The sequence below is a fragment of the Lontra canadensis genome, unplaced genomic scaffold, assembly GCF_010015895.1.
Source record: "Lontra canadensis isolate GAN:19392208 unplaced genomic scaffold, GSC_riverotter_1.0 scaffold8, whole genome shotgun sequence".
In the NCBI taxonomy this organism is placed as follows: Eukaryota; Metazoa; Chordata; class Mammalia; order Carnivora; family Mustelidae; genus Lontra; species Lontra canadensis.
This window is the reverse complement of record NW_022631002.1, coordinates 3,920,551-4,061,635: the sequence shown is the minus strand read 5'-3', so window position 1 is coordinate 4,061,635 and position 141,085 is coordinate 3,920,551. Positions and strand designations below refer to the sequence as shown.

The 141,085-nt window shown below is 50.0% G+C and overlaps 2 protein-coding genes across 4 annotated transcripts; both read left to right on the top strand.

Moving 5' to 3' along the window:
• Positions 1–19,470: 19,470 nt before the first annotated feature.
• KLHL36 (kelch like family member 36) lies at positions 19,471–32,819 on the top strand. 3 transcript variants are annotated; one of them, XM_032853839.1, is made up of 5 exons: positions 19,471–19,620; positions 22,175–22,253; positions 27,493–28,566; positions 30,118–30,275; positions 32,187–32,819. In XM_032853839.1, the coding sequence occupies exons 2-5, from the start codon at positions 22,191–22,193 to the stop codon at positions 32,740–32,742; spliced, it is 1,851 nt and encodes a 616-aa protein (XP_032709730.1). In that variant the 5' UTR covers positions 19,471–19,620; positions 22,175–22,190; the 3' UTR covers positions 32,743–32,819. The 3 variants fall into 3 exon arrangements, with proteins under 3 accessions (XP_032709730.1, XP_032709731.1, XP_032709732.1); XM_032853840.1 differs by lacking the exon at positions 19,471–19,620 and adding an exon at positions 19,966–19,989; XM_032853841.1 differs by lacking the exon at positions 19,471–19,620 and adding an exon at positions 20,210–20,483.
• Positions 32,820–56,957: 24,138 nt separating this feature from the next.
• USP10 (ubiquitin specific peptidase 10) lies at positions 56,958–124,296 on the top strand. Its single transcript, XM_032854604.1, has 14 exons — positions 56,958–57,149; positions 88,340–88,408; positions 92,331–92,391; positions 96,460–97,500; positions 107,844–107,935; positions 108,460–108,569; positions 108,986–109,041; positions 109,283–109,386; positions 111,658–111,757; positions 112,505–112,682; positions 115,138–115,303; positions 118,177–118,321; positions 120,104–120,169; positions 123,275–124,296. The coding sequence occupies exons 1-14, from the start codon at positions 56,958–56,960 to the stop codon at positions 123,460–123,462; spliced, it is 2,568 nt and encodes an 855-aa protein (XP_032710495.1). The 3' UTR covers positions 123,463–124,296.
• Positions 124,297–141,085: the final 16,789 nt, after the last annotated feature.

The window sequence follows — 141,085 nt, the reverse complement described above, 5'->3', positions numbered from 1 at the left end:
GTCAACTAATCTTTGACAAAGCAGGAAAGAATGCCCAATGGAAAAAAGAAAGTCTCTTCAACAAGTGGCTTTGGGAAAATTGGACAGCCACATGCAGAAAAATGAAACTGGACCGTTTCCTTTCACCACACACAAAAATAGACTCAAATGGATGAAAGACCTCAATGTGAGACAGGAATCCATCAAAATCCTTGAGGAGAACACAGGCAGCAACATCTTCTTAGAAACATCACCAAAGGTAAGAGAAGCAAGGGCAAAAATAAACTACTGGAACTTCATCAAGATCAAAATCTTTTGCACAGCAAAGGAAACAGTCAACAAAACCAAAAGACAACTGACAGAATAGGAGAAGATATTCGCAAATGACATATCAGAGAAAGGGCTAGTATCCAAAATCTATAAAAAAATTTTGTCAAACTCAACACCCAAAGAACAAATAATCCAATCAAGAAATAGGCAGAAGACATGAACAGGCATTTCTGCAAAGAAGACATCCAAATGGCCAACAGACACATGAAAAATTGCTCCACATCACTCGGCATCAGGGAAATACAAATCAAAACCACAGTGAGATACCACCTCACACCAGTCAGAATGGCTAAAATTAACAAGTCATGAACGACAGATGTTGGCAAGGATGCGGAGAAAGGGGAAACCCTTACACTGTTGGTGGGAATTCAAGCTGGCACAGCCACTTTGGAAAACAGCATGGAGATTCCTCAAAGAATTGAAAATAGAGCTCCCCTACGACCCAGCAATCTCACTACTGGATATCTACCCTAAAGATACAAATGTAGTGATCCAAAGGGGCTCGTGCGCCTGAATGTTTATAGCAGCAACGTCAATTGCCAACAATAGCCAAACTACGGAAAGAACCTAGATGTCCATCAGCAGATGAATGGATAAAGAGGTAGTGGTATATATATACAATGGAATACTATGCAGCCATCAAAAGAAATGAAATCTTGCCATTTGCAACGATGTGGTTGGAACTAGAGGGTATTATGTTGAGCAAAATAAGTCAATCAGAGAAAGACAATTATCATACTGATCTCCCTGATATGAGGAATTTGAGAGACAGGGTGGGGAGGGTGTGGGGGGTAGGAAGGGAATAAATGAAACAAGATGGGATCAGGTAGGAGACAAACTATAAGAGACTCTAAATCTCACAAAACAAACTGAGGGTTGCTGAGGAGTGGTTAGGTCATGGACATTGGGGAGGGTATGTGCTATGGTGAGTGCTGTGAAATGTGTGGGCCTGATGATTCACAGACTGTACCCCTGGGACAAATAATACATTATATATTAATTAAAATAATTTTTTAAAAGAGTTATGTATTTATTTGAGAGGGACAGAGAGAGCAAGGGGGAGGGGCAGAGGGAGAGGAAGAGAATCCTCAAGCAGACTTTCTGTTGAGCACAGATGCAGGGCTCAATCCCAGGACCCCGAGATCATGACCTGAACCGAAGGTAGATTCTTAACCATCTGAGCCACCCAAATAGGTTTTCTAAGAATTGCTCTTAGAAGGAAACATGACCTTGGATTAAGCAATTATTTCTGAGCTATGTTGCAAAAAGCAGAAGCAACAAAAGAAAAAAATTAGATACACTGGACTCGCCAAATAAAAAAAATTTGTGATTCGGAGGCACCAGCAAGAAAGTGAAAAGACAATGCACAGAATGGGAGAAAGTACATGGAAATCACATATCTGAAAAGGATCTGGAATCCTTTTCTAGGATATATAAAGAACTCTTACAGCGAAAAAAAAAAAAAAGACAAGTAACCCAATTTATTTTTTTTTATTTTTATCTTTATTGTATTTTTTGAGAGAGAGAGAGAGAGAGCATGCGTGAGTGAGCCCAGGTGAGGAAAGAGGCAGAGGGAGAAGGAGAGAGAAAATCCCAAGCAGGCTCTGTGCTCAGCACAGAGCCAGACCCCGGGCTTGAAAGGAGGCTCAACATGGGGCTCCACACACGATTAGACACAGGGGTTGATCTCACGACCTTGAGATCATGATCTGAACCAGAATCAAGAGTCGGACACTCAACCGACTGAGCGACCCAGGTGCCGCTCACACGTAAGTTTTTAAATCTGTTATTGGAAATGGGCAGTGGATGGAAACTAGGGTGTGTGAGCCCCCTCGCTATTTCATAGTACTGCCTCTTTGGGATCCCCCCACACACACACCATGCCTGACAGGGTGGTTATACCATATATGGATGTAGTAGCACATAGTATTAGTACCAGTGGTTACACGGCACATAGGTAATATAATAACTGTACCATGCAGTATCAGCAAGAGGGATGTCTTCTTCTTGGTTGTGCACCAACCACCATGCTAAGTGCTTTACAACTATTTTCTCAGCCGATTCTCATTCAGCCAGAGTGACATTATCACTAACCCCCCAATATGGACGAGGAAACTGAATTCCCCGCCCTCCCCCAAAGTTACCCAGCTAGAACATGGCAGAGATACTATTTGGATGCAGGCAGTCTGACCTCAGGGTCTGAGCCTGCCCATCAGGAAGCAGTTTGGAGACCTTGACATTGACCCAGGGTAGCCCAGCAACGCACACCTTGAGACCATCAGAAAGGCTGTGCTGGTTTTTTAAGACCATCACTTTGGCACAGGTTTTCTTTCTTTCACTGCAAAAACCTTACAGACTTGGTAAGGTCAGCATTGTCCCGGTTTCTGCATTTTCCTTGGGGCTACAAATACAAAAGGAAAGAAAGAAAGAAAATCTCACCTCAGCTGTAATTAGAGATGGGAATAAAACATAACCCCAAAACTTGCTGTTTTCAGCAAGGTGGTTGTCATTCCGAAGCAGGTGCCTTCATGGAATGAATATTTATAGAAAATGGTATTTATAGAGTCGTGTGCTGAGCTCACCCATTGTCAAATCTCTGAGAAGAGGTTCCCAGGAAAGTTCGAAAAACAAAGTTGCTGAGCCGGTGATGAGTGCAAAACAGAACACTTGAATGGTCTTTTTCAGGAACTGGGAGTCACTCAGAGAGAACTCCACTCAGGTCCCAGGAATCCAGTGGGAAAACGCTGGAAAGTCCACATGACCTGGGGTCTTAGCTGCCTGTGAGTAGGACTGTAGTCTGATGGTTAAGGGTTTGTACAGCTGCATTTGTACAATCTGGGCTCTGCCATAGCCCTCCCCAGCCTCAGTTTCCTCTTGCAAAATGGGTACCTCCCACAGAGGAATTGTCTGAGCGTCAGATGTGGAAAATACATGTGAGGAGATTTACAGAAGCTGGTATTTTCAGTGCCACCCCCCACATCTGTCTGCAATCTTTTCTTTCTTTCTTTTTTTTTAACATATAATGTATTATTAGCCCCAGGGGTACAGGTCTGTGAATCGTCAGGCTTACACACTTCACAGCACTCAACATGCACATACCCTCCCCAATGTCCATAACCCAGCCACCCTCTCTCCACCCCCCACCCCCTAGCAACCCTCAGTTTGTTTTGTGAGATTAAGAGTCTCCTATGCTTTGTCTCCCTCCCAATCCCATCTTGTTTCATTTATTCCCTCCCTACCCCCAACGACCCCCAGCCCTGCCTCTCAAATTCCTCATATCAGGGAGATCATATGATAATTGTCTTTCTCTGATTGACTTATCCACGTCGTCGCAAATGGCAAGATTTCATTTCTCTTGATGGCTGCATAGTATTCTTTATCCATTCATCTGTTGATGGACATCTAGGTTCTTTCCATAGTTTGGCTATTGTGGACATTGTTGCTATAAACATTCTTGTGCACGTGCCCCTTCAGATCACTACATTTGTATCTTTAAGTTAAATACGCAGTAGTGTGATTGCTAGGTCATAGGGTAGCTCTATTGTCAACTTCTTGAGTTGTCCATGCTGTTTTCCAGAGTAGCTGCACCAGCTTGCATTCCCACCAACAGTGTAGAGGGTTTCCCTTTCTCCGCATCCTCGCCAACATCTGTCGTTCATGACTTGTTAATTTTAGCCGTTCTGACCGGTGTGAGGTGGCATCTCACTGTGGTTTTGATTTGTATTTCCCTGATGCCAAGTGAAAAAAATAAAATAAAATAAGCACTTTTTCATCTGTTTACAATCCTTAGCTACTTTACTGGAACTAATGTCCTTCACCAGAGTCCACGAGGAAACATACACTACACACACACACACACACACACACACACACACACACACACACAGTAGAACCCTGAAGAACATGGGTTTTAAGCATGCAAGGCCACCTGGAGGGTGGAGGGTAGGAGGCAGGAAAAGCCTCCTACTGGTTTTTTACAGTACATCATTATAATGTATTTTCTTTTCCTTGTGATTTTTTTTTTTTAAGATTTTATTTATTGGAGAGAGAGAGTGAGCATGAGCAGGGAGGAGGGGCGGAGGGAGAGGGAGATGCAGACTCCCCATTGAGCAGGGAGCTTGAAGCAGGGTTTGATCCCAGGACCCTGCAATCGTGACCTGAACCGACAGCAGAGGCTTAACCCACTGAGACACCCAGGGGCCCCTCCTTGTGAATTTCTTAATAACATTTTCTTTGCTCTAGCTCACTTTATTGTAGGAATACAGTGTATCATACATAAGACATACAAAATATGTGTTAACTGACTGTTTATATTATCAGTAAATATTACCCAGTCAACAATTGGTTATTAGTATTTAAGATTTGGGGAAGTCAAAAATTAATATGCAGATTTTCAATGGTGCAGGGGTTCAGCTGCCCTCATTGTTCAAGGGTCAAGTGTACCTATGTTCTCTCTCTCTCTTGCCATAGAAGTATCAAATGTATAAGCAGAGAGAATGGAATGCAGGGTATTGGCTGGCCCAGGGGTGGGAGAGCTGAGAATCCAGGCAGGTTGGTGAAGCACCCCAGAAATGAAACACAGCACAGAGGGGTGCCTGGGTGGCTCAGTCGTTAAGCATCTGCCTTCAGCTCAGATCGTGATCCCAGGATCCTGGGATTGAGCCCAGCATCAGGCTCCCTGCTGGGCAGGGAGCCTGCTTCTCCCTCTCCCACTCCCCCTGCTTGTGTTCCCTCTCTTGCTGTGTCTTTCTCTGTCAAATAAATAAATAAAATCTTTAAAAAAATAAAATAAAATAAACAGCACAGAGACTGGCATCCAACCCTGGGGTGGAGGGACACAGAGGGGTGGAAGGATGCTAGGGTCCTGGGCCTGGGGCCACCCAGGGAAAGCTGGGGCATGGAGGAGGTGTACCTGCCAGAAATTTGCTCCAGAGAAAAGTAGAAATAACCCATGCTTTTCTTGCCTCCTACCCTCCATTCTCTACCAGTGTTCCCCATTGACCAGACCCAGTGGGAAGCCGCTGAGAAGGGAGCCTGGGAAATACAGCCTGCAGGGGAGGCCCTCCCACCCCCAAAGCGATGCAGAGCAGAGCAGGGCATGGGAGACGGGCAGACTTGGATTCCGGAGTGGCACCAATGCCCAGGCCCAGGAAAGAGAAAGATGGGCTTTACCGTGGTGGTCACAGCACACTTTGAGTCTCGTGTTCTGATCTGGGGATCGTGCTTAAAGGAGGACACCGGCTGGCAGAGCAGTACTCAGTGCTTGGTGCTCAGGACAGAGGGCATGCGGAGTCACCGGCGTGCTCTATCCTACCGGAGAGCAGGCTCACGAAGGGTGTGAGAACTACCCCTCCATTTGCCGGATGAGCGTCTTCTTTTATGAACCTCCTGAAAGCAAATCAAAGTCAGTTACAGGAAGACAGAGTTGAAGTCAGTATAAAGAAGTTCTTTCCGATGCGACGGAAAGGGCTCCTCTGCGAGGCAGTGAGCTCCCCGTCACAGCAGAAGAATCACGAGTGTTCACTCTGCAACTGGTGATTTTTGCCATCTGGACTGGTTTCTGCTTTTGCCACGGAGGTTTCGGTAACACAGCACATCGATTACATTTGTACACTTTCTGTCTTCTCTCCCGGACCCAGGATATCAGTTCCTCAGAGGCAGGAACATGTTTACAGAGTCGCGTGACTTTAAGCTAATGTAATATATGAAACTCTCAGTTTTTGGTTTTATGAAAAACAAACAAGCAAACAAATCTACCGCGGAAGTTTTTCAAGCGGTCATTTTCCCTGGAACTTTGAATACTTTCAGGTTTGGCTAAGATTGTTTTCTGAACCATTTATTTCAAGCCGGAGAAGGGAAACCATTACATGGAGGAGGCTCACAGGGAGGAAGAAATTAATGTGGACAATATGCAAATAAAAAGCCACAGTTGTCTGCTGCGTGCCGTTAAAGTGAGCCTCCCTTCCGCGGGAAGCCGCCCGGAAGAGCAGCTCACAGCGAGCGGAGAAATACTGTGTAAGTTAATTAACAGTGAATATCCCATTTAATTCGAGAAGCACAATGCATCAGAAATTACATATTAAATAGAATTACAATTATATACATTTTTTAAAAAAACCAGTTCCCTTTTTGGACATTTAATAAACAGAGGAAAAGGCAGACAAAATAGCAGAGAAAAGAGAAAGGGAAACAGGAAATAGTGAAGACCAACGGGGAACTTCAGAAAGACAAGGAGGCTTTCTTACCCTGGAAATCAGGACTCCAGTCAATCACCTAATTGTGAGGCCAATAAGTCAGCTGTCTCGGCAAGTCCCCTGAAATGCATCCTTTCCATGTGGGTTTCACACGACCTGAGATGTATGAGTGGACATTCTTTCCCTGGTCACGGGCTGGTGGCACAGGACTGTGTCATCTCCCTGTTCTCCCCGACAGACCACATTACTACACATCCGTGACAGTCCCCCATTTCCTGTTCTTTGGTGCAGCAGGAGAAACTAAGGATGTTTTCTGAGCAACGTGATGGAGAATCATCCCCTTTCCCCCCAGGGCTCACAGTCCTTCCCACCTTGCCTTCCCGGGTTCAACAGCTAAATTCAGTATCACCTGGCCTTGGACTCCGAGGCTTCCCAGACTTCATGAAGACCATGTTCATCCCTTCTTGTTACCCTCATGTTCCACAGTGTACGTAACACTTAATTGAATCCATTAATGACAATAATAAACACAACCACCAGGACCAAGCCTGGGCAAAAACCCAGAAGTCCCGGGATAAGCGTCTAGGCCAGCTGGTAGGGGAAGGAGGGCATAGGGGCGGGGTGGAGGGTGCTCACGTGTTCCACACACAAGACAGGATGTATCTGCTAACCTCACGAGTCAAGGACGTGGAAGCTGGCTTGGAGAGTATCTTAAAAGATACATGTTTAAAAATTGAAATTTGGTTAGATATTCAAAGTTAAGGGTGACTTTTTTTTCCCCTAAGATTTTATTTATTTATTTGACAGAGAGAGACACAGCGACAGGGGAACACAAGCAGGGGAAGTGGGAGTGGGAGAAGTAGGCTTCCCAGGGAGCAGGGATCCTGATGCGGGACTCGATTCCAGAACCCCGGGGATCATGATCTGAGCCGAAGGCAGATGCTTAATGACTGAGCCATGGTGTCCCATTAAGGGTGACTTATGCATTAGCTCATTCTGTTTGGTCATCCATTCCTTTTTTCATTCAATGAATGTTCCTTCTCTGATCTGATAATACTAGACACAGTGCTTAGCACAAGCTGATCAGCGGTCGGTATCACCATGTCCTTGCTATTGGTGGGGAGGCTGGGACTCAGCCATTTGTCCTCTGTCATGCGTGCGGCCAGTAAAAGGTGCCAGGCCTCCAACCCAGGTCCTCATGTACTTCCTGCTATGCAATACTGTGGGCTGGGATCCATCTTCCCCTTCGACCTGAAGTTCAGACCCTCCACATTGACAGGATGAGGCAGAAAGCAGACAACTCTAAAAGCCACTTTGGAAATTGACAGAGAAAGGGACAGAAAAGCAAATTTTCCCAGGGTAGGGAACCAGAGTGCTGACAGCAAACAGAAGGCACATCAGACGGAATCCTAAAGAGAATTTCATTAAGAGGGAACCAAGTTAGAACCAGTAAGGGCTACCGAGGCACCTGGAGATAGAGAGAATGGAATGTCACCCCCTCCACCGAACCTGTAGACGCAAGGGCAGGAAGGAGTGTTCCCAGGTCCTGAGGCTCTGGAGTGTGGCCATTGCAAAGGCTCCTCCTTGACCGGACATTAGTCAGGCTCTTCCTTGACCTCGGTTTCCATCCTGTCTTTGGCCTGCCAAGCCCAGTTTTAGCAAAGAATCCTGCGAAGTCCATTTAGAGAGAATCCCCCGACCCTTGGTGTTTGATCAAATTCCCCATTACCCACCTTGACGTCTGCAGCAAGAAGTTTCCACCCGGATGGCTCCTCTGGGCAGGTTTCCACCCACCACCCCATCCAGCTGTAAACCCTCTGCTGTCTCTACTATATTCGGAGGTTAGCTCAGAGTCTCTCTCTTATTGCCAAACCCCCTTTTTTAAACATTGGGTAAAATTGTGCTTTTTCAAAAAATTTTTATTTACTTATTGATTGATTTTTAGAGAGAGAGAGAGAGAGATTGGCAGGGGAGGGGCAGAGGGAGCGAGAGAGATAATCCTAAGCAGATCCTCATGGCCAGCATGGAGTCTGACACGGGGTTCAATCTCATGACCCTGAGATCACAGCCTGAGCTGAAATCAAGTCAGATGCTTAATGGACCGAGCCAACCAGGTGCCCCTCCTATTGCCGTAGTCTTAAAACAAGCCTGTCAGAATGATTTCTTTTTAATAGGATGACCTGGCAGGAGCTGTGGTCCTGGAAGGGAGCAGCCACTGACGGACCCTCAGCCCCGAGCACGGAACATGTAGAGGGAAGAAATGACCCAACCTGTCCCCTCCCGCCTCCCACTGGCTGCAGCCAGCAAGAAGACCTAGGAGAGGGAGCCCAGGTGGTGTCCACCAATGCCAAACTTCTGGGATCTGGAGAGCCTAGAGAACGGAGGTAAGGGGTGAGCAAATGGGGAGTAACCAGCGCACCCTCCTTGCCCATGGGTGGCATAGTTGATGGGGTCAGAATTCTTTTTTTCCCCTTACGATGTTGAGAAATCTCTGAGATGAATGCAAGAGGAAGTGTCAGGGGTGGGAAGAGGACATGGTAGGAGGACAGTATGGGTGTCAGCCCACCACTGGGGTCAGAGGGAGTGTGCAGGAGACAGGGAATCGACACACAGAGCAGGCCAGCCAAATCTCTAGACACCCAGGAGGTGACCATAAAAAGGACTTTGCACCAGAGTGAAGGTCAAGAAGGCAGAGAAGAGGTTTGGCGGACAGACGTGACTCCATAGCTCTCACCCACGTTCAAGAAAATCCCAAGAAGCAAGAGGCGACTGTGCCCCTCAATCTGCTAGATGAGAAATGGTCACTTGACAAGCTACACACCCTTCCCATCCCCTCCCATATCTCTCACTCATGTCCCTGGCTGTTCTGCACAGGCTTCAGTGTCTTTGTCAAAAGCAAAAGGATGGGGACACCCAGCCAAGGCCACCTACATTTTGCCTTCAGCCCCCACACTTCTCAGACACCCTGGCGTGTGGAATTCCACTGCAGAGCCCTTAGGGGACTCACACAGGCTCCATCCAGAACCTGGTGATGCGGTTAATGCCCCTGGGCTGTCCTTGACCAGTGGAGTGCAGGAACCCACACACAAATGTGTCCCCCTATTGTTTCCTGGGTGGACAGTTCTTAGACACATTACAGGGCTCCTCAGAGGTTCCATGGGATCAACCATGGCAGTCACCCCTGCGTTGGTGAACTTGAGGGTACATCCCTCAGATTCCCTGTCCCACACCCCATCCTGCATTCTTATTTCCTGGAATCACATGTATTACATAACTTGGAAGAGAAAAATACGAAGCTTTCCAGTTGAGCTCAGCCTTCCGGGAACCAACCACATGGGAACGGCCTGGCCTTGAGTACACAGACTCATAATCCAAGATTCCCTGTCAACAAATATGTCTTTATTCCTGAAATGCTGCCACTCGTGAGTCTGAGGGATTAAAATAAGAATGGACTCCATATTAGTTAGGACTCAATTGTTGCAAGTGAGAGAACCAGAAATCACACTGACTTTAAGCCAATAGCTTGGAGAAGAGAAAGGAAGAGGAATGTACTGGCACAGCGTAACCATCTCCTGCAAAGAACTTTGAGATTACATCCTCCCCCGGTTAGCAACAAAGAAGAGAGAGGTCTTCTCGCTCCTGGCAACTGTATAAAAATACCAGGGAACAATTCTGATTGGCTCTACTTGGACGACACGCCCACCCTTTCAGCCAATCACGGGAGCCAAGGAATCGGCACTCTGATTGGCTAAATATGGGTTATAAGCCCACGCTTGGGGGTGGGTTTCTCAGACTGGCAACTTCAACGGAAGCTCCTGGAAAGGATTGTGGGCAGGAACAGTTTCCTTAAAGGAAGGTGCAGCCGATGCTAGTGGTGTTCCAATCATGTTGCTCAGGCCTCAGTATCTGCAGTCCTGGGTCGGAGGGCTTTGCCTTAGATGGGCAGGGGATGTTCTGTCCTCCTGCCCAGCGGGCTGGAAGTGTGGGCTGATGAGCCCTGTGAGCAGCTGTCAGCCAATACACGCCAGGAATGTTGTGTAAGTACCCTGTCTGCTCCACCCCTTGGGCAGGAAAGCTCTCCGGGGTGTGTTCGCCGCGATTTCCGAGAGTCCCGGTGTATAAAGCTCCAGCCACCCTCGGACGTGGCTGACTTTGTTTGTGCCGTGGGGACCCCTTCCCTCTGCTGTCTTGCTTCCTCCTCCCAATCAGTATTTCCGCACTTTTCCAAATTAGCTACTTGAACTTGAATCTCAGCCTCTTGGGAAACCCAGACTAAGGGGGGGAAGGATGGGTAGGGGCGAGGCTATCAGTTTACAAGAGGGACAAAACAACAGTTGTCACCTACAGCCCTGCTCCCTCATTGACTTGTCCTCTGCGTCATCTTATGTCAGGCGTCTAACAGGCAGAGCCTGGGACCTGGATTCAGGGGAAGGGGAGGAGCCTCAGATATTCACAAGGGGCAGGATGTGGGGGGAGGGGAGCATCTTCTACTTGTGGATTGCAGCTTGGAGGAAAAGGGAGTCTCGAAGCTGCTAAAACTTGACACAGACAACAAATATATACAAAGTGCGACTCAAAATTACACACACACACACACACACACACATATATGTATGTGTATATATGATACGCGAGCTTTTCCTTCTCAAAGTTTATGGTGCACTTGTAGAATTTAAAATAAAGCTCCCTCAATCACCCATTGCCAGACACCCAGCTCGGTGCTAACGGGTTTCTGTGTTTACCGACACCCCATTTCCTACTGTTCCCTCCAGGGGCCCATTGTTCCAGCCATGTGGAGTTCTTCCTGGACTCAACCACTGCCTCATCCCCCAGCCTTTGTACACCCGCTGTTTCCTCTGCGTGAGCTCCCCTTCCTTCTGCACCTGCCTACAGGTCCCCCGCTTATCCTTGCAAGTAGCCCAGATATCAGCCCCCAGTCGCTGTGTGTCATGAGCAGGTAAGCTTTACGCCGGTGTGCCAGGGAAGTTTAGTACTCGAAAAAAAAAGAAATGAGTTCTTGAAATGTACCATGCCAACAGAGTAAAAAATGAAAATCGCTGGGGACCCGAGATGTGCATGTGACTGACAATAGCAGTGAGCCTGAATTGAGTACTTATTCCAGCGCCCCAGGCACCGTGCTAAGCCCTCTGCATGCAATAACTCGTTAAATCCTCCTGAGACCCAAACCCTCCTTGGCAGGCTCTGTTGGAAACCCCATTTTGCAGAGGAGAAAAGCAAGGCACAGAGAGTCTTGGTAATTCACTCAAGGTCACACAGCTGGTAAATGGTAGACACAAGACTTGAACTCCAAGATTTACACCTGGTATCATTACTACATGCTGTGCTGAATGAATGATTGAATGGATCAACAAAACCAAACCGACGTAAGATCCAGAGAGAGGACAGCCCTGCTGCATCACACAGGGCCATCTGGGTCAGTCTGTGCAGTGGAGGACAGAGCGACGGGGACAGGCTGCTCAGGGGGTCGGGCTGGAGGCTGCAGTCCATGATGTGCTTCCCCCCCTCCCTCACCCCATCCCCACCCAATGAGGCAGACTCCCAGGGACTGAGCATTCCTCCCTCCCCTGGGTCCCCACAATATGGGGCCACGTCCGCCCTCCCCTTATCTTATCCATATTGCAACTGCATGTTCATGTGTCTGTCTCTCCCACTTCAGATCCAGGCTGGGCTTCACTCAGACCTTTTTGGCCAGGACTGATCTGCCCTGACTAGAAATAATCCACTTTTCTCGAAGAAAAAAAGAGGAACAGGATTCAAGACCCCAGCAGCCCTGTGTGAACAAGGCCAGACCCCACTCCAGGAGGCAGCAAAGCAAGAAGCCCGTTGCTGGCAGGAGGTCAGAGCAAGACCAGCTGCTCAGCTGACAAGGTACTGAGCAGCCACTTGCTCTTTCTCCCAAGTAGGGACAGGCCTGGTCCTGGAGTCCGAGCTTTCATGAGACCTAAGGGGTCCCTGCATCCAGGATTGTGGAAGGCCAGACATCTTGTAGAAGAGTGCAGAGGTGATTTTGAACAGGGCGATGTGAGTTCTGAGAGAATGTGTCTGAGAGTGTTACCAGATGCTCTGTTCCAGTGGAAAGTGTGCTATGATCGATTAGTGATGTCTGCCACCGGTATAGGATAAGAAGTGAAGGCCTGCATGCTCTGTGTTCATCGTCCCAGTTAGCAGGGCTGTGGGAGAAGGGAGCTGGGCAGATTACTGGCAATAATAGCAGCTACCATCTATTAAGCACTTAGAATGTGCCAGAAATGATGTAAAGTGCTTTTCATTTGATCTGCAAACCAACTCTGGGAGATAAGTGCTGTTTTTGCCCCTTCTTTAGAAGATCAGTTCCACGGGGCACCTGGGAGGCTTGGTCTGTTGCGCATCCAACTCTGGGTTTCTGCTCGGGTCATGATCTTGGGGTCATGAGATTGAGCCCCACATCTGTACCAGGCTCTGCTGCTGGGCGTGGAGACTGCTTGAGATTTCTTTCTCCCTCCGCCCCTCCCCCACTCTCTCTTTCTCTCTCTCTCTCTCTCAAAAAAAAAAAAAAAAAAGTCAGGGGCGCCTGGGTGGCTCAGTTGGGGAAGTGTCTGCCTTAGGCTCAGGTCATGAACTTGGGGTTCTGGGACCGAGTCCTGTGTCGGGCTCCCCGCTCCGTGGGGAGCCTGCTTCTTCCTCTGCTTGCCGCTCCCCTAAAATTGCTCTCTCTTTTTCTTTTTCTCTGACAAAAAAATAAATAAAATCTTAAAAAAAAAAAAAAAAAAAAAGGTCAGTTCCATGAGGGCGGTGATTTTATTTATCTGGGTTGCTTAATGCTGTATCCCCAGCCACTGGCAGAGTACCCAGCAGGCACTCAATTAAGCATTTGCTGTTGAGTGGATTAATTCATTTTACAGCTGAGGAGACAGAGGCCCAGAGCAGCCAGTAACTCGCCCAAAGTCACACAGCTAGCAAGTGCTGGTAAGCTAATAAGTCGTGCAGGTAGGACGGCGTCTCTTGTGGAACTTTCTGAGATGATGGAAATATCCTGTAACCTCCCCTGTCCATTACAACAGCCACTAGCGCGTGGCTATATGGCACACTTGAAACGTGGCTCCAGCAACTAAGAAACTGAATTTTTAATTTTATGTGATCTTAGCTAATTGTAATTGAAATGGCCATGTAGGGCTGTTGGTGACCGTCTGGGCACAACGCAGTTCTAGAGCCTGAAGGCTGGCTTGCCTCCCCCAGATGGATCCCCAATGCGGGCGGGACTCAGAGCGTGGTCCAGGAACTCCGCAGATGTGCTCAAATGCCCTGGGACGTTTCCAGTGATGGTTCCACCAGGGAGGGCAGGGGTGTAACCAACGAGCGGACATCCCAGCAGCTGCGTTTGTGCTCTTCCGGCTGCAACAATTCTGGGAAGGCTTTTGTCTGTGTTGTTTAATTTTGCACAGGGGAAGTGTGAAGATTCCGAAGGAGGATACAGTGTCATCAGGGCTACCTGCTGGCCTTGGACCCAAACCAGGTTAGCAAACCTGAAATCCCGAGCATTTCATGTTAACCGATGGCAGAAGGGGAAGCACGTGGGGCATCTGGTGTGCCACGGAGGAGTCGGACTGCAGGTAGCGCTAGCTGAGTTAGGGACCTCTGTGGTAAGCGGCAAGAGCCAAGACAGAGTCGGCTCCGGGTGAAACCGTGACTGCAGGAAGCTTCCTGGACATCTTATCTGTGGCACCTGCTTCCCCTGCCGCCTTGTCCCTACCTCTGTCGGGGGGATGGTATGTTTCCTTCCCTCTAGTCACAGCAGGATCTGGAGAAAGTGCCCAAAGCTTATGAACACTACTAAGGTGTCTATGATGAATAGGATATGTCCACTTCCCGACAATTTCTATTTTGACAGGAAGCAGGGGCTTGGGCCAAGAACAGCTCCCCAGAGGGGGGTCAGCCTCAGCAAAAGCTCAGATGCAGGCAGAAGTAGATGGTGGACCCCACGGGAAGTGCTGGTCATGCACGACGTCATTTAACTCTGTCTCAGAGTGTGGGGAGCAAGTGCGACCCCATTTGGAAATGGGGAACCTGAGGCACGCTAAGATCGCAGCTGGGGAACAGGGGTCTGGCCAGGGCTCAGATCCAGGGAGAGCCGGCAGAGAAAAACGCTGGGGATGAGAGGGAAGGAGGAAGTGCCCCTTGGAGGGAGGCATTTTTTTCTTTAATCTGAGATGAGGGTTTGAGGACCCAGAGGCTGGGGCCGGGCTCCTGCAACGGCTCTACCCATTTGCTGGCCTGATCCTCCAGAAGCATCTGTTGCTCCTTGTCCTCAGGTCTGAACAGTTAGAGACTTACGAGAGCAAGAGGGCCAAGAATTCCGCTTGACTTCGGGATCCTGGTTGGCCCGTGGGCCTGCTCCTTGATGCCGGGCTGCGATTTTTCTAGATTACTCAGCCTTTGGGAGGGAAGCTGGGCCAAGGACAAACCCTTGGTGAGAACAGACTGTTGAGAGAACAGGCCCACCTCCTCTGCCCTCCCTCCTCCTCCAGGAGGCTGGGGAGCCTGCAAACTCCCTTCAGGGGTGCGGGGCTGGCTGAGCTGAGCCTTCTCTCCATCCGCCCCTGCCAAGCCCAGCTGCTCTTGGGGAGCCTAGCTGGCAGCTCACTGACGCCTTTCCCTGCCTCCCCTTCTTACGGGTGGTGACCTCCTGGCAACCAGAAGGTCAGCGCCAACTCAGGAGCCTGAAAAGAAAGCAGCTGGCGGCCCTTTCAGCAAAACTTCTAACGCTCTGGTTAACTCTGGGCGCGGACCCACAATGGCACGGGGGCCTTGTCCTGCTTCCTGCACTTGCCATCTGCATGGTACTGGATGTGCTACGCAGTCCTTCAGGGCCTCTGCTTCCTCATCTGTAAAGTGGGGAGAACAGGAGCATGGACCCTGAAGGCTACCCCGAGGACGATGCAGGCCACTGAGGGAATGGGGCACAGGGTCTGTGCGTTACCCGCCATTCACCTGGGCCTCACTTGCCTGTGTCCCTCCCCTGCCCTTTTTTCGACCGTCTGTGAATCCAGATGACCTGTTCTTTACCAGGGGACCCTCTGCTGTGACGTGGTTTTGAAGTATGGAGAAGAGAAGTGACATGAGCCTCGCCTGAACCTCTTGGGTGATAGTCTCACCTGCCCCATCTGGCCAGCCATGTCACAGCTCCACACTCAGGCCCCGCACTTGGGGTTTAACGCTCTGAGATGGTTGTCTTGAAATTCTTAATAATTCTGTTTTGGGGGTTTGGGTTGTGTAAGTGAGGCCGAGTGGGACAATGGAGCGTGTGCTGGTGGGCTTGGTTCAGAGGTTTCCGTCCCTGTCATGCAGTGGGGACCTGGGCACAGGTGCAGGAAGACTTAGAGCCAAGCCTCTGGGCGCTGCCCACCAAATTACATGGCCCCAGGCACTGTGGGGGTCTGTATGTGGCCCACAAGTACACTGCTCCCCACGCCCCTCAAGGCACACGCACAAAACAGTCAATAAAAATCGCCAGGACAGATCAAGAGAGATGGCAAAGAAAGGGAGTAGCTTTTTCCTGCTTTCTGATCAAGGGCCCCACATTTTCATTTTGCCCTGGACTCTGCAAACAAGGTAGCTGGCCACGGTTCCATCTGATGCACGAATCTCAGACATGTCAGGGGGTGGCCACTAGGACAGCTTTGTTGATTAGATTAGAGTCTTATCAGTATGTACTTCTCTGGCCCAGCAACTCGGTGTTACCATTAGAGACGTGCACATGGGCGTGTGTGTAAGAATGTTCACCAGTGTTCTTTCTAATAGTGAAAGCAGCCAGATGCCCCACGGTGAGGGAGGGTCTCGCACACGATCAAGGTGGAGGGCTCGGATGCCACTGTCGGAAGCGTATCGCAGGAGAGAACTTACTGGCATGAGAAAAACTCATGATATTTGCAAAAGAGGAAAAAAGGCAGTTAGCAAAGGGCCTGTACCATATGACTCCATTTGCATAGCTGCGTGGGGATTATATGCCTGGGGAACATACTGGGCTGATTTACACCTAAGTACTGACAGCTGTTCTCCTTGGGTGGGTGCTTTTCTTCCCTTTCATGGGTGTCTGTGTTTCCAACTTCCGTGCAAGGAGTGCACCTCACCTTTACCATGGCCCAGAGGCACGATGGTGGAGAGGGCAAGGTTAGTTTCGACCTGCAGAATGTGGGGCCCGACTGCCTGGGTTCAAACCCCAGCTCTGCTCCCTACAAGCTCTGTGACCTTGGGCAAGCGATTTCACATCTCTGAGCCTCATCTTCCCCATCCGTAAACAGGGAAAGTAATAGTACCTGTTATAAGGGCAGGGAGCTTAGAGCCATGCCCAGCACATAGTAAGCTGTATGTAGTGGGGTTATTTTCATAAAGAAATTACGTAAGAGAAAAATCTGAAAATGCTACAATATTAACAATGATTATTTTGGATGGTTCAGAAGTGAGTGGTTTATTTTTCCTTTTGGACGTTTCTGTCTTTCCCAAGTTAAGCATGCCCTTCTTTTATAACGTGAAGGAAAATATTAAAGAAAAAAGAGGTGAAAAGGTGGTGTTTAGCTAAGTGCTGGGGAAAACAGGATAAAGTCAGGTTAGCCACCTCTACATGCTTTTCAGGCCAAGATCAGGAGTGGATTCTGGAGCTCGTCTCTGGCCCTTATTTCAGACGTCCCATCATATTCTGTACCTTCTCATTCATAAAGGATCCAACAGCTGGTGGACAGACGCTGGTGGACAGACGCTAATGCCAAATGATAGGGTCTCATGATAAAATACTGCAGCTAAAGCTCTCAGATAGATAAATATCTGTACACATGCAGAGAAACATACAGATATTGTAACTACTTGTGTCATATCTATGCTTCTATTTACTTTGTATATAATATGTATATATAGCGAGAGGGACTCTTTCACTACAGCTATTACAAAGTGTACTTGCCACCCATAGCCCCCGAATATAACCCCAAGAGACTGACCGTGATATGATAATTGCTCATTTACTTGTTTGCCTCCCTTCCTAAAATTCCTGAATATGTTTTCTTTCTATCCCTGGCATGTACCACAGTGCCTGGCACATAATAGAAGTTTCCTAAAAGTCTGCTGAATGAATGAATGGATGAATGAATGAATGAATGTGTTCAAGTAATAGCAGAGACTCATGGGTCAAGATACAGACATAGAATGAGATGTGGGATTAGCTGTTTTGCCGTGGAGATGGGTCAAGGGAGGGTCAAAGATGAGCGAGTAAGACTTTAAAGATGAGGCCTGAGTAAAGTACTGGACGGTGACTGTGTGCTTGTCCCCACAGAAAAGGGAAAAGAATTGAAAGAAGAGTGGGACTAGCGTTCAGAGGACCCTCTAGGTGGTTCCGGGGTTCCTTTTACCCTAATTCCCTTTGAATTAAAAAGATACTTTCTGTATTTTCATTTCTCCACAAATTAAGGATATTTAATACAAATCCCAATTATCAAAAGTGAAATTTTTTTAAGTCCCATAAATGTAATGCTTTTCAGAAAGAAGCAGGGTGTGAATGGGCAGTGGACTCAAACAGGCACCAATGTGACGTCTCTCCCAACAAGGTGAGAGAGCTTACCCAGGCGAGCTTACACCACCTGAGTGCAGGCCTTATTTTGCACCAGAGGTGACAGAGAGCCACCACCACCCCACCCCCCACACCCCAGGGCAGGCAGCCTCTGGGGACAGGTGCTCCCTGAGAGTCCCGGAGTCCAGGTCCAGGCTGCTCAGGGACCACACGGTTCCTCGCTGGGAATTAGGCTATGGAAGGGGCCTGAGTCGAGTGTTGTGTGTAGCAGAGAAAGGACAAAGACAAGCCTTGAGTATTTGCCTGGACATGCTAAATCCCCATCCCTAGTTTTCTTTTCTGTCCTGGCCCAGCTTTGCAGCCCTGAATCCTTTCCAGAGAAGGCAGGGAGTAGAAAAACAAGGAGAGAGAGGGCATTTTGTTTGTTTTTGTAAGAGCTTTATTGAGATAGAATTCACATACCATAAGTTTGCCCTTTTAAATTGTACAGTTTAAGGGGGTTTGGTATATTCAAGTTCTACAACCACCAACAGCATGGAATTTTAGGACATTTGCATCACCCAAGAAGAATCCCTTATACTTTAACCGTCACCCCCACACCCCCCAACTCCTCAGACCCACGCAACCACCTGCCTACTTTGTCTCCGTGGACTTGCCTCTTCCGGACATTTCATATAACTCAAATCCTACAATCTGGGTCCCTTTTGTGTCTGACTTCTTTCACTGAGCCTAACGCTTTCCAGATTCATCCATGCTGTGCAGACGATGTCTGGGTGATGCTTAAATTCACTGGTCCCGCAGACATGTACTGGTTACCGAGCACCTACCGTGTGCCAGTCCTGGGGGCCCGGCCAGGAGTAAGAGCGACAGTAAACTCTTTCCTGGAAGGTTTCTAGCGGGGAAGAGAGAAAATACGCCAAGTGAATCAGAGAGTGGCCTGTGATAGTCCACGGTGCTCAGAGCTGCGTGAAGTGCAAAGCTGGGAGTGACCAGACCAGGAGTTGGGGGGTGGGGAGGGAAGTGTCCTTGCCTCGAGGGGCCAGCGGGGGCCTCGGCTTGGGGAGAGCGCGGCGTACTGATGAGCTCAGCCTGGGAGTAAGTGCGGGGGCCAGGAGGCCGCCGCGATGACCCCCGGGGCTGCGCCGGGGACCGTGGCGGACCCCAGCGGGCGTTCCCAGGTGCGAGCGGGAGCGAGGGCGGAGACGAGGGCCTGCGGCCGACGGCGGGCGCCGCCACCACCGACCCCGCGCGCTGACCCCCTCCCGCCAGCGCCCACGCACCGCCCCTAGCCGGGGCCCCGCGCGCCGCCCGCTCCCCCTGCGCGCCGCCCCCCTCCCCTTCCTGGGCGCAGGCCCCGCCTCGCCGCCGCCTGAGCCCACCTCCTCGCGGCCGCCGCCATTGGCCGCGCGCGCCGCCTCCGCCCTCGGCCTCGCACTTCCTGGCGGAGCCATGGCTGCGCAGCCCGCCGGCCCCAGGACTCCCGCGACCCGGCCCCGCCGCCGCGCCCGCCCGGTCCCGCCGCCGCCAGGGGTCCCCGCGCCGCTCCCGTAGCGCGCCCTCCAGGTGGGCCTCGGCGCGCGTCGGGGGGTCGGGGGGTCGGAGGACTGGGCGGGGGGCGCCCATCCTGGCGAGCGGGGAGCCCCGGCCGCGCCGCCCCCTCTCCCTCCGGGCGTCCCTGGGCGCCGGGGGACGCGGCGGGAGGGGGAACCGCAGGTGAGACAGGTGCGGCCTGCTCGGCCCGGCCCGCGCGGCCCAGGTGAGTGTCCCCGCGTCCTGCCGCGGGCGCCGGCCGGGCCGCGATCCGACTGCGCCTCCCTCCGCCGCCTCGCCGCCGGCTCGAGCCTGCCCGGCGGCCGTTGTGCCGACAGTTCGGCCGGGGGGTGCGGGCGCGGGTGCGGGCGAGCGGCCGCGGCGCCGCGAGACCCGGGGCTGGTGAGTCGCTGCGGCGTCCGAGTCCGTTTCCCGATCGCTGGGGTCGGCCGGTTCAGGCTAGAAGCCGGGAAGCGGCTCGCAGAGCAGGCTCCCCGGGGACCCTCCGTCCGGATGTCGCCTCTGTTCCCGTGTTTACTCAAAGACCTTTTAACGCGGAACCGGGGATCGCCCCTGCCCCTGTGGATGGCCTTGACCCCTTCGTCTGCCTCCGGGAAGCACGGGAGGCGGCTGACACCCTGCGCTCCTGCGCGCGTTGGCCGCGAACCGCTTGCCCCGAGACAAAAGGGAGCCTCCAGCAGGGGAAACTCTCCCAAGAAATCTTGGCCTAGAAACGAAAGCTTTCATCGCAGAGAGGGAACCTGAGCCCTGGATGGCTGCAGGGGTGGTGGGGAGAGAGGGACCTGCTGCTTTCTGGGGTGTGACCTTGGGCGGGCCTCTCTAGCACCTGAGCCCGGGCGTCTGCGGTGATCGCGCACCTGTCTCAGAGAGTGAAGGTAGAACGGCCAGCAGGCACTGTGTGAATATTGGCTTCCTGCCCTTCCCTCCTGAACCCCTTAGCAGCCCCCAGGCCGTTAGGTCAGAAGGGACCGGGGTGCTACAGCTGGCCTTTGTCACAAAGTTGCAAGTTTGTCAAGAAAAATCTAGTTGCCCTTTCCTTTCCCCAGGGAGCTGGACAGGATGCACTGTGCCCCAGGTTACTCCCTTGGGAATGCTGGAGCCGCCCCCCCCACCTCGGTGTGACTCCCATTATCTTGACATAGTGCTTGCTTCTTGTGACATTGTTTTATTAGGCAGGGCTGTTTGTTCAGTAGGTAACAAATGGACTCTTTGTAACTCAGAGAAAAGGGGGAAAAAATTCCTTCTTAAACCCAGTCTGTAACTTGTGCCCATGTAGCTGGTGTAGTCCTTCCTCTGTGCTCCTACACCCCCACCCCCGTCCCCCAAAGCCTGGCTCTGTGCTATTATTAGTGAATTAGTCGGCATTTCGAAGGGGGAAGAAACTCCCATGTTGCCTGATACTCCAGCCCATCCCATAGAGATGATTATGAGGTCTAGAGAGGTGAATGTAACTGTTCAATGTTATACTGGACCTTCTAGGCAGGACGTACTGCCTGTAGGCATGTTTTTTTTTTAAAGATTTTATTTATGTGACAGAGAAATCATAGGCAGAGAGAGGGGGGGAAGCAGGCTCCGTGCTGAGCAGAGGGCCCGATGCCAATCCCAGGACCCTGGGACCGTGACCTGAGCTAAAGGCAGAGGCTTTAACACCCTGAGCCACCCAGGCACCCCACTTTTTTTTTTTTTTTTTAATGGACAGGCAAGGTAGCTTGGGGGTTGAGAGCAAGGACGCCTCCCTGGGTTGTAGTCCCACCCCGCTGCTCCTTCCTGACTGTGTGACGCTGGGCAAGTGACCATATCGCTATCAGCTTTCTCCTCCATAAACAGAATAATAGTTCTGGCTTCCTGAGGGTTTTGGGGCCATTAAATCAGTGAAGACCTAGGAGTGCACTTGTAGGAAAACCCCTGTGTCTAGAATGTGACTGTATTTCTTTTGTGGCTGTCATCACTGCATCACAGCCTGGCCTTCGCTGTGATATTTTAAAAGTAAGAGACTCCCGAACCCTGGGCCACAGTGAGCAGAGCTTGTGGGTAAAGGGCGCACGACTGCCCACTTTGAAGCTGGATGGGCTTAGGTTGGATTCCCCGCCGTTTACCAGCTTTGTGACCTGGAGCCCAGTGTCCTCACCTGTGAACGGGGATGTGACCTTAGCGTAGTTGGGCTCAAATGAGATCACACACATACATCCCTTAGCCAAGTTCCTGGGTCCCAGTCCAGGCTTTGAAATGGTAACTAACTATTGTCATTATAATTTGGATCCAGTCCAAGTCTTCCAAGAAGAAGGCTTCCTCCCGATCCAGCAGATATTTGTGGGACAAGGCCTAAAAGACGCGACGTCAGGTTTTAGTTTATAAATGAACAAGGTTAGATGCTCCATCTGCTCCTCATTCTAACCTGATTTTTTCCAACTCCATGTCCGAGAGCTCTTGACAGTATACGGTCTTCTCTCCCTCTTTCCTCCTGTGACCGCACCCTGGCTGTCACTGAGGTCCGCCAGCAGAGCTGTGATTAATGAATGACCTAGGGTTTGGTCTCCGAGGCTCAGAGATCCTGTTCTCGTTCCAGGGCTGCGGTCTCTTCTATGATGGAGGGAAGCCGGCAGACGCGAGTGTCACGGCCCTACAAGATCAGCGAGTCCTCCAAGGTCTGTGAGTGGGTGCTCGCTGCGGGCTCAGGTCGCCTTAGCAGTATGGTGTTTTTCTGATGAGTTTGTGCCTGATAGACTGATTTTCTGTTCCTTCTTGGGGGTGGTGGTAATCTCCTTAATGATGAATCGGGGGAGGTAGCAGGGACACGGAATGGAAAATGTGCCCTAAACTCAGAGAGGTAGGGGTAGGGGTGGGGGGGGGGGACATTAGAACTATACCTTGACCCGTTAGTTCTTTGCCTCAACTTGAATACGTGGCTGGGACGGAAGAAAAGCCGCGGGATGTTTGTCCCCACATGGGGCTCAGAAAACTCCCAAGGACACATCCATTGACAAGCCAGTCACCCACCTCATGGTGGGGGCAACACGTTGCCTACCTGGCTGTTAAGGGCCCAGAATCTTTCCCCAGTCGTGACTTGCTGGGACCCTACGAGCAAGTGAGGGTGGGTTCCCCAGGGCGGGCTACCAAACAGTGTCGTACTGGCCATATCAGGATCACCCCGGGAGATGGTGAGGGGAAAGGTATGGAATTAGAAATGCATATGCCCCACTCCATCCCTAACTGGCTAAATTAAAATCTGAGAGTAGGACCTGGGAATCTATACCATCAGTAGACTCTTCAGACGGCTCGGAGCAGCCCCTGTCCCCCAAAGTACTAGATGTAAGGATTGGGGGATTGGTTTGCAAGGCAGTCTCTGTTTATACCTGTCCCTCTATAAATATTGACAACACCCTATTTTTCTCTGACAGTGGTTCTCTTGGAGATTAATAAATGCTATGGTTACCTTAGATCATGCATTTTCCTTTTTTTTTTTTTTTTAAGAGATTTTACTTATTTATTTGACAGTGAGAGAGTATGCACAAGCAGGGGAGAGGGAGAAACAGGCTTCCCCACTGAGTGGGGAGCCCAGTGTGGGGCTCGATTCCAGAACCCTGGAATCATGACCTGAGCCGAAGGCGGTCGTTTAACCAGCTGAGCCACCCAGGTGCCCCCAGATCACGCATTTTCACTGCAGCCGCCATTGCTCCCAAGGGGCCAAAATTGGTCCTTGGAGGTGCAGAAAGGATCCTACTTTTTTGTGTGTGTGTGATTAGAGCACAGCTATGCATACGGTTCACACACACATATGCAGAATATATGTGGTCTTTAAATTGCACGGGAACTATTAGGAAAAATAATCTTACAAGATTGGAAAAAAGGTTAAGGAACAGCATTTTACAAAGAGAGTTGTTAGCAGCCTTTAGACTTGAGGGGGAAAAAAAGGGGCAGAGTTTGTGCAGCTGTGCATGATAGGAAACCGGAGTGTAATTTTCAGGAGAAGTTGGTTCTCCAGAGAAGTGGGCTCCTATTTCTGTGCGAGTTCCCGGGAAGGCGCTTGCCAAGCCTGGCTTTATCCGCTGTGAAAACCCAGAGCGGTCTCGAGGCTGTTTCAAAGAGGCTTTGTTTCAGACCCTGGCCACCGAGACAGGGTAGCTTTCTCAGTGTGATAGGGCTAGAAGTCTTTGTCCCTTAAAGCCACATCCTGAGTTTGTTTCTGTCTGAACCTATCCCTTGGTTAGATGGTATTTAAGCTTCTAACTTTTTGTATTAAAGAAAGAGCCCAGATGGTAAGTGTATCCTCAGTTTTCCAGACGTTAAACACATCAGTGTAGTCAGCACCTGTCCCAGTCTCCAGCTTCCAGGACTGGAGTTTTGTCTGCCCTTGAACTTAATGTAAATGGGACCAAGGGGGGTCGGTACGCCCATGTGCCTGGCTCCTTTCACTGGTTAGTCTGCTTCCGAGGGTTGCTGTGTGGTGTACTGGGAGGTGGTTCCTTCCCAGGGTGCTATCGTCTTCCCTTCTGTGACAGCCACTGTTCATTTATCTGCTCTGAAATGTCTTCATCCATTTTAATGGTGATTTTTTTTTTTTTTTTTTTTAATATGAAATACCCCTTCCTAGCATTCTGGCTGGGTTTGCTACTGAGTGGCTGTGTTCCTTCACCCGCCTCTAAGGAAGGCACTAAAATAGGAAATAAATGAATGAACAGGATTAAATACCATCAACGAATGTAGGAGTTGGGCCTTCCAAATTACAGAAAATGCTGCAAGACTGTTACTACTGTCCCTTTAAAATTGGGAAGTCACGTTTGTCTGTTTTTTTTTCCCCCCAAAGTTTTCATCTCTGCAGCTGCATGAAAATGACCAGAAACGGGGGGTTGTAGTTGAGACCCAGGTGAAGAGTGGAGCGTGCCTACTTAGCATGGAGACCCAGTTTTGGAAAGAGGGGCTGCCCTTCTCCCTGCTCCCGGGAGCAGATGGTCCCCTCAGCAGCTGTCATCTGTCCCCACCCCCCGCCCCTCGGGGGGCTGTTTCTCTTTTTACACTGCAGATGGGGGTCCTGTGTATACCCATTTAAGTGTGGTGGTTCCTCATCCCCACCAGCTTAGAGACTGGGCAGCCCGCCCACTCGATGCTCCTCACTTCTCTGGATTTGGAGCCTTTGCCGTCACGAGTTAGCCTGCGCTGCCATGGTGCCTTTATCCTTCCTTCCTCGAGGGCATGCCCAAGAGGGGCCCCCAAGCCAGGATGTGGTGGAGCCCAGGCCCTTTCTGCTTCATTAGAAGCCCAAACCAGGGGCGCCTGGGTGGCTCAGTGGGTTAAGCCTCTGCCTTCGGCTCAGGTCATGATCCCAGGGTCCTGGGATCGAGCCCCACATCGGGCTCTCTGCTTGGCAGGGAGCCTGCTTCCCCCTCTCTCTCTGCCTGCCTCTCTGCCTACTTGTGATCTCTGTCTGTCAAATAAATAAATAAAATCTTAAAAAAAAAAAAAAAGCCTAAACCAGCCCAGCCTGGTGCACCGTCTCTGCCAGTCACCAGAATAGACTAAGAGACCGTGTGTGGGACCTCGGAGAAACTGCTCTGTAATGTAACAGCCATAGAGCCTGGCTCTTGGCACTTGGAAGGGAAAGAAGCTTTGGGCAATATGGGTCTGGTGTCCTCAGCGGAGTGTGAGAACGTGGCCCACGCCTGTGATCTAGATGGGGTGGTTGGTGTGGGAAGTGGCTGGACCACGCGGGGACCGGAGGGAAGGAAAGTACTGCAGTCACAGATGCGTGGGAGGCAGGAGGCAAAGAAGGAGATGAGACCCATGTGATAGGGCGTGGCTTGATAGGGGACCTGCAGGAACTTGGGGAGCCCTCAGCCCCTCTTCCCTCGTCCACACCCGCTTCCCCTTGCAGGCTTAGAGCCCAGCCAGCCCTTGCCTCAGGCACCCTCAAACAGGCCGGTGACCTCGCGGATGTGTTTGGACGGCCTCCGTCTCCCTGTGCAGAATTTCGTGATTGTTCCAAGGTCGACAAAGCAAGCTGCAGGCAGATCCTGAATGCCCGGAGCCTCACTGGTCTTCCAAGGGTGGAGGAGCTGCTGTCTCGGTCTGACAGTCTTTGCCTCCTCCAAAGCACATGGCAGGACCATAGCACTCAGTCCATGTCTCCCAACCGGAATTGCTAGAATTAATCCATTTAATTGTTCATATTAATTATTTTGTTAATTCTGCCTCTGTGTGATGATGAAAAGTTTGGGCTCTCGAATCAGACCTAGTTTGAAATCCCAGCTGTGCCACTCAGTCACTGTGGGGCTTTGGGCAAGTTTCCTTGTCTCTCCGAGCCTCAGTTTTCCTCATCTGGGAAATGGGCATGATAACAGCCCTTCCTTTGAAGGGTCATTATGACCCTTGAATGAGCGAGAGCACAGCGTGGGACACATCTAAGCCCTGCCCTGGGAGAAGACCATGCTCCTGCATATTTCATGATTCCTCTCTTTTAGTCTGGGTGACGACTAGTGAAGCCGTGTGTCTGAAAGGAGGAGCCCCAGAGCTCCTTATTCTGGAAGCATTGCAGAGTCTCTGGGACCGGACACATCCCTGGATCATCAGTAGAAGTGGAGGCGGGGGTGGGGGGGGGTGGGTGATGTCCCTGAAGCATGGCTGGGTGCTAAGCACTTTTTAATAGAGAGAGAGAGAGCGAGAGCAGTCTTTGTCTGGGTGTGAGGCCTTGGTGGGCGCTCCAGCTGTCCTGGAAGCAGCTCCGTGCCACAGTGTGTCTCCTGAACTCCCCATTCCTGACTGCGAAGTGCCCTTATCTCACTCGTGACACTGGGAAGTGGAGACCGAGAAGCTACTGTGGTTTCCCAAGACCACAAGCTAGTGAGTAGCAGAGCTGGGATTCAAACCCAGATTCTGTCCGAGTGTAGACTAGGCTGCTCTGAGCCACTTCACCTTTCTGATAGGACAGCAGGTTTTTTTTCTTCTTCCTTTTTTAAATTAACATGTATCATTGGTTGCAGAGGCACAGGTCTGTGATTTATCAGTCTTACATAATACCCGGTGCTGTTCCATTACGTGTCCTCCTTAAAGGACAGCAGGTTTGACACCTGTTCGTTCAGGACCCACAGTAAGAAAGAAGGGGGGCAGGGAGAAAAGAAAGAAATGTTCCAGGAATTCTATTTAGAAAGAAGAGAGGAAGGATGAGAGACTAAGAGAAAGTAAGTTTTTCAGAATTGTATATATAATGAAAGAAAGTAGGAAGGAAGAGAATGCTAGTCAGTTTTTAGGAACTGCACTTGATATACCACTTTTTTATTTTAAAGATTTTATTTATTTATTTAGTTATTTACCTATCTGACCGAGAGATCAAAAGTAGGCAGAGGCAGGCAGAGAGAGGAGGAAGCAGGCTCCCCGCTGAGGAGAGAGCTCGATGCGGGGCTCGATCCCAGGACCTTGGGATCACGACCTGAGCCGAAAGCAGAGGCTTAACCCAGTGAGCCGCCCAGGCGCCCTGATATACCACATTTTTTTAAAAAAGATTTTATTTTTAAGTTCTCTCTACACCCAACCTGGGACTTGAACCCCCAAACCTGAGATCAAGAGTCTCCAGCTCCTCCGACTGAGCGAGCTAGCCGCCCCTTTAGGACTTGCGTTTGAAAAGAAAGAAGGAAAGGTGCAGCGCGCGTGTGCGCGCGCACACACACACACACACACACACACACACAGAAACACCCTTATTTCCTGCAGGCTCTCTGACCTGCCGTTCCTGTTCTCTTTCACTGTGCTGTACGTAAGTGCTGGTCGTGGGGTACCAGACGGCCCCCGGGACCCCTTGGCGGGGAGCAGGGGTGCAGCGGGGGAGGGCTTGGCGTGCTCCCCCCGCCCCCACCCCGCGGTGAGCCGACCCCTGAGCCGTGCCCTCCACCGCAGGTGTACCGCTGGGCCGAGCACCCGAGCACGGTGCTGCAGCGGCTCAACGAGCAGCGTCTCCGCGGGCTCTTCTGTGACATCGTCCTGGTGGCGGACGAGCAGCGCGTGCCGGCCCACCGCAACCTGCTGGCCGTGTGCAGCGACTACTTCAACTCCATGTTCACCATCGGCATGCGCGAGGCCTTCCAGAAGGAGGTGGAGCTCGTCGGCGCCTCGTACATAGGGCTCAAGGCCGTGGTGGACTTCCTGTACGGCGGGGAGCTGGCGCTGGACGGCGGCAACATCGACTACATCCTGGAGACGGCGCACCTGCTGCAGATCTGGACGGTGGTGGACTTCTGCTGCGAGTACCTGGAGCAGGAGGTGAGCGAGGAGAACTACCTCTACCTGCAGGAGCTGGCCTCCATCTACAGCCTCCGGCGGCTGGACGCCTTCGTCGACGGCTTCATCCTGCGCCGCTTCGGCACGCTGTCCTTCACGCCCGACTTCCTGCAGAACGTGTCCGTGCAGAAGCTGTGCGCCTACCTGGGCAGCAGCGAGGTGCAGCGCGAGTGCGAGCACGACCTGCTGCGGGCCGCCCTGCAGTGGCTCACGCAGCGGCCCGAGCGCGAGGCCTACGCCTTCCAGGTGCTGGAGAACATCCACTTCCCGCTCATCCCCAAGAACGACCTGCTGCACCGCGTCAAGCCGGCCGTGTGCTCGCTGCTGCCGCGGGAGGCCAACTGCGAGGGCTTCATCGAGGAGGCGGTGCGCTATCACAACAGCCTGGCGGCCCAGCCCGTGCTGCAGACGAAGCGCACGGCGCTGCGCACCAACCAGGAGCGGCTGCTGTTCGTGGGCGGCGAGGTGTCCGAGCGCTGTCTGGAGCTCAGCGACGACACCTGCTACCTGGACGCCGCCAGCGAGCAGTGGGTCAAGGAGACGCCCCTGCCGGCCCGGCGGAGCCACCACTGCGTCGCCGTGCTGGGGGGGTTCATCTTCATCGCCGGCGGCAGCTTCTCCCGGGACAATGGAGGGGACGCGGCGTCCAATCTTCTTTATAGGTATGACCCCCGCTGTAAACAGTGGATCAAGGTGAGATTAAAGCCGGATTACTTCTTTACTCTTGATGACTTTCGGTCGCTTAACCTAGCCTTGACTGCCCCCCCCCGCCCCCGCCCCTCCCCTTACCACCACCCCCAGGCCTGGCCCGCCGTCCTGCTTGGGAACAGGGCCTGACGATCAAGGGACAAGCACCCATGGTTCCCATGCTTCCCCACGCCCACACCCTGCACGGGGCTCACGAGCGCCGGTCGGCCGCTGTCTACAGGCTCGGTCAGCATCTGGAGCGGAGCTTGCTTGGTACAATGTTCTGGGGCTGCAGAAGCACTCCCGGCCCATGCCAGCCCATAACCTAGCGCCCAGCCACATGTGGCGATCGAGCGCTCAGAATGTGGCCAGTGGGACTGAAACACCGAGTTCTCTGTTTATTTCCTTTTAACTGATTTATGTCCAAGAGGAAACGGCCACACGAGGCTAGCGGCAGCCATTCCAGGCAGTGTCAGTCTAGAGGTTTGATTCGGAGTTCAGACCCCATTCCCCCGTCTCAGAGTCTCCCTGGAGCTCCCCTCCTTGGGAAGGGTTTGGAGCTCCTTGAGGGCGGCCACCAGGGTTCATGCCTGCCAGCAGGTGTGACACATCTGGGACATGTGGGCGTTGGCCGAAGACCTGAGTTCACCCCCCGGCTTGCTAAGTCAGAGCTGTGGATTTCAGACTGGTCCTTGCCCTGTGGATTTCTGCTTCTGCCTCTGGAGACGGGGTGGGAGGGCATTGTCCTTCTAAGCTCTGAGGCTGGCTGGCGCTCAGGGCGGTTGGCAAGCACCTGGCACAGGGGAGGTGGGCCCTTCTCTCCCAAACACCACCGCAGGCCACCACCCTAGAAAGTCAGTCTGTCTTTCTACCCACACCTCAGTGTTTTTATTTAACTTGGTGGGCTTTTTTGTTTTGTTTTGTTTTCTGGGCACAAAACTCAGAATGGACTCCGATGACCTTTCTGTTTTATTTTCAAAAAAAAAAAAAAAAATCTGAAACCCACCCCCTCCCAAGCTAGAAAGTGGCTCCCAGCTCTGGAGCCTGCGCTTAGAAGCTTTGTAGCGGGACAGCCTGAAGGCATGATCTCCTCCGGGACTGTGTTCATTTCTGTGTTGTGCCTGCGTTATTTAAAAAAAAAAAAAAAAAATTGGGTCTTCTGCTTTATAGTTTCCCATTGATTACTGTTAACACACTAGCACTCAGCATTAATTTGAAAAGTATCTGATGTGGGGAAGAGTAAAAGGAAAGATGAAACTGGGTTTTCCCTGGAACTCAAGTCCACGAGGTCAGCCATGTGGCCAGACGAGTTAGGAGAACTGTGTTCTCCATCCCCTCCTTGGGGACTTGCAGTGCCTCCGGGTTCCTGGGAGCTCTGAGAAGTCCCTCTCAAGAGCCTCCCCAGGCTTCAAGTTCATCTTCCTTCTCCCAAACACACTTGGCCACCGCTTGACCCTCCTGGGCTGTGTGTTCCATAGAACGTTTGGGAACTCAGTGCTCACTGTTGATGTCATCCGTGTCCGGGCAAGGGAAGGTACAGGTGTCCCCCCTCCGCAGGTGGCCTCCATGAACCAGCGCCGCGTGGATTTCTACCTGGCCTCCATTGAAGACATGCTGGTGGCCGTCGGTGGCCGGAATGAGAATGGAGCTCTTTCTTCAGTGGAGACTTACAGCCCCAAGACCGACTCCTGGTCCTACGTGGCTGGCTTGCCCAGGTGATGGGGGGCTCTGTGGTGGTCTCCTCAAATGGGGATGACTTGGTCCACCTTGTTTTCTAGATATTTTGATCTCTGACTCCAGAAAAAAATCTCCGGGCTTATAAATAACTGTGAGCAGAACGTGGGGATAGAGGGCATGTCGGTGACCAGTCAGGGCTCTGGATTCTGACCATCCAGGTGCAGGGGTCAGCTCTGCTGATCAGGCGGCTCTCCCTCCGTGTCCGAGTCTGTTCGCTTCTGGAATTTCGGGGAGAGGGTATCAAGTTCAGATAGTGAGGGCTTTCCCGAGGAACGTCCCCGAGTGTGGGCTTGGGTTCTGAGAGGTGACAGATGTGTGACACGAGTAAGTGTCCTCACCTGGGTCTTTCCTGCTTCATCTGTACAGCGGGCATGTTCACACCTGCCCCACAGGGCTGTCAGGGCGAGAACCCCCTACACATGGCACCGACATCGGGGAGTGCCCTGGGGCTTGGGGCTCCTTCTCTGTCGCCCGCGCCGAGGTCTGCACGGATCAGCGCTGGTCCTCATCACGGGTCCAGCAGAGGGTGCTTGCGCTGGTCTTAGCTGCTCCTTGTAACTGAACCTGCAGGCTCACTCTGTGAACAGACTTGCTGTGGGTCACGGGCCGCCACCTTGCCCGGGTCCCCGGGAGCTAGAAGGGCACGCGAGCGCCCACGTAATTTGTCATCCAAACCAAGGTGGCAGTGAGCAGGGAAGGTTAAGAGTGAATACCAACCGTGTTGTAGGCAGACCACAACTTCTGGCCTCCCTAGGTTTAGGTACTGTTTTTTATCACCCCATTTCACAGATGGAGAAGTGAGGCTTCGCGTTAGTGGTTAAGAGCGTCTGCTGCTGTCCCTTTCTCTGGGCCGGCTGGTGTGACTTATGTACCTAAACGCTACAACCACTTGTTTTTTTTCTTTCTAAACGGGCCTGAGCTGTACGAGGTTGGAGGAAATGTAGCCCGCGATGCCATGATCATTGGTGTGTGCGTGTAACAGGACCTCCGTGAACCCACCGCCCGTCCCGAGACCTGCCCAGGGCTGCCCTCCCAGCCGCTCCCCTCCCGCAGCCCCCTGCCTCCACGCAGCCACTCTCCTCAGTCTCCTCCCCTTCTCCTATCACCTGCGTTTGCACTTAGGTTTTGTTCTTTACTTTTTGGTTTTTACCTGAACTGCATTTTTTCGAGAAAATCGAAAATTGAGCAGAAGGTACAGATTGTTCCCATCGACTCTCCCCTTGGAGCGTACTCCCCCTATTGGTGACATCCTGAAGTAGCCAGCTACATTTGCTATAGCCCTGAGGGGCCACACTACTTGGGGGGGCTGCCCCGAGTGAGGGCTCATGGTCCAGTCTGTGTTGTACGTTCTGTGGCTCGGGACAGAAGTGTGGGGACACATGTCACACAGAGAATCTCTTGTGCTCCGCCCGTCCGTCCCACCCTTACCGCGAGCCCCTTGGGTGTTTGGCTGTCCCTCCAGTCGTTCCCGGAATGTCAGAGTTGAATTGTACTTTGGTTCCCATTTGATCAGGGGCCTGTGTGTGCCTTGATCGCATGGCCTCATGGTTTTCCGGAAGGAGCAGCCTTGTAATTCTCCCCACTCCTGCCCTGGGGGAAGCGGAGCATGAGGCAGAGCCCAGGCGGCCTGGGTGCCGGGCCCCACGCCTGTTTCTCTGCCTGGCTTGGCCCCACCTTGCTAGTGACAGCTGTCATCTGTGAGGCGGGCACGGGCTGCCTGCTCCCTGCGTGGTCCCCTCAGGTCCCCACCGCCCCCCTCTTCCCCAGAGAGCGGGTCGTCCCACTTTTGCAGAGGAGAAGAGCGCAGGCCTGGCGCCAGGAGGCCCAGCCCGGGCGCAGCGCTGAGCCCCCTCTGTCTCTGCCCACCCCCCTGCCCCATCCCTCCACAGGTTCACCTATGGCCACGCGGGCACCATCTACAAGGACTTTGTGTACATCTCCGGGGGCCACGACTACCAGATCGGCCCGTACCGCAAGAACCTGCTGTGTTACGACCACCGGACGGACGTGTGGGAGGAGCGGCGGCCCATGACCACGGCGCGCGGCTGGCACAGCATGTGCAGCCTGGGTGACACCATCTACTCCATCGGCGGCAGCGACGACAGCGTCGAGTCCATGGAGCGCTTCGACGTGCTGGGCGTCGAGGCCTACAGCCCGCAGTGCAACCAGTGGACCCGCGTGGCGCCCCTGCTGCAGGCCAACAGCGAGTCGGGGGTGGCCGTGTGGGAGGGCCGCATCTACATCCTGGGCGGCTACAGCTGGGAGAGCACAGCCTTCTCCAAGACCGTGCAGGTGTACGACCGCGAGAAGGACAAGTGGGGCAAGGGCCCCGACCTGCCCAAGGCCATCGCCGGCGTGTCGGCCTGCGTGTGCGCCCTCAAGCCGCGGCTGGAGGACAAGAAGAAGAAGGGGAAGGGCAAGAGGTACCAGGACCGGGGCCAGTGACCCGCCCCCAACCCCCAACCAGCCCCGCCGGAGCGTCCAGACCAGCAACGACTTCGTAGTGTCCTGGAACCATGATGTACTTCTTAGCAGCTTTCCTTTTTTTTTTTTAAAAACTTTTATGATTCTTGGTATTTCTATGGTATCACAGTAACCGATTAAATATTCTATATAATTTTACATATTATCTTGCTTGACTGCTTAACCCTGGGCCCAGGCATGAAATAGCCCCTCATCTCTGTGTAGGCGTTCTTCCCTCACGTGCAGTCTCCCCGAGGGGGCCCCTCCCCATCCCCCCGAGGGTACCTGGGGCAGGGGTGACGTGAAATCTTGGCCCATGACACTGGGGGCCGTGGTGGGGCCAGTTCGGAACCCCCAGTCCACGCGTCCCTCAGCCTGGCTGAACTGTTAGACGGATTCCTGGGCCCTGCCTCAGGATTATCATCCTAAAACTACCAGCAGTAGGGGTACAGGGGGTGCCCAGAAGCTATAACCAGGTCGCGGGCAATGTCAAATGTGTTCTTGTTAATGACTGGGGACTCAGAGACCCCGACAGGGCAGGACCTGGGACTTCTCACCAGAGAGACATTCCTGCCAGGATTTCCTGAGCTGGTGACTCTTGTTTCTGAGTAGTCCCATCCCCTGATGGGTAATCTTCCTGAATTCTAAAAGGGTCTAGATAATCAAGAAACTGGAAAAAAAAAAAAAAAAAAGCATGAAACTCTTACATTTTTTGGTAATCTGTGCTCTTTCCCCCCCCCAGAACCCACTTCTTAAGTTACATTACTGAGCCCCCCAAATCTGTTCATTTCTCAGGAAAGAAAAAGTGGCCATCCTAGAATTTGCTGTTGTTTTCTCTGGCTTGGCTCCAGGAAGCCCTCGACAGCCCCTCCGTGAGTGAGCCAAGCACACCTCTCCTCCTGAAGGAGGATGTCAGGTACCCGCCCCATCGCCAAAACTCAGCCGTCCGCTGCTAGGTCATTTTGTGCTGCTGGGCAAATTCTGCAACAAGTCTTAGCTGTTCCCTCATTCACTGCGCGGTGGTTACAATCACTGCCCCGCGGGGCTCGGCTCCTTCCGTCCATATAAGCTGTTAATATGCGTTGAGCACCTCCTGGGACGTGTGACCACCCCGCGCTGACTCCTGCAGGTCTCACTGCCAGGGTGTGCCCTTGGAGGAGAGCTGGGGACTCCCACCCCAGCTCCTGTGCGCACAAGGATGGGGGAGGAGAAGTGCACTTGCCGAGGGAGGCGTTCACGATCCATGCCTTGGCAAAGATCTCACTGCAGAGATGAGAACACCTCGAGATTTATTGTTAACCTTGGTACTAGACTCTGAATCTCCGTTAACATAGTTATTTAAAAAAAAATGATCTCTTTACTGTCCTTGCTTTCCTTCCCCTTGAAGGATTACTGTGATTTTGAGGGGCTTGGGCACTGAAATCTTCAGTACCTAAACCCGTCCCCTCTGTCGTTAGTGGGGTGAGCGGTCTGCTGACTTAGCTAGCTCTGTGCACGTGGAAGTCCCCAGAGGCTTACAGACTGTTGAGAGGTTCTGCAAGGCATGCAAACAATCAAACCAAAAACAAACTGTACAGTCTTCTTGGAGCTCCACAATACTTCAGTGAATTAAAGGCTCTGAGAAGTCCCACGTTAACTGTTAACCTGCCATCAATCCAGCATTGCCAAACTTCATTGAGCCCGAAAGCCTTTTTTGTCTCATGCCTTGTCCAGCCCTCCACAAACATGTTTTGCAGAACTTCTGCCAATTTTGGATAGCTTGCGCTCTTCCTCTTCCAGGAAAAATGTTGCTAGTAGAGGACCCTACAGAAGGCATGGGACCCGTGGTCTGTTCTCAGTCATGAACAAAGAGGTGGTGGTTTAACCAGAGTCCAGGGTCAGGTGGGGAAGAGCATGTAGATTCCATGTGTGCTTTGGGGGAGCAGGATGGCTTTGACCTTGGGAAGAGGAGAGCCGCCCATTTTTAGCTCAAGCCAGCTCTTTTATTTCTGACTACCATGACGTGTCCCCGGACAAGGGTGCAGTGCTGGTCACTATTCAGATTCTCTTGTGCCTTGTGGACTCCGTACAATGTCTCGCATCTCCTCCTTCATGCTGTCACTCTTGCCACCCTGAAGGCAGTTTGTCATTTGCATGGTTTAGACCCCAATATTGTTAAGGTTGAGAAGCTTCTTCCCGGGGACTGGCTTCTCATGATTGGTGGTGGTTTCCCTGTGCTAAGAATGTTGTCGAGCCTGTCGGTGTCCGTGGAAAGGATCCTCACGACCAGGAGGCAGCAGTTGCACAGACACTGGCCTGCTCGGTGGTGGGAGCCATGACAGGTCGCTGGCGTCCCACGTTGTTAAGGTGGCAGCGGCCCTGCGGTGCTGTCCAGCAGAGAATGGGGAACAATGCTACGTAACCCAGACGGGCAGTCAGCTCGGGACTGCAGCCCAGCAGGTGGCCATTTGAGCCGCAGAATCAGTGACACGGTTTCCAAGCCTGGTGACAGAGGTCGGGTTCTCGTATACCGTCCTCTTGAAATGGAGCGGCACTGTCTGCTGCCTTTGAGGACTTTTGAGAAGGCCGGAATCGTTTCTTTTGAGCTTTCAAGATAAGCATAGTGGGCTTTCCTACAGGTTTTTTTGGGGGGAGTTCTCACTTTTAAAGAACTGGAGTTTCCACTTCACATCAGCTGTTTGTTTGGTCTTTACCCAATCTGGAACCCTGTTTGCCTAAGACGAAGATGTCATTCTAGAAGGGAGGGGAAGAGAGGGCGGGAGAGTTCCTGGTTCCTGCCCGTGGTCTTCCTACGGCTTAAATAGAGGTTGTGTTAGTGACTTGCGTGTACTTCCGGCTCTGGCTCCTTCGGGATTTTTAACGTTTTAGTTAAGTGGTCACATTTTAGCATTTTAGAAGGACTGCAGGGTAGGACTTTCAGATCTTGATCTGAGCAGAACACCTGGGTGTGTGATTGTGTTCTGAAACACAATCACCGAAAAGGGGGCCTCCCAGTGACTTAGTAGAAAGCCCAGGGGCCAGCCTCAGGGGTGTTCAGTTTTGGGTGGAGACCCAAATGCCAAAGTGAGTGGGGCTCCCGTCCCTCCCCTGAGCTCCAGGGTCCCACTCTGTGAGCTCAGGAGAGTTAACCTGTGGTTCAACGTAGGTGGCCCCTCAGCCAGGGGACCTTCCAGCGCTTAGCAGCAGTGTGGGAAGCGGAGGCCTCCACCCCCTCCCCGGGTACACTTACCAGCTTCCCCTTTACCCTGCTCGGCCTTGGCCTCCGCCCGTGGCTTAGCCCAGCACCCGCCAGAGAAGTTCGAGGGCCTTCTGTCTCTCGGAGCTTCCCCGGAGTCTCGGGCAGTTCCAGCCTTGGCATCTTCAGAGGGGGAGGGGAGAGGGCCGTGTCCTGGCCTCCAGAGGAAACCTCTGGAGTGTAGGCCAGCTCCACTGGGCCTCGGAGATCCTGCCCTGCGCGTCTGCCAAGCCTGGCAGTTTTTAAAGTTTTTTGAAATGTTTTGATACTTTTTGATACCATTTGCTAATAACAGTTTTCTAGGTTGTTGCCGGGGTTTTCCACTTCCTGTTACCCCCCGCCCTGCCCCCAGCCCCTTGAGCTTGCACTAAACAGCAGGTGCCCTGGGGTCCGCGCCGGGGCCTCGTCCACCTCCAGTGGCTTTGTCTTGGATCTTCCTCTCCTCTGTGGCTGTGATCAGATACAACTCTTGAATTTTGTAAGGTCACGTGTCTCCCCTGCCAGGCCCCGCCCGGCCTATGACTGTGACCGCCTCAGGCCCCCAAGTGAGCAAGAGGGCACCGATTTGCCAAGAAGGCACTCTCGTTCCCCTAAGGTCCTCTTTGTTTCTCCCGAGGCTCCTACCTCAGCAGTGTGCACAGAGGTGAAACCATCCCTGAGGACTGACCCACGTGTCGCCTTTCTCATAAGGGTCATTGCTCAACCCCGGGCTTGCCCGGGTCCCCGCAGGCTCCTGTCCACCCCTCTTAAAGACATTTTCAATGCCAACTCTGTAACAGCGAACCATTCTGCACTTGATGGAACGGCTGCCCTCAGCTTGGAGGTGAATTCCGCTCTGTTTGAACAAGAATAGAATTTACGGTTTCTGGGGGTGTGTTGGGGTCTCAAGAAATTGTGTCTTTCCGTTGCCTCGTTAAAAGAGGTAAACGAGTGTACGAATGTGGTGGAATGGGGCAGAGGGCATCAACCTTCGTGTCCGTTCTCTTTGAGAAAAGGAGCTCCGCTTCTCATAGGGACCTGATGCCGTCTTCTTACGTTTGCTTGCTATGGAAGGAAAACTCAAATCCTTTGGGGTCAACTGAAGTCAGTCATTACCACCAGTCCCCGCCGCCCCCTCCTTTCGAAATTAGTAAGATATTTGATGATTAAGCAATTTGTTGGGTATGTTCTGGCTACTAATGTTACCAAAATCTGTAATTGTGTGTATGTGTGTTTTAATCTGTTGCTTTTGTATTTGTAATTTTATGACATGCGAAGGTTTTCTGTGTCTTATCTCTTTTTAATTAATTTTCTGCACGTTGGTTTTTTTTTTTTTCTTTGTTTTAAATTCCGTACAGAATATTCAGTTCTCAAAACACATTAAAATGATTTGCCTGCTAGGGTATGGTTTATTTTATAATTACATTCCTAGTCTTGTGTGGTTATTGTAATGATCTTCAGGCCTGTTTTTTCTGCCCGGACGAAAAAGAACCCTTTGCATGTTAAGCCCAAATATAATTTGGAAATTAACCAGACTGCCTTTTAGTGCTGTGGGAGGCTGGGACATTTTGAGGCTGCTTTCATTGTGCTTCTAATTACTATATTTTGCCAGGAATTTCATTCAAATCCTTGATTGCAGGACGAAGTCCTGTGACCTAAAATGAAGCTATTTGCTTAAATTTGTCAGTTGGGGTGATTCGATTAGAGAAGAAAAACAGAAACCAAGGGAAACCTAGCTTATGACAAGCAGTTTATTATCTTTATCAGAAAAATAGCGTAACATTTCTATAAGAACAGAGTTGGCTCCACGTCTGCTGGGGCCCAAGAAGAAAATGTGGCCCCACTCTCGCCCCAGGGGTTTCACAACCTCCCCACCCCCGCCCCGCCCCAGCGGACAAGCCCAGTCAGAGTTGGGACACCTTTTCCCTGTACCTTTAGTAACTCAGCATTGGGAGGACGTGGGAGGGAGGTCCCTGGCATGCCCATTGCCCCTGGGCCTGGACCAGAATTTGCCTCTGAGCCAATGAGCTGCCCCAAACAGGACCCTGCCACCAGATGCTAATTCGGTGGGATTCTAGAATCTTGGGTTGGAATTGGCGCTCTTCCCATTTTCCAGGTGAGCACTCCAAGGCTTGGGTCACGTCACCGAAACCCTAAGTTGAATGACCTTCCAGACCCAGCTGCTCTGTGCCGGTCTTGTCTGGGGTTTTCTGGAAGCCAGAACTTCGGGCAAGGCCGGTGAGTTACATGGGGAGGTGGTCCCCAGAAGCTGGAGTGAGACAGGGAGGGGGAAAGGCAGGAGCTTTCTCTACAGCTGAGAAGGAAACCACTCCCGGGCCATGGCTGGGAACAGTAATAAGCATTTACTTGGAGGACAAATCTGAGGGGTGACTGGGCTCTGCGGGGCCGCTCTGCCCTGGGCCTCACATGTGAGCGGGGTCAAGTGGGGCTCCGGGAGGCTCACTGCAAGTCGGGGTTCCTCCAGCCCCCCTCGCTCAGGCCCCCCCCCCTCCCGCCCCTTTGCTCTCTGGTTCTCTACTTGGTGACCTTCCCCCACTTCTGTCCCATGGCAGCCAGAGGCTCCCAGAGCCCGCGGCCCCAGGGTGGTGAGCAACAGCCTGGAGCGTCAGGGAGCATCTCTGCTGCTCGCCGAGGCCGCCCCGTCCAGGTTTGGGGTGCGAAGCAGAGGGGACACCTGTTGCTAGAACAGTGGCAGTGAGTTGCCGCAGCAGAGGTGTTCGTGCAAGTCGACCCCAGGAAGGAGAGTGGGAGCCAGCTCCTCCGTGTCCGAGAGACCTCGGGCGCAGGCAGAAGCGCCGTGGCAGGGGGAGCCGGCGCGTGCCACGGCTGGATCTGGGCTGTAACCCCGGTCGGCCAGCCCGGCCTCTTGCAACTCTTCCAGCTGCTGAGAATCACCACCATTCGGTCTCCCTGTGAGGTTTTGTGTCCCCAAATCCCCCAGGGTGCACACTTGTGACCTCAGGGGCTCACCAGAGAGGCCCTTAGTTGTCCCCAGCCTCAGAAGTAGCAGTGGGGGGGAGAAGGGCAGTCTGTATGGGGCTGGGTGGAGGGCAGAGTGGGGGCGCAGGCCCATCTCTTTGGAGCCCCACACGGACAAGGTCCTCACCACCCATCACCCAAGGCCGGGCCATCATCTCAAGGACCTGTTCTCATCCTTGAGATCACCTTCTCCGAGCACCCGAACAGCTCCGCTTCAAGGCACGAGGCTCCTGCACTGTGCCTGCCAGACACCACTGCAGGGTCTGGGGACACGATGGCCAGTGGAGAGACAAGGACCCACAAACACTGGTCAGTAGGGACACACTGATCCGAATGCATGAAAACCCATTGAACTCGACTCTTTTAAAGGGGTCAGTCTTATGAGATGTGAATTCTATCTCAACAAAGCCGTTTATTTTTTTTTTTCTCTTATGATTTTATTTATTTGACACAGAACACAAGCAGGGGAGCAGCAGCAGGAGAGGGAGAAGCAGGCTTCTCACTGAGCAGGGAGCCCAACACGGGGCTTGATCCCAGGACCTTGAGACCACCACCTGAGCTGAAGGCAGTTGCTTAATGGACTCAGCCATCCAGTCACCCTAGATCTTTTCATTTCTAAAGCCCCACTTTGGGAGTGTGCATGGCAGGTGAGGGAAACAAAGGCACTGAGAGGGAGCTGGGACAAATCACAGACGGCTTAGACAGAAGAGGGAAGTGACCTGCGCTGTTTTCAAAGCAAAGTCTGGGCCTGCGGTGGAAAGCAGGGATGGGGCAGGGGGAAGGGTAGGAGGAGGGAGCCGGCTGTCTGCATGTGGACACTGCTGGCCAGAGTGTTCCCTGAGAGACCCAGCCCCCCGGGGAGGGGCCGCAGCTGCCCTGTCCCTAATGCCCTGAAATAAACAACAAATGACATAGACCTGGTGACATCTTCCTTGTAGCTCAGAGCTCCGTGGGTCAGAAGAGCGGCCGGGGCCCACCTAGGAGGTCCTACTGCATCCCAAGGTGGCTTAGCCAGGGTCTCTTGCAGGGGGCACGGCCTCACTTCACACCACTCTGGAGGGGAGGCTGGCCCCTGCTGGCCCCGTGCACTGCGCACCTGACCTTTCCCACCTGGGGTCTCAGAGACGGCTGAGCTCTCACCTGGCAGCTCAGGCCAACCCTGTTCCAAGACAGGAAGTGGAAAGTGCCTCTGTCCTTTTCCTAAAATTTAACATACAGGGGCGCCTGGGAGGCCCAGTCATTAAGCGTCTGCCTTCGGCTCAGGTTATGATCCCTGCGTCCTGGGATCGAGCCCTGCATTGAGCTCCCTGCTCAGCAGGAAGCCTGCTTCTCCCTCTCCCACTCCCCCTGCTTATGTCCCCTCTCTCGCTGTCTCTCTGTTAAATAAATAAATCTTCTAAAAAATTAAAAAAATTAAAATTAGCATACAATAAAGTATCCTCTTTGTGTACAGTTCCGTGAATTTTATCAAAAGGCCAGTCAGTCGTTGACTGTAGAAACTAGAGCCCAGCACTGGATGAATGGAGAAGCGAAACGGCTATAAGCATACAATGAAATATTACTCAGCTGTGAACAGGAATGACGCTGTGATCCAGGCTACAATGCAAGGGCCAGAATGGACAAATCTGGAGAGCCAGGAGGTGGATTAGGGGTTGCTCAAGGCTGGCGTAGGGATGACAGGGATAGGAAGCTGTAGCTGACGGGTACCAGCTTCCTCCTTGCAGTGATGAAAATATCCTAAAATCAGTGGTGGTTCTGGGTCCACATATCTGCACCCATGAAAAAAAATCCTTGGAACTGTACGCTTCAAAGGGGCCAACTCTGTCGATGGGAATTCTATCTCGATAGAGCTGGGGAAAGGATTAAGCAATAATCCAGTCCGTTCTCTGAGTTCTGAGCTTGTGGTCCCAGATAGCTCCAGGCTGAGAGCCGGGAGACAAAGCTCCCGGCTTGGGTTCTAAAATGGACAAAATGATGAGAATAGAGGTAGTGTTCAATTTGGGCCTGTGGGGTGGGGGGAGCTCAGGGCATCCTCGAAGAGCACCTTAGAGCAGGGGTCCTCAAACCATGGTCCCCTGGACCAGCGCCATCGCCGTCACAGGGAACACCCCAGAACACTCAGCGCCTCCTGGTGGGTATAACTTGGGCTCGATTGTGGACCACTGCGCTCTGGAGGTGTCTGTCTCCCGTCTCCAGCCGCAGATCCTCCCGGGCTGTGAGAAATCAACGTCACTGGCCAAAACCTGAACCACAGGGCTTCTCTCTGGCCAGACACAACCCGGTCTAGGGGTAGCTCCAGCTTCCAGCTTCAAAGACTGGAAAAGGTCTTGGAGCAAACTTCAGCCAGACCGCGCACCTACTGCATCGCAGAGAAAGAGAACCACGCCTGTGGGCTGCCTGCTGACGTGGGCAGGAAGCTGCCGTGTGGCCCAGCCCTTTGACTGATGTCCAGCCTCCTCCGGCTCCACAGGTCACTTGACCAGGCACGCCACAGGAGTGACTCATCCTCCCCAGGGGCCGCGGCCCCACTCCTTCAGTCATCACAAGGCGCTAAAAATACAGGCAGCTCCAAACTTCTAAGCTCTAGGCCTTTTTTTCCTGTTCCAGGCTGAGGTTCAAGAGACCTAGTTCCCCATCCAGTGTTCCTAACGTGGGAGCCTGGAGCAAGGCTTTGCTCAGTGCCTCCTGTTTATGGAACGAGACTAGATCTCCCTGTGATGTCCACAAAGCATGGGCTGTGAGTCATCAGGAAGGCAGTTTTCAGCTATGGCTCGGTCCATACCCCCTGGACAAGGTACCTCATCTCAGATCTTCTGGGGCCATGAGAGGAGATGGCTGGAGGCGACTCATGTCCCTTGGTGTGACCGGCAGAACCCTGGTCCCCTAAGCAGCTACCTAAAGGAGCTCTGTTGGCACAATTCAATTTTGCTGACCCTCCTTGAGAAGATCGGATCTATGTAGGCGACCAAAGTCATGCACTGGTTTTGAAAGTTTAAAAAAACTAAATAAATAGTTCTGGTCCAGAAAGGTTTAGGAAATCCTGGAGACAAAATCTACCTCTTAGAGACTCACACCAGGGTACACATTTGTATCTCACATCCTCCAAAAGGCCCATCAGATACCCATCTAACTTATATCCATCTAACTTTGCTTAAACCAGTCTTTTCCAAAACTTGTCTAACCCTGGCCCCCTCCCCCTTTGTGCTCTGCTAGTAACAGCAGACACTGTGTCAGCACATTACCCTTTGGGAAATGGAAAGCTGAAAGATTTCTGTGTCCCATCAACCCTGACCGTCAAAGAGTGAGGGCTGGTTTCGTCCCACACATGGAGAGACGTCACAATAATATCAAAGGAGATATTTGTAGAAGACTTTGTTAAGATCTGCTTCCCCAGGGAGGACAGTGGTTTGATGTGGTTACTCTGTTTCAAGATCTGGCTTTCGATTTTGGAGGTCTAGAATCTTGATTTAGTTAATGCATCTGTGTTGGTTAATTTTTATGTGTAAACTTAGCTGAGCTGCAGTGTCTAGGTATTTGGTCAAACATTATTCTGGGTGTTTCTCTACAAGTGTTTTTTGGCGAGATTAATAACACTTAAATTGGCAGACAGTGAAGTGAAGTAGGTTGCCCTCTATCGTGATGGGCCTCATCCAATCAGGTGAAGGCTTTACTAGAACAAAGGTGAAACTCTCTAGAGCATGAGGGAATTCTCCAGCAGATTGCCTTCAGGCTGGAACTACAACATGAGCCCCTCCTCAGGGTCCCCAGCCTGCCAGGCCATCCTGCAGATTCTGGACTTCCAGCCTCCATTATCACATGAACTGATTCCTTAAAATAAATGTCGTATCTCTGGGTGTGGAAGAGAAGAAAAAGAAAAAAAAAAGAAATTTCCGTCTCTGTATATGCACACCCTATTGGCTCTTTTTCTCCGGAAAACCCTGACTAATACCATATGCTAACTTGAGATGGAGGCCATCTTAAGCATGGGGATGCTTATTAATATTCATAAGAATGAAGGATTAATGCAATTTAAATACAGGAAATGTGCACAGGTTAGAATATTGTACAATCACTTAAAATAATGTTTATGAGGTTTTTTTTCTCCCCTTTTTAATAAGATGGAAAAATAGTTACATAGAAACAGCCAGGATACAAAATCAGATAACCAATAATAAGAATGTTAACACTTATTTCCCGAGCGGGAGCTAAGTGCCAGGCATTGTCTTGGATGTTTTCTATGCCTCATTGAACTCAGCAAAATTCTCACTGTTATTTTTGTTTTGTTTTTAAAAGATTTTATTTATTTATTTGACAGGAAAAGAGAGACCAAGAGAGAGGGAACATAAGCACAGAGGGTGGGAGAGGGAGAAGCAGGCTTCCCGCAGAGCAGGGAGCCCAATGCGGGGCTCAACCCCAGGATGCCAGGATCATGACCTGAGCTGAAGGCAGACGCCTAACGACTGAGCCACCCAGGTGCCCCGTAAATCCTCACTGTTATGTTAAAAAATATATATTTTTAAAAAGATCTGAAGCTTGTATGCCAAAAGTCAACAGCATTTGTTTTTGAAGAGAAATGAGATTTTTCTTCTTTTTACTTGGTTTTACCCTGTTTAGCACTTGAGCTTGAATTGCCTTTATGGTTGGAAAGAATCAGAATGAACTGGATTTTTAGGGCGCTGGAGGGGCTCAGTCGTTAAGCATCTGCCTTTGGCTCAGGTCTTAATCCCGGGGTCCTGGGCTCGAGTCCCACATCTGGCTCCCAGCTCCACAGGGAGCCTGCTTCTCCCTGTCCCTCTGTCTGCTGTTCTCTCTACTTGTGCTCTCTCTCTCTCTCTCTCTCTGTGTCTAATAAATAAATAAAATCTTAAAAAAAAAAAGAAAAAAAAACCTGGATTTTTAAAAGTGGGATGGAACTTCAGTCTCCTGCCTCTGATTCTTCTTCCTATTAATCTAAGGTCACAGCATCAGCAATGGCAGGTGGTAGCCCACCCCTCTGCCTCTCCTGGGAGGCCACCATCACCAGAATCTACCCATGAAGTTCAAGTCAAAATTATTGTTTAACTAACACATCAGTAGTGCTAACAGGAGCCATATTATCTTATATGCAAGTCACTTTTATTTAATCCTAGAGCAAGCACAGCATAGTAATTACCTACTAAATGGTAATGATATTTTTATTATTTTTTAAACTTCCATTTAAAAAAGAAAAAGCATCTTAAATTGGAAAGAAACAATCCATGTCACAAGCCAGTTAGTCAAAAAGTGTTTGTTTGGCATTCGCAGAATGATCCTCGTAACACCCACCTCTGACAAGACACTTAACATGTAACAGATACCTCGCAGAGCAGTTTGCATCAATGTCTCAATATGTATTCCTTGCTACTGTGCTGGAGTTTCATCTTGTTATCACAAGAGTGCAGGTGAAGAAGCAGGGCCCGAGTCAGATGAAACTGCTTCTTGGCGGAGCGGGGTGGGTGGGTGGACTAGAGTTTAAGCCTAGGAGCATCAAACTCAGAAGAGACACACTCTTGGCCACCAAGCTGTTGCCACCAGAGAGATGTTCTTAACTTCTGCTACAGTGTTCGCGGGAATGAAGGGTACATCAAGACGTGCACACTGTGCCTCGAGAGGAACACTCATTCCCTTGGCTTATGTTTCTTTCTCCCATCCTTTTGAAAGCAACCAGAGAGGTTCTACATGCAGTTAAACACCTCCTCCCCTGGACTGCCCTGTCTTCCCAGTCCAACAGATCAAAAATATGCCATTAGGGTAACATGGCCTGTCTCTCACTTCACACATCAGTTGTTGGATTCCATCACCTCAGGATCTTGCAATTCTGTCCCCCGTTACCCAGCTTCTCTTCAGCACCTTATTCAGGCCTAATTGGGGAAGTCTATGAATTTTCTCTAGCTTCAGGTATGGCTGTATCCAGGAGTTCACAAAGTGTCTCCAGCCTGGGATTTGGTTACAGGCTCTTAACTAGCTATAAGTCCCCCCATCTTTTTGTGTTCCTCTAACCTCACCACCTTCCCCCCCCCCCCCCCCCCCCCCCGGTTTACAGGCTGATGCCTGAAATATTTTCCCGAAATGAAAATCTGATCACCATCCCTATGCCAAAAGCCTTCCATGCAGGATAATAGTTTAACTTCCTGCCTTGGCACAATCTGCCATCTGCCTAGCTCCCCATTCTTACCTCCCATCATTTTTTCCCATATGCCATTTAAAGAAAAATTATTCCAGGGGCTCATGGGTGGTGCAGTTGGTTAAGGGTAGGATTCCTCGTTTCAGCTCAGGTCTTGATCTCAGAGTCTGGGGACCAAGCCCTACCTCGGGCCCATGCTGAGTGCAGAGTCTGCTTGAGATTATCTCTCCCTCTCCCTCTGCCCCTTTCACTGCTCATGTTCTCTCTCTCTCTAAAATAATTAAATAAATATTGAAAAAAAAAGGGAAAAATTATTCTGAACTCGGAACACTGAATAAGCTTCAGATGTCACATCCGACTACTCAAGCAACGTCCTCATGTCTGCTCAGAGCTCACCTGACTCTCCAAGGCATTAGGACCCTGGAGAGCCTGCCTTTGGACTTTTTGATTCAGGGACCTGAATCCAGAGGGAGCTCGAGTATTTACGTTTCTGACAATGCCCCGTTGCTGTTGCTCATAGTTAGGGACTGCGCTTTGAGAACCACAGCTCTAGGCCAAGGGTTAGGAAACTTTCCTGGAGAAGACCCGATAGTAATGATTTTTGGACTTGGTGAGCCGGACAGTCTCTGCTACAGGTCCTCAGTTCTGCTGTTCCCGCAGGAAATCAGCCGCAGACAGCATGTAAACACATGGGCATGACCATGTTCTAATAAAACTTTATTTACATGAAGTGGTGGTTATTTGGCCCCTGTAGGCCATGGAAGTTTACTGCTCTGGGGAAAGGTCTTCGTGTTTGACTTATTACTTACTATTAGGGCCTAGACTCTTCAGGTGAGATGTTAACTAGTAGAGTACTAGTAAGTTACTGATGATTTTTGTCCCATAGAGATGAGAATGAGTTACGTCTGGAAGAAAATGTAGCCCAAAATTGAGTATCTTATTGCCTCATGGGGCATTAACTGTTCCAGGTCGGCCTCAACAATTTTCTTCCTTTCATTAACCTCGTCAACCTCAGTCTCCTGTGTCCCCCCCTGAGCCCCCTTCCCATTCTGCTGCTTCCCTCGCTCCGGAGCTAAGTGAGACCCTGACATGGCTCGCCATGTATTTCCATGAGGTCGCGGCTTTAACCTGCCGAAAACGATGCTTGCACAACAGTGATAACAACGTATTTATGGCCCATTTGGTGGCAAGAGACAGGGTCCCAGTCCAAAGTAGCAGTTTAAAGATGGGGTGTGGGAGGGTCTCAGTTGAGTTTCAGGCTGGGGGTCCCCAGGGGTAGAAGTAACATTGTCAAGCCTCTCTCTGCCTCTGTCTTTGTCTCCTGCCCTGTCTCTCCCCCATCCTCCTTCCTCTCCTCTCCCGCTCTCCTCCCCTCTCTCCTTTCTGTCTGTCTGTCTCTCCCCATCTTTCACCTCTGCTGACATCTGCTTAGCTTCATCAGAAGCAGACACCTCACACGAGCACACTAGAAGCCTTGGCAATGAGCATGTGGCCCCGTGATGGTGCTCATTTCTCTTGGTGTCTCTGGTGTATCCCGGGAGGACTTTGATTGACCAGCTGGACCAGGGACCTCCACGCACCAAGCACTGAGCCCACCTGATGAGAAACAACCTCTGCTTAGCTGGGAAAGCCACCTGCTGGAAGGAGCCAGATTATTCCAGAAAGGGAATAGGGTGCAGGGCAGACCAGCACCTCTCTTTGGCCGCTACACACTATTACTCGCTTTACTACCGTGTCTACTACAATGACAAGGACTCCTCCCTGCCACTACTACTCTCTTGTGTTGAGTGAGTTCATGCAAAGGACCCAGCACTGTGCCAGATGCTTGACCCGAACAGCTCTACACAATCCCTCCTGGCATTAGCTCCATTTCACGGGTGAAGACACTGAGGTTTGGAAATGCAAAGTACTTCACCCAAGTTCACACAGTGAATCAGTGGCAGGACCTGAATCCAAAGCTTGTGTGGTTTCCAGGAATGCTGGGCTGGGACGTACACCATGAATCAGCAGGAGTTTGCTAGCCTGGAGTGTTAGGGCGGGGCATTTTATTTTTATTTATTGTTATTATTTTTAAATGACTTTTTTTTAAGATTTTTTTTTTTTTTATTTGACAGAGAGAGATCACCAGTAGGCAGAGAGGCAGGCAGAGAGAGGGGGGAAGCAGGCTCCCCGCTGAGCAAGGAGCCTGATGCGGGGCTCGACCCCAGGACCCTGAGATCATGACCTGAGCTAAAGGCAGACGCTTAACCCACTGAACTACCCAGGCGCCCCGGGAAGGGCGTTTTAGACAGAGGAAAGGGCACTGCTGAGCTACGGAGCTGTGAGAGCTCTCGTCGCCTCTAGTGGCCAGCCAGCCTGTACACAGCAGGGCAAGGCCAGAGGGCTCTGGTGGGGGTTCTCTGTCCAGGCTGCCTGTTATCACAGTGTGGGGCATGGGGCAGGGGTAGGTTCAGAAAATACCTGTGCCCAGGCCCACATCTGGAGACTTTGACTTCGGCTGACTGGTCTAGGATTGGGTCTGGCATTAGTGTTTTAAAAATTTAAGTAAAAACAAAAGGCAAAAACTCAGGGGGTTATGTTTATTTACCATTATCATCATTGTCATTATTTTTATTATTTTTCTCCGGAGTTTTTTTAAAAAAGATTTTATTCATTTTATTTACAGGGAGAGAGAGGGCAGGCGAGGGCATGTGCCTGCGAGTGGGGGAGGGGCAGAGGGAGAAGAAGAGAAGCAGACTCCCCACCGAGTCCAGAGCCTGAGGCGGGGCTACATCCCAGGACCCCGAGATTATGACCTGAGCCAAAATCAGGAGTTGGGATCTTAATTGACTGAGGCACTGGGTGGCTGCTTTGTTTCATTTAAGATTTAATTAATTAATTTGGGGCACCTGGGTGGCTCAGTGGGTTAAGCCTCTGCCTTCGGCTCAGGTCATGATCTCAGGGTCCTGGGATCAAGCCCCGAATCGGACTCTCTGCTCTGCAGGGAGCCTGCTTCCCCCTCTCTGTCTCTGCCTGCCTCTCTGCCTACTTGTGATCTCTGTCTGTCAAATAAATAAATAAAATCTTTAAAAAAAAAGATTTAATTAATTAATTTGTTGGAGAGAGACAGTACAAGCATGAATGGGGCAGGGAGTCTCAAGCAGACTCCGCGTTGAGCTCAGAGACCTTCTGGGTGCTCGATCACACAACCCTGAGATCATGACCTGAGTAGAAAGCAAGAGTCTGTTGCTCAACTCACTGAGCCATGCAGACGCCCAGGAATATGTTCTGTGTGTGTTTAGAGACTGTTTGTTGCTATAGATTGAACGTTCATCTATACTCCCCCCACCAATCCCATGTGTCAAAATCCTACCCGCCCAGTGTGATGGAGTTAGGAGGTGGGGCCTTTGGGAAGTGACTCACGAGAATGGAGCCTAGTGGGTGGGGTTAGTCCCTGATCAGGGAAACCCCGGGAGCTTGCTCCCTTCACCGTCTGTGAAGACACAGAGTACAGGTGCCATCTGGGAACCAGGAAACGGAGCCTCCTCAGACATGGAACCCGTTAGTGTCTAAATCTTGGACTTCGCAGACCCCAGCCCTGTGAGAAATGTATTTTTACTCTTTATAAGCTATCCAGAATTATGAAATTACAGGATTCTGGTAGGGCAGCCCCAACAGACCACGGCATCTGATTATTTATGACTGTATGACTGGTCACCAGAAATATAGTGGCTTAACACAACCACCACAACTTAGCTCCTGCGATATGGTGGGCTCCGCTGGGCCCTTCTTTTCTCTGTGTGGCAAGAGCTGGGGCTGCGGTCATCTGGGGTCTCAACTGGGTTGGGACATCCTGGTGGCTCCCATACGTGGCTACCAGTAGATGTGGCCGTGGGCTGGGGGCCCAGCTGAGGGGGAGGGCAGGAACATCTCATTCTCCCCCATGTGACCTCTCCATGTCACTCAGGCTTCTTACCTCACAGGGGCTGAGCTCCATGAAGAAACCCTCCAAGTACTTGAGAGAAAACCTCAACCTTGGAACGCAGACAGTGTCGCTTGCACTACATTCTGCTGGTCAAAGCAAGTCCTGGGGCCAGCAGTTCCAGAACAGGGAAGCGGACTCCATGTCTCAAGTCAGAATGTCAGAGAATGGGCAGCCGCCTGTAATCTTCCACCCAGATGGTTCTGGGGGTGTCAACGCAGGAAGAAATCCCCAGGGTCACTTTGAGTGCGGTGGAGCTAAAGGCCAGTAGGCTTTAGAGCACATCTCAAGTGGAAAAAAGAAAAAAACAGGCTTGGAACTAACAGATGAAGAGTCAAAATCTTGATGTTTGCTTGGAGGTAACAGTTGTCAGAGGTAAAAGTGATCTTAGAAATTTGGACACATTCTCCAAGTGTCCCTAAAGAATCCCCAGATAAAGAAAGTGACTTGTCTAGTCTCTCAAGAGACCCCATTTGGGCTCATTAACCAAGCACTTAATTAAATCAATACATATTTATGGAAAGTTTAGGTGACAGGTGTTGTCCTGGGCTCTACTCTGCTTTCATGGAACTGTTTTTCATTTTAGTGCCAAGACATACATTAAAGAAAATAGATTAAATATAGGTATGGGAGGGGTATGTCCTCAGGAGAAAAAAGAAACAAAGAAGAGGATAAGCAGTTGGTGGGGGGGGGGCATTCCACTTTATCAAAGGGCAGCAGAGAAGTCCTCATGAGAGAGTGAGGTAGTAGCCATGGGCCTGTGGGGAGGACATTCCAGGTGGATAGATGAGGAAGTGCTAAGGTCCTGGGGCAGGAGGAACAGTGGGGAGGCCAGTGTGCTAGAGTGGAGAGGGTGTTATGGAGAGGAGGAGAAGATGGGGGGGCAGGACCAGATTGTGGAGGGCCTTGTACTCAAGAGTCATGGGGGCCAGTGGAGGGTCCTGAGCAGAGGAGGGAGAGGATCAAGATACTTATTTTTGTAGGCTACAAGAAATTGGAAGAATGTGATGGTGGTGTTTCTTCCCCCCCACCCCCACTCTGAACTGTCTGTCTGGCAGACAAGAAAAACCCAAGTTAGCTGAAAGTCAATGAAAAACAAGCACTTCTTGGCTGGGTGGGAAAGAAAAGGTCAGGCTCCTAAGGGGGACTGGACCGAGACAAATGAAAGGCATCAAATTGCAACGTTGCCACTTGAATTCATTACTAATGTGAGTGCACCGCGGTTAGTGGCTCATTTTACGAGACTGGAGTCGCATCACATTCGTGTCTCAGCTGATCCCGGGATCCATCCTGTCTGGCGGGCAGGACCGTCCGCATTACCTGGGACCCGAGCTCTGGAAAATCAGGAGTCCGGTGCCAGTCTCCAGGGGGCTTGCCTTCAGTGTTGAAGATGCAAAGCAGACTGGCGGTTCTTCCCCGCCTTGTCCTCATTGTCCTCCCCTAGCAGGGTGTCGCCCCTGACCGTGGTGGCATCCTGGTCTGGGGCTGTATCACACCTGGGGGAGGGTGGGGACAAGGGCATAAGGACAATGTGTGAGTGAGGAGCTGTGTTGTATGGATCCTTAAAATACTTCAATTCCAAGAGTTCTGCCACCAAAAACGAGAGGGAGAGCAAGAGAACGAGAAGAAATGAAAAGGTGAGTGGGCACGCTCAGGACGCCACGGCCAGTGCACAGGCTAGGAGCTGGCTGTCTGGGTCCCCGTGTGCTCCCAGGGCAGCTTGGCAGAGTGTGGCCTTGGTGTTTAGTACTGAACAGGTTTCACGAGAGGTGTCCTGTGGAGTGAGCCACAGTCAGGGGTCAAGGGCACCTCCTGAGGTTCCTCGGGGCTCGGGATGACAAGTCCTCTGTGTCAGTTTTATTAAGGGACACAGGGACAGAGTCCCACAGCAGAAGACCACGTGACAGGGGGCAGCGATGGGAGCCACGCAGCCACAAGCCAAGGCGTGCCAACCCCAGAGCGTGGAGGGGAGCCTGAGGCAGATTCTCCCCTGAGCTTCCAGAAGGAGCCGACACCTGCTTCCCCACACCTTGATTCCAGACTTGTGGCCTCTGAGGCTGTGAGAGGACAAATTCCCCGTTGGTTAAGCCCCTGGTCTGTGATACCTTGTTGCAGTGGCCCTGAACATTCACACTAGGCAAGTTCTTTCCTGAGAGACGTGGGACCCCCTGGTGGCATATGTGGTTCAGGGGCTCCTCGATGGCCCCACACGAAGTCTCATTTTATTATTTTTTAAAGATTTTATTTATTTATTTGACAGAGAGATACATAGCGAGAGAAGGAACACAAACAGGGAGAGTGGGAGAGGGAGAAGCCAGGCTCCCCGCTGAGCAGGGAGCCCGATGTGGGGCTCGATCCCATGACCCTGGGATCATGACCTGAGCCAAAGGCAGCCGCTTAACAACTGAGCCACCCAGGTGCAACCCCCCACCAATGGAAACTTTTGAAGACTGAGCTGTAGCCGCAGACGACTCCTACGCAGCCCTTCTTGGTCCCCCTCTGCTCCGAGGGGACCACCTCGGAGTGGTGGTATGCCTTTGTATGGTACTTGGCTTGACTCAATTTCCGAATAAGATCCCAATTCTGCAAATGACACACCCATGTTTTTCATCTCAAGCTGCCCCACTTATTAGAGGTGCAAGTCTAGGCAGGTCGCTTGGATTCTTCTGGTTTCCCCAGCTCTAAAACAGGGAAGACAATAGCATCCACCTCGCTGGGTCTTGTGAGAATTAAATGAGGCCATTCATTCATTCACTCATTCAAAAGATATTTATTGAGTGCCTACCAAATGTTTGGAACTGTTGTAGATGCTGGGAAAATATCAGGGAACAGGATCTAGCCCTGGGCTTCCTGGAGCTTAGGGTCCTAGGGGAGGAGACAGAGGACCCACACATAAAGTAAAGATTCCACAGACTCGCAGCTCTCGGTGAGTGCTTTGGAGACAAATAAAGCAGGATAACAGGTGGAGAGGTGGCCGTTAGGAACAGAGTGGCCAGAGACCTCCTTTCAGAGATGGTAGCCATCAGAGAGCTGAGTGAGGGAAAAGAAAGTTCCAGGCAGATAAGCCAAGCAAAGAGGCAGGCTGCCTGGGGTTTGGGAGCTGTAATTTTCAAACTTCTTTACATTCTTCAGAATCACTGCTGACCTCAGAAAGACTTTATTTTTGTAAATTATGCTTATTGCTTCTTTTCATTTAGGAATGAAAACCGAGACATTTAAAGAATAAGTCAAGTAATGTATTAATCATAAATGCAGTGTATGTCAACATGAAAATAATATATTTTTAAAAGATTTTACTTATTTATTTGAGAGAGAGAGAGAGAGAGAGCATGAGTAGTGGGAGGGGCAGAAGGAGAGGCAGACACTCCTTTGAGCAGGGAGCCCAACTTGGGCTTGATCCCAGGACCTTGAGATCATAACCTGAGCTGAAGTCAGATGCTTAACTGACAGAGCCACCAAAGCCCACCCCATAACATTTTTTTTAATGAAAAAAAAAAAAAAAACCAACAAAAACTACTTTCTAAAGTAAATAACTTGGGTGAGAAGATGGCATTGTGGTAGATTTTTTTTTTAAAGTAGACTCCACACCCCACGTGGAGCCCAATGCAGGATTTGAACTCACGACCCTGATATCCAGACCCTGGGCTGAGACCCATAGTATTGCTTAATTGACTGAGCCACCCAGGGACCCCATATGGTGGACTTTTGCAAAGCTCTTTAATGTCTGGCTTAAAGGAAAACAACTGAGTTCCCGCATCTGCGGCTGAATTCAGTCTGTAGCGATATGTTGCTCTGATTGAGGTCTGTGAAGAAAATCCAGCCTCACACACAGAATGTGGTTAGGAAAGGGAGGGAGGGATATTTTCCTAAAAAGTGGATTCCTTGGGCGCCTGGGTGGCTCAGTGGGTTAAAGCCTCTGCCTTCCGCTCAGGTCATGATCCCAGGGTCCTGGGATCGAGTCCCACCTGGGGTTCTCTGCTCAGCGGGGAGCCTGCTTCTCAGTCTCTCTCTGTCTGTCTCTCAGGCTACTTGTGATCTCTGTCTGTTAAATAAATAAATAAAATCTTTAAAAAAAAAGTGTATTCCTCAAAAGGAGTGATGTTTTTATTGCTTAATCTATTTTATTTTATTATTAATTAATTTATTTACTTTAGGAGTGATGTTTTTAGATAATTGTGGTATTTTTTTCATCACTGCCCAAAGTGGACAGATTTCTTTTTTTTTTTTTTAAGATTTTATTTATTTATTTGACAGACAGAGATCACAAGTAGGCAGAGAGGCAGACAGAGAGAGAGAGAGAGAGGAGGAAACAGGCTCCCTGCTGAGCAGAGAGCCCAATGCGGGGCTCGATCCCAGGACCCTGGGATCATAACCTGAGCCAAAGGCAGAGGCTTTAACCCACTGAGCCACCCAGGTGCCCCAGTGGACAGATTTCTTAAAGAAAAACTGCAAAGTGGAATGTGAAATCATATCGGTGAACTTTTTTGTACTCTGTTAGATTAAAATCTAATGGTTTGTCTTGTACTTGAATGGATCTTTTACTCATGCATGATTTTATAATACCCCACATGGATCATTGGAAAATATTGATTCACTGAGTTATGCAGGTCTTCCAAATGCTGAAATGTTCCATTATTCATTATTAAAAAAAAATCAAACCTATTACTATCGCCACCAATCCCGCCAGAAAAATCTTTAAGTACTGGGAAGCTGCCTGCCCAGCTCACAATGGTGGCTATGTTTCCCAAAATTCCAATTTTTGTTTGAAAGCTTGAATAAATCCCATCAAATGCACTACACCCTTCCTGTGCAAACATCACTTTCTTTTGCAAGGAGTCTGGGGATAATGATAGTTTCCGGTGTTTACTGGGCTCTCACTGTTTGCGGGATGTTTTATCAACCAATTTACATGTGTTATCTTGTTACTATATTCATTTTCACTAGATCTCAGCCAGGTATTGTTTCTCCCAGTTTTCAGACCCAGAGAGGTTATGTATTTGCCTAAGGTCATACAGCTAGTGGTAGCCCTCCACGCTATCAGAATTCCAGAAAAGAATTTTCCAGGTAGGAAAGGCCTAATACGAATAGCCTGTCCTCTGGGATCCAGGAATTAACTCCTGCTTGTCAGACCATGTATCTCCATCGGTGTACTTATTTATTCATTTATTCATTTTTAAAAGATTTTATTTATTTATTGGAGAGAGAGAGCATGAGTGGGGGTGAGGGGCAGAGGGACAGTGACAAGCGGACTTCCTGCTGAGCAGGGAGCCCGATGCAGGACTCAATCCCAGGACCCCGAGATCATGACCTGAGCTGAAGGCAGATGCTTAACCCACTGAGCCACCCAGGTGCCCCTCTCTGCTGGTTTAGATGGGGAAATGTGGATCCCTTCTCCACACATACTAACTACTCAAGACTTAGCTCAAATGTTACCTCTTTGCAGAACGCTTACGCCCTCCCTAGATATAACAAAAAGTCCCTTCTGTTTGTTGAACGGTAGTTAGAAACTGCCAGGCCCCATTTTCCATTTGCTGAGCCATTACTTCATTTCCTCCTGCCAACATGTTTGCAAAGTAGGTGGTATTATTCCTTGTGTTAATTTATATTGTTGCTGTAACAAATGATCACAAATTTGTTGGTTTACAAATGATTATTTTATAATTTTGTAGATCAGAAGACGTTCTAAAATCCAGGTGTGGGCAAGGCTAGGTTCCTTCCGGAACAACTGGGAGGAAATGTTTCCTCGTGTTTTCCAGCTTCAGGAGGCTGCCTGCATTCGTCGGTTCCTGGCCCCTTCCTCCACCTTCAAAGCCAGCAGCATAAGAGCAATCTTTCTCTCAGATCAATCTCTCTCTCCCCCCACTCTGCTTCTGTTGCCACATTTCCTTGTCTGACTGTTTGACTCTCTGGCCTCCCTCTTTCCCTTGTAAGGATCCCTGTGCTTACCTGGGGCCACCCAGATAATCCAGATTGAGCTCTTCATCTTAAGGTCTTCGATATAATCACATCTGCAAAGTCCTTTTTGTCATGTGAGGCCACGTATTCATAGATTTGGGGGATTAGGACGTAGACATCTTTGGGATAGGAAGAGGGGCTGGTATTATTTTGCCAACCATATCTCTATTTACAAAGATTCACAGCAAGGTTGTGTATTCTGCTGACATTCACACAACCAGTGAGTGAGGAGTCAGGATTTTAATTCAGACCTGTGTGGACTCTGGGTTCCTCCAGTGCCCCTAAAGTGGTTGCAAATACCAGGGCCTAGTCAGCATTGTGGGGCCCAGAGTAACTGCTAATATTTTCTTTTTACTATCTACCTCCTTGTGTTGAAACCATGCATTAATATCTCTGTGAGTGATTTGAAAATCAGAATTAGGTCCTACTTAATTTTTATTTTTTGTTCAAAAAAAATAAAAATCAGACATCCACCACCCTAAGCTATCACTGGGTTTTTCTAACCCTTTGACTTTATCCACAGGCAGATAAAATTTTTCTGTTGTAACCATAGCATGGATACAATAGTATATTGTTCCCCCAGCTTTTCGTTACATACTTTCTCAAACCTATGGAAAAGTCGAGAGTACCCCTTTGACCCAATTGTTCACATCTACCTCATTTGCTCTTTCTCTATGTGGAGTTGCCTGTCTTTATACACTGTTTTTTGTTGAACCATTAAAAAAGAACTCACAGGCATTATGACATTCATCCCTAAATTCTTCCGAGGCATATTTGAACAATAAGAACATTCTTTCACACGTGCACAATGATTAGTATACCATTACAATTACCAAGAGCAAGCCGTACTCGAATTCCTCATTGTCAAAAGGTATCTCCTCGCTTAAAAACCATACCAGGATCCCGTCAAGATTGTATTTGGTTATATTTTCAGCTCTTTTACTTTAGAGCAATCTCCTCCCTCCCCGATATTTTTCACGGTGTCCCATTTTTGAAAAGACCGGGCCCTCTTGTCCTAACAGAATGTAGCAATGGCTCTTACTGTTCATCTCTGCTGCTCAGCACGGGGTCTGGCCCTTAGTTGGCTGTGGACGTGTTGAACAAGTGAGACCCAGGATGAGGGGTGTGAGTAATAATCTCAGAAGCTACTTTTTGGCGGGGGGGGGGAGGGCTGGCTCTTTTGGCCACTTTGTTCACATTCATCTAATATGATCCTCCCCGAAACCCTTTAAGAAATTGCATTCGTCTCATTCACAGGCGAGGGAGACAAAGCTGAGGAAGGGAGGTGGCCTGCCTGCAGTCCCCCGCTCAGAGAGGGGCCACACCGGACTGGAAACTGCGCGGTCGGGCAGGGTCTCCCTGCCTCTGGGGTGACCCCGAGGTCGATCTGACTGCGACCGTGCACGTGTGCGTGTGCCAGGCAGCGCTTCCCGAGCGCTCACTGTCCGCCAGGCCCCAGAGCCAAGCGCCTCACGCGTGCGTTTGGTTTGAATCTCCTCCACCGCCCGGCGATAGGCGTGGCACGGGGTGGGCGCGCGACGTGCGGGGAATGAGCTGTGCACAAATGAATGAACGGGCGGAAGTGTCATCGCCGTCAGCCGGGGAACTCCTCCGGGACCTCTGGCGCTCCCTCGGGAGACCCCAGCCTAGGGAGACCCTGCGGCTCCCGGGCCTGCGCCGGCCTCAGGCTCCCGACGGTTCCGAGTCTCACCCAGGTCCCAGGTGGCTTCCCACTAGGTGAGGAGCCCGGGCCGGCTGGGCGCTTTGGCGTCATCACCTCCGTACCCTGTGCTTTCCCCTGCCAGCACCGCAGCCGCACCCCGCGGCCCCCCAGTGCGCGGCCCAGCCGCCCGCAGCGCAGAGGGGCGCGGACCCAGACGCCACCCTGCCGGCTCCCGCCGCGCACGCCCACCTGTCGGCCGCGCATGCGCAGCACGCTCACGGCGCGCCCGGCCTCCCCGCGCCCCGCGGCGCGCGGCCAGTGCGCAGGCGCGGCGGCCGATGCGAGTGTGTATGTGCGGGCGAGAAGATGGCGGCGGCGGGGGAAGCAGCGTGAGGAGTCGGACGAGCGCCGAGGCTCATTGAAACGGGTCGCCATGGCCCTCCGCAACCCGCAGGTAGCCGGCGGCCCGCGTCCTGGGCGGGAGCCGCCCTGAGCCGCGGCGGGCGGCGCGGGGGCGGGCGGGCGCACCCTGCCCAGAGCGAGCGTGTGGGAGTGGGGGAGGGCGCCGGGACACGCTGCCCCGGACTAGGCCCCGGCCTCCCGCCGCCGCCGCCGCGCCCCGGCCGCCCGCCGCCGCTCCGCGCGGAGCCCTCAGGGTCCTGCGGCGGGGGAGCAGCGGGGAGGGTCGCCGGGCCGCCTGCGGAGAGCGCGGGGGCCGCGAAGGGGTTAACCCCCGAGTGGACCGCGGGGGAGCCGGGGGTACGGAGGGGGGCCTGGGAGCCCCAGAGAGGCAGCCGGGGGGGCTTCGGGAGGCCCCGCAGCGTCAGGGCCCCTCCAGGCCCTTGGCTCGCTCCTCCGCGCGGAGTGGGACCCCAAGGTGTGGGGGTGCCCCGCTGCCCCCATGCCCCCGAAGGTCGCTTCCTCAGCATGACGGACCGCGGGGGGCTTGCTGCTCTTCTGGTTTGTGGGCTCGAGTCCCTGAGGAGCAGCCTTGGGTTACTGTTGCAAAGAAAACTGGAAATTGAGTCGCCAGGACCGTACTTTCACTTGCATCAGAGTGACATCTTTTGCACGAATCGTCTCCGCCTGGCTAACGCAAACGCGCCGGGTCTCAGCTGTCTCTAAAGTTTAGGGGCCGCGTACAGTAATGCCGTTGCGGGAGGAAGGGTAGCATGCACCCTTCTCTTCCAGGGAGATGTACGGGTAGAGTCGAGCCCCCCCCCCCCATTATAGTTACTCATGCGGTATTATTCCCTTTCAAGTTGGTTTTAGACCCCTGCTTTTTGACGTCTAATTTCTAGAAATTACTGCACTTTATACCACCGCAGGGTGCTTTCGAGTTGAATACTGAAGGTGAAACAAAGTAGCTGCTGGGAAAACTGGTGGCCGGTAAATACGAACCCTCTCTAAGCTGTTGGTTTTTCTCGCTCTCTGGGAAGTGAAGTCGATTTTCATAGCTATTGTAATTAATGCGTGTCGTGAAATTTAAAACGCGAGATATTTAAAACCTTTTTTTAAAATGATATCTTACAGGAGTCTGGAATTCTGTCAAATTTTTGGTACTGTAGTTTGTGATAGAAGTTTCCTCTAATTTTCTGTTCACTTGTACATCTGCTTTTGTGAATGTTTAGGATGGTTCTTTGAACACAAAAAAAGAGGTTTAGTATTTGAATAATTTTTACACATGTATAATTGAAATATTTTAAGAGGTTTGGTATTTGCCGCATTAAGACTTAAATATTAATGTGAATAGCTCATTAAAATTAGTAAGATCACAGTACAAGATTGTGGACTGATGTGTAATGTAATACACAGTGATTTTCAGAAACGAAGAAAGCATGTTTAGGAATAATTCAGTCCATTATTTATTTTTTCAAGATTTTATTTTTGTAAGTAGCCTCTACAGCCACTGTGGGGCTCGAACTCACAACCCTGAGGATCAAGAGTCGGTCGCTCCACGGACTGAGCCAGCCAGGCGCCCCTAATTCAGTCCGTAGTTATAAGCATCCATTACGGTGCAGATTCGTTGAAATGGTAATTAGCAGCGACAGTATGTAGACTTAATTGTAATTTCGTTTGCATTCATTGTCCTAGTATTTACGTTTTATCCTACAATATTGCCTATACACATCTTTAGAAAATTGCAGTGGCCAAAGTTAGCTGAACATAAGTGTTAGCAACTTTCTGAGTTTATTCTTTTGTTGGGTGTATTTTTAAGAGCAATTTTAAGCTCTAGCATCGAGAAGGTGGCAAAGTAATCCTTTGTTTGATTTCTCTTAATTTTCTTTTTAAAAGAATAGTAATAAAAACAAGTAATGAAATCATGTGGCAGGTTTTCATGATTGTATCCTGCTTGAGTCAGGCTGAGCATTTTAAGAAATTTGTTTTCGTTCAGTTACCTTCCATCCTGGGGATCCTGCAGAGTCAGTGGTGGTCATCCATCCATTCATTCAGCGGTGATAACTTACCATGTGCTAAGCACCGTGTTAGGGGTAGTACTTGTTTACGATTGGGAATGACAATCACAGGTTAATAGTAAGGGTTTTATTTTAAAATAGAATTGTTACAGGTACAGTTTTGAAAATTTATATAGATCATATCCTAGTTCCATATTACTAATTGAACCTTGTTCCCTGGATTGAAGTGAACCAGGGCAGAACTTGGAAACATTTCTAATGCCAGTAGCTTTCAACATTTTAACAAATACAAAGGATGAACTTTTCCATTGAAGTGGGAGTACATCTCTCCTTTATGAATATTTGTTGTCTGATGAAATGATTTGGGATAATTAGTTTGAAATGACCAGTTCTTCCTTAAACTAGAAGAGATTTTTGTGGTCATTGAACTTGTAGTGAAATTCCCTCAACAGCGCCTCCTACCCGGTGTGTGAATATCACACCGGCTTCTCCTGTCCTGGTCCTCTGAAGCGGGCTCACTCCAGTCTTTTCATTTCCGCACAGTAGTGGGGCCCCCACTTTTTATACTATGGAATTTCTTGGATCCAATTTACAGCATATGGCAGAGTGTTACTCTGTCGTTGAGTATCTGTTTATAACTGACAGCTCTATTAGTAATTCTCAAAAGATACATTTTTATTGGAGTCTCACATAGTGAGCAGCTGAATTAAATAAAATGATCTGAAATGCAGGATATTTGGAGATCCTGATTTTCCTTTCACAGTGACAGCAAAATACCGAAACGTGTCCTAAGACTAGACATGCTGTTTAAAGTTTGTGAGTTGACGGTTGCCGCTGTGGTTTACGGAGCTGCAGTCAGATGAGGCGGAGCCAGGGCCCAGCCCTCCGGCTCTCGAGCCTTCTCGTTGGGACCACTGTTCACTGAAATTACAGTGAATGCTAAGCGGACCTGCCTTATTCCAAATTCGTCTCTAGAGCAAAAGTTAGGACATACATTCCAGTGCACTTTTATGTGGAATCTCCGTGATTTATGTAGTGGTTCACATCGGAAACTGAAAGGAGGAAAAGATTATAAGGTTTAATGATCATTTAATGACAAACCTAGTGGCACGTTTACTTTGTGTCATGTTCAGAGTATAATATTAATGTAGTTGAGAAAAGTTGTATCATCTCTACCTGAATTATTCGTTATATCACGGTTCTTTTTTGTTTGTCTTTGTGTTTTTACTGATTTCAGACGTGTGAGTACTCGCTGTTAATGGATCTGGTTTTTCAAGCGGATCGTTAAAGGTGGTTGCTGAGGACATTTCTTACGGATAGTATGCTAAGTATGAAATTGTGGGAAGAGCTCGGTTTTGGATTTGTAACTGGGCAGGTACATTTCTATTTATTGCTTCCCATGCAAGAGTCACAGTGGTACAAAACAGATAAATCTGTTGGCAGTGGAATTTATTGGCCTTGGGCCGCTGGATTACTGTCATTTGTCTCTTCAGCGCTACTTCAGCAGTGTAGATGCTCAGTCCCGGAGACTCACGTGTGCTTGGATTGCAGTTCGCCCGTTTATTGAAGTGATCCGCCCCAGAGGTCTGTTCGTGACCATTTTTGTCATTACAGGCCGAATGAAGAACTAGTGTAGGTGACATAAAAGGTAGCCCGTGGGGTATTTCATGGTAGTTGTTTTAAGGATTAGACATTGTAGAATCTGTCATAAACCTGGATGTGGATCTTCAGAATGTAGACTTTTCATGAGCTCGTTCTTTTCTGACTATCTGAAAGCCCCTCAGCCGTGACCCCATTTCAGCAGAAGACCTGAGAAACCAGAAGCTGTCGGCTAATAGCTCCGTTCTGCCGTCTGTCTTGACACACGTGCTTCTCCATTTGTCCTCTTCTGGCAATAGAGTAGGTCAGGTGTAGAGACCCTAGAGGTATGATTTAGGACTGGGAGAATAAGGTGGTGCAGAGAGGGTTAGAGCATATTTTCCCAGTGTTTCCTTTTCTGGCTAACTGGAGAATTGTTAGATGGTAATGTGCATGGAGTGTTGCCCCAGTGCCTGCCACCGAGTGTCCACGTGCTACTGCTGGCTGCTCTTGGGACTCTCAGGCCACTCCCTTCTGGCTTTGGGTGCAGCTTTACCAGTTGTCCTTCCTCAGCTCTGTTCTTCTTTTTTTTAAAGATTTTATTTATTTATTTGACAGATCACAGGTAGGCAGAGAGAGCAGAAGGGAAGCAGGCTCCCTTCTGAGCAGAGAGCCCGATGATCATACTACGCTGGGATCATGACTTGAGCCAAAGGCAGAGGCTTTAACCCACTGAGCCACCCAGGCGCCTCTTCGGCTTCGTTCTTAATTTATGTTTTTGGTATTGGCTTGAGGGACATCTTCTGAGCCTGCACTGTCTGATTCAAGAGTCTCATAACTGGCGCACTACAAGTGAAAGGAGCCCCCAGTAGAAAGTCTGGAATCCCCACTCTTGTACTTTCGGTGCTTGATTTTTACATCCAGTTGTCTCTTTCCCTTCCTCCCTCATTTTGTTTCGCCATTTGTTCTTGTTTTATGAGGACAATTTTTTCAGGGCTCCTGGGTGGTGCAGTTGGTTACACATCCAGCTCTTGGTTTCAGCTCAGGTCACAGTCTCATGGTGGTGAGATCAAGCCCTGTGTGGGATTCTGTGCTCAGCATGGAACCTGTTTGAGATTCTCTCTCTCCTCCCTCCTGCTTGTGCGCGCGCGTGCGCTCTCTCTCTCAAATAAATAAATCTTTAAAAAAGAAAATGTTTTCAACTCCCTGTGCTGTATGCAGACAGCTTGCTGGCTGGGGTGGAAAGGGTGGGGTGCCATGAGTGGTGTGTGTGTTGTCGTCCCCCCCCCCCCCCCAGCTGTTGTTCTGAGATGAGACCTACTGGTTGTGCTGGAGTCGGGGACAAATCACACATAAATCCAGACTTATTTTCTCCACTTAGGTCTCCCACTCTCCACAGAAAGGGGTGGTTTTGCTTTATGAGTACATGTCAAAAATACTTGTGTTGTAAAATGTATCAAATAAAGCTCTGTGTCTATATAAGTTACATTTGCCAGCCACAGGCCTTGTTAAATGGAGTTGGTCAAGAACATGTAAGATGATTCTGTGTAGAAAATTTTGATTTGCCTTTTGTGTAATGAGTTACTGTCTGCATTGTTTACTGCATTCATCACAGAAACATGATGACATCCTTTGCCTTGGATATAAGGAATGCATTTTAAATTTTATTACATTCATTTAAATTTAGTTAGGAATAATTAACTTATGAATTTATTTGGTATTCTAATAAGAGGATTTCTTTCTTTTTTTTTTAAAGATTTTATTTATTTATTTGATAGAGATCACAAGTAGGCAGAGCAACAGGCAGAGAGAGAGGGGGAAGCAGGCTCCCTGCTGAGCAGAGAGCCCGATGTGGGGCTCTATCCCAGGACCCTGGGATCATGACCTGAGCCGAAGGCAGAGGCTTAACCCACTGAGCCACCCAGGCGCCCCTAATAAGAGGATTTCTAGTGTTTTTTGGGTTTCCCCTATTTTAGACATTTTATAATTCTAGAGAAGCAGTGTCTCTCTTGAGACTTTCATCTTATGGCATTAAAATACTCTACCCATTCTTAAAGTCTTAATTTTTTTTTCCTTTTGATAGGATGTGTTGAAGCTTTAGGGGAAATGGAAGATAAGTTAACGGTAAAATTGAATTCTGGAGGTTTTTTTTTTTTTTTTTTTAAAGATTTTATTTAGTTGAGAAAGAGAATGTGCCAGAGGAAGAGCACAAGAGCGGTGGGAGGGAGAAGCAGACTCCCTGCTGAGCAGGGAGCCCATGGAGGGTTTGATCCCAAGAAAATTCCAAGATGGTGGGATCATGACCTGGGCTGAAGGCAGAAGCTTAACCGGCTGAGCCACCCAGGCACCCCTCTTCTGGAGTTTTTTGAGTCTCGCCCGGGATTGTAAAGTACGTCTCTTGATACTTTAGTAGTAACCCCACTGCAATGGCTGCCAAGATGCGCATATTTATTTGAGACCTGAAGTGGGTCTTCTGAGTGGATCCCGTCATTGGACAAAGAAGAACATATTAATAATAAAACACTAACTGTTGCAGTAATCAGCATTTGAGGAATGTCGTGCAGTGTGTAAACTTCATAGTTCATAAAGTGCTGTAGTTTGTTTGATCCTTTGGGCCACTCTGCAGTGTTGGTGTTGTCACCACCATTTTACAGATGAATGACGTGAGACCCTGGCACCTTGTGACTCGAAGTCCCATGGCTGTTAAGTGCGTGATCAGGGCCTCGCAAGCAGGTCTTTGGACTTCCAAATTCTTTGTTTTTTCTGCTTTGTCAAATTGCTTTTCTACACGAGACTGGCAAAGACATAGTGCTTCACATGGTGACTTTGCCATAGCACTTCCTCAGCGAAAGTTTACGGAATGGGTGAATGCATGAAATAAAAATAGAGACGTTTAAAGATTTTACTAATTTGAGAGAGAGTGTGTGCACACGTGCGTGCATGAGCAGGGGGAGGAGTAGAGGCAGAAACAGACTCTGCTGAGCGCGGAGTCCGACTTGGGGCTCCATCCCAGGACCCTGAGATAATGACCTGAGCTGGAGGTCATGAGTTGGATGCTCAGCGGACTGATTTTTTTTTTAAAGATTTTATTTATTTATTTGACAGAGATCACAAGTAGGCAGAGAGGCAGGCAGAGAGAGGGGGGGGAAGCAGGCTCCCTGCTGAGCAGAGAGCCTGATGCGGGGCTTGATCCCAGGACCCTGAAACCATGACCTGAGCTGAAGGCAGAGGCTTTAACCCACTGAGCCACCCAGGCGCCCCCTTATTGATTTTTTTAAACACAAACTCCAGAGGTTTTCATGCTTTTTTCTGCTGGGCGATTTTGTTGTTGTTCCATTGTATGGTCTAACCAGACGGTCACTGAACTGAACTGTTTGGGGCAAATCTTGTTTCAAAAAAATTTTGAAGGCATCTCTTCAAGCACAGTAAGTTTTCTTTTTATCTGATTTTTCCAGGGAATGGAGCAGATGTTCTGGAGGTTAAAGTATACCGAGAATTGTGGAGGTGCTCTAGAAATTTCTGAGTAATAAAATGTCCCCCCCCTTTTTTTTTTAAAGAAATGGTATTTTGAAGAATTCAAATCCTCAGTTAAAGCAGCTGTGCCATCCAGTTTCTGTATAGTGAAAAGATGTTAATCACATTCAGATTCTTGTCTCTTGGCCCCCCTCTTCACTAGAGAAGATTATTGAGAGGATGAACCATTTCTTAGTTGGAGAGATTGGTAGGTCACCAGCCTGAGTGAATGGGGGGGCATTGGTCGTTAGCCTGGGTTTTCTCCTGTCTTCTGTTAAAATCAGCTTTTCTTCTCCTCCCCCCTTTGTTTTAATCCAAGCGCTACAATGGCAGAAAATAAAACACTCTCCCATTGCCCACCTCAGATCCCTCTCCCCAGAGACAACAGCATTAAACCACCTCTGACTCTACTAAAACGCAAAATCAGGCCTTCCCGGGGTAGCATTCTGTTTGATTATTTTGCAGGCTATCAGACACTTTTATTCAGAACCACATGTGAAGGACTTTGTATCTTTTGTGATTGTTCAGACAGAAATCTGTGGCGCCTGAGCATTAGGAATATAGAGCTGAAGAGAGTTCCGGTGCTTTAGAAAAAGTTCACAGAGTAGCAGAGGGAAGCGAAACGGGCTAATCAGTGAATCCTGATTTCCGGTGGTAACTCCTCTAACAGAAGTGAAGAACGTGGCCATGAGTTTTCATTCATTCATTTGTTCGTTCAGTGATTAGTTATTGAGAGGTACTGTGCACCAGGCACTGAGGATGGGGTGACAAGCGAAAACAAGCATTGTGCCTCCTACCAGGGAGCGTACTGTCTGGTGAGGGACGCAGTTGCTGATCAGATAATCACAGTGATGCATGTGTCGTTCCAAGCTGAGAAGCGTGTCCCAAAGGAAGGGGACACAGTCTGTTGGCTTGGGGAAGTCACGGATGTGTTTCCCTGGCAGTGGCGCCTTAGCGGCTTCCTGGCAGTGAGACACTGCGGACCGCCTGCGCCCTGGCCCCGTGGCTGCAGGGTTTCAGAGCGCCTAAGAGAACTCGGAGAAAGCCTGTGTACGCAGAGCCCAGTGCCGGAGAGGAGAGTCAGACCAGTGTCTGTCCGACCTTGTAGGGTTTCTGAGGTGTTCATGTGTTTATCCTGAGAAAAACGTGGAAGGAGTGGCTCATACGGCGTGGAGCCACGTGGGCACGTTGCAGAGCAGGCTCACTCTGAGAGCCCGGCAGGATAGACTCGGTGTCGTGGGGTCACAGTGGCCATGGGAAGATCAGGTAGGAGGGTTTCTGGAATTCTGTTTAGGGAGGGTGCCGTGGGGTTGCCTAGGTGGCTCAGTCAGTTAAGCGTCTGCTTTCAGCTCAGGTCACGATCCTAGTGTCCCCGGATCGAGTCCTGCTTCGGGCTCCTTGCCCAGCTGGTAGCCTGCTTCTCCCTCTGTCTGCTGCTCCCCCTGCTTGTGCACGTGTGTGCGCTGGGGATCTCTCTGGAAATAAGTAAAATCTTTAAAAAAAAGAGGGAGAGTGCAGCGGAGAGGGGTGGTATGGGTCAAGAGATACTTGGGTGTAAGATGGATTGAACAGGAAGAATGAGTGTTGGGAAGCTGGGAAAAGGTCTCTTCTGAAAAGGTGACATTTGGGCAGAGAAGCATGAGGACAAGGGCATATGGGAAAGAGCATGCAGAGGAACAAAGTGCCAAAACCCAAGACATGTTTAGGAACCTGGGAGAGGGTTGTGGCTGAAATGATGTTTAGGGTGAAGTGGTGGGGCAAGGGTCCGAGCAGAGCTGAAGGACCTTGAGAGAGTCCAAGCCAAAGACTGCCTTTGATCTTGTAAGCAGATGGGGGTCTGTGGGAACCCACAGTTTTTTGTAACAAAAACCACAGGTTTTAAAAAAGCGGTGGTACCACTTTGTGTGGCATTGCTGGTGGAGATGGTTTCCAGGGGCCCGTTGAGGTCCTTCATGGGCTGTCAGAGGTTTCCCTCTTGGTTGTCCTCCAGACCTGGGAATGTACTCTTCACTGGCTTCACCCCAAACATGTTAAACCCCAAAACTTTGAGGGGGGGGGAAAGTAGGGCATTCTTTTGGGGACATCTGAGGCGGATTAATGCAAGGCAAATAGCTCTTGACTGTCCTCAGTGATAATTGGATAGATGTGTTAGGGAAGGCCATTTGGGGACATTCTTCATTTATTTTGGGGGGGTCACGTTTACAAACAAGCATTTGTTCTTTCCTTTCGATCCTAGGAAATAAAGAAAATATAAGAAACACATGTCACCGGTAGTATCCCACAACCCTGAGGTGACTTAATGGGTTAGTAAGTTGAAATGGTTCCCTTCCGTCCTTTTTGTAGTAGATGTTCGAAATTTAGAGTCATTTTGTGTGGTGGTATTCCTTACGTTGTGACTCTTGGTCATTGTCTTCTCCTTTGGAAATCCTCTGGCACCCCGAGGGCCAGCCAGACCTCCCGGGCAGGCCCCGCATGTGGCTTTTAGGCAGTTCCCGCACGGATATTGCAGCCGCGCTCAGGGTTCAGAGCCTCCCCGTGGCTTTGTTGCCAGCGTGTTTCACTTAAACTGTTGCGCACTTTACCACTGAAGGATTCACTAAATCGTATTTTGGATAAAATTTTTAAACTTATCCCGTCTAGGTTAGTTGTGAGCAACAGCAAGAATATGTGCACGTACTGCTGTGGGGGCCACGTTGTCCGATTTTAGCACCGAGTGGAATGAACTGTGGGGACGGAACCAGCATGAAAAACCTGCAAACTTTGCCCCTTGGAACGTCTGCCACGTCGGGTTTTCAGATGGAGATTTCTGATGAAGTCCTTTCCAGCAACAGTTATCCAGCTCTTGCCCTCTGCTAGCCCGGTTGTTAAGGTTTGTGTGTCACAAACACAATGACAACAAAGTATCTGAGTACAGATACATTCCGTAGAGCTGTAGCCCTGCTGTGCGTAGAACCCAGCGTGGATGGTGCGGCTCATTGGAACTGGGTCCATCTGATGTCCCAGAGAGCTGCGTTGAACTTCATAATTCATCCTGAAGTCTGGTTGTCATCAAAATTTCTCTGAGGTTGTATGTACGGTATTAAGCCAATTTGTTTTCAGAAACTCTTGGTACCTTTTTTTGTTGCTGGTCATGGATTTGTCAGTTTAGGAACTTCTTTTCTCCAGATCTCCACAAATGTGCTAAAATAATTACTTTGCTTTTTTTTTTTTTTTTTTTTTTTTTAAAGATTGTATTTATTCACTTAGTGGGCGAGAGAGGGAGAGAGATCGAGAGAGAGTGGGGGGAGGGACCGAGGGCGAGGGAGACCGTCTCAGGCAGACTACGTGCAGAGCTTGGAGCCTGACTCAGGGCTCTGTCCCACGACCTGAAGATCATGACCTGTGCTGAAATGAGGAGTCATGTGCTCAGCTGACTGAGCCACCCAGGTGTCCCTAAAATAATTACTCTTGGGATACTTGAGTGGCTCAGTCGGTTAAGTGTCTGCCTTCGGCTTGGATCATGACCCGGGGTCCTGGGATCGAGTCCTGAGTTGGGCTCCTTGCTTGGCGGGGAGCCTGCTTCTCCCTTGCCTGCTGCTCCCCCTGCTTGTGCGCTTGTGCTGTCTCTTTCTCTCTCACACAGACAAATAAATAAAATCTTAAAAAATAAATCAAATAATTACTCTTGGTTCCATCTTCTTACTGAACTCCTGGCTTTTCCATGCCACAACTGTATTACGAGTTAAGTGCCAGGAACACAAATTTTAAATTTTAACTTGAGTAGTGTTCAGTGAGAAAGAGGGAAGAGAGAGGTTTTGTTTTTGTTTTTGTTTTTTAATCTGAAAAGCATTTTCTACGTTTTGGCTGGAAGCTTAGCTGACTATAGCTTGAACTTCACACACAATGACACTGTAGCAGTATCCTAGCAGTGACTAGTCTTGGACCCAGAATTACTGCAGCTGAGTTTGCAGAGAGTTTACCTTTTATCCCAGGGCACATATTGAACAAATAGGCTTTTCCTTCTAAGTATGTTGTCATTTTCTTTCTTTGACATTGATTTCTTTTTGGGTGAAAACATAGATTTGAATTAGCTTTGTTAGTCCTTCTCTGTCCTGTGAAAAAGGAAAGGAATGCCATGTTCGTAATATGCACAGTCAGCGTCGAGGCCGCTGTGGACTTTGATTTTGGAGATGCCCTGTGTTTCCTCTGCGAGTCAGTTGGCCGTCCATGGAGGCCTGCAGCCTTCCGGGCCCTGTATGGGCAGTGTGCCCAGAGAGGGCCCTGCCTGGTGGAGGGAACACCACACTTGTGGTTGTCTAACTAGAGCCTTGGCAGGTGCTCTGAAGTAAGAATAAGGACCCTGGGAGCGACCCAGTGGCCCAGGAAGGCTTTCTTGAGGTCTGGTTCTCCTCCAGCACCTCCGCTGTCAGCACAGCATCTTGCCTCTGCTGTGTGTGCAGTGGATAAGTGATTTATTGGAGGGACCAGTTGGAGGAAATAAACAGAACACCTGGTTGTCATTGACTTTGTTCAGGATTGCATATGGCGTTGTTTTGGTGTTTCTCATTCTGGAAATGAAGTTTAGGACCACGGCGTGCAGAACCATGAGGGACAGATTGGTCCTCCGTAGAAATACCTTCTAGTAATGAGACCTGAGTAAGAAGGGTAGGCTGCTGATGAAGTATTTAGATTGATTATAATTTCTGCATTAAGGATGAGTGGGTGGGGGCACCTGGATGGCTCAGTGGGTTAAAGCCTCTGCCTCTGGCTCAGGTCATGATCCCAAGGTCCTGGGATTGAGCCCCGCATCGGGCTCTCTGCTTGGCGGGGAGCCTGCTTCCCCCCCCTCTTTCTCTGCCTGCCTCTCTGCCTACTTGTGATCTCTCTCTGTCAAATAAATAAATAAAATCTTAAAAAAAAATGAGTGGGTGGTGGTGCCTGGGAATGTCTGCCTTTGGCTCAGGTCATGATCTTGGGGTCCTGGGATTGAGGTACATCTCATTCTCCCTCTGTTGATCCCCCTGCTTGTGTGTGTGGTGTGCATGCTTGCTCTCTCTCTGTCAAATAAATAAATACAGTCTTGTAAAAAGAAAAACAAATGGGTGGGTCACCTGGCTCAGTTCGTGGAGCAGTAACTCTTGATCTTAGGGCTGTGAGTTCAAGCCCCACATTGGGTGTAGAGGTTACTTTAAAAAAAAAAAAAATACAATGCATGCGTGCCCCCTAAGCTTCTTTCAAGGCTTTTCATGGTTCTCTTTATCTCTGTTGTGTAGTTTCTTGAGCCCAGGTGACTGACCTCTCTATCAGATAATAAGGTATTTTGTTTCATTTTCTGGGTTGTTTCTCAGTAAATGGAATCCTGAGATCAGAGGACAGTTACTGATGCCAGTGCAGTGCTTTCAGCGCCCCCTCCCGTGCCCAGTTAGTGGGCCCTGGCAGCCGTCCTTTGTTGACCCGGTCAGAGCAGATGCCGCTCATTCCCCCGGTTCAAGAGCCACAGAGCTGTCAGCCTTCCCAGGTAGAGAGCCTGATTGTATGTCAGAGATGAGCAGAAGTTTGATGAGAGCGGGGATTTCTTTGTTTCGTTCAGTGATCATCTCCAGGGCCTGGAACAGACCAGCGCTCGGTAAGTGTGTATTAAGGAACACACGGGTGAAAGGTACGGCACAGACCATACACCGAGGGAGTTCACGGCTGAACATGGGAGAGACTAGTCAGCTGTTACCATCCAGAGTGAGTAACTCTACAGGTTTGTTGGGGAGACAGTTGGTAAAGCTGAGACTCTGGCAGTGACTGAGAAGTCCTCCAGGCCGGAGGGAAGCCTTGGGTGCAGGAGACCCCAGTGAGCATGGCCGCGTTGGAGCGTGCGGAGAGAGCTGCGGCACCAGGCCCTGGGGGTCTTGCTGATCAGTCTGGGTAGGTGGGTGAGTGCCAAACCCAGAGCTCTCGTACGCTCTGAGGGGACCCTTTCTTTTGAGGAGTCATGGCAGGCTGTGCCCAGGGCCAAACTGACATTCCCATTTTATTTTATTTTATTTTACTATTATTATTATTTTTAAGATTTTATTTATTTATTTGGCAGAGAGAGAGATCACAAGTAGGCAGAGAGGCAGGCAGAGAGAGGAGAAGCAGACTCCCCGCTGAGCGGAGAGCCCGAGGTGGGGCTCGATCCCCGGACCCTGAGATCATGACCTGAGCCGAAGGCAGAGGCTTAACCCACTGAGCCATCCAGGCGCCTCTGACATTCCCATTTTAGAGAGAGCGCTGTGGTGGCCGCCTGTGGTTCAGAGTGTGGAGGCTGAGACGCAGAGAGGCACTGAAGGGGTGGGGTGGGGAGGGGAGGGGAGGGGAGACGAGGCTTTGGGTGACCAAACAGGATGTGGAGGGAGCCAGGCAGCTTCATTGTAATTTATTTTAATAATGTATTTTATTCTGTCATGGAATGCTCTATGTGTTTCAGTAAAGTGTTTTTTCCAACTTATGTTGTGACTGTTCTCCATTATTACCAAACTTTTTCTTCAGTATTTAAATACTGTGGTGGAGTCACAAGTTGTTTTATACATACTAACAACAGTCCTGGGGGGCGCCTGGGCCGCTCGGTGGGTTAGGTGTCTACCTTCTGATCTGGTCATGATCTCAGGGTCCTGGGATCAAGTCCCACATCAGGATCCTTGCTCAGCAGGGAACCTGCTTCTCCGTCTGCCTCCTGCTCCCCCCGCTTGCTTTCTCTCCTGACAAATAAAATCTTTAACCAACAACAACAACAAAAGCAGCGATGGGCAGTTTTTGGGTACATTTTTTAGTTGTTTCTGATTGTGAATTATTTCCCATGACTACTTAAAGCATTGAAGTAAACTGAAAGGTGAATTTAAATCATTATTTTGGGGGCAGGCGGGGAGATATATTTTGCTAAGTGATACTAAGTAATTAGTGGTAATTTAAAACGAAGGTTTTTTTTTTTCCAGATTTTATTTTTAAGTAGTCTCTACACCCAGTGCGGGGCTCAAATGCACAGCTCCGAGATCAAGAGTCTCGTGCTCTACCGGCGGATCCAGTCGGGCGCCCTGGAAACATGAAGTTTTTCTAATGTTTGGATTTGTTTTTTAATTTTTATTTTAAACAAGACTTTATTTGAGAGCGAGAAGGAGTAGAGATAGCATGAGCAAGGGGGAGAGACAGAGGGAGAGGAAGAAGCCGACAGGGCTCGATCCCAGAACTCCGGAATCACCTTGGGATCATGACCTGAGCAGACATTTAACTGGCTGGGCCACCCCGGTGCCCCTGAATGTTTGGATTTTAAAACTGCATACTGATTTGTTCAGAGGCAAGTTATACACATGAAATACTTGAGAAAGATTGAGAAAGATCTTTCATAAAATACTTGTCAGTAAGCTGGTTAATGTTTGGTGAAGGCCGCCTGTTTTAGTTGCTGCTAGGGCTATCTGGAAAGGTAACCGAAGTGCTCTTAACCTATGTGGGCAGCGGGTGACTAAGCACGTGCTCGAGGCCTAGGGAACAGCCAGGGCACGTCCTGAGATGTGTAGCCAAGTGCCGAGCGCTTGTGTGGCGCGCGTGTTAAGTTCTGCACCAGTAATTCAGAGAGTGAAGGAGATGAGTGATGAGTAGCTTTGACGGTGTAAGAGGATTTTGGCAAATGGAGAGGCAGGTGGAGGGCATTCTGTGTAGGGAAACAGAATGACTAGCGCTTAGTTTCATATTAACCTTGTTTTGGCTTTTGGAATGCTCCCACTTTCTGTGGAACCCCGGGCGCTGCTCCTGAACTAAGCCTTTTATCTCCTGCCTTGCCCACTTCATTCCTTCCTGGCTTCGGGTGCTTTTGATAACAAGTAAAAGAAAGGCCAGCTCGAACTGGCTTGCACTGTAGACTGGAGGCATCGGGGCTCATGGAGCTAAAATCCCAGAGCGAGGCTGGGCTTCAGGGCTGGTCTGCTGAGTCAGTCCAGGGGTGTCTTTGAGGACCTGGTTTCTTCTCACTTCTGTTGTGTCAGCATTTTCCCAAAGCTAGTTCTCCTCTGAATGACACCAGGGTCACAGCAGATGCAGACTTCAGAGTCATGTCCAGCCGACACCACACCAGCCAGAGCAAGAGAGTGCGCGTGTGTCCCAGAGTTCCTGACTGTATCCTGCGGTTTGTGTCCTCTGGGTCTCCCTTGAACCAAGCACTGTGGGCAGGAGGGTGGCATGCCAGGTCAGGCTCCCACCTAGAGCTGGGAGTGGGTGTGTGTCCGCCTTCTGAGCTGCTGAGTGACCACTCACCAGCAGGGAAGGGGGAAAATGAACTTTCAGAGGATGGTCCAGAGTTCATTACCATCCCATCCGGGAGGACCATTCGTTCCCGCTCTGCTTTTCCAGGTTTGTCACTTCCTCCTCCTTCTGGACTCCTTTGAAGACTGTGTCCTTTTTTCTTGCAAGTTACCCTGCGTCCCATTGTATTTCAGTCTTCCTTTAATTTTTTTTTTAAGATATTACTTATTTATTTGACACAGAGAGAGAAAGACAAATGAGAGAGGGAGCACAAACATGGGGAGTAGGAGACGGAGAAGCAGGCTTCCCGCTGAGCAGGGAGCCTGACGCGCCCCATTCTTCCTTAAATTTTATTGTACCTTAACTCTTCATGTGTTATTTTTGGGGTAGCCCCAAGCCCCAGGTTCTAATCCTGGCTCTGTCTTCTGTTCATGGGATCTTGGGCAGTTCTCTGAACTTGAAGTTTTTCATCTTAACACACAGTCGGCTGATAACTAGGTTCTGAATATGATACTTAAGACTTCCGTGGTTGGGGTCTAGAACCGTAGGACAGAGGCGACCACAACTCATCTGAGAGACGTAGGTCAATGAGAAACGTGACGTTGCTTTGACAGAAGTGAGGAGGCGGGAAGACTTCCATGAGGAGATGATGCCTGTGTTTGACCCTTGACCGGCCAGCAGTGCTCGCATCGGGGAGGGAAGAGGGGCCTTCAGGGCAGGAGAATAACAGGGTCTTGGCTGCACGGCGAGGTGAGGCTGGGTTGTCGTGGCAGGGACGGCCCTTACCCCGAGCCCATCCCTGTACACGGGACGGGTAGAGGCGAGCGTCCGCGCTGGCGTGTGTTGTTCGGGGCCGTTCGTGTGGTTCCTTCGCGCTGAGCTGTTGCTTCAGTTTGGACGGTAAAGGGTCTCCCGACTTAAAGCCACAGCTCAGGGCCGTGCGCTGGCAGCGTGCAGTGCGTCCCTGAGAGCAGGACCCTGGGACGGCATGAGGTGCGGCCGCGCTGCTGAGACCTAAGCTGCAGAAGCCGTCAGCCGGGGGTCATCGGGTGACACATCGGGCTGCAGTCGGTGTGACCGGGCTCGGGAGCTGACAAGCTCTTGAGCGATGCCCTTGTTGCTGGCCGGGGCCACCCTGTGAGTAGCAGGTTAGGGCAGGACATGAGTGTCAGGGGGTCCCTGAAGTCCCCGGAATCACACGCGGAAGTGGGGGTGGGCACGTTCTTGGGGAGCAGCCTCCCTTGCTTACGTCAGATCCTCAGGGGCTCTGCTGCCACCCCAGAGCCGTTCGAATCACGTCAGGATGCAGTGACATCTGTGCACTCAATGCCTTTGAGGCATGTCTACCTCCTGAGAGCAATCCAGAATGCGGGAGTGTCTTGTCTTCCCTCCTTCCCTCTCCTCCGCCGGCCAGGTTCTTTGAGGTGGGAAACATGGCTTAAACATTTAAAATAACTTTTTAATACCTTTTATACTGTGAGTGCTCAACAGAAATCTGTTTAGTTTGGTGACAAACTCTTTTAGGGCTGTCGGGCGTCTTGACCACGTCGGAGGTCCCTTGTGTGTCCGGTGTCTCACCAGGTGCTGAGGGGCCGCCGCTGCGTCCTGCAGGTAGCCAGGCGCAGAGGGATGGCCATCAGGGCTTGGGCCGGACGGTAACAGAAACAGCAGGATTGAGGAGGAGATGAGTCATGTTTGCAGCCTTACTGCTGAGTGTGATGTATGCTCAGAAAGGTGCTACTCCTGCCTTTGGTTCGCTGAGATACTGTTCTCTGGGTCTCCATCCCGTGGGTGTCGTAGCATCAGCTTGGATGCTCCTCTCACTTCGTGTCGTTGCCTTGTGCTTGCCAGGTAGAGCTCCCTGAACATTTTGACATTTTGTTGATTGTCCCAGAAATTTGGGATGGAAAGGGTACCTAATTTAAGACAGTCTTCAAAATTTCTCATCTAGTAGGTTGGCAGAATAATGAAAGATGCCATTGGTGTAAGGGTAGAAGCTGGTTTTGAGAAAATAATGGGTCTTTCGAATTTAAGGTTAAACAAGAACATGAAAGCGGGAGTGCTGCGAGGCTGGCAGCCTGGAGAATGGAACTGTGGCATGATCGAGCAGTCCGCGTGGCGGATGCCAATTTGGACTTCACCAACAATTTGAAGCTGGGAAAGAAGGAGGGGTCCTTGTGGGGGCTGCTGAGGGACTAGCCGAAGGGAGAGGAGGGAGTGCTGGGAGGCAGAGTCTGGTCTTGCAGGGTGCCGGCAGACGGAGGATGTGTGTGAGAGAGCTCTGGATGCTAGCAGATTGATGCTTGGCAGAGAGACGGACGAGCTGAAGGGTGTAAAAGGACGCTGGCTTGGATGGGAGGTTATTTCTGTACAGGCGGGGTGTTGGAGGTGAGTGTTAGATTTCAATTAAGAGCAAATGAGAAAATGAGCTCAGCTCTAAGAGTTATCTTTGCGGGAAAGACGTGTCTAAACGTTGCTTGGCGGAGGGGGCGGGGGAGACACCTGGCTGGCCCAGTTGCTTGAGCTTCTGACTCTTGGTTTCAGCCCCGGTCTTGATCTGGGCTTCATAGTGGAACCCCACGTAGGTCTCTGTAGTCGGCGAGGAGTTTGCTTGGGATTCTCTCCTCCTTTCTTGCTTTCCCTTTGCTCACGCTCTCTCTCTCTCTCAAGTAAATAGAAATTTTAAAAAGTTGCATGGAGTGGAATTTTTTTTACCGAATTATTTCCAGTTGCATGGTAATTTTTCTTCTGATAGACATTTAGCTTTGTTGCCTTTAAGTTGTTAGTGATCAGTAAACCCTTAAAAGCACTAAAAGCGTTCCCATTTTGTTATTTTATTATTTTAAGATTTTATTTATTTATGGAGGGCATGCGTGTGGGTGTGAGCTCGAGAAGGAGAGGGGCAGAGGGAGAGGGAGAAACAGACTCTGCTGAGCAGGAAGACTGACGCGGGGTTCCACCCCAGGACCCTGGGACCACAACCCGAGCCGAAAGTGGACGCTTCATCAGCTGAGCCACCCAGGTGCCCCAAGAGTTCCCATTTTTTTTTTTTTTTAAGATTTTATTTATTTATTTGACAGAGATCACAAGTAGGCAGAGAGACAGGCAGAGAGGGGGGAGGAAGCAGGCTCCCTGCCAAGCAGAGAACCTGATGTGGGCCTCGATCCCAGGACCCTGAGATCATGACCTGTACTGAAGGCAGAGGCTTAACCTACTGAACCACCCAGGCGCCCCAAGAGTCCCCGTTTTAAAAACATCTGCACTGGATGTTGTTCATCAAGCAGTAGGTCCTCTTATAAAGTGAATAATCATTTCACATTGTTTCCTAGTTGCGTCTGTCTGGTTTGGGGGCATAACTGAGTGGCAGAGTAGCTCTGGGCACCTTCCCTCTTGTTGTCTGCGTAGTTTCTCCCACCCTTCAATTGCCTGTAGTGGTAGAGCTTTTTTCTAGGTTTCAGAAACACCCCTACACAATGATTCTGAACCCTAACTGCACATCATAACTAAACAGAAAGTGTTTAAAATGTTGAGTGAAGCCTGGGTGCCCCCTTACTCCAGTGAACCCCAAATTAAAAAAAAAAGATTTATTTATTTATTTATTTGACAGAGAGAGAGAGAGAGCGCGCGCGAGCGAGCGCATGCGATCGCAAGTAGGCAGAGGGGCAGGCGCGGGGAGGGGGAAGCAGGCTCCCCGCCGAGCAGAGAGCCCGATGCGGGGCTTGATCCCAGGACCCTGGGATCACAACCTGAGCTGAAGGCAGAGGCTTTAACCCACTGAGCCATCCAGGCGCCCTGAACCCCGAATTTTCGCAGCTGTGACCTGAGGATCCTCAGGTGATTCTAGGGGGTGGCCTGGGCTGAGACTCACTGCCGTAGTCCTTTGACCTGCATAGCTGACCCTGCTTCCCTGCTATGTGAGCCCCACCAGTGGTTGGTTTTCTGCTTCTATATTGTCAACTAATTGGGAGAAATACCTCTTTTCCAGGTTGCTCAAGTTATCATAAGTGGGACTTTCTGAAGTATCAGGTCTTGTTTTTCTCTAATGAAAGATTTTTAGTGGCTCCTGGGTGGCACAGTTGGTCAAGCGTCCGACTCTTGGTTTTGATCTCAGGGTTGTGAGATCGAGCCCCATGTTGGGCTCCACGCTTAGTGCAGAGTCTGCTTTGGGTTCTCTACCCTCTCCCTCTCCCACTTATGTGCACTTGCCTGCCTGCTCTCTCTCTAAAACAAATCTGAAAAGATTTTTAATCCTAACAGTGAACTTAAATGCATAATTCAGGAATGAAGTTGTTTTGGCTGATAAAGTAGACTATTTCTGCATAGTTGCAGTCTTCGTTTTCAGCAGATCATTAGGTGGAAGTCAAGCTGGAAGAGCAAGCGGTGGAGCACTTCCTCCATGGACCGGGCCGGCCTTCGGTGTCAGCACCGCATTTGTGTTCTTTCATTTTCAGCAGATCATAATTTAGCAGCTTTTTCTGCTCGGAGCAACTCTTCTGAGTAACTTTGGTTTTCATTAACAACCGAAGTGACTCATTCAGGGGAGTCTGGGGACATTTGGGGAGCCATGGAAAGGGTTGAGGGTATCTTCCTCTGGATGTACGGGATACAGGGGCGTGAGTTAGGCAGCTCTAGATCTTGCAGGGTATTTAAGAAACCACTGGCAATGGCCAGCAGATTGAAGAAGGTCATTTAGGTAGTAACCCTGCTTGTTTTCAGACGTGTTTAAACTTGAAGCTCTGGTTTAGTGATGCACTGTCCTTTCTGGCAGGCGGCCTTCGGTAGCCCAGCTTCTGTTGGTTTGGTTCCAGTGTATTTCATTAAGTGAAAAATCCTGTAGGACAGATGCACTTACAGGTGTCTGCCCACGTAGTACTCTGTTTAATGAAACACTTGCGGTTTGACTCAGTGTTACTGGCAGTAACCGTGCGTGGCGTGGAGTCTGAGTAGGTGGTCGGGGGTCTAGGCAGCTTACGGAGGTTGAGCTGGGCCAGGACAGTCTGTGGCGTGGTGATGGGGAACTATAAGAGTGGGCGCCCTTATGGTGACAGCAGGTGGCAGAACACAGATGTCATGCCCAGCGTTGTGGGTGGTGCTCAGTGCTACCAGCAAGAGTCTTTGGGCTGAGGAGCGCAAAACCTTAAAAAAAAAAAAAAAATCCCAGTGTGTGGATGTTTCCAGACAGTGTTTGAGAATACTCCTGATGTAAATGAAAGGTTAACACGGCGGTCCTTGCCATCAAGAGCTGCTTTTGTAATACAGCTGCCTCGTCCACCTTATTTGTGGGCATGCGTTGATTGATTGTGCATCAATTTTAAAAACCCATTATGAGGTATAATTTAATACAGTAAGTGTACCCTAGATTTTGTTTCCATCTGGGGTTTGGTAAGGTCACGCCAGGCTAGCTACTACCACAACCAGTCTGTTGCCCTGGAAGTGCCTTCGTGCCCCTTTGCCGTGAATCTCTACCCCGTGTCAAGGTGGTTCCTGATCTGCTGTCCCTCGAGGCTTTCCCCTTTCCTAGAATTCTGTTGAGGCGGAATTACACGGCGTGTGCTCTTCTCTCTGGCTTCTCTTACTCTGCGTAACATTCTAAGGTTCCTCTATCCTGTAGGAATTCTCTCCCTTCAGTGAGGATTAGAATTTCATTATATGGCTCCACCGCAGATGCTTTCTTCACCTCCTCATGAACACTGGTTGTCCCGGCGTTTGTTAGGATGGAAGATGTGCTCTGCGTTCATGTGCGAGTCTTGGGTGGGTAGAGGCGTTCACTTCCTGTGGGTAAACTACCGTGAAGTGAAATTGTTGGGTCACATGATGTGTGTTTTCTTTTAGAGGAAGCTGTCAAGTTTCTCCCAAGTGTCTGTCTTGACACCTGCACCAGCAGTCATGAGCATTCCCCTTCTGCTGTGTCCTCACCAGCGCTTGCTCTTGTCAGTCCTGTTAATTTTATGGTGCACCAATTTAAAAGGGAAGAATTTTTTTGTCCACAAGAGCAGGAGTCCACGTTGATGACAGAAGAGTGAATCGGAGCACAGATAGGTGGTTCTCAGTGAAATTTGTTTTTTAAAGAAAGTTGGAGCCAAAAAGAGAGGGGGACAGTAAAGACTGGGAGAGCGCCTGCTTCGCACTGTACGCGGGTGATTTGTTTGGTAGGCAAGGATAGTTGAGGTGGGGAATGAAACTGAGTTTTTAAAAGGTTGACCTGCCCTCAAACTTTTTGATTACATCTGTGGTTTGTTTTACCCTTTTTTTCCCTTCTGAATTTAAAACATGAAAGTGGATTTTTCTTTAGTTTGGGAGACCACATGGTATTTGTGAATGATTTTCCTCTGGGTCAAAATGCATGCTCTTAATAAGTTTTCTGTAAGGCTTAATTCAAATTGTCTTGATTCTGTTTAATTGTTATATTTAAAAATTAAGGGTTATATCTTGGTTATATTTAAAGATTATATTTAAAAGTGAAGGGGCGACTGGGTGGCTCAGTGGGTTAAGCCTCTGCCTTTGGCCCAGGTCATGATCTCAGGGTCCTGGGATCAAGCCCCACATCGGGCTCTCTGCTCAGCGGGGAGTCTCCCCCTGCCCCTGCCTCTCTGCCTACTTGTGATCTCTCTTTGTCTCTGTCAAATAAATAAATAAATAAAAATTGTGCTTCTTGCTGGAACATCTCTGATCTTAAAAATAGGAGAATAAAGACCAGAGCAGTCAAGGTGATTTGATGGCACTGACATACGGGAAGTTTCTTCATGTGGAGGATGGAGAGGTTATCATTTCTTATCCCTAAAACTTCTATTTCCCATGGGGTTTTCTCTTCATCTTCCTCTTCCTCAGTTCACTTGTTCAGCAAGGCTTTTTTTCAGCACCTACTATGTGTCAAGTCCTTTAACTGCTGGCAATACAAAGATGAATTTAACTTGGTTCCTGTTCTTTTTAAAACAAACAAAAACCTTTATGGGGACATAATGTATCTGCAGTGAATTTCACCCTTTTAAAGTATATATGATGAATCTTAACAAATCACATATTTATTTAATTCCCCCCCACAGGTAGGGTATCTTTCAGCCCTTCTCTGGCTCCCAACTTCCCCGCGTGCCCCCTGCAGCCTGTTTTCTCATTCACCCTGTGCCCCAGCAAAGGTGGAACCACTGCTAAAGTTTCTTTATTGGTGTTCTGCTTGCTTTCCTTTTTCTTCTCTTATTTCCTCCCCACCCCTTACTTCCCAGATCAGCACTGGGGTGATTGTAATGAAAATTGAAGTAGGCGGACTCTGAACTTCTACTGGAGCGATCCTAGACAACAGGCACTCAGTTCACTCCCTAATAATTTATCAGGTCTTTTCCATGTGATAAAAATTCTAGATAGCAAGTTATCATATAATGTGGGCTCTTTTATCTTGCTGTTTAGTGTTAGTTCAGAGCAGAACAAGTTAAAATCTAACTGCTTTTGTGCGAAGTAACGAACTCTAATGTAGACATAGGGCTGGAAAGTTGGTAAGAAATGGATTTCTTTTAGAAGAATCATGTTTTGTAGTTGGAGATGCATTTGTGGGAACAAGTTTTAGCTCAGAGTATACAGCCAACATATTACAGATCCTGCTTCGGAAGGTGAGAGGCGATCTTTTTTTTTTTTTTTTTTTAAAGATTTTATTTATTTATTTGGCAGAGATCACAAGTAGGCAGAGAGGCAGGCAGAGAGGGGGAAGCAGGCTCCCTGCTCAGCAGAGGGCCCGATGAGGGGCTGGATCCCAGGACCCTGTGACCTTGACCTGAGTCAAAGGCAGAGGCCTTAACCCACTGAGCCACCCGGGCGCCTGGAGAGGCGATCTTCTGATAAGACTTTAGTAGTCACATAAATAGACTACATGAAACTGACACTACATCGTGCTTTCGCTTGAATTGTGAGGAGAGTGCACTGCCTGTGGGTGTGGCTTTGTCACACAGTTTGTCCATTCTGTCCCCTTCTCAGAACCCCTCTACTGCAACTTAGTCCATTAAGGATCAGGCCTTCCTCTATCTGCCTCTTTGTTGGCTTTTGCCGCTTGTAATGCTCACTGCAACTCACATTCCACTCATTCTGTGACCAAACTGTAAATGTCGTAGTGTCCTGAAAGCTGTGTCTGTTTTATTCAGTTTCTTCTTATAATCTAGCATGACTCAGTGTGGCTAGTCGGTGCCCATCCAGTACATATGGTTAAATCAGTGAAATTCCTGTTGTGCATCGACTGTCCCGAACAGTGTCATGTCCATGTGTCCCCACACCACCCACACCACTTTGTAGAGTTGAAAGTGTGCCGTGACCCACCGATGGTTCAGTAGACGTCAGCATGCATCAAGGAGGACGCGTGATCAGTCAGGTTGAGTAAAGGGGCACCTGGAGGGCTCAGTTGGTTAAGCGTCTGCCTTCAGTTCAGGTTGTGGTCCTGGGGTCCTGCCATCCAGGCCCCTGCCAGGCTCCCTGCTTAGCGGGGAACCTGCTTCTCCCTCTCCCTCTCTCCCCACTTTGTGTGTGTGTGTGCGCGTGCGTGTGTGTGCACACGTGCACACTCTGTCTCAAATAATTGTTTTTAAAAAGTTTAGTAAAGAAATGAGATTTTTTTTGCAAGCACTTTTTTTTTACTTTATTGAGATATAACTTACATACCATAGAATTCACCCATTTTTAATAAGAGTACATTTTAGTGGATTTTAGTGCGTTCACAGAGTTGTGCAAGCATCACAATTGTAGAGCATTTCATCACTTCAGAAAGAAACCTCCTGTCCGTTAGCAGTGACTCCCCGTTTCCCCGTCCGGGAACCTGTGACCACCACAGTTTACCTTCTGTCTCTAGAGACTGGCTTCCTCTAGACATTCCGCATGAATGGAATGCGACAATTTGGGTCCCTGTCACGTCTGACTTCTTAACGTGATGTTTTCAGGCTTTATCCACGTGGTAGCAGCGACTCACCTGGGGACATTTCCAGACCCTGTTCCTCTGTCCCGGTTAGATCCAGGAGACACTTGTGGAGCTGGGGGGGGGCGCTGCTGGAGGTGGCCGAGGCCAGCACCCTCCTGTCAGAGGCGAAAGTGAGACTTGCCCTCGGAGCTGCGTTGGTCCTGCGTATTTCAGCCTCTCCCAAACTCAGCCTTTTTGGGTTGGGGGATGGAGGAGGCGGAGACTGTGCCTCTCGGGCTCTCGCTGGCGAATCCGGCTTCTGTCCTTGCTTTGTTCGAGGCGGGACTTGGGCCTGGACTCCCGCAGTGGCTCTGGAAGGGGGGCTCGCGCGGACGCCTGCCCGCCTCGGAGGCGGAGGGACAGGACGCGCACAGTCCGGCGTTCACGCAGCACTGCCTTGTGTCTGGTCTTTCCCTCCGAGGCCGGTCGCTCTCCGGGAGCCCAGATGGAAGCAGACGGCCGGCCTGGTGGCGCCTCGCGGATGCGCTCCGTCCTCCGTCCTCCCGCGCTTTGGACGTCGCGGAGGCGCGCTGTGCTCGTGCGCCCCCTAGCGCCGTGGGCGCGCCGGTGCCGTTCCTCCCGGCGGGCGACCGCGGATCTGTGCCGAGCCCCCGCCGGCCGTGGGAACCTGCCTTGGCCGAGTGGCCCCTTCGCTTTTCCTGTAGCGTGAGCACGGCGTTTCCACGTTTGCCCAGCCCTTTCCTGGGGCTTACAGAGCCAGACCCTCCTAAGGGCTGAGGCCTCGGGTCTCCGTAAGGTGACACCCAGAGCAGCCGCGTCTGGGGGCTGTGTTGTGGCCTTGCCGCCTTTTCCTGCAGCGCTTCTTGTATGTTTTTTTTTTAACATACCCTCTCTAGAAAGGATCGGAGAATAATCAAACGTGCAGACAGTGGGAGTTCTTTTTCTTTTTCTTTTTTTAAAAGATTTTATTTATTTATTTGGCAGAGAGATCACAAGTAGGCAGAGAGGCAGGCACAGAGAGAGCGGGGGAAGCAGGCTCCCCACTGAGCAGAGAAGCCGATGTGGGGCTCGATTCCAGGACCCTGAGATCATGACCTGAGCCGAAGGTGGAGGCTTTAACCCATTGAGCCACCCAGGTTCCTCGACAGTGGGAGTTCTAAAGCCTGAGCTGAGTTAGTTGGAAATGTGTCCCCGGTAGTGGGCAAGAGCGTCTGCACCTCGCTGGCTCGCCTGCCTCCCGGAGAGAGGAATGCAGAGGCCGAAAGCCCCTGGAGCACTGACCTCGGGCCTTTCGTGTGGGCATCACGGGCTGCTGGGAAGGGAGCGATCCGATTTGCTTTCTTGTTTCTCCTTGTGACTCTACCATTCAGCCCGCTCTGGTGGGGGTTGTGGAAAACCTAGAGGGAGTTTCCGGCTTTGCCTTGCTACCGCCGTTAGAAGAGTAACATTGTAAATGTTGTAATGCAGTTGGGCCGACAGAGGGCCTTCAGGCACCTTTTGTTTCATCCACACCGAACCTGTGGACTGAGTGAGCGTCTGCCTGCCCTGGGCCCTGCACCGGGCTTTGAAAATGCAGGAAAGAAGGCGCTACTGCTGCTTCTCGCACGCAGACTCAGTTGTCCTGTTTTATCTTTCTGTGCTGTTACAAGACAAAACAAATTCATGCGGTCAGTGGAGTTTTCTTCCCCACTAAATTATAAATCCTGTGAAATGAGGCAGAATCATTTTTATCTTTTTTAACCAAGACTCCTATAATATTTTTTCCTTAGAAAGACGTTAAAATCCACTTATTAATAATCCTCCAGAGGAAGGAGAATGTTTCACACTCACAGAGAGGGTAAGGGTTTTTCGCACAATTGAGTGTTTTCTGTTTTGGCTCTTAAAAAAACCTCTTCATTTGGAAATAATTTCAACTTTACAGAAGTTGCAGAAATAAAAGTAGCATGAAGAGCTCCCTTTTACTCCTTTACCTGGATTGACCAGTTCAGATCGAACCCCCTTTGCTTAGCCATTGCCATGGCTTGACTTTTCTTGTCACGTACGCGCCTATTCCCAAACTTGAACACACACACGGACGCACACTCCTTCCTCCACCCTCTGACACTGGAGAGGTCATGTACCATGATCTTACCCCCGGATGCTTCGACGTGTTTCCCAAGATTACAGATGTCTTCTTACATGACCGCAGGAGGACAGTTACTGCTTTCATAAGTGTACACTGGCGCAGTGCTTTTTACAACCCGCTGTCCATATTCTGATCTTGTCAGTTGACCTCATTATCTCTTTCATAGTGTTTCCCTCCAGGACGGGGTCCATTCTGGGGTCACACTGTGTTTACTTGTTGTGTCTTTAGCTTTTGCCATCCGGGATGTTTCCACAGTCTTTCACGGCACTGACTTTTTTGAAGAACATGGTCCTGCCTCTCTCTCTTTGGTCACGCTCTTCATTTTGCCAAACACCTAGAATAATCTGTGATTGAAAATTAGGACAGCTTTTGGAGCAGGAGGTGGTAGAACCCGAGCACGTGGTGGCAGTTGGTGGTCCTGAATCTCCGCGACAGGCGCTGTGGTGTCCCGCGCAGCGTGGCTTCAGCCCTCTGTCAGGCGTGTCCAGTTGCGTACTTGCCTGTGAAATGCGGGCCAGCGTGCTCTGTGTCCCGGCACTGGGATTTGCTCTCGCATAAATATTTGGCCTTTATCTTTGTAGTTTTTATCAGAATGTTAAAAAGTTACTTTTTTTCCCCCTCCCATTGAATTCGTGTAAGCTAACTCTCCTAATTGCCTTTCTGGAACAGTGTGCGTAATAAATGCTTATTTGTGGTAATGCTTCCTGTAGTCAGTTTTGAATGATTTAGATGATTTTGTTAAACACTGAAATGATGTCATAAACTCAGAATTTTTGTGGGATATTCTGTTAAATCGTTCCAAGTGAACATTTGAATGGTTACCAAAGAGGCATTCGTTACTGTGCCTAGAAAGAAATAATTGTCTGTTTCGTTGCATGCACTGTGGAGGGTGGAGATCCGCTTTTGGGAAGCTTTCCCTTGCCTGAGTCCCCGGTGACTTGCGCTCTGCCGATCGTGAGACTGAACTCCCTCCTTATTGTTCCTTATGATGCTGGCGCTTCTGGCTGAGCGGCAGTGTGTGTACAGATTCTGAGGAAGAAGGTCTGGGTCATTTCTCTGCCATGAGCATAAGGGGAATAGCCATTCTGTAGGAAACAGATCCTAGCCTAGCTCCTCGGGGAGGCCAGCACCTTGCACAAATGCTGCCATCCTTGGCACCAGCTTCCTAGCGGTCCCCCCTGTCCTCTCGGTCACACAGCTGAAGTGACTGTTGTTTATACTGTGGAGGTGTAGCCGCTCACTCTCAAAGACTCATGCATTTGAGGGGTTGGAAATCCGTCTGATTGTGGCCAGAGGATGTGATTCACGGGTACCTTGGCAGCCCTGCTCACTGACACATGTGAGCCGCCGTCCAGCAGCTCCCGTTGCAGTGACAGTAGCTCCCGCTGTCATTTGTTGAGTGCCAGGTGATATTTTAGAGTCACACAGTTGATAGTTTGCAGTTGCTTATGACGGCTCTTTGGGATTAAATGTTTTCATCAAGTCCTAATCTGTTGTCAGGGAGATCTTGTAATGAACACAGGCACAAATTTAGGGGGCACACTTGTAATGTCTCTGCAAAATGGGCACCTTTGAAAAGTTGTAGAGTCATTTCAGAATTGTTTACAGAGACTTTTTATGAGTAATTTTTTGAATGCATAAGGTATTTACATGGTCTGGAATTCTGACCAGAGACACACTAGGAATCTGGTGTGGCTGCCCTGCCTCCAGTTTGCTTTCCCTTGGCTCTGGCTTTTCTTCCCTTTTGTACCCAGAGTGTGCTCTTCGTTTAACAGTTTCCTGGTGATTTTCTCCCCTCCTGTACTGCAAGCTCTTCCGTGGTTTTCCCCAGTTAGGTTTGTGATCAGATGGAAGATATGTATCTGGTAGAGAAATGGGTGGCATGAAGTTGTAACAGAAACACACTTAGGGGCACCTGGGTGACTCCCATTGGTTGAGCGTCTGACTCTTGGTGTCGGCCCAAGTCATGATCTCAGGGTCCCGGAATCCAGGCCTGTGATGGCCTCCTCCCTCAGTGGGGAGTCTGCTTGAGATTCTCTCTTCCTCTGCCCCTGCACTCTATTTAAAATAAGCACATCTTAAAAAAAAAAAAAAAAGCATTTACAATCTATAGGAAAGTTTTCCTTTTTTTTTTTTTTTAAAGATTTCATTTATCCATTTGTCAGAGCAAGAGAGAGCTCACAAGCAAGGGGAGCAGCAGGCAGAGGGAGAAGCAGCTTCCCCTCTGAGCCGGGAGCCTGCACTGGGCAGGTCAGGCTGATCTGTTTTCTGTCCTTACCGTTTTACCATAGAATGTTACATAAATGTAATCATACCACATGTAGCTTTTGAAGTCAGACTTCTTTCCCTTAGCATGATGCTTTTGAGAGCCACTGAGCAGCATTTCATTTATAGACGTACCACATTCACCTCTTGACGGACATTTGGGTTGTTTTAGTGTTACGAGTAGAGCTGCTGTAAACCTCAGCATGCACGTTTTCCGGGGACATAGGTCTTTATTTCTCCTGGGTGAGTAGGTGTGGGCTAACTTGGTATGAACCTGCCAGACTCTTCCCCAAAGCGGCTGTACCGTTCTGCATCTGTGTCCGCCATGAGGAAAGCTGCAGTCATTCCCTAATCCTCAGCATTTGGTATCATCGGGAATATTTTCTCCTAATCTATGGCTTGTGTTTTCATTTCCTGCTGAGTAAATTTTGAGGTTTTATATCTAGACTTGAGATGTCTCTCTGGAGTGGGCTGTAAGGGAATGCCATTCAGCAGTGTCGTTTTTCACCCCCACCTTCTTCCGCTTCCTTTGCACTGGAATAGACCTTTCCCTTCCAGAGCTCGAGGTTACACCTGAGAGCGGTTAATACAGGCTTTCCCCTGGTGTTGGAAATGGTAAGAGGGTCTGAGTTCCTGTTGCAGATGATGATTTCTAAATTGTTTTGGGGCCCTGCTTATTTTTACCATTACTATCAATGCACAGTTTCTTTGTGGATTTTTGCAAGTATATGTGAATATTATGTGACGATGTTCTTATTTTTAATATATATTTGTGGTCTGGCTAGCTATTGCCAAAGAGCCCTCCGGCAGTATTTTCCCATGAAATATTGGTGCATTGGGGCGCGTGGGTGTCTGAGTCATTGAGTATCTGACTCTTGGTTAGGCTCAGGTCACAATCTCAGGGTCATGAGATCGAGCCCCCATAGGCCTCTGCCCTCCTCGGGGAGCCTGCTTGAGATTCTCTCCCTTCCCTCTACCCTCCCCCTCTGCTCCTCTCCCTGCTCAGACTCGCACACTCTAAAATAAGTAAGTAAATTAAAAAAAAACTTAAAAGAAGGATCAGTGCATTTTTTTTTTTTAAAGATGTATTTATTAGAGAGCACATGCATACAAGAGGGGGAGAGGGAGACTCCCAGGGAGATTCCTCCCACTAAGCTCGGAGCCCAACATGGGGCTTGATCCTAGGACCCTGAGATCATGACCTGAGCTGAAATCAGGAGTCAGCCACTTAACTGACTGTACAACCAACCAGGCAGTCCTTGGTGCAATCTTACTAATATGCTGTGAGAGTTCGTTGTTATTTATTCACGTTTATGATAATAATAGGCATTTCCATTTATATAATATGTGGTTACTGGTTATTTTTGAATCACATGCTTGTACATTTCGCAGCAGGTCACTCAGCTCCATTAGAGCCAAGGAACCACAACTCTGCTTACCATTTTTTCTTTTTTTTTAAAGGTTTATTTATTTGAGGGAGAGAGAGAGTGAGCAGGTGAGGGGCAGTGGGAGAGGGAGGTCAGGCTCCATCCCAGGACCCTGAGATCAGGACCCGAGCTAAAATCACTTTAACCAACTGAGCCACCCAGGCACCCTATCTGCTTACCATTTTTTTTTTTAAAGATTTTATTTATTTATTTGACAGAGATCACAAGTAGGCAGAGAGAGCGGGGGAAGCAGGCTCCCCACTGAGCAGAGAGTCCGATGTGATGCGGGGCTCAATCCCACGACCCTGAGATCATGACCTGAGCCGAAGGCAGAGGCTTAACCCACTTAGCCACCCAGGCGCCCCTGCTTAACCATTTTTATCCCCAGTACTGATCTTTGTACATGGTGTTAGTAGGCTCTAAATAATTATTGACTATATGAATGAATAATTTAGTGAACGGTTCTCTGTTGTAGAAATCTAGTCATCCTGATTCTTGTCAGTGACTTAGTTTGTAAAGCTCTGGGAGAAAATGAGCCATTGGGCACCTGCCACACTTGCTTCTGCCGTTGAACTGGTTGTTTCCCCATGAAGCCAGCGTTCAGAGTTCTGTGAAGGGTTTTATAACTAGACCTGTGTCTGCTCAATAATGTGTTTATACGTCAGGTTTAAATGAACTTTCAGGATAAAAAGGTACATATATATTTATCTCAAAGCTCGTTCATCAGGATCATTAGCATTTTTTTTTTTTTTGGGGGATAACTCTGTCTTCCCATGTGAACACTGTGAACCACGTTTTCTGCTTTCCAGTAGTGCATGCGGCAGAGAACACTGGCATGGAGGTAGTGAATGAGTCGGCAGAAAGGTGAACGGGACACCTGGAAGTGTCTGTGAGCCAGAATATTGTCCTTCAGGCAGGACTCTGCTGACAGGTGTGGTGTACAGTGTTTCAAAGTAAGCTTATCGGTTTCACAGTGTTGTCTGACAATTTATGAAAAGGCTCAGTAGTATTTTCTTTTATGTAATTGGAAATCTCCATTATGCAGACCCTTGATTTATTTACTTAAGAAAGGGTGTTGGGCTTCTGGCCTACACATTTCATAGGATTGGTATAATATGTAGCATTTTCCCTAAAGTATATAAATTGGATATTTTATGTGATCAGTGGCTTTTTTTTCTTTTCCAGTATATTTTTGGAGATTTTAGCCCTGATGAATTCAATCAGTTCTTTGTGACTCCTCGCTCTTCGGTTGAGGTAAGACAAAACATTTTATTGAGTATGTGTGTAGATAAAATTACTGGTTATGTTTTAGTTTTGATTTTTTTAAAATTTATGCTTTTTGATAAATCCACTGTACAGAAACATATAGAAAAGAAACTAATAGAAATGCCCAAACCCACCACCAGATTTGACTGATACTGACATTTTGCTATATTTATATAGCAAAGACTTAACGGATACAGTTGAAGCCTCCTTTGTACCCCTCTCCCATCTCATTCCGCTCCCTCCGCAGAAGTAACAGCTCTGCTGAGTTGGTATTGTTTACTGACTGGTTTTCACCTTCTACTACACACAGGGGTGTCAGCAGATAGTAACATTGTAATTTTTTATGTGGTTTAAAGGATAAATGGTTTTATACGCAGGGGTTAGGAGTGCCGACCCCCGCTTCATTTGAAAATCTACGTGTAACTTTTGATGACCCCAGAACTTAACTACTAATAATAGCCTATTGGCGATCAGAAGCCTTACTGATCATAAGAACAGTTGATTAGCACACTCCTAACCCCCGCTTCATTTGAAAATCTACGTGTAACTTTTGATGACCCCAGAACTTAACTACTAATAGCCTATTGGCGATCAGAAGCCTTACTGATCATAAGAACAGTTGATTAGCACATTTTATGTGTTACAAATGTTATGTGGTTATTCTTAGAATAAAGTAAGCTGGAGAAAAGAAAATGTTAGGAAAATAATAAGAGGAAATATGTTTATAGTGTTACACTGTATTTATAGAAAAAAATCTGCTTGTAAAGTGGACTGCACAATTGAAACCCATGGTGTCCAGGGTCAACTGTGTGTACATCGTTTTGAGGTTTATTTCATACTAAGGTATTGTTTGCTCTATCTATGCTGATACGTTTTGTTTTTCGTTCTTTGATTTTAATTGCTAAGCACTGCTGGTAGAACAGCTCTCAACAGCTGTCACAGCTCATTTGCCTTATCTCCTCGCAAGGACCATTGGGGTCTTTAGTTGGTACATAGTTACAGAAATGTTGCAGTAAACATATTTTACGTGCCTCTGTGGATTTCTCCAGGCTTTGGCCTTAGGAATGGAACTGGTCAGCGGGGAAGGAGTAAGCATCTGTGTCAGCGGGGAAGGAGTAAGCATCTGTAGTTTTGCTGGAGACCGCTGATCTGCTTTCAAAGCATCTAACAGTCTGCATCCCCATCAGCAGTGCATGAGTGTTCTCACCGTCTCATTTGAAGAAAAAATTCTTGCTTCTTAGTATAGGCATACTTAAAAACGTTGTTAATCTGTTGGGTCTGAATGGATTCTCATTGTTAACAGTTCTCAGGTGACATAGTTGAGAACTATTTCATTACTTGCCTGTGCCCATTGACAGTACAGATTTCCACTTCTTGAATTAAGCCTGTCTCCCCTGTCCACATTTTTTTATTAAGTGGCTTGTCTTTTTCTCGTTACTTACATGATTAGTGGTCTTTGGTTTTGCATGTTACAGGCATCTCGTTCTAGCATGAGGGCTTTTGAACTTCACATGTGATGCATTTTTATCTCTTTTGCTGCATAAGGGAAGTACGTTTTTAACTTAAATGTCAAATGTATTGGCTTTTTTCCTCATGGTTTGTAAATGTCTTTAAGAAATACTTTCTTTGTCTGCGGTAATAAAGACTCTGGTTTTCCTCCTAAAGTTTTAAGGTTTTGTTTCCACTGTAGTGTATGGTACAGTTGGGGCGGACTTTGCTGTCTGTGAGGTGTGGCCCTGATATGGCTTCTCTGGCGGTGGCCGTGAGTGGTCCCAGCGTCATTCGCTGAGCACTGGGCGGTTAGTTGCAGTGCCCGTGGCCGTGGCCCTTCTGCTTTATCTCTGTATCCTTACCACTCGTTTTAATGGTTGCAACTCTATAATCCATCTTCTGGGAGAGCACATACCCTCTTATACTTATTCAGAGGTGTTTTGATTCTCCTTCATCCTTTTTTTTTTTTTAAAGATTTTATTTATTTGACAGAGAAAGACACACAGCGAGAGAGGGAACAGAAGGAAGGGGAGTGGGAGAGGGAGATGGGGCTCGATCCCAGGACCCCAGGATCATGACCTGAGCTGAAGGCAGATGCCTGACGACTGAGTCCCCCAGGCGCCCCGATCCTCCCTCATCCTTAACTCTTCCTTGGGAATTTATGAATAGCAGGTCTTATAGTGGGAACAGTTAAAACCTGGCTTCTTAGCAGGCTTAAAGTTTATAATAAAGGTTGCTGTCTGTAATCCACACACTGTGTGTTAGACATCCGGGACGTGTGTATCTGCTGGTGGTGAGTGGTGGAAGTCCTGACCCCGTGGTTCCCCGCTCCCCTGACTCAGCCTTCGCTGGTGTCAGGCCAGTCGCCGTTTTTTTTGTTTTTTTTTTTTTTAATTTTGAGTTTCTGTGTTTTGTTTTTTTGTTAGATTGCAAAAATAAGGGCTATCATACAGTATTTGTTTAAAATATTACCTTCCTAATCAAAGGGCCTGAGTACTGACTTCAGATTAAGTCTGAAGTACTGTTTTCAGATTAAGTTGATTTTACTGTGCATCTAATATAACTGGATTTGTTTTTTACATTGCTCACCTTGAATTCATGTGTGAATTTGATTTTATAATTTTTTATTCTTAGAAGTAGCTATATAGTTAAAGAGGGAACTTTGAGCAATTCTCTGTCATAAATACACATTTACCACAGTCTGGGGGGCATCTTCTAAATGGTGGAGGTTTGTTGAATTAAAGGTGCCATGTGCCTGCAGAGTAAGGAAGACACACACTCCCTTCTTTTGTACCTGAACTCACTCCCACACTAATTCCTATAGTTGCACTACTAGGTTAGTAACTCTGAGTAAGTTTTGTAAACACAAAAAGAAAATGGCAGTGTTGCCTGGAGTCTCCTGGGGTCTAGAGTCTGTTTTCAGGTCCTGCCTCTGTCACTTAAGACAGTTTGTGTAAATGCAGCTTGATTTTTAAAAAACCAAAAAACAAGTACTTTTACTGCCTCACAGTTGCGTAGATTTCCCTCACCAGGGGCAGCGTGGTGTCACTGAGAGGAAGAGAGAAGGCATTCTGCATCTGGGAGTTTGCTAAACTTCCTTCGTGACTGCAGGGGGAGAGGAACCTGACTGGTGCTCAGACGAGCCTTTTTTGCTCCAGGTGTCTGTGCCCGCGGTGAATGCGGGAGCACTGTGTGAGTGTTTGAGTGGCCTTTGTGCTGCGGGTGCAAGGCCCAGGTGTAGCCCTAGGCAGACCCAGAACGGCTGCTTCCGTGTGGGCAGGAAGATCCCCGGCGCCCCCCAGTGGACAACGTGCAGCTCCCATCCCTGCAAGCCTTGGGTTTTGAACTGCCCTGTGTTTCCTCAGGTTCTTTCTTGTCACTCATTCCCTGGGGGAGAGAACTTCTTTATTGTGACCATTGAATCGACCTGCTAAGAGTTAATTGGGGAAATCAGCTGAGGACACCCCTGCACAGCAGTTCTCAGACAGTGGTGGGCGTGAGAAGTCTGGCCTGTCCTTCCGGGCGGACGTGCAGTGCCGCAGGGGTGACAGACATGAGGTCACTAGGACTCACCTTTCTTAGTGGCTCAGGGCAAGTGGCTGTGGTATCTGTGGGCATTTTCTAACATCCTATGAAAGGAAGGGCTTACGGTGGCATTTTATTGTAGTTGACTTACATGTCCATTGGAATCTTTATTTTCATTTTTTGCCTCATTTTTGGATCTTAAGGACAATTTTTAAAATCATTCCTGTGGTACTTTTTATCTTAAATGAAGGTGATTTAATTTTACTGCCTATGTTATTTTGGTAAAAAAAAATGTCATGAGAAAAGTTGAATGGATAAAGAGTTTAATGAAAAAGAATGTGTTGGGTTTGAACATTTTGTTGAGTTAAAATTTGTTTTCCACTTCCCTGTGCAGCTTCCTCCATACAGTGGAACAGTTCTCTGTGGCCCCCAAGATCCCGACGAACTCCCCGACGGTAAGCTGGTTCTCTCCTTTATCTCCCCGGCGCGTTCTCTGGCCCCGTGCGCTGGGTGGGCCGGCTGTTCGGAAGTCACGGTTTCCTCCCGCTTCATACTTTCCCAATAAACGTTCCCTGACTGCTTGCGGTTTTTGCTGTAAACTAGCATGTTTGATCTCTGAATCATTTTGATTAATGAAGTATATTTTGTGCTTCAGACTGTTAGACGTTCCAGGTTTAAGTATGGAAATAGTTGTTTGATGCCATTTTTTCTTGACCATGGTCCGTGGCACACGTGTGTCCTTTATAGCCAGCAGTTTTGGTAAAAGTTCCCCAGTGGCCTTTCTTCTGGTTGTAGAGGCTGCTGCGGGCAGAGCTGGTGATTCTGAGAGCGCGCTCTTTGCAAGGCTCAGCCGACAGCTCTGATCGGTTCTGCAGTTTTCATTTCTGTCCCAGTCTGTTCCTTAATGCTCTCGGGAAGTCAGAGGACCTTTTTACTTCCTGGTCTGTTACTTTTCTGGTGTCTGTCCCAGATACAGAGCTCATTACCGGGGACAGTGCTCACTGAGATGCAGTGATTTTGTGCAGTTGAGCACCGGTGGCTGGCTGTCGTGCGCAGAAGGCCGGGGCGCGGGTGCGTCCGAGCTGTGGGGCCTCGTGCACCGTGTGGATCATTAAGGGCCCTTGCTGGGCCTGGAGAAGCCGATGCGGACCCTTTGCTTTGAGGGCCAGGGACCTGGTTCCCAGTTTCATTAGCATGGGCAGACCTGTGAACGGGGCTTTCGTTGTAATTTAAACATAAACCTGAAGAACCTGTGCAGACCTTTTATGTACAGCAGAGAGTCGGCGGCATCTAACGTCCTTAGCGGTTTGGAGGAAACCATGATCTGGGAGGCTGAGGGAAGAGCAGTGCTAGGGGCGACGGGGTGGTTACGTGTCCTGGCTGGCTAGCCTTCGGAGACCCCGCTTGCCGGGTCTGCCGCCGTCTGTCCCCGAGTACTTGGCGCGTAGGAAGTGTGCTGCGGTGGCTTACTCAGCGCTTTCCCCTTCGTGTTGCTCCTTTCTTCCTCGTTCGGTTCACGGTCTCACCGTCTTCCCAGGGCCCAGGCTGCAGGTTGGAGGCTCCACCAGCTCCTCTCCGTGGCCTCTCCCTCCCTTCCTCACGCCGCACCCCTCCTTTTAGGCTGTCTTCTCGGCTTAGTTCCTGCGTCATGGCTCCTCTTCTCCATTGTCTCTTCTCTCAGGTCCGTCTTTTCATCTGCCAAAAACACAGCTGGGATCTGGCCACCGGCTCACGCTGCCAGTGACAGGGCAGCTTAAAGGCGCCTTTCCCTGGGGCCTTTCCTGTTCTCTCGTGTTTCTGTGACGTTTATTCCTTTCACAGTGCCTGTCCCGCTGGCCGGTAATGAGTCTGCCTCCCTCTTCCGACAGTTGGGCTCTGGGTGGCAGGGATCAGGATCACCCATTTCTCTGTGCTCAGCAGCTGCGCACTGTACTTCTGGAATGTTGTAAACCGTCCGTGTGTTTTTGGTGAATGATTAGAACTCTTTGTTCTCCCGCCCACCGTGGGGAGCTACAGCAAGTGCTTTCAGGGGCTCCTCATCACGGCGTGCCTTTTACACCTCTGCTTTTTTAGTCCGATCCTAGAGCTGGGATTGACTCCCCCCACCCCTCCAGCCAGCTCTCCTGCCAGTTCCACTGACTTCCTGTGGCTTCTGACTGAAATTGGTTGCTCTTTCCTATATCTGGAAGCATCCTTTCTGGGAAGCTGTTGAGGCCTTCTCTTGCCCTGCCTCTGCACTGTCAGCTTCAGTCCGAGGTGTTTTTCTGCTACTCGCTGTCACTCCCGGAGGCAGGGACTTCGCCCTACTAAACTCGTACCCTCTGTGATAAGCACTTGGCACGCAGCTAGGTGCTCTGTTAACTGGAGAAATCAGCCAAGGAAGCCACGTAAGCAGCACTTCCCAGACAGTGATGGGCACAACAGTCTCTGGGGGCCCCCGAGCGTTGCAGACGGTGTGGCCCATCCAGCATCCTGGGCGCCGCAGGGATCCCGCCTAGCAGAACGCTATGTTAGGATGGCGTTGTTTTATTTGAGCTGGTTTTCCTTCCCCCAGCAACCCCACTGTCTGCGTGGCCTGAGCACTGAGGCCCCATTCACCCGCTGCGTCGACTCTGTGTTTCAAGCCTGGGTTTGTAGGCTTTCACCAGAAGCCATCAGCCCACAGGTTGGGCTTCGTGCTGACTCCTCTGCTGCGCGGCGCACGCATTGTCCGTGAAACGTGTTGTGGGTGAGAAGAGGGGCTGCTTTGGGCAGGACTCTTCGCCTTTTGGTGGTACACTCAGACCCTCTGCGGGGTAGATGTTTTGGAAATAACCGTAGCATGATGTTTCCACTAATGTCCTTTCCTGTTCTAGAATATTCTGTGATATGATAAGATTAAGGATTGAAATGTGGAAGGCACTGTGTCTATTGGAAGTAATCAAGATCTTGCACAAGCTGCATGCCACAAAGCATACTAACGTCTGATTTCTGATTTCACAGCACACGCCATCGTCTGCAGAGGGTGGCTTCCCCACGGGGAGTGTTCTTCCTTGCCCCACACACATCCACGTCCGTCCGTGGAGTGGCACTGCACCCTCGAAGCATCGTGGGAGAGGTGGTGCCTGAAATCAAACGGACACTTTATTTTTAGGTGTCGTAAAAGAGAACATCATTTTCCTTTAGTGATTCTTCTCAAAACAAGGGAAAACAGTGCTCAGAGGCGAATGGATTCAGATGTTCATATTGATGACTGTGTGACAGTGTGCTGTCAGGTGCAGGGGTCATTAGTATCCCTTTTCCAGGAACTTCTTGTTGTCGGGAAAGTGCAGCCCCGCCCCCTGAGGTGTGGTCACAAAGCAGAGGAAGAATTAGGGGACTGGTGGCGTCCCTGTCCCTAGATGTCTTGCACACGATGGGCCCCTTGGGCTGTTTGTTGAAAGACTACCAAGGTCAAAAGTATTCAGTTATTTGTAGTAGAGCACAGTTCTCTTGATAGTATGATTTTATTGATTGGTTTATTTGTTTATTTTGGAATACTTGCCTTGAGAAGTTGGCCTTTTGTGCTAGACTGGGAGAGATGTGCAGTTATGCATTCCGGATAAATGAGAAGTTATGTGTCCTTCCCTTAACGTCAGAATTTATAACTGTTTCATCAGATACACGAGGACACTGGCACTTGACGTCTGTTGAAAGATGCAGCTGATTCTACAACTTAACCTAATTCAGAGATGTGAACTATGAAAAAATGTACATTTTGGAGTGGATGGACTGTAAAGATGGTCTGTACTCCTGCTAGCCAGTTGGCGGGAAGTATCAAAGGGTTCCAAAGAAATTTTTAAAAAAGTTTGCAGTCCTAATTGTCCTTTGGTGTTTTTTGGAAGTGTGGCTACCACCCTTAGAGTTGGTCCAATAGCAGCTGATTTCGGGCACAGTTTCGCGCATTCAGCAAGGCCGTCCGCACACTGCAGCGAAGGTTGCAGGAGGAGGTCAGAGGATGGCGGATTCGAGAGTGCTGCCTCCGAGGAGCACCTCTGCAGAGCGCGCGGATTCTGGACGTAGTGCAGACTTTCTGAATCACTAAATTACACTAATTAGGGAAGCCATAATATAGTAATGACTTTAAATCCCTAAGTTAGTCGTCATGGTTTTCTTTTTAAGTTGTCCAAAATACCTGCACCCTAGCCAATAAAGTTAGATTTCATTGAGGGGTGTTTGTAGACAGGCAGAATATTATTTGCTTTTTATTATAATTTCATTTGAATTTCTACTTTCTGAATGTCTCCCTTAGCTACCCTGAGAGTGGAAAATGAATACGGGCTTCTGGTTTTTGTAGATCTAAAATTAAATAAGGTTTTATAGTCACTACTTATTTTTGGCTAATTATTTGTCACAGAAATGAAATGTCATAGCTGTGTTAATTAGAAGACAGCTTTAAGGGTTTGGTTTCAAAAAGGAAAGGATTAATTATAGAGACTTTTATAGTTTGTGTAACTGTGCTCTTAACTGATGCTGTATTTACTGATCGTTTTCTTTCTAAACAGGACAAGAATATCAGAGAATTGAGTTTGGTGTTAATGAAGTGATTGAGCCCAGTGACGCTTTGCCGAGAGCCCCCAGCTACAGTATTTCCAGCACACTGAATCCTCAGGCCCCTGAGTTTATTCTCAGCTGCACAACTTCCAAAAAGACCCCTGATGACCTCGATAAAGAAGCGACCTATGGCGCTGTGGACTGCCAGTACCCAGGCTCTGCTCTTGCCCTGGATGGCAGTTCGGGCGCGGAGGTGGAGGTTTTAGAAAGCGATGGTGTCGCGGGTGGTCTTGGACAAAGGGAGCGTAAAAAGAAGAAAAAACGTCCCCCAGGATATTACAGTTACTTGAAAGATGGTGGTGAGGGTGGTCTTCCCACGGAAGCCCTTGTCAATGGCCACGCCAATCCAGCGGTCCCACACAGCGTAGGCTCAGAGGATGCGGAGTTCGTGGGCGATGTGCCCCTATCGGGGACACCCAGGACTTGTGACAGCCCTCAGGATTCCACGGACTTCGTCAGTGACGCTGTGCCCGGTGGGCCTTTCCCCGGAGCCCTCGATGGCGATGCCAGGACTGCAGGGCAGCCTGAGGGCTGCCATGGGACTGACTTGGAACAGTCCTGCCTCTCTGCGGAGGCTGGCAGGGACAGCCTGTTGAGGACAGCGGTGGCTCAGCCTTACATGGGAACTCATACTACTGAAAACCTTGGAGTTGCTAATGGACAAATACTTGAATCCTCCGGTGAGGGCTCAGCTGCCAATGGAGCCGAGTTGCACACTGTGGAAAGCGCGGACTCGGGCCCCACCAAAGCCGAGAGCGCTTCCCCTGCCTCTGACGCCCCGGCCTCTGCGGCGGGCACTGCTCCCACGAGCCAGCCTAAGTCATGGGCCAGTCTTTTTCATGATTCTAAGCCCTCTTCCTCCTCACCCGTGGCTTCTGTGGAAACTAAGTATTCCCCTCCTGCCACATCTCCCCTGGTCTCTGAAAAACAGATTGAAGTCAAAGAAGGGCTTGTTCCAGTTTCAGAGGATCCCGTAGCCATAAAGATTGCAGGTATAGTTCAAAAGATTGAGGTTGGAAGTGAAGATGGGAGCAGAGCTCTGCCCCTGTTGAATAAGCTTGATGCTGTCTGGGCTGAGAAACTGTGTGCTAGATTGTTCCCCAGAGCAGTAGTCGGTGACCAGTGTGTTAAGGGGAATTTCTCGGGAATGTCTGTGCCTTAAATGCTCTCTGTCTAGAAGGAAATGGTGCTTAAGCACAGTGCGGGTGGGTTGGGGGTCATACCTTCACGTGAGATGAGTGCTCCGTGTCTGTCATCAGTCCTTTTCTGTTGACGGAGTGCATTTCCACGTCCTTGCCTTTTGATCCAGTAATCTGCTCCAGCCGGTGACGGAGTGCACTCGTCCCATGCGCGTCACAGCTGCCCTGCACCTTTGCTATGTAATCCTTGACTTGGACTCCCTTGGCGCTGTTTCTTTTCTGTATTTCTTAGGGTATAAGAAAGCATTTGGGTTTTTTCCCTTATTACTGCCTGTTTTGGATTGAGTCAATGGATTTTACTTAGCTGTAGTACACCAAGGTCAGCTCTTGGCAGGAAAAGAAAAACTGCAACAATTTAGGTCAGAGTTGATGCTTTGTTCGGAGTGCTCAGGCTCACAAGTAGGATGGATTTCAGTAAAAACAGCTGCATGATGGCTTTTTTTTTTTTTTAAAGATTTTATTTATTTATTTGACAGACAGAGATCACAAGCAGGCAGAGAGGCAGGCAGAGGGAGAGGAGGAAGCAGGCTCCCTGCTGAGCAGAGAGCCCGATGTGGGGCTCGATCCCAGGACCCTGGGATCATGACCTGAGCCGATCATGACCTAAAGCAGAGGCTTTAACCCACTGAGCCACCCAGGCGCCCCTGCATGATGTTTTTAAGTTAAACTAGGAAGTCCGACGTGCAGGGACTGCATGCCTGTGTTCGTGTCTCGGGAGCCGGAGTCTGTCCGGTTTCATGCTGCCCGGAGGTCAGCATGCAGCTCTGCAGAGTCTTGCCCCACTAGCCGAGGTAGAACCAGCTGTCTTGGGCTTTTTGTGAAGCGCATGGGTGTAACATTTGGAACGTTGGGCAGCGTCTGTCCCCAGGATGAGGATCCGTTGCAGGATCGAGCCGCGGAGTGCGCGGCCCTTAACGGATGGTCGCGGTTCCGTCCGTACATCCTTCTGAACAGTCGTGGTGTCTCGTGGTGTCTCGAGTTCTCCCGAGATGAGAAGATAATTGGCAGGCCAGTGATTCTGGGCTTCATATGTACATGTATTTTCAAGTTAGATGATGTCTTTATTACAACTTTTGGAATGTATTCATTGTAAGAGAAAGCTGTCACATGATAAGACGATAGAAACCTTTGTATAGATCAGTATGTTAAAAGTTTTATTTTTAAAACTCTACATGAGAAATGCATCAGTGGGATGCTTTTAAAAATGTGCATTCTAAGTTCAAAGTAATGACAGCGCTATAATAATACTTCTGTTCCTAAAAACCTCCCATTTCTAGGAAATTTTCCCAATCTTTATTTAAAATAAGAAAAACTTCATTTTAAAAGTTTTGGAACATTTTGATCCTGTGACTTGAAATGTGTTTTGATACATAGTTTGCTGTGTTGTACATTTGTTAAAATCTCACCTGCTCAGGTCTGCTGTTAACCCGAACTGCCGTGGAGGCTCCGGGCTCCTTGTATGAGTGGGGAGCGCGGTGCCGGGCGCGGTCAGGTCTGTTGGAGTTGAGGCAGGGCCGCCCTAGCAGGGTTCCTTCCTTGATCGTAGTTTGATTAGACTAGTCCGGTTGAGAAGATGTTTTCATCTTCTGAGGGAAAGTGTAGCTCTTTGTAAAATACGTGATTCTTTGAGCCTTTTTATGGAGCCTTAGACATCTGGAACGCAGCTGCCGACAGTTGTGAGCGGTGCTTCCTGTGGATCCACGCGCAACGGCGCCAACACGAAATGCCTCTTGGGATCACACGCACTTAGGTAAAGTGGTGCTGCTTGGAGGTGTCCCCTTGGTCGCACTCTCCTCTGTAGAGGTTTACTTTATAAAAATGATGAGCTGTATTCCGTTTGTTGTAAGTAAGACCCACTACTGCAGACTTCCCTTGAATGGGCGTGCTTTTCACTGTAGGCTCACTCGTTTTAAACCATGTTGAACCATGTGACATTCTCGTTCCAATAAAAGAGCTCTTGACTGAGGTTGGTTATCCTAAAATTAGCATAAGCATCTAACTGGTTCTAACAAGAGAGTAATTTTTGCGTTTATTATGCTATTTATTAGCTTGAGGGAAAGAGGAAGAAGGGAACAGTTTAGATACCAGCTTATTCTGTTCTGAGTTCTTCGAATAATACCAATATCCACAGTTGATTTTTTTTTTTTTTTTTTTAAGCCCAGGCTCATTTATTTTGGATGCCCCCATTTCTGGATTCTCTGCCCTGTCATTAAGTCTGTGCTTCATAAATGCCAACTGATTTTTATATAACTACCAGTGAAATACAAATGAGGAAAAACCTACTGTAAACAAAGAATAAGAACACCGTATAAGGCATTTTGAATGGAAATACACCAGCTCGTGATGAGTTTTAACTGTCCGTTGAGTGGGTTCTGCTTTCACCTTCTCGGTGTAGACTGTCAGCATTTTGTTCCATTGGCTGTTCTTCTGAAGTGTGAGTCTGATCTGGGGAGTTGGAAGGGAAGAGCACTTGTCTGGGCGTGCTCAGTGCCTTGCCCAGCCCCGCAGGACGGTGGGCACCGACACAGAAACCCGCGTGGGCTTGCAGAGGGGTCCGGCTTTCAGCGAGTGGTTATTGTCAGTCTGGGAGGGAATATTTGGCACTTTTCAGTAGGAACAGCTGAACTAGGAGGTGTGAAAAAGAAACTTGAAATCTCAGTAGCTTGTATTTGAAAGTGGTTGCAAAATACCAAATTTGTCCATGTTTAGGAGTAAGTTTGACAAACACAAGTAGCACAGGGATTGGCGACGCCCGCAGCTGGGGGAGCGGCTGTGGTCTTCGTGGTGACGCGTATATCCTTGTGATGAACCTTTACTTTTTCCTGGTTTTCACTAAGAAACATTTGTCATATCCCAAACCTAAATTGTATCAAATGCTTTCAAATCACAAATAGAGCTATTTTGTATTTTATCTTTTGGTTTTAAAATCTTCTATCGATGTCTTTTGTTTTAAAAGAGTGGAAGTAATGGTGGGCAAGGGCTGAAGACCTACATGAAATGAATTAGAATTCCAGTGGAAAGAGGAGGAAGTAAACTGAGGTCTTTGACGGCTCTAAAAAAATCTTCGTGAGGAAATCGAACCACCTAGTCATACCATTTATTACGAGTTTTAGTCAAACCTACTGAATATGTGATTCTGTATAGTGGTTATATACCTACGGTTCATTCCAGGGGGGCGGCAGAATCATGACAAGTCGGGTCTGCTCGGAAAAAGGAGTTCCTGTGTCCTCATTTATTTTAAATGTAAACAAATACATACCTTGTGATTGATCATTTTTTTGGTGGCTTATAAATTGTATTTATACTTACCTCTTCCTTGGGAAATGATTTCTTAAATATTTTGCATTTCCTTTTCAAATTGTCCAAAATAGGGAAGGTTGTGATGATGTAGCACGCCTTCCGCTGCAGAGGTACGGCACCTGCTTGTAGGATCCCTCCCTGCCTGTGGGTGGAGAGTTTCCGTATCCGTGTGCATATGTTCTTGCTGGTATTTATGATGTGTCTCTCTTCTAGAACTGAATCGAGAGCCCTCTACCTGTAAAGCGTGTGTTTATCCTCAGCCAATGGACAGTGGTACATTTTGGTCACTCTGCTGTCCTCCAGCTGATTAGGTAACCAACCTAGCTGGGGCGTGTTCTTCCAAAGTGATGTAACAAAGAAAACGAAAACACTTGCAGGACGCGCTGGGTAGTTGAGGAAGAGGGCCAGATACTAGGTCAGTGGCATCAGAATGTTGATTACAGGCCACTTACTGGGCCTTAAGAATCAAGGAGAGTTCCTACTTTGTATTTTCATAGAACTTAAGTGGTGACATGACCTCTATATCCTAGTTTTAGTGAGACAAAATTTGATGCACAAAGTACATGTAAAAATAATCCTATCTTATATTGACTTAAAAGTTTACAATGCAAGTGTTGCCACTGAGTTTGTAAATCATTTCTTTGGAATGATTTGTGGCAACATATGTGAGCTACTGTGTATGTCTTGAAATACGAGAAAGGCTGTTAACCACTCAGTTTTTCTGTACGTCAGCAGATTTCATGAGAAAGTTGAATTTTAGTTTAGCCACCTAATGTTTAAACTGTAAAAAAGTGAAGACACCAGCTTCAGTTTTCTGCTGTTTATGTGAAAATGGAGTCATTCTGGCCTTCTGGGCCGTTCTAGTTACATTGTTCTGGGCGGCCACACCAGCCCTGTGAGAAGGGTGGGTCGATGAGGCCGTCCTCCGCAAGGCTGCTGTGTCAGTGAATCTGAATAGTGAATTACATGATGATAATGAATTGGAAAGAAGGCCTTTGGATGAGAAGTTTGTTATTACCATCAGCTTCTGATCATTTGCTCTAAAAGAAGGTGAGATAGAGAACCAGCAGTGATGTCTTTGCAGCATGGGTCAGTCTTCGAGCTTCAAGCTCCGAAGCACCCTGCCTTCTGTCCTTTGGCACCACTCGCCTGGCCTTGATTCTTTTGACCTCGGTAAGTACAGTGCTTGTTAGACTTCAAGGTCGGAATACAGTAGTATATGGAACTGGAGCCAGGAGTGGTACCAAAACACTGAAAGCAGTTTATCACACTGGCGTGTCGCAAGTCCAGAATAATTGAGTTGTAGCAGCAGGATTCAGTAATAGTGACAGGTGACAGTGGACAAGAACTAGGATTGTGTGTGTGTGTGTTTCACTGGGTGGGAGCCGAGCAGGAGCTCACTGACTTTGTCAATGTTGGTGTCTGGCTCAGTTTATGGTTACTAAAATTCTTGAGGGGGGAAAGGCCCAACATATACTATGTTACAAAACCAAAACTTGACATTGTTTGGATATTTGTTTCTTTCTTTCTTTTTTTTTTTTTTTTTTAAGATTTTATTTATTTATTTGACAGACAGAGATCACAAGCAGGCAGACAGGCAGAGGCAGAGAGAGAGGGGGAAGCAGGCTCCCCGCTGAGCAGAGAGCCCGATGTGGGGCTTGATCCCAGGACCCTGGGATCATGACCTGAGCCGAAGGCAGAGGCTTTAACCCCCTGAGCCATGCAGGCGCCCCTGGATATTTGTTTCTTAAGAGAACATCGTAGATAAGATGTTTAATTTTTTACATGCTTTCATATCTTTTGAAATGGAACTCTGTATATTTACAAAATGTTCAGTACTTAATTTTAAGTAATTTAATTTCTTAGAGTACTGAAAATTGTTGGTTCACCTAAAGTTTTTCATAAATTTCCTTTCTCTTCCTTTTCCCATCTACATCAGTTTTTTTCCCCTTGCTTTATTTATTTATTTTAGAGAGAGGGAGTGGGTGTAGAGGGAGTGGGCTGGGGGGTGTCCTCAAGCAGACTCCACCCTGAGCGTGGAGCCCAAGGTGGGATTTGTTGTGGGGCTTGATCCCAGGACCTTGTGATCACGACCTGAGCTGAAATCAAGAGCACGATGCTTAACCGACTGAGCCACCCAGGCGCCCCAGTTTTTTATTTTCTGGTAAGGATAATTAGAGCCTGTGATGAGCTGGCTGTCCTGCTGGGTGTTCTCTACACTCCTGTTACAGGATTGGTGTCTTCACTGCAGCCCTGCCTGGTGTGGCTCGTCAGCTCTGTTACAGGGAGGGGTGAGGTCTTCCGTTTCAGTTGCAAAATGAAGTGGCAGAGCCAGGCTTTGACCCTGGTTGTCTGGTTTGTCTTCCTGGGCTCTTGTCTCCTTCACGGGGACACCTGCAGGCTTTGTGAACATGTGATAGAATGACCTTCAGAGTCCGCTGGGTCATTTCTGATAAGCACGAATGGAGTCATTTACCATAACCAAGACCTTTAGTCTCCAGATGTTTAAGGCACCCCCTGTACTCTTAGTAAGTACTTTGTGTGGGCCACCTGCTATCTCGGTCAGTGAGTTGTGATAGCTTTGTCAAAAGTGTTGTCTAGAGAATAAGATAGGGCAGTTACAGATGTCTACTCCTAGTAGGAGAAAGAGCAGTCATCACTTGCAGAGGGGATTGGGGGCCAGTAGGAGATGTGCTGGAACCTGGGGACGGCAGGATGAGGTTGGGGCAGCGAAGGCCTGGAAGTTATGTTACCTGGCGAGGGAGGACTCAGCAGAGTAGTGAGCACTGTGAGGGAGTCATCTGGAAGGAGCTGCACACCTCTGATACAAGGTGGTGTCCGCGGTGCCTGCTGCCACAGAGAAGGGCCGGGGCCTGCTCTGGGTGCCTTCAGGGAAGGCTGCTTCCATTCCAGGCTGTCTTTGAGAGTAGAGTTTTAGGCTCGCCGGAAGGCACAAACGACAGAGTGATACTCTATTTTAGCTTATGTAAAACTTGCCAGTGGAGAGAAAGGTTTTCTAGAACAGCAGCGTAACGGTTAAGGAAAATCTAGATCGTTTACTCTTTTTTCTCCGTATAGACGGGTCGGTAAAGATACTGACCTTCAAATTTATACCAGAGACTTTTTCCCCAAAGATTTAGGTATTTCAGAGAGGGAGAGAGTGGACAGAGGGAGGAGCAGAGGGCAAGAGAAAATCTCAAGCAGACTCCCCATCGAGCAAGGAGCCGGAAGTGGGGCTTGTTCCCCGGGACCCCGGATGGCGACCAGAGGTGAAGTCAAGGCTTGGCCTCTGCTCCGGTGCAGCCCCGGCTGCCCCGTACCGGAGGCTCTTTGGAAGCATGTTAAAGGCTTGAGGCTGGTTCAGTAATTCTCTGATAAACGTCCTGGTGCCATTTTGTTCCACATAATGTGTCCGAGGTTTGCCGTGTTCCTTTAGTGCTTGGATGGCAGTTCGGAGCTTGGAGTTGTTACGTGCAGTTACGGAGCGCACCGCTAGGTGATGCTCGGAGCCCTGAGTTAACATTGTAGAAGCCAAACGGCAAAACTGCCGTTTTCCTGCCTGTTCCCTAAAATAAGTGAACCAGAAGCGATGGCCAGAAGCTGGCATTGCTTCAAGGGAAGGGTTGATGTAGAAACTGAAGGTTTCTGTCCAACCAGTACACCCCGCTTTCCAGATGAGTGGTGGGCGGAAGTCCACTACCGGCCACTTTGAAATTGGACTCGCTCTCCGCGTCCCTAGGCTTGAGCGCTTCACCCTGCAGCCGCACGCTTGCTCTGGGCATGAGGCTCGGCAGCAAAGGGAAGAGGTGCCTTCTCCTGAGGAGCGTCGAGCGCTTAGTTCTTGATCTTTTTGCACCTGTTTCCCTCTCGAGAGTGGCATTGGCCTTGTCATAAGTTCCTTTTTTTAAAATTTCGTAAGATATTAATTAAAAGCACTTTTGACCAGCTATAAACATGCTTTTGAGTCTGTTGAGTTAACGTGGGAGGGAAGTTTCAGATGTTCTATTTCAGTCCCTGGTCATTTTCTTTCCATTTTCCTTCAGTGTCTGTACTAACAGGGATTACTGTCACTAAGCTACTCCCTGCCGCCCACTCCCCCTGGTCTCTGCCCCTACCCTCACCCTAGAAGATGTTGCCTGTGTCCTTATCAGAGGAAACTGAGGTTCCTGTACCTTGTCTCTCCCACCATAAACCGGAGAGTCTGCCCTTCCTAGGTGGCCCCCCCCCCCCAGCGCTGGGAGCCTCTCAGTGACCCCATCCGGTCTCACTCGGGCTTCAGGCAGCGTCTCCACTGTCCACTTCCCTCTTTGGAGCCCTGGAACCTGCTTTCACTCCACAGCGAACTCAAACTGCTCTGCCTTGTGGAGGGCGCTGCGCGCTCTTCCTGGCTGCTGCTTCCACGTGCCCGGTGCTTAGGACGCTGCTCCCGAAACATCACTCCTCTTGAGGGCACAGCGCCAGCCCCGAGCTTGTGCGCGTGTGCATGCGTGTGCGCAGATCTATTGCTTGCTGCTCTGTGGGTGTAAGTACACTGTTGACTGGTGTAGTCTGGGTACCTCTTACCAGCACCTCTGAACTACACTTGTGATCACATCACTGTACGAAGCAAAAAGAAACCCACCCCTCCGGGCGGGAGGCGCCATCCCCCAGCCAGGGCCCTTGCCGTGTCAGCTGCTGTTTGCTATCATTGGCCCCTGGCCCCTCACGGTGTCTCATGGTGTCTCCGGTCTGTGGATTGAGCTGAGCATCCCCTCCACTGGTCCCCCTTCAGCTTAGCCCGCACTGGCTTTCCCCTTGTTCAGTGTCCAGAAGCTTTCCTGCCACAGGGCCGCCTCCTGGTCACCCCTGGGCTTCCAGTACCCGGTGCCCAGGCAGGGCTCTTCGAACCACAGCGGGTCATTGAACAGAGGCCCTTGTGGCAGGAGAGCAGTTGATTTTGAGTCTCAGGGTTCTGTAAAGACTTAGTATGGCTGTTGGTGGGTAGAACGTGCTATGGCAGAGAGCCATGGGGCTGCGCCAGAGTATCCATTTGGGATTGATGCTTATTTGAAAATGCGCAGATTTTATTTTTGTGGAGTAATTATTTCAGAATAATTGCCAGTCTGTGGCACACGCTGGAGAGTATGGGCTGTTGTGAAAACATGCATCAAAGACAAAATGGACAGCTCCATTGTCCATGGGTGGTCTCAAGCCCGTGGGGTAAGTTAGCACGGGAACCTTTGAGTGAAAGGTTTGTAGAGCGGAGCCCCTGGGTCATGTCTGCTCAGGGACACAGCCTGTACCAGGTCCCTAACCCTCTGGACCTCTGTGTTCTCACGTGTAGAGTGAGGAGGAGGATAACCGTGTCTCCTTGCTAGGGTTGTGGGACGATTATGAACAGTGCAGCTGAGGCCCCCAGCACAGTGTCCACTGTGCCCGGCACTGTGCTGGGGGCCCTCCTGTGGTGCTCGTAGTTCAGGTCTAACTACATGGTCCTCACTGAAGCCCGGTGCTGTGCCCGCAGTAGGAGGGAGACAAGAGCTTTGTAAGCCCAGACTAATTGAATAGATCCCACCAGGGTTTCTTGAGCCTGTAATGCTTTACTTTTTATAAATGGGAAGGTTACTCTGTGTGCTTCCTCAGAGGAAGGCTGGCATTTACTCTCAGTGGAGAGAGGGAGTGTGTGTGTGTGTGTGTGTGTGTGTGTGTGTGTGTGTGTGTGTATGTGTATGTATATGCTGGTGTGGACATTAGAATTTTGCAAATTAAATTCTTAATGCTTAAGACTGAGACCTCCCGGTCCAACTGCATTTTAGAATTGGAAAGCTGCTTTTGTTTGAGTGATGCCTTGGATGGATGTTGGCGGCAGATGTACACATACTGCTTTTCTGGCACACAATCTAAAAGTGAAGGGTGGCAGTGTGCGGTGGCCATAGATCACGGACTTCAGGCCCCGGCTGCACTGCGCAGCTCCTGAGTGCTCACAGGCAAGCTAGGTGATGTTTCCTTGCTGGCCAGAGGGGGATCGTAGTGTTCTCCTGGATGGCTGAGGGTCAAGTGCGGCTGTTAACAAGTGTAAGTTGTAAAGCACTGAGCATAGAAGGTTTCCTTAACTTAACAGCTGTCACTGGTACAAGATTCTTAATGGGACATGGGGAGACTTTGTCTTGTTTTAAAGCATTTCTGGGGAAAAAAACTGAAAGCATTTAATGAAGTGTTAAAGCATTATATGAAGGTGGCATTCACATCTGTCCGAAGGCTGTAGAAAAGAGGGATGTCAGAGGATGAAACGGAGCATAATGTGTTTCTGAATGGAGTAAGGGCGTTCTGGCACCCAAAACATTCCAGAAATTGGAATTCTAATGAAAAAATACAGTTTAGTTATTACGAGACAGTCGTCCTGGAAAGGAGTATCGTCCCTCACTGAATGGTGGATCACCCACTGTGGTGCGTTGGGGGCCCTCGTAGGTGCTGGGGGTCCCCCCGCCGGCTGAGGCTCGGGTTCGGCCCGTGGGCTCCTCCATAGCGGTGTTAGCAAGGCCTGCCTCGGCCTGGGGTGTGGGGGAGAAGCCGGGTCTCTCGGGCCTCTGTCACCTCTGTCACCGTGTACCTCAGCCTCTTCTGCTACTTGTTAAATGAGTCGTGTTCCCGGGTTCCGTTCCCACAGAAAGATGAACGAGTGTTGGTGTTCCCTGGGGGGAGATACTCAAAGAACTGCTTGACCCTCACCTGGCGTACGTGGCGTGGGACAGCACGCAGCTCCCACGCGGCTCTAACAATCGCCAGCCATCGAGCGTTTACTCCATGTGTTCACTCGATGTCACTAACCTCTTCAATGTGCTTCTTCACTCTTTCAGAGTTACTGGAGAATGTAACCCTGATACATAAGCCAGTGTCATTGCAACCCCGTGGGCTGATCAATAAAGGAAACTGGTGCTACATTAATGCCGTATCCTTCTCAAGTGCCGTCCCCAGGCCCGGCCGGCCGCGCCTGGCTCTCCCCCGCGCCTTTACTCCGTGCGGCTGCCGCGGGGCCTCTCCCCGAAAGTTTGAGTCCAAAGACTTGGTTCCTTGCTTAGTCTGCCTACCTTGCTTATAAAGTTATTCCTGACCCCCCAAAAGATGATTTGTTTACTAGTGAGTGACAGAATTAGGCGACTCTGATTTTCACTAGCATGGCCCCGACTGAGGGGGCAGCGTGTCCACTTAAAATCAGAAATGTTGTTTTAATTGATTTATCTTGGTCGAATCAAGTTTTTGTATGTAAATGCTGATTGCAGAGTAATCCCTTCCATGGAAATCCCAAGGCGGTCATCCTCATGGTCATTTGGCGTGTCCCTCTTTATGTTCACGTGTGTAAGTTTGCAGCGCCTTTGGCTGACTCAGTGCTACATGCTTTGGGTGAGATGCACCTTTCAGAAATCTGGAGTGTCTGTTGCATTTCCTTTACACTTCCTTACTGCCGATACTCAGACACTGCAGGCGCTGGTTGCTTGCCCTCCGATGTACCACCTGATGAAGTTCATTCCTCTCTATTCAAAAGTGCAAAGGCCTTGTACGTCGACACCCATGATAGATAGCTTGTAAGTAAGGTGCTGACACGTGTGTCAAGGGCTGGGGTTTTTGTCTCTGGTAATTCGAATTCAAATAGTTTAGCAGGTTCTTAATTTCTTGCAAATGAATCCTATGATTTTATTATTATTTTTAAACGTACTGTTCATGTTTTTATGTGGAAGTTAACCATCAAGGGAACTGGAGCCTTGTTTTCCTGTGTTCCTCAGATGTTACCCAAGTGTGGTGTTTACCATTGTATGTTACGTGAGATAGACCAAGACCTTACAGAGAAAAGACTGAAGAACTCACCAGCGATTATAGCATTTGTTACTTAGTATTTGCCATCTTCACACTAAAAAGTTCTGCTTAGCCATTGAGGCTCTTTAGTAAAAGTATGTCTTTTTAAAAAAAATGTACTAAACTTTTGTTTCCCCCGTGTTTATAGTGTTCGGCTAATGAATGAGTTTACTAATATGCCAGTACCTCCAAAACCCAGACAAGGTGAGTAAAAATGAGGTCTTCTGATGCCCATTACGTATGGACAGTTAGGAGGTCTGATGACTGAGTGTCATAAATTCAGTCTTGCTGGAAAGCAAGTGTATCCAAAATGCAGGCTGCTACACCTGTGCTCTTCTGGGCGCCGTGCGAGGGCGGAGGGGGCCAAGGGGTCCGATGCTGCTGCCCTTGAGCATTCGAACACTCCATTTTCGTTATGAAAACCCGTGTCCTGTTTCCATTGCAGCTCTTGGGGATAGAATCGTGAGAGATATCCGCCCGGGAGCTGCATTTGAACCTACGTATATTTACAGACTTCTGACGGTCATCAAGTCGAGCCTGTCTGAAAAGGTTGGCGCTGCTCTCTCGTAGCCAGTAGAAATTCGCCCCGCGCTCCGGTTGCGGCTGCAGTGGTGCTGTTAGGCACTCCTGGCGCATTGTCAGTGCTGGGGGTCGGGGGCTTCCGTAGCTCGCAGCTTGTTAGGGAGTCGCTTGCTTGATTGAATATTAAAAATACGATCACCGTCATCAGAGCCGGCTCATGCATCGTTTACTGTGCACCAAGTACTCCTGTAAGTTCTTTCTGTACGCGAGCTTACGCAGGCCTGTGAGTGGTGCTCGTCTCCTTGTTGCATTGGAGAAAATGTGACCTTGTCCAAGGTCACACAGCTCCTGCGTGCAGAGCCTGGTATCACAGTCCGCTCCTTGAACGCTGCTCTGCCTCTTACACGGAGCTTGGTGGTGGGGCCTGGAATGGCGGCGGCCTTCAGCAGAGCTGAAAACATCCTCATGTGTTTTAAGCAGTTCCTTGTCTCCTGTTGATATGTTCAGTCATGCGCTTTGCTCCTGAAGGAATGGGACCAGGGGCCGAGGAGGTCTTGAGTAGAGTTTGATGTGGGTCATTATAAGCATTTGAAGTGATGCTTAGGGAAATTATTTAGAAAGAAAACTCATCAGAACAATTCCACTAAAGCTGAGTAAAGCACTATGAAGCTCCTTGTTCTGGGGAAGGGTGACTGGCCAGGACAGGGTAGTCGGATACCACCGGGGGCACTTTACTGCTCCTCTCGTAGCTGTCGGCTCGGAATTTACACTTTCCAGGTAGAAATGTACAGAATGGTGGGAATGCAGAAACGGATTAGACTGTGCCCTCTGCCTTCAAAGAGCTCACTGTCCAGTAGGGGAATTAGATCCAAGAAAACAGGCCAGCAAGAGAAGGACTCAGATGAATGCACACGCCGGTGCTCTGGAAGCCAGAGGGCGGCCGTCCACTCGGGCGAGGCAGAGGGGAAGCAGCGCATCTCAGGGGGCTCCCTGCTCGGAAGTTCTGCTCGTGGACAGAGGTGTCTTTCAGCGTTACATGAATACTGGCTCTGTTCTGTCGGCTCCCTCACACCACCCCCAGGTCGGTGATGGGATGGAAGCACTCATCGGACTCAGAAGCTGTTACTCACAGGGTTTAGTCCAGTGCAGGGACACAAAAGCAACATCAGACGTCCGCGGGAGACCTTGAGACTCCTCTCCCGGTGTGTCGGGAGAACGCACTTAGTTTCTCAGCATCAGCGTGACAGCACGTGGAAAATGTTGTCTGCTATGGAAGCGCATCAGAGACTCCGTGCCCCGGGGCTTTACCAAGGACTGGTCCGGAATTCCAGACTCGCAGAGGGGAAGCAGGTGTGCGCCCCTAAACCACACTCTGTGATTTCGGCACAGTCTCTTTTCACTTCTTGAAATGAGGGGGGGATCCCTCCCCAAATCCAGGTACCCAGGTACCAGCCAAGGACCAACCCAGCAAGCAGGCCTCTCCACGAACAGATTCCTCGAGCCTGCTGTGTCCACTCTCTCTGCATCTCGAGCGGGCCAGTGTCTGCCCTTTCCCACACGCGGAGCGCCCTCCGCTCCAAAGAGCTGCTCTCGGTTGAGAGCTACAGCTCTGTGTGGAGCAGACGGATGCGCCCGGAGGCGGCAGGAGGACTTTGAAAATCTTGGAACATGTGGTTACTCTCCAAAGAGTGAAATGGGAACTAATCCTGAGATTGTAAGACGAGTCCGTGACTATTGTGTGACTCATCTCTGAATGATTCTGCTGGTGTGTGTGTGTGTGTGTGTGTGCAGCCGTGAGCTAAGCCTTTGTCTCAGTAGCTCTTTTCACCTATAATTTGGGTCCTTTCCCCTGTAGTTGCCCATCATCAAAAATAGAAGGAGACACACAGGGCTGCTCTCCACAACCCCCGGTGTGACCGTTAGGCCCTGGGGTTGTGCCGTGAGGTGGCCTTCGACCTCTGTTCCTGGTCTTCTGTTTCATGTCAGCAAAAGAACAACTGTTAAGTGACCGTTTTTATCATAAAGGCAGCACATATTTATTGTAGAAAATTTAAGAAATACGAAAAGATAAGTAAAAATTCCTGCTCATTCTGTACTCAGACAGAAGGATGGACTTGGTCCCCCCCCGCCGTTCGTCTCAGCCTGCCCGTTCAGTGGTCCAAAGTGGAGCTCCGTTTCACATTCAGTCTTGTTGGAAATTTAAGAGGAGACCTGGTCTGACTGTGCATGTATAATGGTCCCTGCAGTCCTCGTGTGGGGACCACTTAAAATTAATGTGCTCACATCTGGCCTTTTCAGGGTCGACAAGAAGATGCTGAGGAGTACTTAGGCTTCATTCTTAATGGACTTCATGAGGAAATGCTGAACCTCAAGAAACTCCTGTCACCAAATAACGAAAGTAGGTCGTGGTCTGTTTGCCACAAACCTGTGAGGACCTTTTCTTAAGAATTCCCTTCGAACGCTTGTCACCGGCCCAAGTGGTACTTTGTTTCCCCCCAGGTCTGTGACCCTTGGCATCCCTTTCTCACTAGGATGAGTCTTACTGTCTTTACGTTGCTTATTTTATAGACCATTGAGATTGTTCTATTTGGATAAATTAAAATATATCCAGAAGCTCTGCTTTTTTCCCTTCAACTCTTACTGAGGAAAGGGATGAAACCTTCAGAAGAGCTGGGAGAGCAGTTGGTGAATATTGTCGAGGCGCTGGCCCTGGCCCTGCTGACATGTTGTCACGCCTCCTTCCTGTCTGCCCCGCACACTGCACGTGGCGCCCTGAGTGACACACATTGGGTTGCGGATATCAGAGTAGTTCACCCCTAAATGCCAAAGCCTGGTTCTTCCGGGAGGAGGGTGCTCCCCCGTGTGACCAGAGCCCCTTTCCGAGTCAGGCCGCGATGACACAGTAATGCCCACTTTCCAGTCCGCCCTTGGATTTCTCAGGTGTCCTTAGCGCGTTGTCCTTGTCGGTTCGTGTGCGCGGGGGTCCGGTGGGCGCACGCGTTGCATTTATTCTTAACGTCGGACACACCCTGATTTCACTTTTAAAGCTAACTCTGTGCGGGCAGCTTCTGTAGGACCTTTCTTTAAAAACGTTTTTGCTGTTACTATTGCCAGTGGTAGCTTAAGCAAACTGTCTCCTTTTCAGAACTCACTATTTCCAACGGACCCAAAAGCCACTCAGTGAATGAAGACGAGCAGGAAGAGCCCGGCGAAGGGAGTGAGGACGAATGGGAGCAAGTGGGCCCCAGAAATAAGACTTCAGTCACTCGCCAGGCGGAGTTTGTTCAGACCCCAATCACTGGCATTTTTGGGGGACACATCAGGTTTATTACGCTTTTCTGGAATACTTTTGTGCTTGCCTTTTCCAGGGTTTTGCTGCGATAAGACGTGTCTGGGAAAGTTTGGACTCAGTGGCTTGCCTTTACGCCCCTGTGCCCGCTCTGTTCCCGGCCTTCCCTTTGCTTCCCTGCTCTCGTCCCACACGGCAGTTCGGCACAGGGCGCCGGTCCCCGGGTCCGGCGGCCGCCCTGACTCCTGCCCCTCACTCCCTGAGCATCGCTCGCCCTGAGCGAGCTGCACTCCGCTAGGTAGGAAGAGAAGGACTTGCTAATGGAAATACATTCTTGTGTCTGCTGGAGAGTGTTAGGCGCCTGAACCAAGTGAGCTAGAAAGGTGAGGGAGACGCTCCGGGCACCTGGCGCCTCCTGGAGTGCCTGGGCCCCCCCTCCTGCCCCAGTTCCCTTCAGCCATGGAAACTTTCAGCAGGCTGGTAAAACCTCACATGTCTGCGAGCTTCTTCTCGAGCCAGTCAGCGCTGCAGTGTCGGGCGGGATTCTGAAGCCGGTCCCCCCGAACGAGTCCTTTCTGAGCGCTTCCCTGTGAGCTGCAGCCTGCCGGCCCCTTTGTGTTCTGGAGTCTCCCCACGTCAGCCTCTTGCGGTCAGGGGTGCTCTGGGGAAACGCCCAGCCTCTCACCGCTGCCGCTGTAACTTGTTTTTGCAGGATGTGATTCCTTGGCCTGGACCGTTTGGGGAGGGGAAGCAGGGATCCAAGTCAGGCGACAGCAGTGAGAGGAGGCTGGCTTGTGCCCTTAGCTCTCGGTTAGACCTCTCACGTTAGCATTCTTGGGCCGGTCCCGTAGGGATGGGAGAGAGGATGAAGGAGCAGCCCGATGGGTAGGACGGCAGCGCCAGATCTGCGCACAGGGAGAGTATCAAAATTCTGAGGCCACGGAGGCCAGCGTTCCCAAAGAGCCCACACTTGTTTGAGAATAACCGGTGGGAAAAACCAGAGTCCGCTTTGGAGATTTCTAGCTTGGCCTGCATGGCTCTGCCAGGCCTCTGGCCTCGGGGTGTCTTTTTATGCTGAAATTGATTGTTGACATTTTTGAGAAACGATGAAGATAGGAATATTTTTTATAAGTTAGGACAGTTCTTTCCTGTGTGAAGTAGTAGTTAGTCCCATGAAGTGCGCTTCCTTGTTCAGACAGCTGGAAGGTGGTGGTTTGTTTTTTTTTTTTTTTTAATTCACCGTCTTTGGGTATGTGTTCACTTCCCTCTGAAAAACCAGCTCCTTTCCTCAACTTTCCCCTCAGGCCACGTCAATAAAAGTCTAAGCCATTGGAGTCAGGAGGGTCGCCTCTTGATTCCTCCACCAGTTTGGTGTTTTTTTGTTTTTTTTTTTTTAATTTTATTTATTTATTTGACAGAGACAGTGAGAGAGGGAACACAAGCAGGGGGAGTGGGAGAGGGAGAAGCAGGCCCCCCGCAGAGCAGGGAGCCCAATGCAGGGCTCAGTCCCAGGACCCTGGGATCATGACCCCAGCCGAAGGCAGACGCTTAATGACTGAGCCACCCAGGCGCCCTCCTCCACCAGTTTTTAACTCCTGTCGCTCTTGGAGCTGGGAAGGGGCCGCTGCTCCCCAGTGGCACCCTGGAAGGAGGGGTGGCGTCGAGGTGTGTCCCAGCCCCACTCTTCAGCAGTGTGGCGCGGGCACGGGGGCCCTTCATCCGGCTCTTCACGGAATCTGCCCCCTAAAGCCTCAGTACCCACGCACGCCTGTTTGATCCCGTCCGTAAACTAGGTCACTCAGACTGCAGAAATGGAATTCCTTGTTGAGCTCCTGGAACGTTTCCTTGCCGGGGCTGAGAGATGGGCCGAGCACACAAGTTGTACTCAGAAAAACTTAGAAAAAGAAAAATGAAAAACCAGCTAAGAAAACAAGGTTGAATTGGCTCCCTTCTTGAGGGTGGTGGGTAGCCTTGTTTTCTGGAATGTTCTCTTGTTTTTTATTATACACACCCTGCTCCTCTCCTTTTGTAAGTCATTTTTGTAGGGGGGAAGCGCCATTAAAAACATTCTGTTTACCTTGGGGTTTCCTCTATTTTATTGGAACGGGCTATGATACGTTGAGAAAACGGAGAGTGTCCGCATTATGAGGCCCCGGCAGGAGAGGCGCATTTCCTGGCTGGTGCGTTCAGTAAAGTGTGGAGCGGAGGTGCAGGAATTCGGAAGATGAATGTGTTTTCTTCCCGCCTGCTTGTGCGGGGAGAATGGTCACCCTGCGGGTGGTTGCTGGAAACAATCAGGAGGTGGTATTCAGCAGGATTATTTCCAAATTCAGTAAATTTTTGGCTTTTCTGTTCTCTCTGGTCTTCTAAAGATGATACTGAGCGATCTCGTTTTCAGTTAATGTGTCTTCTCCGGCTGGCTTGCCTTAACGGAGAGTGGGACGGAGCGGTGACTCTTACAGTCTTCTGTTTCTGTCTCTGCCTCTCAGGTCTGTGGTTTACCAGCAGAGCTCAAAGGAGTCGGCCACGTTGCAGCCTTTCTTCACCCTGCAGCTGGACATCCAGTCTGACAGGATCCGGACGGTCCAGGATGCGTTGGAGAGCTTGGTGGCAAGAGAGTCTGTCCAGGGTTATACCACAAAAACCAAACAAGAGGTATACTCCTAGTTGATCTCGAACGTTGTGCTGAGGCTCCCTGGTGTGGTGGAAAGAGTCCAGAAGTGGGAGCACGGAGAAGTGCCTTTGCATTCTGCCTCTTAAACCCGGTGCTTAACTGGTTTGGATTGGAAGTTTCCACATTTTTGGAATGAAATGGTCGAGGCAGATGCTCCCAGCAGCCTCCTTTATCTCTAAACCATGTATCCCAAGGTAGTAGCCGCTTGGATTGTTTGTCTTGAGCCACTTTTAATTTTCTGATCGTTGAATTACGGTGGGGAAAATCAGTACCACCTCTAACAGAGGCCGCACAGCTTCTTTACATCCCTGACGCCGTAGAGCAGTTCTGTGAGATTAGTTAGGGGAGAACTCCTAACTACTCCAAACCTACCGATTTTTCATTTGCTTGTAGGTCTTCAGGGACATCGACAAATAGAAAGTAGCTGTTTTCTTGTCTGTTAGTCTTTCATTCGATCTGAAAAGGACAGAAGCCTGAGTCCTTTAGTTTTCGGGCGTCAAGGGAAGCAGATAGCTTCGTGGGGTGTACTTGTTGGCCAAGGCAGGAGAGGGCGAGCATATTCTGCTCTCAGAGAGCTTACTGGTTCCTGGGGTCCAAATGTACCAGCTGCCGCCTGTTTTCCACTCGGCGGTCGAGGGGGTCTTCTCCTTTGCTGAGGTGATGCCTGTGAATACGGAAAAACATACAGGGGAGGGGACCGCAGGCTAGCTGGGGGCAGCGCTCACCTGCACCGTCCCTCGCGTCCCTGGGGAGCCTGCTGTGAGCAGACTGTGTGGCGGCCGAAGGGGCAGGAAGAGTAGACGTTGCCAGCACCTCACCGAGCTCGCTGGGCCTCCCAGGCCGGACAGCCCGCGCTGGGAGAGCTGAGCGGAGGTGGACTGGAGACCTGCGGTCATCTGGGGCCTCCTGCTCAGACTGACGAACCCATCCTCTTGGGGGATCCACACAGAGTTAGGCCTAACCCTCCACCACGTTTTCTGACTTGCTTCTTCCCACGGGTGATTTTATTTAAAAAATACAAGTGGTAGGAGCGAGAGACAGAATCTTGGCACTTGTCTTAAGTGAATAAGCGGAGTCTGGCAGTGGAACTTAATGAGAAAGTGGGTATTTGTTTTCGGGGACATTGGTTGGTGTGGCTGAGTTGCGCGCTTGGCTCATTCTGTGGCTGCTGTGGCTGCGGAGGTGGCGTCACTGTCCCCGTGGCTCTCTTCTCGCTGGCTGTCCTCTGGCCACCCCTGGAGGTTGGTGGGCGCTCATGCCGCAGGCGGTTTCCTGCCTTTCCCTGGGCTGCCAGGAAAGCCCCCTTGCGGGTGGTTTTCCTCTTGCTCCTGCTCCAGTTAGCTGCGGGCTTGGGGAGGGCGCAGACGAGATAGAGGGGGGGAGCGGGAGGGAACGGGGGCTTGTTCTAGATGGCGGGTGGAGGAAGGATGCAGGCAGAAGAGGCATTCCGGGGAGCCATGAGGAAGGAAATGGAACTGCTCACTCGCAGATCCTTGGTGGTGCTGTGTTACCAGAGCAGGAGCGAGAACACCCAGAAAAGCAAATGGTTGAAAAAGGAAGATTTCGGACAGTTCGTGTGGAGTGGGGATATTTGGAAAGAGCAAGTATCACATTTTCTGGAATGTGATTTCTTTAAACCTTAATGTTTTTATATTTTAAGGTCACAAGGTTTTTTGCTGTGGGAACACATGATGAAGGTCCATGGGAAACTATGATTACATAAACTACTTGCTGTATAGAAAAGATCTGGTTTTCTTGGGTGAAGAAAAGTTTGTCTCAGTTTGTCTGGAAACCTAAAACACAGGCAAAAATTTCAGATTAGTCACTTAATGAATTGCCTGAAAGCTTGAGGTCCAAATCCTGGGTCACCAGCACTTATAAGCATCCCGGAGACACGTTTGTCCCAACTCTTCGGTTCACAGATAAGGAAGCTGGAGTCCACTCGTCAGAACCCCGGTTTCTGACTGTCGAGCTGTAGCCACACTTGTCCATCATTCACACGTTTTGTTGGGTGTGGAGACACCAGGATGCAGACATACGTTGGGACTCTGGAGGCACGTTGGGTGGTCCCACAGCTGGGATCAGAGTCTGGGTTGGAAGCCAGGTGCCGTCAGACACGTCCCCCCGGATACGAATGTGGTCTTCTGAGCGCTTCCTTGGTTTCTCATCTATGCTGGTATCTTTTGGATCGTGACTCAAACAGATTCTGCCAGAAGTGTTCTTCATGTAAACACAGGAAGCATCAAAGGGTTTATAGGTACAAAGAACAATAAATAAGGGGAACAAGAATGGTTCGTGAGGACGCATTTTAATGAAAAGCAGCATTCGCTAGACCTGCAAAAGCATGTAAGGAGCATATAAATTGATAAAACTGGCACTTGCAAAATTAATGGCTAGAGTAGATGGCTTTCGGGGTATTGGGAAACACCCTGGCCTCACTTTGATGAGTGGCGTGGGACTTGCTAGAAAGCGTGTTAGTGCATACGTAACGCAGAGTTCTGCTGCGACGTTCGCTTTTCAGTTTCTGCGCCCGTGCGTCGTGACCGTCACAGAGCAGGGCTTCTGAGGGGGGCGTTCACACGTGGGCTCGCGAAGCCGTGGGGTCTTCTGCGGTTGTGTGCACAGGATGGTGGCCTTTCTGTTCGAGGAATGTCAGTAGCTCTCAGAAGGCCTCTTAGCAGAGTGTTAGATGTTGAGAAGCTCCCTCCACCCAGCGGCGGCCGAGCGGTGCCGTCCTGGACCCTCAGGCCACGGGCCCTTGGCGGGGGTGGGGTGGGGGTGTCCTTGTGTGACGGACGTGCGTCTGCTGCTGCGTGAAGTAAGGCGCGGGGTCCTGCTCTGCTTTGTGCCTCAGGTGGAGATAAGTCGGAGAGTGACTCTGGAGAAGCTCCCTCCTGTTCTGGTGCTGCATCTCAAGCGGTTTGTTTACGAGAAGACGGGGGGATGCCAGAAGCTCGTCAAGAACATTGACTACCCTGTGGACTTGGAGATCAGTAAAGGTAACAAACACGGAAGGCAGAAGGGTTCGTGGTGACAGCTGTCCGGGGAGTCCGTGCGCTTGATGCTTGGCGCTTCTGTCTACTTTCGAGAACGAGAAGTTCTCATGTGACTTTCTGGTTTTCAGTTTCTCGGCTTACCACAGATTTTTGTCTTAAAATTGGCACCAAAGGGGCTCTTGAAAAATAAAGGCAAAGGTGAAGAAACCATATACTCTTACTAGATCAGAAGAATAGAGAGATTCTGTCCATCAAAATGAGCATCGTTTTTCTAGAAAGGTTTTATGGGTTAGTGGTACAAAATCGTTTTCTTTGTACTAAGTGTTAGCAACTGCGCAGCGCAGCCTGGTGAAAGGGGCTTTTTCAGTGAAGTGAGAGAGGGTTGTCCGTAGGCCCCTGGGGGTTCCTCCGACCTCTGGTTGCAGTGACGCTGGGTCAGGTTTGTGGCTTTCTGTTGGCTACGAGTCTGTCAGGTAACCGGGGCTCAGCAGCCTTGATGCATTTTGACCAAAGCACCAAGTTCAGGGTGTCTTGGTGAAAGTGCAGCTCGAAGAGGAGCTGTCCTTGAGCTTCGGGGTTCGTGAAGTAGGTGCTGTGCCGCACGGCCTTGACTGAGAACAAGCTGGAGGCCGTTCTGAGATCATCAGGGAGTGCTCAGAACAGAAAAGTGGTTGTGGGATGTCACCGCTGGGTCCTGCAGAGGAATGCAGCTGTCGCCCTCCCTCCCCTTCAGTCCCCACCACGTAGCATGGCCACACTCCACTCCTTCCTGGGCCTGGGGACTCCCAAACTGGGGGTAGCTGGCCTAGCCTGGAGCCCCAGGCAGGGACGCTGCGTTTCTGCAGCCGGTCTCCAGCTGACGGGCTGACTCCTGGGCCAGCTCGTGGTCGCTCCCTCCCTCCTTCACCTCGGAGCTGCTTTGTTCGGAGGCAACATGTCTTCCTGATTCCGTTTGAGAACCAGAAAGGGGAAGAAATACCAGCCGAGAATCACATACCGGGTCACATACCAGGTCGCCCGGGCTGTTGTGCCTGGGCTGTTGGGTGAGGCGCGTACACCGAGCCCCACGGGGCATCCTGTGCCCCATACTCTTGCCGCTTCCCTCCTGCCCAGATAAACCGCCTGCACTGATGCAACCGGCTTTGTTTACAGACCTTTGCTGGCTGCCTGTGCCCTTACGGCAGCTGCTACCTTAAATGCTTTCTAGAAAGGAGTCAGCTAAGGCAGGACCAGAGGCCGTGGTGTGGGTCGTGGGCGGGGGGATGGGAGGGGCCGGCTGGTAAGGGCAGTGCCGGGCCCATCTGCAGGTGTGCTGCCCCTGTAGGGGCCCTGGGGCCCGGAGGACAGGGCTGTCCGCCTGCCCAGCTGGGGCACCGGTGCCTCTTTGGAGAGACCGTCTGACCCACACAATGGAAGTTTTGTGGTCTCACGTGTGAGACATCCCAGTTCTTAGGTGTCCTGGAGCTTTGTTTTGCTTCTGAGCGGGCGGCCAGCTTCTTTTCCAGTGCTCAGGGTATCTGCTTGGGGGGGCTTCCAGCACGCACTCGGCGGACCCAGGATGTTCTCCTGTTGCACGACTGCTTGCTGGCGGGGCCGTTGCTGGGCCACCTGGCTGGCCCCCCACGGGCAGTGCCTGCGCACCGGGGGAGGCGGTGGGTGTTGTTTCCCTGCTGTGTGGGGTGGGTGCATGTGAGTGGGGACCATTGTCACCTCTTTGCTTCCATTACTCCGAGCCTTTCTGGAAGTGCTTTTGTAGACTGGAGCTGTTGATATTTTGTTTTTCAGAACTGCTTTCTCCAGGGGTTAAAAATAAGAATTTTAAATGCCACAGAACCTACAGGCTATTTGCAGGTAAGGAAATTTGTCTGTTATTTCCTTTCTGAAGCAGTGATAGAAGGGTCTGTGCCCAGGCACGGTTTGCTCCCAGACAGCCTCACGCAGACACTAGACTCCTCCGCTGGTTTCCCTGTGGACTTGCTAAGTCAGGACGTCTTTTGATGAAAACATGTGTTTGTCCTGACATCCGGTGCTGGAAATTTGACCGAATATCCTTTTGGCTCTAAGCTGAATCTGGTCCTTGTTGAGCATCTTTTCTGTCTTTGAGTCGGAGGGGCAGGCGTGAGGCCGCTGGCCTGGCAGTTTAAGGCTGTGACCTTGGCTGAGGTGGTCGCGGTACCTGTGTGGCGAGGTGCTGCCTGTGGGGGCGCTACCTCTGGGTGGGGCAGCACTGATGAGGTTAGGAGAGGGGGGCCCACACGGACCATCTGCTGCATGGTCTTCACTGCGCTGGCTCACCGGGCTCCTGGGCTGCCACACTCCGGCTCAGAGCCCTCCTGGGGGGCGATGGCATCCTCAGCCCCAGAACTGGGGGCCCTGACCCCTCTTATCTCCTGGCCCTCCACTTCCTGAGGCACCTGGCGTCCTTGTCTGCCTTCCTTCCTCTTTTGTAGCCCGAGTCTCCTGGGCCTTTGAGGCTTTATGTCTCTCTTGGTAGTCCCCGTTTGCAACAGCCGCGGGTGCTTTCTGGCCTTTTTTATTGGAATTTTCTGGCTGCTTTTTCTGTACACTTCCTTTTGTGTTGGCTTTGGTGAGCAAGTTTGTAATTTAAAATGACAGGAGTGTTTGTTGACCGTCACACGTTCATTGGACCTTTCTCCTAGGGACCTTTCGTAGTATTCATTTGTTCTCGCAGCTGTCCTGAGGTACAGGTGGTGGGGTCCCCTGTCTTATAAAACAAGAAACCCGAGTTCTGAGAGAGACACTCTCCACTCTGAGCGGCGGTGGCTGGGCTGGGCTTCACACCGTCACTGCCAGTCCCTCGTGCGTATTTAGGAGGTTGGGTTGGGCCCTGATCAGTGGGTCAGGTCCCTGTTGCACACGGGTGGGGTTTGGCCCAGTCCGGTCTTCCTGCTTGTGGCTCTGCCCTTTGTCTTCTCTCCCAAAGCCGTGATGATGGCTTCTCCCCTGACAGGGTGGCCACGCGCTCCTGTAGTGTCCCCAGCCCTTTCCTTGCCCTGCCTTGTCATGGAGGCCCTGCCGCCTTGGCTCAGGCCCTGCAGCTGCCTCGGATCCTGGAGCAGCCCTGGGGTCCGGCCTGCTCAGGGAGCTTGGCCCCAAGTCCCAGCGGGAGCTGAAGTGCTGCTTTGCTGCCTCCTTGCAACTCCTCCCCTCATTGCTGGGCCAGGCTGGCGATCAAGCTCAAGGGGCCCTGGGTCCTACTCTGCCTGCCGGCCGTGGTCCAGCATCTGAACTGGGGCTGTCACTTGCGTTGCTGATTCCTCCTCTCACGGCTTCTCATCTCCGATAAGGGCCCTGGATTCGATGGGCTGGCATTTTCTGTAAAATGTGAGGAAGGAAGCACGTGAGAATGGTTCTGACTGTGGGACCGGGAGAGCACGTGAGTGCAGCACTGCCCAGCCCCGTCCTGCTGGGCTCACCTGCAGCCCTGACACGCCCCGCCAGTCCCCGGGCCGCCGCTGCGGAGACCCCAGCCGCTTGCAGTGCCTACTCTGGAGGATCGCGGCTGCAGGTGTCCAGAAGGAAATACGGATCCGCTGAACCACAGGTCCTTTACATCCCACTGAAGGGTCACTTCCTATAAAGTCTTGTCCGAGTCGTAGGTCTTGGAGGTGAAAATCCAGGACAAAAGCCCGAAAGCAGATTTGGGGTCCAAGGGACCGGCTGTGTTGAACCTGTTCCATGCCCTTGATGCCCGTGTGATCTCGGTGACCGGCAGTGCCCGTGCTGGTCCCACCGCCGGCTTCCTGCCTGGTCGCCCTGCAGTCTTCCGCCCTCGGGTGTCCAGTTGTGTTTGTCACAGGGATGGCTGGGGCCGGAGCCGGGGAGTCCTCTGAGCCCCAGAGACTGCTTTGCCAGAGGGACTGTCCTCCCACCAGCAGTGGCCACGGGCCCGGAGCAGGCTGGGTCCTCCCGAGGTGTGGCCGCTGCCGCCAGAGCCCAGTGACACGCCCACCAGCTAGGTAGGGTGCCTCTCCAAGTGACGGTCCTTTTTGCCCCGGTGGTGGCACACAGCCCGCCTGGTCACGTTGCAGGCCACACTGGGTGTTTCCTTCCCCCAGCCTCCTCTATCAGCTGCCTCGGCCCCTCCGCCCTCCTCCTCACAGAGGAAACATGCAGCCTTTGGTGTCTTTAGATAACAGAATTTTTTTTTTTTTAAGTAAATAACAAGTGGTATTTATTATAGTTATTTTGGCATTATTTGTTAAAAAAAAATTAGAACATTTTTTAAAAGGGAAAAGGATGATGAACTACTGCCATGTTGGTGGGGCTGCTGCACTCGGCCCGTGTCACAGCCCTGCTGTCCCTCCTGAGATGTGTGGTCACTCACTGTGATGACAGCCCCAGAAAACCCGGGTTCTCAGCTTTTCCTGTTTCTTCACAAGCATGATCCTACGTGTCCAGTGCCCCTGTCTGTCCATCTGCCGTGATGCAGTCCGCTAACCATTCCTTCTAGCGCGGGTGTTGCCGTGGGTCCGAGGTTTGGACGCTCTCCGTAGAGCATCCGGAAGTGGGGTTGGCTGGATGAAGGGCGCAAGCGTTTTGGGTCTCTGGGTGGCGTTTCTGGAGGTGGGTGGGTGGTGGGGCTGGGGGTCTTTGGCGCTCTGTCCCCGTGTGCTCTCCTCAGCGATGGACATGGAGTGGTGGGCCATCCTCACCCACGGAGCTGGCGTGCGGGACGGCCCCACGGAGCTGGCGTCTCGTGTTTGTGAGGCGTTAAACATCCTTAAAATGTCATTAAGATACACACGTGTGACTTTTTCTTGGAAATTGTGCAGAGTTTTGATGATGTGACATAGCTTTGTGTAGTGACGTCTCCGTGTCCCGCCTGCCTCGATGAGGGGCGTCCCATGCAGTGGCTCTGTGGGGGGCTGGTGGGCGCCCTCGGCCGCAGGGGTGCGGCTGTCTCACCGGGTCGCCCGCGGGCCTCTCTTGCAGTGGTCTACCACCACGGCAGCAGCGCGACGGGCGGCCACTACACCACGGACGTCTTCCAGATCGGCCTCAACGGCTGGTTGCGCATTGACGACCAGGCGGTCAAGGTCATCAGCCAGTACCAGGTGGTGAAGCCCACTGCGGAGCGCACAGCCTACCTCCTGTATTACCGCCGTGTGGACCTGCTGTAGCCGCCCGCGCGCCGTGTGCCCGCCGCCCGCTTGCAGACGCCGACTCCCTCTGACGTCCTCCCTCTCTTCAGCTGCTCTCTAGAGAGACTCTTCTCCTTCTCAGAAATGGGCTAGAATGGAAAGCAGATGCCGCGGGGCTTGTGCGCAACAGTTCACGTTGACGTCTACCTTCCAGATCCAAATCATTTGGTTCAGACTGTCGCTTGATTTAAGAAAATACACACAACCCATGTTTCTGAAATAATGCCGATTCCTGAGTAAGAAGGGGGACTTGCATTGATTCCCAGTCTAATTGCTTAGTAGAATAAATCCTGCACCAGCAACACTTGTAAATTTGTGAAAATGAATTTTATCTTTCCTTAAAAAAATAAATTTTTTAATCCATCACACTTTCCTTCCCACCCTTTAGTTTTTGATAAACGATAAAAATGAGCCAGTTATCAGAGAAGAAATAGTTCTTACTTCAAAAGAAACGTAAATACAAAAAATAAGTTGCTGGTTCCTTACAGGACAAACACATTGTAATAACCGTGCGGTGAGAGGCTGCTTCCGAGCACACCGCAGAGCAGACGTTTGGAGTTCAGATGCTAGTCTGTGCAGATGGGTGATTGTAACTTTATTGCCATTAAAAGATTTCAAATCGCATTCATGCTTCTGTGTACACGTAATGAACAATGGGCAAAATAATGAAGATTGATATTTCCCTAAGTCGCTGTTTAATTCTGCTGTCTGCTCCTCTTAATGCCGCGTCTCTAATTGTACACAGTTTAGTGATCTCCAGGAGTACAGAAGTTGTCGCCCATCAATAAAGATCACCAAGTTGGTTTAAAGCTGTGCGTGGTGTTTCTTTGACTGCAGTTGCCTCTTCGTTTCTGGAGTTCGGGGGAGGGGGTGGGAGGACACCCCCAGAATTACAGTGAGCCCTACGACCAGGTGAACCAAGACCCGGGTTGTGCTTGTTGAATATCTCCGATGTTAGTGACTAGTGGTCTGGGGAAGTGGGAGGTTTTGGATCTTCTGATAGCAGAAGAGGGGCGGGGGAGGGAAAGTGGCCCTGTGCTGTTCCTGGCCCCGGCGTGGTCAGCATCACCAGAGTGGCGGCCTCGGATGGTGGCCGGACATCGTGCTGCTGGGGCGTCTTAGCAGCAGCTCAGGCGCCCCTCTTGGTTGTGGAAAGGAGGCCTTCCCAGGCAGAAGAGATGGGGAGGCGAGAGGCCGCGTGTGGTCAGGCCACCCCTGGTGGCTCTCGTGTCTGTGGTGCCCCCACTTCCAGGCCAGGCGCACAGTTCATGGTAACGGCTTGGGGTCCCCAAGAAGCAAGTTTACGTGGTTGGAGCCTTTTCCCCAGGCTCCTCCTTCAGCAGCTGGTGTTCTTAATCCTAGACTTGTGCCACCCGCGTTCAGAGCTTCCTCCTCAAATCACAGTCCTAGCGCTGTCCACTTAGCCTGCTTAGCTGTTGTCACTCCGGTCTGATTTGCTTGGCTGACTTACAAGTTACAGTTAGGTTCTCCTTAAAGTTACGTACAGCTCTTAGGAACACATGCTGTGTGGGGTCCAAATTCACTTTGGGGGCAGTAGCCCCCCACCAGCAGGAGCCCCCCCAAAGACGGAATAAGGCTCTACCGTGCAATACTTCGTTGAGCTCTGGGTGGTGATACTGTGACCCAGGTCAAGGACGACCGGTCCGGTAGGGCCCTGGCCTCTGTAACTCATGCTGGTCCTTCCGCCCTGGCGGGGTCAGCGGCCTGTGAGCCGAGTAAGTGAGCGCCCTCTCAGGGATAAGGCTGGTCGGAGAGTGCCTCTTCCTAGGAGTCTGGAACAGGACAGCAGGCAGAAGGGCGTCCTTGTCGGTGCCCGCGTCCACGTCCCCAACACAGCCCGTGTGTTCAGATGGGAAAATACTCCCTCAGGTATCCTGGATGGGTTTCTCCGGAATCCTGAGGTTGCTGTTGGAAATCGCCTCGGAGGCCAAAATCTATGGGAAATGACTGACGTATTGAGAAACTTGGAAAGATCCCAAGTGTCTCTCAAGAGTGGTAGAGATGCCATCGTCCAGCAGGGCCCTGGGCATCTCAGTCCATGTCCGGTGTCCAGCAGCACTGCCTTCGCTCAGGGCTGCTGCCCTGGGTGGGAATCCGGACTCCTCGGCTCAGCCGTCTGGTAGCCAGCAAAGGGCTCCTCTGTCACCTTCCGTGTGCGCATGTCATTTGTTTGGAAGATAAGCTCTGGCTGGCTTTGGAAGAGGTGGCGAGTGTAACCCCGTTCCACCTGCCTTCTGCGATCCGATGTGTAGGAGACCGAGTGGTGCTTCCCTGTTCTCTTCCCTCGGATCGGCACACCAAGCTGCCGACAGAACAGGGAGCTCCCCGAGGGACAGAATACGTCTCGAGGGGACGTCAGCCCGGAGTCGAGTTCTCATTTTGTCCCTGGAGTGAGTAATCGGCCCCTGGGTAGAGAACAAGATCGTTCTAGCAAATGTGACATTTTCTAGGGTCCCGAGTGAATTGCTACCCACGTGTTAATCTGCTCTTGAGGTTTTGAACTTGGGGTTCAGCATTTTATGCTGTCGTGTTTACCGTTCTTGTGAGTTTCATACTGTCCCTGGTGTTAGGTCATTTACACTTGAAACTGGGACCATTAACCTTGGTGTTGGGGATACAGGTTTAGGGATTTTCCTTCATTAGCATAGGATTTGTCTTCATCGGCATCTCAAACCGGTGTGAATGCCGGGGGACTGCTGGGAGTTTGTTGTGGGGAGGCTCTTCTCTGATGCGTGAATGATTACTAACAGGACTTGGACGTTGTCTCACAGAGAGGAACGTAACGAAATTTATCTGGCTGGTATGTTTGCCCAGTAGCCGAGACAGTACCCACAGTCCCGTGGGCCCCATTCAGAATGAAGAACGGCGGTCATCTCGTTGCCGCATTGGTAACAGTGCACTTGGCCGAGTGGCTCATGGAAGCGCTCTGCTTTCATTTTTCTAGTCCCATCCTCGTGGGCTGATTCGTGGGCGCCGTGAGCCGGAATCCATGATCAGCTTCTGCCTTTCACCATCTTCTGTCTTTCCCTTGGTGGAGATTTCTGTTTACTGCTCCCCGAGACGGCTTGCCCTTGACCAGGCCAACTGGTTAGGAAGCTAAGCTTGCAGTCAGAGTGGGGTGCTTTGGATTCAGCAGATAACCCCGTGGCTTTAGTAAGCACCGCGAACAAATGTGCATTGTTGGACGCATCGATCTTACGGTGTGTTTAGTCCCTCAGGACGGACGGGAGGGCCCAGGCTTTCCTGTTACCCCTCTGGCTCGTTGACTGTCCCCAGTGAAGACCGTGCCCATTTCACCAGTTCCCTGAGGGTCATTTAACGATGTGACTTTTAAAAGTAGCTAGTGACCGGCAAGACCACCTGTTCACGGACACTCGGCACCGGACGTCGTGTTTTCCATTTAAAACCGGTCGAGTACATTGCTAGGCAGGCATGGCTTTCCTTCAGCAAGCCTTTTCTCTCGCTTCCTAGCATATTTTGTTTTTTAAGTGTTGGTATTCATCTTCTGGATGAACCCATCCCATCTTTAAATATCTTTTGGAGAAAAATTTATTTGCTTGAAAAATGAAACTGACCACAGAGCCTGGCTTCACTCTGTGGGCACGTTTGTTCTGAATTTTGAGGGATAAACAATGAACCAGCACACAAGGGCTTCATACCCTGGTGCAGTCCTTCACCCCCTTGTTTGCGCCCTGCCTCCACGGGAGGGGCACCCCCCGGGGTCACTGGTGAGCTGGGGCTTGGGGGGGAGGACCTTCCTCCAGAGGATTTGTTCCACACAGTTCTCCCCGAGTTGCACACGCATTCTGTTTCTCACACTTGGTTGTGTCTCTTGCCATTCGCTGATCGTGATTGAGGTCATTTGCTAAGCCCCGATTTGCTGCACACAAGAGCATTTTGTCAAGTGATCTTTCCTTGGAAATAAATGGCAAGCACTATTTAAAGCCCCTGTGTGTGCATTAAAGGAAGTGTGCTCTGTCCTGCTGGCTATTTGTGCAGTGCTCTCTTCGGTCTCCAGGACTAGTGCTGAGGGATAGTGCTGAAGATGTTCTCCTTTGTTTATAAACTCTACTTTCTCTGAGATTCCTTTGTAAGGGCTTGCCCGTTGTCTAGTTTATCACTTGCTGGAAAGGTTTCCTGTTTGTTTTCTAACAAGTAAAACATTAGGGTAGCTTTGTTTCTTCTGTATGAAACCAACGAAATGAAAGTGTGCGTTTGAAGAGTTTCCGGACGGGCTTAGGAACGCCCCATGTTGCTTCCCGGCACATTTGGGAACCAGAGAAACCTCAACACTGTGGTGTTTTAGTCTTGGCCCCCCTTTTTTTTTTTTTTAAATACAGCGTTTTTTTTGTTGTTGTTTTTAGGGTTTTAATGCATCCCGAAGGTGTCCCGCTGTCCCGCCATCTGCATGGTTTTTCCAGTGTGGGGGATCACCCAGGGATTCTGGGATTGGGTCTGATGGACTGACCTTGGGTTTCTGCCTGTCCTTCAAAGAAAGCAAAGCTCTTCACATATTTTCTGAGAATTTGGGGACTTTATGTGGTTTAAGAAGAAACTATTCCTCTGCTAAAAAAAAACGATTGAAAGCCTCTCGTGTGAGATGTGGGTTCACTTACTCTGTCCTCACTCAGTCGCTGGGCCTCCGCAGCATTGATCTGCGTGTCTGTCTGCACAGGGAGCCCTCTGTTGACGGCTGTCTAGGTGGCCCTGACCCTGCCCGGCTGCACGGGCTTCCTTCCCGCAGCACCTCCCCATCCCGTGAGCCCCAGAGACAAGCGGGTGCCCCCGCTTCCCAGCAGATCCCACCCTGACACCTGAGGCCCGCTTGTGAGGCCTCAGAGCAGGTGATGCGGTGACAGAAAATGTGTTCCACTTTCGGGAAGGTGTCAGTGTCACGTTGTCACTTGGCAATGGGTGACATGTGCTTTCTAGGACGCTGTCCCCTTCCCGGTGGCTTCAGATGCACCCTGTCAACCAGGTCACCCCTCCCAGTACGAGAAGTACAAGCTCAGATGGAACCGCGACCAGGGCTGTGGACGGGGACCCCTGGGTGCCCGGACTAGGGGTCGCCGCAGTGTCCTCTGGGGTTGCCCTCGGGTGCTCCTGCTGGCTGCCCCAGCACCTCTCTCCGGCTTTCCCGCCTGCCCTCCCATCTCAGGCACATGCTTAGGGCTTGGATTCACTGTTTTTAAGATGTGGCAGCTCAGGCTTGCTGGGGACCAGACCTGCTCCCCAGCTCTTCGCGGGCGTTTGGCCCTCTGGCGCCCCCTTGAGGCCATGTGTATCTCCTCCTGCCGCTGGGGATTTGGCCCCGGCAGGGCTGGCTTGGGTCCTTGCCCTGGGCCCTGCTCCCCGGGGCGTCCCTGCGGCCTGCCCTGCTTTCCGAGCTCAGCCCTCCGGAGCGGACTGGAGCAGCAGAGGCCCGTGGATGTGGCCGCAGAATGGAAGGGAACACGTGCACGAGCCCCCCATGCTTGTGGCATTAAAACAAAAGCTGCAGAGTAACAATGATAGAGACGGGTGCCGAGGCCACACAGCCTGCTTTCCACGCTCCCCCCCGCACTAACCCGCTGTGTGACTTTGGGGAGCTGGCCCAGGATCTGGTCCAAAATGGCCACGGGTAGCACTGTCGCATCAGGTTAATGACGTGCTCTCCCAGCAAGGCCCCGGGGCTCCGCGAGCCACAGACACTGGCGGCCCTCCTGCTGTCACCGCAGGGCTTGCGGCTGGGGCCTCGTTGCTCACAGCTCACGTTTGAACCTGTGTCCGGCTTTGACTCTGCTTCCTCGGTCCCCCATTTGAATTCTGCCATCTCGTCCGTTCTGGGTGCTTCTGCTCAACCTGGACAGCTGGGCGGTGTCTCCTGCCCGGTCACGGCCCACCAGGGTGGAGAGATGTTTGCTGCTGGCCAGATTTCCCGTAGAAGAATGCCAGTGTGAGTGGGTGGTGGGCTCTCCCCAGCACGGACTGCCTCGGGGAGGTCACCCTCAGCGGCTCTGCAGGAAGGGTGCCGTTGCCACCGCCTGTCGTCGGGTCAGAGTCAGAGTCAAGGGCTGGCTGTACACATGCCTTGTGTTTGTGTTTTTGTGTGTGTGTATCTTCTTTAAATGCCTACTCTTCTTTATAGCTTTAATGGGACTTCAAAAGGCAACAACTCAAAGTCACTAGAGCACAGGAAAAATAAACCAAAGACTAGTCCAACCGAAGACTTAGAGCGACTGAAGATTTGTTTTCAAATAATAAAGATCTTCAACTTGGGCTTACAACAAGAAGAAAGCACGCATTTCTTTCTATAAACACAGCACTTTACAACATGCTTTATTTCTGTTTTGGGACCAATTAAGGGCACAGAAGGAGTGGTCAGGCTGTGGGAAGAGAGAGGGGATGCAGGGGAGGAGGGAGGACAATCAAGGAGGCTAGCAGGGGCACAGGCCCGGGGGCGCCTTGGGGAGGCCTGGCCCTCCGAGGGACGGCGTGGACCATGACTGCAGGTCGCAGTGCTGGGCTGTGGTGCTCGCCATCAGCCGCTCCAGCCGGCTTCCTTAACCCTAACCCCCTAACCTCTGCAGGGACGAGCCTCATTGTGATTTCTCCCGGAAACAGACCTCACTCGAATTCTCAAAGTCTCAGTGTCTGAAGAACAGTTTGTGTTTTAGAAGTTGATTTTTAAAAATTTGGAGGTGTCCTCTTTGGCCCGCAGGCATGCTCCTTGTTCACAAGCAAGTGGTTGCCTGATTTCTCTTGGAGCGTGGATTCGTCTCTGTCCCCAGTGCCCGAAACAACCATGTTTCCTCTGACTCCTGAGTGTTCTCCGCCCACAACGAAACCTTTCTCAGTGTGTTGGTGTCCGTCTTCACGGTGACTGTATATAACAGGAATCAAAGGGAAAATAAAATTCACTGAAAAAAAAAAAATTAGATCCATGGGGTGGACGGTGCCTCCAGTCAGAGCCTCCGTGCTCTCTCCCTGGAGTGGTGGCCCCAGCAGGACCTGCTTGTGGGGTCTGGCAGGCCCGTCGCCGGCCCACTCTTGCCCGGACTGGATGGGATTAAGTCATGGCTCAGAGCTGGAGCTGCAGGCTGGCTCTCTCTGAGGTGACCTCCTGGCCCACGGAGCAGATGACCCGCACTGGGTCTTTCAACACCCCCCTGCCCAGTGCGGACACCCCCGAGCAGGTTTGTAGCTGGTGGAGCAGGAATTGGGGGGGCCACGCCCCCCTTTCACGGAAATGATGAGCTCTTCTAAGCGATGGTGCCAGAGAGCAATAAAATCGTGGGGTGGGGGGGGAGCGTCAACCCCAGACGCCTCTGTGCTTTGTTGCGACGGCGGTTTGGAAAATACTGAGAAGCAGAACCAAGCGTCTGCCGTGAGTCTGCGTGTCCATATGGTTCGTGTTTGCCTTGGAACACCCGAAAACCCAGCCCTTCAATTTCACTCGAGTCAAAGTGACACATTGACTGAAATGTCCCGTCCTACTTAAGTGGGGGCGACTGCCAGGCTGTGCTGGGGGCGGGGGGGCTCCCATGCAGCAGAACGCTCTGCCTGCAGACGTGCGGCTCCGTGGCCTCTTGCCTGCTCGCACCCCCATGGGAGCCTGTCGAGCTGCTCCCGCCCCCGGGGCCCTGGGTCTCTCACGCTCTGCGCTACGGGCCCGTGGGCCGCTCCTTCTCTGGGGCCCGGCCGTCCTGTGCATGGTAGGGGCTAGGCGGCATCTGGCCTCCACCCCCTCCCTTTGTGACACCCCCACACGTCTCCCTACACGGCCCCGGTGACCCCCGGTCGAGGACGGCTGCTGGGGACACTTTTGACCGTCTGGGACTTCCTGTGAATGCCGTCCCGAGAGCGCGCTCTTCCCGCCGCCTTTCACCGGATGTGACTCCTCTGAAATGAGCCCCGCGGCGGTGGGCTCCTGCCGCTCGCCCCTCTTCACGGCCGAGGAGCAGCCCCCGGTGGACGGACCGCGTGCGTCGGTGCACGTGTTGCTGCCCAAGACTCTGCGGAGGCTGCTCCTTGTCTTTGGCACGCGTGTGTGCTTGTGTCTCCGGGGCGCACACCCGGGAGGGGGAGTGCGGGCCCCTGCGGTAGGCCCAGGCTGAGCCCTCGTGCTCACCACCACGCGGGTTTCCGAAATGGTTGCACCAATTTCCGCTCCTCCCGGCCGTGGGAGAGGATGCCAGTCGCGGGGCTCTGGTCACGATTGTAAATGCACCACGGGGTCAACGCCACCCTTTGGATGGGCTCAGGAAAAAGACACCATGTGTTGAAATTCACAGTAGGAGGATTGACGCTCCCCGAAATGTATCCGGAGTGGGCCAGTTTAGTAACGCCGTATCCACTCCCGAGTTATTCTCGAAGGGGTCAAGTCTCAGAGTTCAGAGCAGCAGAAACCCCTTTTCTTCCTGCTGACTGTTAATTGAAGACGCGCTGAGTAGTCAGGTGCCAGGTAACTGGGGGACACTGAGTCTTCATACACATCTTCCTGATCCTTAGGAGGCCGGGGGCAGGGCTCGTCCTGTTGGAAAACAGGGAAAACGGAGCTTAGCTGGCGGTACCCTTTGGGGCCCCCCATTGGGTCCCTTGTGGTGTAGCTTGTCTTTCCTCGGCTTTGCTTCCACCCCGATGTCCCAGCCTCTGTGGGGTGGGCTGAGAGTGGGGTCCGCTTACTGTGCGTGAAGCTTGCATGAGTGACGAGGCCGGCCGCCTCACCATCCCGCTGCCCACTGGGGGAGCAGCCCCACCCGTCCGCGTGCCTGCAGCTTTCCCGGAGGGGCCCACCCCGATGCTCAGCTGCACCCCACCTTTCCGAGACGTGCTCGCACCCTCAGGGCCAGTCCCCAGAGCCCAGGGCTAAACCCTGAAAGCAGATCCCCTCACCTGAAAGGATCGCCAGCGGTTGTCTTTGTAGGTTGCTTTCAAAAGTCTACCTGTGTATCCCCAGTTTTCTTCTTCAATGGATGTTTTTTACTAAGTTTATTTATTTATTTTTTAAGATTTTATTTATTTATTTGAGAGAGCATGCACATGAGCAGAGGAGGGTAGAGGGAGAGGAAAAGCTGGCTTCTGGCTGAGCAAGGAGCCTGACGTGGGGCTCGATCCCAGGACCCTGGGATCATGACCTGCGCCGAAGGCAGAGGCTTCACCGACTGAGCCACCCGGGTGCTCCTTCTTTCTAAGTTTTTTTTCTTTCTTTCTTTCTTTCTTTCTTTCTTTTTTTTTTTTTTTAAGATTTTGTTTATTTATTTAACAGAGAGATCACAAGTAGGTAGAGAGACAGGCAGAGAGAGAGGGGGAATCAGGCTCCCCGCTGAGCAGAGAGTCCAATGCACGGCTTGATCCCAGGACCCTGAGATCATGACCTGAGCTGAGGGCAGAGGCTTAACCCACTGAGCCACCCAGGCGCTCCTTCTTTCTAAGTTTAAAATACTTGGTCCTTCTGTGCCTCTGAGCTCGAGTTTCCAGCCCAGGATGACTGGAGCCGCTCCTGTCTCCTCTGCCTGAAGACCAAGGGTCCTGGTTCCCCAAGACCTACAGTTTGGTTTCGTTGCAACCCAAGCAGCTTATTTTGATTCCAGTAATTGGGGAGCACATCTGCCAAGTCTCCACCCTCTTGGAATTCAAGCCCTGGTTTGAGAAGGACCATGGGATTCACTGTGTGTGTCCGAATTGCAAGTGTCTAATTGCACGTTCCGAACACGGGCGGTGTGAGCCTCCCGGGCATGCTGTGCCATTCCATGGGGACGAGCTCAGCACAGACAAAGGCCAAATCTTAGGATTAAATCCTCCTTCAATTCCTTACCCGTTTCTAGCCTCTGGGGGGAGTATGCCTGGGAAACGTGTCTTTGGGGTTTCATCAAACACTTGGAAAATAATCGGAAAAATTTTCCAAACCCTGGATGGTTCTAGCCTGAATCCTAATTGATACCTAGTAACTATGTCTGTGGGGGCTTTGCCAGTCTGTTCTTAGTACCGTAAATGGCTGAGGAGACATCTGTGCCACAGATTTGCTCTGGGGCAGGTGTGGTCTGGGGGTCGTGCTGCCCTGGCCAGTCTCTCCACCTTCACAAACCCACATTCATCCCTGCCAGATGCTTGCCCCGAGTCCACTATTAACCAGAATCAGATCTCGGGTCAGTTTCACGTGTATTTATTCATTCTTCAAACCACTATTGAGCACTAACTCTGCGCCTGGTTTGGTCTGTAGTTGCAGGGAGGTCAGAGGTGAAAGGAGGAGAGAACCGGGGGCAACTTGGAGTTTTGACCATTTTGATGAGTTCACAGTAGGCGGCAGGACGCTGGGCCTGGGGAGTGGGAGGGGCGCAGCATGAGTGCTCAGGTCACAGGACAAGAGCTGGGGGTGGGAGAACCCAGGGGAAGGCCGACTGGGCAGGGTGAGCTCAGTCTTACTCTTTCTCCAAATTATTTTCTATCTTCCGGGTCCTCTGCTTTCCGCCTGTTTGAGCTTGCCTCTGTCTGGAAAAGGTGTGCTGGAATTCTGTTGGGAAATGTGTCAAGACCTGGAGATCAATTTGGGGAGAATTTGCAACTTAATTACATTGAGTCTTCCTGCCGTAGTCTGTACACACAGTATGTCTCACTTTATTTGGGTCGTCTTCTGATTTCTTTCATTGGCGCTTTGATGAAACCTACAAGTCATGGACAAGTTTAGTTAGATTTATACTACCTAAGATTTATACTACCTAAGTATTTTGGGGGAGCAATTGTAAAGGGTATTATTTTCAGGATTTCTGCTATTAATTGTCTATTGCTAGTATATAGAAATAGGTTGGATTTTGTATGTTGACCTTGTATCTTGTGACCTTGCTAATAAGCTCATTATTTCTATCATTTTTTTTCATAGGTTAAAGTTCTCTACATAGACAATGATGTATGCAAAAGGGGGTAGTTCTGTTTCCTCTTTTCTAGTCTGTACCCTAGTGATTTCCTTTTCTTGCAATATGTCACTGGTTCCAGTAGAATGTAGCAAAGGAATATGGTAAGAATATATATACTTGGTTTGTTTCCAATCTTAAGGGAGGTCATTTGGCCTTTCCCCATCAGTTCTAATGCTAGCTGAAGAGTTTTTGTAGATGCCCATTGTCAGATTAAGGAAGTTCCCTTCTCTCTCAGTATTCTGAGCATTTTTATCATGAATGGATATTAATTTTGTCATTTTGTTTTTCTGCACCAATGTTGATATGATCATGTGGGTTTTTTTTTTCTTAGTCTGTTCATATGATGGAGTATGCTGATTGATTAAATACTTTTTTAAAAATGAAGTTTAAATACTTCACCAGCCATGCATTTCTGGGATAAACACTATTTGGTCATGGTCATATTTTTTATATGTTGCTGGATTCAATTTACTAGTATCTGTTGGCGATTTTTGTGTCTTTCTACGTTCCTGGTCTGTGCACAGATCTTGTACTGTCTTCGTATGGTTTGGGTATCAGGATAATACCAGTCTCCTAAGATGTATTGACAAGGGCTCCTTCCTCTGTTATTTTCTGCAAGATACTCTGTAGGATTGCTGTTGTTTCTTCTTGGAACATTTGGTAGAATTCACCAGTAAAACCATCTGGGCCTGAAGACTTCTTGTCTGAAAGGTTGTTTTTTAAATTTTTATTTTTTATTTTTCAACATGGGACGTGAGCTCATGACCCTGAGATCCAGACAGGAGCTGAGATTAAGGGTCAGGAAGCCTGACTGACTGAACCACCCCAGTGCCCCTGGAAGGTTTTTCATGACAAGTTCAATTTCTTCTGGACATAGAGGACTCTTGGATGGTCTGTCATTCTGGTCATCTGTGGTTTATCAGGAAACTGTCTCATTCCTCTGTGTTGTTGAGTTTATACACGTAGAGGTGCTTAAGCTATTATTTCATTGGCCTTTTAGTGTCTGTGGGTCTGGTGATAGCTTCTTTTTATTCTGGATGTTGATTTTGTGTGTCTTCCCCTCTCTCTTCTCTCTCTCTCTCTCTTTCTCTTTTTTGGTCAGTCATGCTAGAGGTCTGTCAAATTTTATTGGTCTTTTTGACGTAGCATTTTCTGGTTTCCTCCCTTTTTTTGTTTTCCATGTCATCGATTCTTGCCTTTCATCTTTATTATTTCCTTCCTTCGGCTTGCTAACAGTGTGACTCACCCAGGGAGCTAATGCACTTGGGTCAAGCACGCACAGCCAGGAATCTCTGGTTTTAATATGAATAGTAAACACCGTCACTCCTTAAACACGTATTTGCACCCGACCCTTGTGCACTCACCAGTTACACAACTGGTGGGTCAGGCTTACTGTCCTCTCCTGCAGGCAAGAGGAGGGAGGCCCAGAGAAGGGCAGTGATTTTCCCCAGGGCACACAGCAAGGAAATGCTATGCCAGAGACTCAAACACAGTCCCTTTTCTATGGTGCCTCTTAGCCAGGATAAATAAAAAAAAAAAAAGAAAATTCCAAATTCTTCCAGGTGAACACAATAGGCTAGCTTCCCTTCTGCTGACGTACTTCCAGAATTTCCTTCTCTCTCAGATGACTTTAATTTATGGGTGGGAAATGTTAGTAAAGAACGGTTAACCTTGGAAAGTTCATACACATACGGCGTTCTGTTTTTTTTTTTTTAAACATTTAATTTATTTATTTGACAGAGATCACAAGTAGGCAGAGGCAGGCATAGGGAGAGAGCGGGAAGCAGGCCCCCTGCTGAGCAGAGAGCCCGATGTGGGGCTCGATCCCAGGACCCTGAGATCATGACCTGAGCCAAAGGCAGAGGCTTAACCCACTGAGCCACCCAGGCGCCCCCGGCGTTCCATTTTGATGAATAATTCCGGGAAGCTGGAGACGTGTCCGTGTAACAGGCTGCCGTTTCCCCACCAGAGTTGGCTCTTTCTCCAGGTGGAGCAAGATCACATCACTCATGGGGACCTTCTAACCTTCCCTTCCGCTGACCCGTCCCAGTCTCGGTCAGCAGCACTGACTCAGAGAGGTTGGATTCGAAAGAGTTGGAACCAGAAATTTCCCTGATGCCGTCATTTTGATGAGCCTCGGGAACAGGTCATGGCGGGGGTTGGGGGGGCGCCCCGAGCCCTTACTGAGGCCACGGGCATGTACTTCGTCCGCTGCTCACACACTTGCACAGCTGCAAGAGGCTGGTTTGGTTGCTGTTGGTAAACAGTTAGCAGACGTCTGTCTGCCCTCGGTTCACGGTGCTCGTGGACTGGGCAGCTCCACGTGTGGGCTGTTGAGCAGGTGGGTTTCCTTCTGCTCCAAGTTCACGGATGCCCTGTTCTGGCCAGTCAGCTGGCGGCCATCGTCCTACATTTAACTGGGCCTTGGTGGAGGGTTGGTGGGGGGGTGAAGCTTCTGGCTTGCCTGCACGTGCCCCTCCGGCTTCTCCCTCCTGTCTCTGGTCTGCACGGTTCCCTCCGTGTGTTTTCCTTCACTCCCACTGTCCCTTCCTGTCTTCCTTCTTGTTTTTTCCCTCCTCATCCCTCCCACTCATTTTTCTTTCATTTTCCTTTTTTTGCACAGTTGCCTCTGAAGTCATACATGCTCACTGTAAACGTTGTTGTCAGGCAGGAACAGAAGACAAGAACTGCCCCCCCCCCCAATCTCATCAGCCACATGAGTGCACATTTCTTTCTTTTTTTTTTTTTTTTAAGATTTATTTTTTAGAGAGAGTGTGGGAGCAAATGAGTGAGAGGGAGGGGCAGAGGGGGAGAGTGAAGCCTCAGGCAGACTCCCTGCTGAGCGCGGAGCCCAAGATCATGACCTGAACCGAAATCAAGAGTCCGTTGCCTAACTGATGCCACCCAGGCGCCCCTATATTTAGGATTTTTTAAAAAAAGATTTATTTATTTGAGAGAGAGAGAGAGAGAGAGAGCATGAGAGGGGAGAAGGTCAGAGGGAGAAGCAGACTTCCCACGGAGCCAGGAGCCCGATGTGGGACTCGATCCCGGGACTCCAGGATCATGACCCAAACTGAAGGCAGCCACACAACCAACTGAGCCACCCAGGCGCCCCTAGGATTTCTTTATATATTTAGGATTGTACCTTGATATGATGCTGCTATCCTGTATTTTTGCCTAGTATATTTCAGTAGGTTTCCCCCGGGGCCATGGAAAGAACCATCCTTTTTTGTGGCAGTCTAGGGATCTTGCTGTGCATCTGGAACTCACTGCAGCCTAGTTAGGATTACTGATGAATTACTCCAGAAAAACGCAGCACCTTTGCAGCAGAATGTTCCATTTGTCCTCCCCCCGACTTTGTGCTCTTATAGTCCACACACCGTAAGCCCCACAAGGCAGTGTTACAGTATTTGCTTTCAACAATCTAGTTTATCAGTCTGTTTTTTTATTGATTGTGCTTTTGATACTGTATCTAAGAAATCTTTGCCTAAGACAGGGTCACAAAGACTTTCTGCTGTGTTTTCTTCTTCTGGGAGTTTTATTGTTTCAGGTTTTACACGTAGGTCTAAGACTGGATGGAGTTAACGTCTGTGTGTGGTGCAAGGTGTAGATCAAGGTTAATTTTCTGCACGCAGCAGTTCTCCCAGCACCTTTTGTCAAAAAGACTCTCCTTTCCCCCATCAAATATGTCTTTCCCCTTTGCAAAAAACCTGCCCATTTACACGTGGGTCTGTTTCTAAAGTCTCTGTTCTGTTTGGCTGACCTGTTTCTCTGTTTTGACACTAGTACCACACAGCCTTGCTTTCTGTCCTGTCATCAGTCTTGAGCAGCAGCGTAAATGTTCTAACTTTGGGCTTTTCTCAAAGGGGTTTTGACTACTTTATGTTCATTGTACTTCCATACATGTTTTAGGATGCGCTCATTAATTTCTACCAAAAAAACCATAAAAACTTCCTGGGATTTTGGTTGGAATTGCATTTAACATGTAGATCAATTTGAGTTCCTCAAATTCTGGTCTGTGAATACGGTGTATGTCGCCACATATTTAGGTCACTAATTTCTCTCAGCAGCTCGGTTTTTGGTGGGTAAGTCTTGGTCATCTTTTGTGAGAAATAGACCCTAAGTATTTCATATTTCATGGATAGTAATCAATAGTAATTTGGAAATTTCAGTTTCTAACTGTGATTTGGATTTTAGTTCTCCTTTCAGTTCTGTAAGTTTTTCCTTTATGTATTTTAGAGCTCTATTATAAAATAGGGATTTGATATATGCTTAGTAAATGGGTTGGTCTTACTATCAAGATAATAAGTTCCTCTTCATCCCTGGAAATATTCCTTGTTCCTAGGTCGTCTTCGATGCTAATACCACCTCCCCACTGTCTTTCAGTGAATCTATGTCTGCGGGCTTACATTTTTCCGTCCCTTTGCTTTAAGTCTGTAGCTTTGTATCTAAAGTTGGCTTCTTACGGGCTACATGTGTTGCACCCTGCCTTTTTTATCCAATATGGTAACCTCTGCATTTTAGTTGCATTGTTTAGACCATTTACATTTAATATAAACATTAGCATAGTTGAGGTGAAACCTGCCGTCTTACTCCTTGTTTTCAATTTGTCTCATCTCTCCTTTGCTACTTTGGTCTCATTTTTTCTGTCTTCTTTTAAATTAATTGCCTGGCTTCTCTGATTCCAATTCATCTCTATTATTTGCTTGCAGATATTTAAAAAGTTGCAAGTTCATCAGGGATGTATAGAAAGTAGAGGTTTCCCCTAAAATAATGGGACCAATTACAAGACAATTGGTTAAGGAAAAGGTCAACAGTAACGATGCATATTTAAATTTGCCTCTGGTTACTGCGAGGAAACAGAATATGCTTAACACCAGAGGCATTTTATTCCTTACGCGCATAGTTGTGGTATCTGTGGTTGGAATCATCACAGGAGCAAGGTGGAGAGTTCTGGAAATTTGGGGGCGACTAGAACATGCAGAAACCCAGCCGTTGGGAATGACGTTCTCACCTCTGCTCCCCTTCCCTGTGGTTCTCCTTCCTTCCCTCGAGCTAAGGCAGGAAACTGCAGATTCCATGCTCCAAAACTGTCCTGGCCAAAGGACATTGCGCTCAACTAGAATTTTCTAGCTCGTACCATTGTCAGGTGCAGTTCTTGGGTGAGCTTGCGTGTCTCTCTGTCATATCAGTTTTGTGCCAGGTGCCTTATCCAGAGCTTTACCCCCATTAATTCATCTACTTCTCCCAACAGCACTCTGGGGTTCATGCTGTTATTAGCCCGACTTTATGAGGCCCAAGCTCTTAAGGAAGCTGCTGGGATTTAGGCTTGGGCTGTCCACTGATCAGAACCTGTGGCCTTAATCCCTCGGCTATCCCAGGGATGGCCCGTCTTGCTTAGATCTCCTTGTCCTGTCTTTCCTTCCCAGTGGCTGAAATGACCGTTGGGTAACTTCACAAGGCCTTCTAAAACATCTTTCCCTTCAACTGTGAGCCCCATGCTCGTGCTGGGGAGGCCAAGAGAGTGAGACACGGTCTCTGTCTTACACATGCTTGTCATAAGAAGAGGTGAGGGGACAGGCAGCTGTTGTGTAGGGATGCAGAGTAGTAATGAGGCACCTGTAACTCTGTGCCTCTGCCTTGCTCCCGGGAGTGCGTGTCTGCTGAGAGTGAGGGCAGCGGGTCACCCGGTCTAGGCCAGGTTCAGCTGGGCTTGCCTCCGAGCTGCAGGTTGGATCCAGTTCTCCTCCACACATCTTGGCTCTCTGCCCAGTTCTCCAAGGGTCATCTGGGGGAAGGGGTAGCTTGGTCTCCTTCTGCCTTCTCCAGTGGCAGAGGCCCATTGGTCAAAGCAAGTCACAGCCAAATTCAAAGTCAAGAGGTGAGGAGTACTCTCTGCCCACCACAAGGCCATGGCAAGCCCCAAGGCGATGGGGCTGTGGAGCAGTGGTCTAGCAGGGTGAAGAAGGGGACTAATGACTCGGTTTACCTTACATAGCTGAGTGAAGTAATTTGCATGATGAATGCACAAAGAAAGGAGGCGCTGGGCGGTGAGGAAGACAGGGGGTGTCAGCCACTGCAGCCCACCAGCCGCATACCTTCACCCAGCAGGTCGCGCTTGTGCTGGGTCTTAGGAGGTGGGGTGGTGTTCCCCGGGGGGGGGGGAGGGCGTAGAGCATGTGCAAAGGCCAGGGGTAGAAGCCCTCTATGTGTTCAGAGGGTAGGAGGAAGTTGGGTGTAAGTGTCTGCGGGCTGGGCGAAGGGTTGGGTGTGGGAGAGGGACATGACCCCAGAAAGCTGCCAGGAATGAAGCTAACTGAAGTCTGTAAGTGTGGAGGGACTCAGGGTCTTGGGTCTTCTGATGATACTTCTGGCTGCAAAGTGAGCAAAGAGCAGCCCAACAGTAATGCCTGTCATTTTAAGTAAGTGTCGGTGACTTCCTACACCTGACCGCATCCGAAGCTCTCAACAACTTCGTGAAACGGGTTTTGGGTTTTTTTTCTTTACCATAAGTCAGTAGAGGCGTGTGGGGGCTCAGTCAGTGAAGCCTCTGCCTTCGGCTCAGGTCTTAATTCCAGGATCCTGGGATTGCTGGGCATCAGGCTCTCTGCTCAGCAGGGAGTCTGAGTCTCCACCTCCTGTCCCTCCTTCTGCTTGTGTTCTCACTCCCTGTCAAATAAATAAGTAAA

Bases quoted from the DNA above. Each gene is read 5' to 3' on its own strand.
- USP10 (XM_032854604.1), top strand. From the start codon at position 56,958: ATGCGCAGCACGCTCACGGCGCGCCCGGCCTCCCCGCGCCCCGCGGCG. The intron at 107,936-108,459 runs GTATCCTTCTCA...GCCGATACTCAG, and splicing joins ACTGGTGCTACATTAATGCC to ACACTGCAGGCGCTGGTTGC. The intron at 118,322-120,103 runs GTAACAAACACG...TTTGTTTTTCAG, and splicing joins GGACTTGGAGATCAGTAAAG to AACTGCTTTCTCCAGGGGTT.
- KLHL36 (XM_032853839.1), top strand. From the start codon at position 22,191: ATGATGGAGGGAAGCCGGCAGACGCGAGTGTCACGGCCCTACAAGATC. The intron at 22,254-27,492 runs GTCTGTGAGTGG...CCTCCACCGCAG, and splicing joins AGATCAGCGAGTCCTCCAAG to GTGTACCGCTGGGCCGAGCA. The intron at 30,276-32,186 runs GTGATGGGGGGC...ATCCCTCCACAG, and splicing joins TACGTGGCTGGCTTGCCCAG to GTTCACCTATGGCCACGCGG.